General features: G+C 45.6%; 3 protein-coding genes across 3 annotated transcripts; all 3 read right to left on the bottom strand.

The window, feature by feature from the left end:
• Positions 1-44264: 44264 nt before the first annotated feature.
• Positions 44265-61272, bottom strand: ANKEF1 (ankyrin repeat and EF-hand domain containing 1). Its single transcript, XM_054195590.1, has 11 exons — positions 61136-61272; positions 58741-58804; positions 57307-57693; positions 56652-56851; positions 55038-55187; positions 54186-54309; positions 52457-53279; positions 48271-48497; positions 46812-46993; positions 45453-45596; positions 44265-44431 (listed from the first exon to the last, which is right to left on the bottom strand). The coding sequence occupies exons 2-11, from the start codon at positions 58796-58798 to the stop codon at positions 44306-44308; spliced, it is 2421 nt and encodes an 806-aa protein (XP_054051565.1). The 5' UTR covers positions 58799-58804; positions 61136-61272; the 3' UTR covers positions 44265-44305.
• A 6328-nt stretch (positions 61273-67600) lies between these two features.
• Positions 67601-83076, bottom strand: LOC128907728 (D-beta-hydroxybutyrate dehydrogenase, mitochondrial-like). Its single transcript, XM_054196921.1, has 4 exons — positions 82711-83076; positions 75099-75251; positions 72148-72278; positions 67601-68812 (listed from the first exon to the last, which is right to left on the bottom strand). Exons 1-4 carry the CDS (start codon positions 83048-83050, stop codon positions 68465-68467), a joined length of 972 nt encoding a protein of 323 aa, XP_054052896.1. The 5' UTR covers positions 83051-83076; the 3' UTR covers positions 67601-68464.
• A 17960-nt stretch (positions 83077-101036) lies between these two features.
• On the bottom strand, positions 101037-115132 carry LOC128906769 (uncharacterized). The gene is made up of 3 exons (XM_054194636.1): positions 114736-115132; positions 103960-104097; positions 101037-101164 (listed from the first exon to the last, which is right to left on the bottom strand). Exons 1-3 carry the CDS (start codon positions 115130-115132, stop codon positions 101037-101039), a joined length of 663 nt encoding a protein of 220 aa, XP_054050611.1.
• Positions 115133-127494: the final 12362 nt, after the last annotated feature.

Genomic DNA, 127494 nt, shown 5'->3' with positions numbered 1-127494 from the left:
TCAAAAGCCAAGGAGGAAAATGCAGTTAGGGCAAAGTAAAATGCAGCATAACTTAGAGAAAGAGATATAAGAGACAGTAAAAGGAAGACAGAGGAGGGAGGTGGTGGGAGGAGGATGAGAGGTAGCTATCCAGTGAGAAAACTGGGTTCAATTTAAGATTTATTTTCAAGCTCTGCTGCAGCAGAAGTCACGTATTTTAATAAAACAGCGTAGTGCAGAATCATTAAATAGATTACGAACATTACCCATTAAGCTTAGTAAGAACAACTGCCTTTTCTACAGTTATTCTGAAAATAAGTAAGGGAAGGGATATATTTTGTGTTGTTCAGGAAGGAGGATGCCTCTATCCCGGGAGATGCAGAGGGGGGCAGCCTTTTTCACAGCAGCACTAGGATTTCTGTCGCAATAAGTGCTACTACACAATTTTAGCTGATTCTCTAGCATTATTTGAGGATGCTTTGTGGGTTTTTTTTTAAAAAAAAAAGCACATGGGGAGTTTATTGACTCTATCTGATAGTATTTAAACACTCATTTCACACTGTGTACAGGAGAGCTGTGAGAAGTGAAGCCTAAAAATGAAGTAGGAGGAGAGAGAAAACCGGAATTTGGTCTAAGAATGATTCAGCTCCCTCTTAATTATTCAGGCAAATATTCAGCAAGCGGAACAACTAGTACCTGTGGGCACAGCCCATGAATATTGAGACAGGGAACAGGCTCTCCTGTATATGAGTGGCATGATGTGGGTTCCCACATTACCGGCCAGGAGCCAGGGAAGGGCAGAGCAGGCAGAGGAGGGAGGAAACGATAGCCCTTGTTTTGTCCCCAATTCCAGGTCTGATCACGGGCAGTGGAAGCTTTCTGGCTGCTCACAGAACCACCTTCAGCCTCCAACGCGCACGCCTGCATGCTGCAAAGATGGGCTGTGAGGCAGCTAAGTGAAGGAAACACCAAAATGCTTAGCAGTGCCGCCAGGTCCTAGACATTAATTCCTGGGCTCTCCTGGAGTCGGCTGTAACAGAGACTGCCTCAATTCCCTCCACCTTCCCCAGACATTTCTGTATTTTTTTTTTTTTCAGCAGAGAGGGAAATACCTTGTTTATCCCAGTGCTGCTCTTCTATGTCTCAAGTATGTGGATGGGAAATAAATTGAACTAGGGAAGAGACATCAAAAAAAAAAAAAGAAGGGAAAAATGTACCTGCTTTAGCAGTGAGCGTTTCACAGCCTCTCTGATTTCTACATTTTCCCAGGCTTAGATGGCAAGGCATACCCCAGTCTATTAAGGGATGTGTGATCAGAGCAATTTGAGGATTGAGCCCTTTATGCCAAACTCCTAATTATTTTGTGTCATTCACTGCTGTTTATGTAACTACTGAATTTTGACCATCAGTGGCACTTGCATCTCTGCGCCCCAGGCTGCTTCTGATTAAATTTGAGGGAATAGCTGGGCCCAAGTTTCTTTTTTTCCCCTGCATTTTCAGGATCTCTAGACATACAGTTAAACTGTAGGCTTTTTTAAGGACCTGTCTATGATAGGTTGCTCCAATTCAAGCCAAGCCAAGATTCCTCTGAGGCTTATGTTCAAAAATAGAGAGATTTAACATACGATTTTAACACAAACCCTCAGAGATGAGTCCCCATCAATTTCCTGATTATTCTCTTAGATGCGCAGAGACAGACCCCCATAGGTGTTTTGGTACCTGACTCACAGTTAGCTGCTTAAAGAGCAACTAGGACTTAAGTATTCAGTGAATCTGGGTCTCCACTGCTGACCCCACCACCCCTGCCTTGGCTGGGTTCCTTCCCACAGCTATGTAGTCTGCTTTGACCACATCATTCCCAACAATGCCAAACCTTAACATCTATTATCCAATGTGTAAAGGAGAGGTAGTCACAACATAATAAAATCTCTAGGGATTATAATCTGGCATGGAGGTGTGACTGGTCTGAGGTCTCCAGGAGCCTTGCCAATGGGAGTTTTAGGCCAAGCTCAACTGCCATGAGAAGTCTCTGCACAAGTCCCACAGAGAGAGTCACAAAGGTGTTGGACACAGAGCAAGAAGGAATAGGACCATTTGGTCTATATTTTATGGAGCAAGGGGTATACACACAGATATGTCTGTGTGCCTGTGACAAAAAAGCAGGTAAGGGTTAAACCCCATTTTTCATTGAAAAAAAAATCTCTGCTTTAATAAAATAAACCATCATCAGATTTGAATTCTCCTTCTGCGCACATGACCTTAATTTGGGAACCATTTCAAAAACTTGTCTAAAAGCTGAATTGAAGAGAGGACAGAAGTGCCATGAAACAGGATGCAGGCTGAACTGAGATGTGGGAACATCAAACTGTGGGTAAAACTCCTCCTGGCTGCTGTGCAAACCTGAAAGCACCTAAAGGCACCAGGCATTTCTCTTTGATCTCAGAATACCCAGTGCCCCTTCAAGCTGCATTTCTGGGCATTGCTGCCACTGGCTGGGTAAGGCCTGTTTGGATAAAGCTGTTGCCAAAGAGGAGTTACATTCAAGCCAGGGAAAAAGAGGAGACGCCAGGCCCTAGGAGCCCAGCTCCAGCTGCCTCAGGCCATGGGCTGCAGAGCAGATGCTCAAAATTCAGGTAGCTCCGCTGCGACCGAGCAGGCGGCTGGAGCAGGGACCACTGAACTCCTGCCAGCTGCAGCAAGTTGGTCTCTCCTGCATACACGGTGCTCTGGTAAGGAGCGTGGCAAGCATTTTCTGCCTGTAGAAACAGCAAAAACAAAGATGCGAGATAGTAGTTTGAAAAAATGCATCCTCAAATTCATCCTTTTAAGGCTTCTTCCACAATGGATAATGACCACATCACTGGGTTGTTTGGTGCTGTAGTCTCCACTTCAGTTTCTTTTGCCTAACTTTTCTGTGAGCATGAAAACACAGTACTGCCCACCAATGTATCAGCACACAATGTAATATATTTGCAGTTCCCCATATAATTTTGGCCATACACTCTATTTGACCACTAAGCTTCAAGTGAGTACAAATTAACGTGCTGATTTAATCCACGCTTAAAATGAGGTTATGCTTTTGGGGGATATAGCTTGTTTAAAGGAAGCACAGGCTATTTAAAACTGCATGCAGACTTTCAGAACTGGGAAGTGCAATTCTCTCTGTTTGCAGGCTTCAAAATCGATGGAGCTGTGATGAGTTCAACAAGCTGGCTTGTTATTTTAAATAATCCACTTGGAGATGAGGGTACGGATGGCCCATCCTTTATGGTTATAATTGCCACCCACATAATACATGCATTTATTACATTGATTATTTCATCATTTTTGAATGGTGTGAAGTGGTGCGGGGGTACTAACTTCATTTGAGTTATGCCTGGTTATACCGAGTGAGGTAAATATGATTTGAGGGAGGAAATAGAAACCTCATGAATCCAGAAGCAAAAGCCAAAAAAGTAAAGCAAACCAGAAGACCCCTTCTCCTCCCAGATATTGGTTTCTATCTAGAAATTAGACAGCTCTTGGGCTCCCCTACAGAGGTATCAGCTCAGGGCCATCAGTTGTCACAGTAAATGGTAAAAGCCACAGCAGATGAAGATCTCCTGAAGATGCCCTCCCAGGCCAGTACGAAGGCTAAAGCTGCCGTGTCAGATTATGCCATCAGGTCAAGTGATTTCCTCTGACATTAGCACATAAGATGCCACTTCTTGAGTCTTTTACAAGGAGAAAGATTGGCCATTTCACAGGTGAGGAAACTTCAGCTGGTGCAAACTGGCTGAGCTCTTTTGACTGTAATTTTTGGCACCTGGCCCTGATGTACTCCATCCCAACCAGGATGCCTTCTGCTGCTCCACCCCTCCCTTACACCAGTAAAAGGGCTGATGGGAGGAGTGCTCTCTTTTGCTGTGGAGCTTTCTCTGTACAAACTTTGTCCTGGAGGAATGTGTATGTAGCACAAAGAAGTGCTGTGAGCACTGAGTTTGTTCCTCTCCCTTGCTGCTTCCTTTCCTCAGAGTGTGTAGGAAGGTGTTGACTGCTAGTAGGTCTAGTTCCTGCTCCTCCTTTAAACTGGGTCATCACAATTTACCCTCCTACCTTTTGTAAGTTTTTTTTTCCCCTTTTCTCTCCCCTTTGATATTATCCTTCTGCACCTCTCCCTTTCCTCCCCTTCTTCCCCTTCCCCCTGTTTCCTCCTTACGCCAAACAGGAGGAAAGTGGGTCACTTCATAATTGCTCTTCTCTATTTCAGAGAAACCCAGAGGCATAAAACAGAACAAACAGGTAAGTGTCACCAATTCAGGGGAGCTTTAAAGATGTTTTCCTCTTGGCTGTCTCCTGGGCTTGCTTCACCTCCTCCTTTCCCTTTGCTTCCAAACCCCTGATGTAACAGCTAGTCCTGCTGACTGATTGTGTAGCTAAAGTTCAAGTTGAAGTTAAGTGACTCAGTGCAGTTCTTGGATGGTTTTTCTCTCGTATTTTTTTATGTTTTTTTGTTCAATGGAATGACAAAATACTATGAAGGGGACAGGTTGTACTTACATATGCAAAGGAGAGAGTGATACGGTGCTGATGCAATAGTTTGCAATAATTTCAGGCACCTGTAGAAATGATTCAGAAAAAGAAGGAATGAATTCCTCACTTATTAATAATCTTTATCTAGAAACTGTTGTTTGCCACACAACAGGACTTTAGATCGTCCTCAGGTAGATTAAATGGCATAAATGGCAAGAGAAATGTGCAGTCCAGCCAAGCACATATTTTTTTAATGTAGGCACAGTCCCAGAGACTCTTTTGATCCTGAGGCCTCAGTGTCAGGGCTATCTCAGCCATTACCTGCTGCTTTCAGTGAAAAACTTGATGCTGAGCTGAATCCCTCTCTGAAGAGACTGTTGGTGTCTGGCTCCAGGTGTAGCGGTAGGGGACTTCCAGGGCTAGGAGGCTCAAAAGCTGAGGGTGATAGCTTTGACAGATAGGCATAATCTGGTTTTTGAGATACAATGTTTACAGACTCAAAGACCATGCTGCTCACCATTAGCTGTTACTCCAGATTAGATTAATTAGCTCTGTTATATATGTCAGGCAGTCTGGGTTATTATCCCTTACGGAGCCCACAAGTGACCACTGCACATCAGAACACATCTGTTGTATGTAGTCAGTTGTGACTTTGGGTAACATCTCTTTCTCCAATTTTCACTGTCTTGTTCAAGAAATGGTCCTTTCTCCTTGGCAAATTCTCTTGCTACTTGTTGCGCAGAGTGGTGGAAGAGACCAAGTTCTAGGACAAGGGCAGGGACCTGGGTTTTCCTCCTAGCATTGCTCTTGAACAGCCATATGATTCTGCAAAGTCACTTCCACCCTGAAAATTAGTGCTCTGGACTGAGGTACAAAAGCGTCAGTCTCCCTGTGACCACTGGCTGCCACATTCCCTGATGGTGTTTTACAGAATACATTGCACTGACGCAGCCGCATGTTTCTCTCCCACTATTTAAACTGGGGCTGAATCTGTCTCAGCTTCTGTTCCTGTTGCTTTTCCCTCTCCTATTAAGGTTGTAAATATTTTCATCCTTACCTATTGTTTACTATATATCTGCCCAGTGCTCAGCCCAGTGGGACTTGGTGCTGCCTCTGTAATTTACCTCTCCAAGGAGGGCCTGGAAAGCCAACAGAGCAACTGCCTAGTGAGGAGGTTTCTGTTTGTTAGGTGAAGGGAAGTCATAAGCTTGCCGATTCTCTCGGAAACTTGTTTCTGTCACTAAGGGCTCTTGGGAAAGCCTGATATGTCTGTTTAATCTCTGCCCAAAAGTGGACTACATCAGACAGGGAACGTACTCAAGGGGAAATGGCAAGTGCTCCTCTGGGCCATGATGTCAACTTTCCATCACGTGGTTGTGCATCTGGAATAAATCAGGTGACTCAAAGAAGGACCGGCTTACTGTGTACAATAGAAGGACTGGGTTTAAGACAGACCAGGCAGATACTTAGCATAAGGTATTAACCCTTGTGTTCAGCTTCCATATGCGTAGAAGTACGTTTAAAATTACTCCTGGCAGTATTCCTCAGCCTGGTTTGAGGCAAAGGACTCTTACACATCATCAGTCTAACACAAACGCTATTTCTGTGGATTTATGGGTCAACATCTTAATATATCTCTTAAATGTGAGTGAAAACTGTACTGAAAATTGTGAGAGTTATTTCAATTTCCCTTCCTCCCTCCTAGTGTTCTGCAAATAATTGATTTTTTTTTTTTTTTTTTAGGATGGAGAAACTTGCTGAAAATTGCCAGTGAGGGAAGCTAATCTGTCAAGAACTCCTCAACTTCTGAATGTGGAATATTTTTTCCTCTCCTGAAAAACTAATAAACATTCAAAATATTTTGAGGGACTCGAGCTCAGCTGAGGAAAACTCTACTTCTCAACCTAATTCTTGCTCCTGGTGTTCTTAAAGTGTTTTAAGGAGTGTTCTGTGACCTGCCTGTTTCTAAAATATGCACAATGTGGACTTGTCTTGAGTAATAAGCCTTGCTCTCACATGAGCTATGTGAATGTATGAAGCGGGATCTGAGGATGTCAGCTTACTGCTTCATCTACATTTTTCATGCAAGTACCAAACACTGCAGCGTGATAGCACTTGATAACCTGCACTACTGTGAAGCCCAGTCTTGGCTTGGCAGGGGCTGTTAAAGGTCAGGCTTGGGTGTGTTGGCATGCTGAAGAGAAAGCTTTTGTGTTGCCTGATCAAGGTGTGTTCTTGCAGTGTAAGAAAACAAGATGAAAGGACTGGAGAAAGTGGAGGCCTGATCCAAAATCCAAAGGAGTTGTCCTGTGGATTTCAACGCAAGTCTGTGGACAGCTTTCGACTGAGGGTTGATATGGATTGCTGTTGGATCACTTATAAATAGTTCCTTAGAGATTGTTTCCTGGGCAGGGAAAAGCCTCATTACTTGAAGACTGTCTGAGGACCGCCCACAAGTCAGACTGCAGCCAAAACGAGACCCTTTATTAAGAGGAGTCTCTTCGAGCCTGTCCAGACCACAAATGAACACCCCCAAGTGAACACGATGCCTACTGTGTGACCCCTGTTAAGCCCATTACAGCCATTATTATCAGGGTCAGGTGCCTCCCCAGCTCCCACCAGTGCCTACAGCAGTACTGCCTCTCTTGCTGCTAGTCCTAGAGCAGGCTTGTGGCTTTCTGTCTCTGACCTGAGTCAAAAATGCTTGTGAAAGATGTCCAGAGACTTAGCCTTCGTCATTCATCTTCCAGCATCTTTCCAAAGCAAAGGAATGAAGTTAAAAGGTGAGTAGAGAAATAATAATGTATTTTAATTATGTATTTTCCTTGTTACTGTAGTGTTACTACTACAGCTGAAGAAATGGTGCCTAAACCATGGCTCATGAGTAAGGTGTTCCTTGTCACCAGGATGATCCAGATAACAGAGAGATCAAAGTAGGCTGTTGCCTCTGGCACTTTTCTTGCTGTTATGGGCTCAAGGGATGCTGCAGGCTGGGGACTGCTCTGCTAGGAGCTAGGCTGTTACTTTGACTCTGCAGCTGGGTAGAGGAGATGGGGACTCCTCATGTTGTCTCTCTGCAGGCAATGTGAGTCTTGGTGGCAGAAAAGGTGCAAGGAAAATGGGCTCGTATCCCCTCTGTAGTAGCTTGCTTAGCAGGTAGACCATGGCCCTTTGCTGCTGGTTACCTGGGAGGCGAGAGGGGTGATCTGGGCCTTGGAGCACCTGAAAATACCCTTGTTGCACTTGCCTTTCTCCCCTCCTATGCCAGGATGCTCCTCCTGCCTCTCCAGCCATGCCCCAGTGTGGTGCAGAACCCCTGGGGCCAGCAGGACTGTGGCTGTTGTGCTGCAGCAGGGAGCTGAGCTGCTCTTGTTCCCAGTGGGCAGGACCCTTGGAAGGCAGTTGAGTATGAAAGGTCTGCAGGGAAGGCCCAGGCGGAACAGTTAAGCTCTTTTATTTGGTTTCTCAGTGTCCCCTTGTTCCTGTGAGTCACCTGGCACGTGGCCCTGGTGCCTAGCTATGTGTACTACTTTCTGTCTCAGCACTAGAGTCTCTCTGCAGAACGTACCCTTCAGCTGATCCAAGATCTTCTGCACAAAAAAACTCAGCAGGCTTGCAGAATCGATCATGCTAAGGTAGAAATAGCTTTGTGCTGGAGCCAAGGTCCTTTCAAGGCAGGAATCATTCATTTGGGAGATTTTAGCAACACTGAGCTTGTTAGTCATCTCAGCTATTTGAATTCATTGGGAGTCCAGCCCCAAACACACAGTACTCAAAGAAATTAAAAATGATCCCTTTGGAGAACAATCTATTTGCTTTCTAGCTTTCAGCTATTTAAAAGCTGTGCTTCCAGCACTTACACCTCCAGCCACAGGGGGTAGAAAATGGACCAAAGATTGCAACAATACAGAGCTTGCCAGAGTAGGAGCTGCCTTACCAGTGTCGGGGGAGCTGGATCACACGCTAGGCTTTCTGCCTGATTGTCTTTGTGGGCTCCTCCCAGGATTTTTTCTTGGCTTCTCCACTTCTCTCCCTACTCCCCACATAACAGTGCTTCCAACAGGAGACAGGATGTGACCCGGCATGGACAGGGCAGCATTGCTGTGCCCTCTTGCGTTGGTACAGGGGCTATCCAAAAAATCCAGCTGTACTTTATTGCATAGATTGTCATTCCTCGCACAGCCTTATTCATATTAAAAGCTGGAGAAACTTCTGTGTAGGAGCAAAGGTACTGGAATTTGACTCTTTAAATTGATCTGCTTGGTGATATTGATTGGTTTTGTTGTGGAGGGTGGGCAGGTGGAAGGTCTGTACAATTTGCTGGTTTTACCTTCCCCCACAACAAACAGAAAACAACATAGCGTAGGCTGAAGGGAGAAGCAGCCTGTGTGTATTAATGTCTGGCATGACATTTCCTTGTAGAAAAGGAAATGCCTCTAGTTTACCTGTACGAAGAATTAGCGCTGGCACTGTTTTCTTCCTGCATAGAGGTTGGGACTGCTGCCATCCTATGCACCAGTCCCACTGCTTATTTGGCAATCAGCTAGAGAAGCCTTGCCTGATACTGGGTATGAATCCACAGCAGGGAGGAATTCTCCCACACACTGCCAGAGAACAGACTTATTGCCACATATCCACACAAGGTGCTGAATTCACCTAAGTATCTTCTAATGTTCTATTTTAATTGCTCATCTCAGCCAGCTAACAATAAATCACTGCTAAATTTGCAGTGGGGATTTGGGGGGTAGAGACTGAAAGCAGTTTTATTGATATTATTGCAAAAGGTCTTTTCTATCTTTTCTGAGTAAATGAATTCTATCCTTTTGGTTGTATTAAAGATCTTTCAAAACCAATCTGCTAGCAACCCTCTCTGCGCACTCTGAGCAATCACTGTGCAGACTGCTGCATCCCTAGCCAGCAAAACACTACGTGCTGCCTGGACCCCTCAGCTCCACCTGCCTGCGCTAAAAATCAGAACGCAGGGAAAAGAGAGAGGCTTCCAGCAGAGGCTTTTTGTTACAAACCATCTTATAGAGATAAACTGTAGTTTTGCCACAGTAAGTGCTTATGGGACAGCATCTGAAGAGTGACAGAAAAACAGTGTGTGAAGCTGTTGTCCTTCTCGTTCAATGCAGGAGCATTTGGCAGGCCATAACCTGAATTTTAGAGTTACAGTTCAGGTATTGAGTTTTATAAGTTGATTTTTAAACACTCTATAGAAATACTCTATTTTTCTCTCCTGGTATTTACCATTTTCCAAGAGGGATAGCACTGGGGATTTTGGGAGTGGTGGGTGTATCACAATTTGAGTCCAACACTGCCATTATAAATAATTAACATGACAGCAGTGCCTAAAGCAAGACTAAGCACAACTTCTCTTGTGCCATATGTAAATACAGTGACTGACATACTCCATGCTCCAGTGAGTTTGCAGCCTAAAATAGGTGAGACTGGCAAATGGCAGTAGGAAATAGCCATTTCTGGTCAGCGCTTTTCTACTTTCAGTAGACTTCCCCTTGTGCTGAGAACTCCAAGGCTGTACAAGGTAATGGTTATTATTTTTAACCCAAGAGATCTGGGAGGTATTTAAACTGATGTGCTTCAGATCATAATTCAAGCACTCTAAGGAAGAAATTGTTTCCTGGTGTTGATTTTTCTTTTTTTTCTAGAGATAGTCTCATAACTGCCTCACTGGGGAGATGGTGGGAAGATAAACCAGTTCACCATGTCTCCTCATTACAGTTCCTACTTGGCGTATAAGGCTAGACTGCCATCAGTAGGGTACAGCGTAGCTTTCCTGTGCATGTATGCTGTTGTGTACAGGCTGTACAGAGAGCGTTCCATGGTAGGAACACTTGGTAGAACAGCGTAGTCATTGCATTGCTAAATGGCCATGCAAAAGCAAACCAGAAACAGGGCAACCCGTTGTGTAAAGATGCTCGCTCAGTATTCCGTAGGCTCCTAGCATCTCACACATCTCAAGCTGTATGTTCTACGCCAAATGCAACTGTACATAAGAATAAGACTTTAAATAGCATAATTTATCTGATGGAAGAAGTCCCAGTGCCTTAAGTTTGCTATTCTTGGAGCACATGGTCCAAGACTGGTTTGTTGACTTGTGCTGAGAGAAGGAATTGAGTTTAGTGTAACCTGTGCTGCAGCAGCATGGCCTAACCAGCATCAAAACTCTGGTCAGAAGAAATAGGACTGTGTGTACAATGATGCCCTGCTGTCCTTGTCATTTTGTTCAGAAGGAAGTATTTTTCAGATGCTTGTAGAAAATAAATAATAAAAAGGGGTACTGAGATCAAGAAAAATAATCTGTCCTGACACTTTCATCTAGGGATACTTGAAATATCACAAGAATCTGAAATCCACTGGGGGAAATGAGTCTGAAATGACAGGGGTGTGCAGGAGTTGTTCTGAGAACTGGAGGAAGACACAGAGATAAAAATAAAATGAAAAAAAAACAAAGCAAGGGAAGATGCTGCAGTAACTTAGCCCACTCTCTGTATTGCTTTTGTATAGGTGTGGGGGAGATGGCAGGCAGCAGCTTGCTGCTTCAGAAAGCCTATTTTTATTAAGTCTTGCAAGTATTCAGGGGAAAAGACAACAATTTCAAAAAGCTAAACCAGTCAATATTAAGTGACAAACCTTTAAGATATTTTCTTCTGATGGAGGAACATTTTTTTTTTTCCTCTTTCTCTTCCCTTGCTTTGCACTTCCTGCCCCAAGAGGAAAGGACCCAAATGACTCTTCCTACAGCATCACTTTCTGGAATCCTGTTTGGTTGTCAGTGTACACAACATGTTGCTGACTCTCCCCTTCCCCTGGCAGAAGCCAATTAGAGATCTGACCCTGAATGAATGCTTAACTGCAGGTTTCAATCTAGTACGAAGGGGACTGCTGTTATTTATTTAGCCAGGAAGGGAAAAGCACCAGTACTGGCACCAGCTTGCAATGTCGGTTCTTTGCAATGGTGACAGCTAGCTTTCCCAGGAAGAGTGGGCGACAGCAAGGCGTTTAATGAGGGGCAGGTGGCTGCTTGCTGTGTGCAAACCCAACTGCATTGGTTGGGCTGGCTAGAGTAGACTACATGGGATGCTGTATATATATATTTGTCTTCTGTCCCTTTTTAAAGCCTCTGCAGCTCTTAGCTGTAATCCCACACCGGTTGTAGGAGGGTGATGCAAAGGGAAAAAAGCGTTTCATGCTCTCCTTGTACCCACAACAGGTTTGTGTAAAGATCTGCTGGAAACAGAGTTTAAATGAGCTTTCAGGAAAACCCACTGGCAGTTACCAACTGTTGTTGGGGCAGGATTACTGTTCAGCTTACTTTCTGGGAAAAATCCATCATGACAGCACCTATTTCTGTGACCCCTATTTTTGGCAGTTTTCTATTTGGTTATGTTCATCTCTGAAGTGCTCTCAGGCTAGGTAAGAGGTTTCTTTGTGTTTCCTGTGGTTCAGTGGAGCAGATTGCACAATTACTTCACTTGCAGAGCCTTCAAAAACAGCATGGTTTGAACAAACCCATCACATTTTTCCCTTTTATAGCAAGGGAAGTCTTTTAATCTTTCAGGTGTTCCAAAGCACGCATGGTATTGATGAGGGATGGTATATAGACAGGCTGGGGAAAAAGATGCCCAGGAAGGGAATAATCTATCTCTTGAGGGAGGGATGTGATGTTGGTTCCTTTGTCATCATTCTGTGCCAACATGTCTTATCCCTGTTCCTCCAATCCATAAAGTGAGGAAAGCTCAATTCTTGCATCCATTTAGTATTTGGCCTCTCCCATAGACAGCCAAGGAGGTGGCTGAGGCTGGTAATGAATGTTTCTGTGGTGTGTCTGTCTTCTCAACTATCTTCAGATAATTTCATCAATTACTGAATGGACATCGATGACCTTGGGCAGGCTGAAGCATTATCACAGGTGAAAGATCCCTGTCCCATATCAACTTTCTTCAATAGCTGTTTCCTTTACAGAGCATCCTGTATTACAACTGCATACAATACTAGTGTCCTACTGAACAAGAATGAAGATGCTAGGGTAGTTTCTCTGCTGGCTTAAAAGGAGCTGCACAGGTGACATTGGAGGTGAGCTATGTTGTGCTTTCTGGGGGAAGGGACTTGGTGGATTGGCTCCTTGACTGTGTCAGAAGCAATGTTGAAAGCTGTGTAGGGTACCAGGGCTGTGTATTTGCTCAAATACAGGTTAGCTGAACTGGCCCAGTCTCCTTTTTCTAAGCCAGATCTTAATTTATATGCCAGATCATCTGGCAGACCAAAACCAGTCTTGGCTACCAGCAGAGTGGTAGTATCAAGGTTTGACCCCTGTCCCTTTCAGAGGACAAGGTTGATAAAGCTGGAGCTAGCCTAGACCTGAGGCAACCTAAATCCCTGGGCATGGCAGGCCAGCGAGGCTGAGATTTCCAGCCAGCCTGAAGGATTAAACCTTCAAGTTGGCTGAATCTCTTCTTGTGTCTAGTTTGGTAGAGGATCTCAAAGTGTTGGTGAAGGTAATTGCTCTCTCCTCTTCTGAAGTTATCCAGATTATGTGAGCCTGTGACACTCCTGTAGAAAGCAGAGTACCAAAGGCTACTCTGAAATCAAATTCCCTAAATGGGCTACAGGATGCCTTACCAAAAGCAGCCTCATGCTGCTCCAAGTAAGGTGAGGTTTGAGGGTGAAGCTCAGCAGTGCCCCTTGTGCTGCTTGGCACAGCACAGGTAAATCATGAGTGGCAGGAGAAAGCCCCTGACTACAAGTGCACTTCTCTATCAGTCTTTCTCTTTTGCCTTTTTAATAGCTGTATGTGCCCTGTAAAGGGGGTAGGAGCGAATATAGTACTTTTTTTCTTCTTTTGCACCCTTACTCATCTCTTCCCATGTATTGGAGCAGCTGTCCTGTAGGGTGGTGAGAAAGTATGCAGGTAAATATTGATCATCTCTTTCTTTGTAGTTATTCAGCAAAAGGACATTTCTCTACTTTTCATCTGAATTGCAGCCCTTCTCTCAAATGAATTAGTTACTCAGGGGCATCCTTAGGAGAGAAATCCTTACATTTGTGAATGAAACAGGCCTTTAAAATAGATATAGAATTCCTGATTAGCGATCCCCAGAGTCCCATAACCATTTTGCCATCTTCATTAGGGCCCAAAAAACAGGAGATGTCATGTGGGGGAAGGAAAAGAGGTGGGAGGCAGCTGATGAGAGGAACGATGTACCCTGCTAACAAAATAACTTGTCTGAATCAATACATCCAGGACCTCTGTGTTTCCTTTCAACTGCCTCATTCTGAGCAACCATGTTAAGAGGGAAGAAAAATATTTAAAGCTGTACTAACCAGAGCCCCATGGAAAAACAAGGTATGTATCAGCAGAGCTGGTGCTGCCATGGATGGGAAACCCACACAGCGCTGGGATCAACCCATTGCTGCCATTGCTCAGCACACGTGCCAATGCTCCTTTGCCCTGTCTTTTCTTTGCTCCAGTGCAGTGTTCAGCGGCAGGTACCTGACTGATTCGGGTTTTTTTTTTCCCCCGAGTGCAGAGGAAAATAAGTGCAGCTGGAGGAAGACAGCCAGAGGGGGAGGAAGAGTTTCCCTTAGACATCAGATATGGGGAGAGGTGTGGCATTTCTGGGAGAGGCCCCAGAGGATTGCTACCTGTCCTTAAGGTTTTTCTTGTTCTGTCCAAAGTGCAGCACTTTCTCAGGAAAGAGCTAATCCTGGCAGACATCAGGGGCCACCGAGGCACTGACGTGTGTGAGTGTCTTGAGGCCAGCAGCACAGCACGGTTCACCAGAGCTCCAGCCCTCTTTCCCTCCCCTTCCACCCTGTCAAAGTCAAGGCTGTTTTCCCTGTGGCACTGCCCTGCTGGCAACTGTGAGTCTCTACTGCTTGATGTAACCTAAGTCTATCGTCTGAGGATGTAGTAGCCTTATAACAATCTAAGCTTCGGCAAAACAACTGTGGTAGTCCCTCAGGCCACCAATGCTGCTTATTCCTCCCCCAAGGTCCAAGGGCACACATGTGATGGCAATATAAAGGACTCTGAGGGCAGCAATGTAAAAGCAGGTCATGCAGTGGTTAACGGGCTTCAGTCTGGTTGGAAACTGCCTGGTCCTGCATCAAATGCTAGTGTAGGGGAGGGGAATTTTGCAAACCAGGAAAGGCCAAGAAAAACGCATCTGTCTTGTGGAGGAACTGGGCATAAGGAAAAGACCATGGGTCTCTTTCTGACTGAAAAATCAACCAAAATAGGGATACAGTTTGAACCTAGGCGTCTGTTGGCTATTTGTCATGGCAGTGGTTCTTCCTTTAGCAGGATTTCTCCATCAGTCAGTTCTCAACTGCAACCTTGTCTTCAGGAAGAAGTACATCCTCTTCCTGGTGCTTGTGACAGAAGTTGTACTCTTTGCTCTCTGGGATGGTTTCCCCTGGGGTGGAGTATTGGCTTCCCTCAGGATGGCCTTTGCCTGCTGCTTGTTTTCTTCCCTGAAGGCCTGTTTCCAAGCGGAAAAGCTGGGTTATGCTCCACTCCTGCCAGTTCCCAAACTGTCTGCTGATGTGGATTGCAGGCAGTGACTGCTGCTTACACTGTGTGGTTTGTGGGGCTTTCAGGAGCAGAAACACCGTTCTGTAAACTCTAGCAGAACATAGACTGTATGTTGAAGTAATTGGCATCCTTGATCTTCTCCACTGAGACCCAGCAGTTATCTTATTTGCAACAAATTGCGGCAAAAATACAAAGCTATGAAGAAAACAAATATGAAATATTCTTATTTAATGACCTCTGGAAATGAATAATTAATATATCATTTTAAGTGGTTCTTCAGTCTGCTACAAAGTGCTACCCTGAGATGAGAGCACGAATACTTCTGTAATATGAAGGAGGACAGTCATTTGGTTTCTGAATGAACAGATTACAGGATGAATGGAAGAACTAATTGTTTCTTGAAGCAAACTTTTCAGACCTTTGCATATCCAAGGAGAAAGCTCAGCAGTGTGCTGAACCTTAATTTTTAAACAGAGGGAGAAAGATGGGCTTGAATTACAGTTGCTTTGAGTTGGTGTGATGCCATTGACTTCAACAGAGTATTTACAGCGGCCACATATCAGCTCCATGGCAATTTGTTGGAACTGCAATGAGAAATGAAAGATGAAGCAAGGTTTTGCAGCAAGATTCCAATTTTCTGGAAGATCCCGTGGTGACAGAAAAGTAGAATGTATGACTGACTTAAAATTATTTGTTACATGTTTTGTGTTAAATGCACTAAGTGTCTTTCGCCATGTTGTCTGAGTCTAGGCTTTATTTAAAAACCAAGAAAGCTGTTTGGAACCTTCGCCTATTGGGAGACTGGCTCACATTCCAAATAAGTCATACAGCATTTCTTCCTAGCCCTGAAAGATTCTTACACGTTGGTCTTCAATTATTGCTTATCTCAAAGTTTTTAGGGTAGCTATTCATTTTGGGTTTGGTGTCCCTCGGAGTCCTCACTGGATAGACTCATGATAGTGAAAGCACTTGACTTCATGGATAGATGACTCAAGAAGTGTTTCCTTTTTGAAGTGTCTTTAAAATAACTTCCTTCAAATTATAGAACCTGGAGGATTCTATAAAAATGTGAACGTGTATAAATATGGTGACTGTGGAAAATGTGTGTATAAAAAGACCAATTTAAAAATTAAGTCCAGGAAAATTAAACTCAGAGTTCCTATAGAAAAGGTGCAAATTTTCAAGTTATCAACAAGGAGGAAATGTGCAAGCAGCCGGCAGTTCAGCTTTACCCAGGGGACTATTTATTGTCAAGGCATCTTTCTAATCTGTGACTTGCAGACTTGTCAGGGGACTGAAGTTAAGGTGACGCTGAGTGGTGGAGGTCTAGGAGCCTTGGTGAGGGTCAGAGTGCTGCCTGTGCTAGTCTGTATAGCCCTTTCAGTCCTACTCTTATGGTGCTCTGCCTCATCCCCATGACGTGATAGCTGTGAGGCTGGAGCTTTGACAGGCAGTTTCCTATAGGAAAAAATTCCTTACTGAGGCTGTCTTCCATTTCCACGCCATAAAGCAGGCATTGGTTAGATGGTGTGGAACTAGGCACCTCTACAGGGCTCCCTGCCAAGCTTCCTGGGAGCCAGATATTAGTGGCAAGTGAGTTTATCTAAAGTAAGCCTTTTACTGAAGTCCATGTGATGTGAAGAAACTTTAACTTTTGCTTACTTTGACAGTTGAGAGCCCATCACCAACCAGTAAACTCTTTGGTGTAACACGTGGCTGTTATTGTCATATGTGTGGTCAATAACCTTCCTTTCACATCAAGGCCTGCATTTGTTTCAAGCTCAAGCCAATCTGTTTTTTTTAAGTCACTCTGATTACTCTTAGTACTTTTCCCCCAGCCTAAAAATCAAGGGTTAAATTTGTGTATTGTAACATGTAAAGACAGAGGAATTTAATTTTTAAAACATGTCAGACATCTATTTGAAATTGGGAGCTCAGTCCCTAAATATCTTTCAAAATCTGGAGCTGTGCACCAGATGGAGAACCAGCATTTAAAGAGTAATTTCACAAAGGAAGCGGAGCGTCTTAGTGAAATTATTTCCTTTAGCAAATAGTTGCACAGCATGAAGGAAGAAAGCAGAGCCAGCACCTTGCACGGAGAAATGATGCTTACTCTCCCTTTCCTCATGCCTCTTCTAGTCCTTTTTTTGCTATAGATGCATCCAGTCCACATCATGGTGCTGTGCACTGAGTGTGCCAAACTAGGTATCTAGGTATTGTTGGTGCCGTACTGCAGATCAGAGTGAACAATTTGGTGCGTCCCATGAAAGGCTGAACCATTCTTACGTCCTTAAGTGATTTTAATGTAGACATAAATGTCATAAATACACGGAACAAGACTTACTGGCCTGAAGAATTATTTCAAGATAATGTCAGAGGGTCTTAAAAGCAGATTGTTAGTATGATATATCAGGCTCATGTAGTTGGATGTTGAAGCATGTTATCTGCAGTTGGGGTCAGTACCCCAGGAAATGGACAGGAAAATCCCACCAGCTACTGATGTTTGAGCATCAACGACTGGTAATGTTCCTGCTGGGGAAAATTCTGTCCACAGTCGTCTTTCGAGATGATAGTGATACTGCAGATTTCGGGTAATGTGTCAGGAATCAGTGACGGTCTAGAACAAATCTCCAGAGTTTCCTTATCCTGGACCTTGGGGACATGTGCAAGGCACAAACAAATTTGCAGTGTCTGGAGGGAAAGGAAACTTTCTAGACAGGTGGAGCTCATCAGTTTTCAAAAAACTGTAGCTTCTGCTTAGAGATCAAACAACTGCCATATGGTGCTGTTTTTCCTATAGCACCAACATATTTAGCTCTGCCAGGGGAAGTCTGGGGAACTGATTCTCAGTGGCCATGTAGGATATGGCTAAAATTGGAGTAAAAGACTAGCAATGCACAGAAAAGCTTTGAAGAAAGGAGGCTGAATAGCAAGTGCGGGAGGGAGTGATGCAGAGCGTTGCTTAGGGAAGGAGGTACTGCTGAATTTGACCTCTGAGTTTTATTTTATGAAAGCCTGATAGCTGTGAAAATACAGGTGGAAAAAAAAAATTATTTTTCGAGCCCTTTAATATAACTAGACTCTTCCACCAAGCTCTGAATCAATATTATTTTGGTTAAAAAAAAAAAAAATAATTGCATGCCACTACTCTGTTTCTCGGCTATAAGACCAAATCTCATTAGGAGCTGCAATAACAGCACATCTAACTGAGCAAAATTTGGCTCAGAGCCCTTTCACTTCTGCAACGCCCACCTTTCATTTGAGCGTTCAAAGTTTCTGTGAAACGTGTTTTTGAAAATTAGCTATTAACTATGCACTGTAGTAATTTTTCTAGTGGCAACTGTTGCATAGTACATCTGCACTGTAATAAACTTTCTGTGGTACCTTAAATCTGTCTTGTTATTGTCTATCAAGTCTTGTTAATGCTAATCTTGTTCCAGTGCTGACTCAGTTGATGAGCATAATTTTGTGATGTAGGCAGCCCTAATTCGTGATCTTCTGGGGTTTCACAGAGTATCCAGAACCTTCCTCAAAAGCCATTTGGTAAGTGACTAAGACAGTCATGAAAGATCTTTGGGCCTAAGGCTGGCTCTATAAATGCAAAGTAGCACTTATTTTTTGGGCATTACGAATGCAGTTTTAATTTTGGCTTTATCAATACTTCGTTAGTAAAGTGATCCATGCAGGAACCATTTGTTACTCTGCGCTCCTAAGCAGCTTACTACGTCACTTTGGGAAACAAAACACGCAAAGCTTATAGCGTTAAAGGCAGCCTGAAAAATATTTTTTTCTTTTGTCTCCCTTCCCCCTTCCAGGTTTTCTGCTTCAGTAGCTCGTATTGTAGCGGTACTATACTTCCAGTGACTTGAAAGCATTCGTAATGCTGCATCCCTGGCACTGTAAGCAAATAAACTATTTTTGTGCAGCAATCTGTAAGCTGCACTTCAAGAAACATTTCCTCATCTGCTGACAGGCGCTCAGGAAGGCTCAGTGAGGACTGAGCAAAGAGGCCACTGGCAGAATGAAGGAACTTGCCTCATTTTCCTTCATGCATTAAATTCAAAGCGACCAGAGGAGAAGTTTAATGGCAATGGGTTTTCCCTGCCTGGCCATCAGCACTTGGAAGCAATGGTTCTGCTGTTGAATTTGAGCCACTGTTGTCCACGGTTCATATTCAGTGTTTGAGACACAAAGAAGTGAGTGCAAGCAGGAGTAGGGAAAGGTGATGGCCTTGCAGGGTGGCTGGTGCCTGTGGCAAAGAAGTGCCAACACAACCTGCTGAAGTGCATGAAATGGAGTGTCAGGGATGGTACCTTGAAAAATAACTTGGTGATACAGACTACCTAAACTCTACTTGGTTTTCAGGGAGTCCTATTCCAATTGTGCTCATTTTACAAGTTAGGAGATAATTTTGCCTTCATGTAGTCAAGCTTTGACCTGAAGAATAAGTTGCTTCCTCTCTGCCTCTTGTATCATCTCTGGTAATGAACGTGGTGTGTGGAGACCTTCACTGATTGCTGGTGACAAAGCAGTCAGACGAGGGCTGGCAGCAACAGGCTCATCCCCCTGGAGTGACTTGGCACCGAGGTTAATGGCACGGAGGGTGTTAGACGCCTGCAAGATGTAACTGAAGACAGGGTGAGCTTTCACATTATGATGGTCTGGTTTGTCCATAGATCTGTCCCTCCTGGGAAAAATCCTCTCCTTCCTGGAAAATCATGAGTCCTTCCCCCCTGAAGTCACAGCCGGCACCCAGGAAAGTTGCTTTTTCCTTTGCTTTCATTTCTAAGCAGTTTCCTGTAACTCTTTTGGGATTTAAAGCTGGGTTTGTTGAAGTCTCCTGTTCTTTCCCTCCCCCTCCAGTATTTCACAGGAACCTTCTTCTCTTTTTCTGCCTTCTGCTAAAGAACAAATCTCTTTCCCCTGCACCATTGGAGCTGCAGTTTGCTGTGCTGTCTTTGTATGAGACTTTCAGCGACTGGAGGATTGGATCAGACCTTTTGAAGACTCTCCCCCATACGCCACTTTCAAGGCTTCAAGGCTCACTTGCTTTTTAGCGAGTCAGAGTTGACACCAGCTTACTTCAGTGCTGATGAACGCTTTCCCCCTACTACTCGGTCCTTGTGAATGAGCTGTTGGCAAGTGTTCCTGACGGCAGCTGCTGAAGCCTCAGTCTCTCTCTGTATGGAGGGTCAGGAGTTGCCTTTAGTGAGTCCCTAAAGTCCATTGCTGCCGTGTCAGAAGCTTGGTTCATTGCAGGAAGGGAGCAGCCTGCAGAGGAACTGATGTTAGAGCTGGCTTCGTGGGACCCACGGGGAATTGATGCCTCCAGCATCTTGCAGCATAATGTGTGAGCTGCAATCACAGGTCTGGCATCCCAGTTAATATATGAGAATGGCAGTACTATTATCTAGGATAAACCTACCCTGCATCCTAAAAAACCCAGCAACGCTCCCTCAGATGAGGAAAAGCCAGTTTAGGCTGAGATCTTCTTGATACTTGGGCTACACTACTGACTCCAAGTTCTTGGAACTGGTTTGAACTGCAGCCGAGGAAGGAACCTGGAGGTGAAGGAGAGCCACTCTCCCTCCCAGCACGGTCTGGCCTGGGGTGGAATTAACCTCTTTGTTCAGTGCAGAGGAAAAAAAATTCAAAGCAGGCCAGGCTTGACCTACATTTGATCCTTCCGACGTGCAAGTTCTGCTTCCTGCGCTTTTTCTTGTCGCGACCTTTTGTTCCTAGGAAGTAGGTAAGAACCACTTTGAGGCATCGCTGTATATTTTGTACTGCAAAACTTTCCTTCTAACAGGAAAGGATAATTTGAAGATTGTTATTTCAGTTACAGGAAATCCCAAAGTCAAATTAAAAAAAAGGAAACTTGTTCTTGTGAAGTCTTCAAATATCATACAATTAGATATCTCTTTAGGTTCTGACATTATGGATGGGATGATTGCCATTGATATCTCATGTGTGCTGTGTGCTTCGGAATAGGATGTTTTGCCAAAGCCTCTATTGCTGCCAATCAAATCTCAGTGAGTGGAGGAAGAAACATGGTCTGCTTCGAAAATGGCAGGGTGGGGGAAGGCCAGGGTGCTGGGGTTTGAAATGTCAGATGTTATGGCTGAGAAAAGTATGGATATTTTCCTCCAGTACTTTGATCGCCACACATGTGAGAGCACAGAGAGCAGAAATCGGTTATTCAGAGGGCAAGAGAGGAGATTCAGAGTAGCATATGGTAGTCCGAGGCAGAGATGTGCCAATGCATTTTTTTTCCCCTCCATTCCTTCTGTTTTCTGGATGAACGAAGGCATGGGTGAGGAAGGACTCGAGGAAAAGTGTTTGGGGTCGAACAGGGCATCTGACCTGAAATACAGTATCTGCATTTATCAAATGGGGAACTGAGACTTAAAAAAATTGGGAGAGCCATTCACAACTGCTACTTTCCCACAAGCTGCTTTAAGACTTTAGCTGATGGAAATAATGGTCTAAAAGGACCCCTATTTTTAAGGGGAGCCCAGGCAGCTGCCTGAGGCCATGGGCCTCTTCCAGCACCACTGCAGCTGATGGTGCTGTGTTTGATTTACTCCAACAGATGCCCAGGACCTGTTGCATAGCTCATATGAGAGGAGTCACTGGCATGACTTGTGGGCAATATTACAGCTTTTCAAGAATGTGATCCGCCAAGCAGTCACCAGGCCTCCTGGTGTTCGTCTTCTGTGAGTCAACATGAGAGAAGGACATGCTATGTTGCTCTGTAATTGCATGTCCAAGGATATGTTTTGGTTTACTTTCTCAATGAAGAAGGGGCTGGAGAAGGTGCAGGTGAAGATGGGCAGAAGTGTCTGTTCCTAGGAGCTTGCCCACTGCAGAATCAGCTACCTCCATGGTGGCACAGTATACCTGCACTAGCTGGTGTGTCATGGTGTTTGCAAACGTTATTCGTCACAGCTGATGCACTGTGGAGGGAAGCAAAAATATCATGCGCAAAACCCAGGATGTCTGCAGGCAGCAACATCTTCAGAAGGTTCCATCTGTAGCAGGACTTGGCCATAAAGCTGAGCTGACCTATTTTACCTCGCTGGCCCCTGACAGGCAAAATGCTATCCAGTCGCAAATTATTTTCGCAAGGGCACTCAATGTCTTTTGACTGGGTTTTGTCAGCCAGCCCGTCTTCCCTTCCGCTACGCAGTCTACCCAGGTGAACTCATCTGAGCAGCAGTAAATACCTCGGGGGCAGAGAGCAGCTTGACCTTATCAGTGGATCTGCCCTCTTTATTTGAAGGATGCTAAGGTTACCAAGTCAAAGGTAGGAGATGGCAAACGGTTCTTGCTGGAGCGAAACGTCAGCTCCTGCCATGTTGCTCCTCCTGCATAGTGAAGTGAAGCAGGGAGCCGTGACTAAGACAAGGGTGCGACTGTACAGCTCAAGGTTTTCTTATAACATTAAGAGGCATCAGTTAAGGTTACCTGTGCGGGCTTGCTTCTGGTGCATCCCAGCTTCTGAGAGCTTAACTACTAGGTTTCCATGTCTTCTCTGTATGCTTCTTTAAAAAAAAAAAAAGATGGGAGGGAACTAGAAATCAATAAGCCTCATTGTGTGGCATTGCATTTAACATTCACAGAGGGGCTGAGAACTTTTGAGTAGCTTTACTTGCTTTTATGGACTAGCAGAGCAGTAAACTGTTGAACACCCGGGCCAGGCGTGCGAGGGCAGAGTGTCTTTACCACTGGGTTTTGTGGCTACGGGGTGATTTTTGCCTGCCTCTGTTTCCACTCCAGGATCTAACATGATCCTGCAGGTTAAAGGGTCTTTCGTATCTGATCCCGCTGGGGCTGCCTGTGTCCCTGTCTGTTCCAGGACTGCTTCTTTTCCCTCTTCCTTTCCTTTCTGTTCTTGCTGCTTGTCCCATCCCAGGCTTTCAGTCCTGCTGGTCCCATGAACGTGGCCCTGAAAAGGTTCTCTTTACTTATGCTCTGGCCCTGTTTAGTTTTCTTTTCTCTCCATAATACCTCATGCTTCTCAGCATCTATGCTCGGATCTTGCACAGCGCAGTTCCTTGTGTCCAACTCCTGCTGGATCATGAGCAGTCAGCACAATTTTTTTGCGGTGGAAGGTAACTTGTCAGCACATTTTTCTTCTTTAACATGAAAAGTCTGAAACTAGCACAGGCAGTACTTCCACTAAACTTTGTGCTATAAACTCTCCCAAGTAGTGATTTGCACTTCCAAAGTATCTCCCTTTGTCCCTCTCTAGTGGCCAGAACATGAGCAGAGATTTATGAACTCCTATCACCAAAACAGTTTGCAGAGTAGATGGGCTCGCTATCAAATGTTGCGATTTTCCCATGGTGATAATCATCCGATGTGGAATATCAAGTTATGGCTGCGGAGGAATAGCGACTCACAGCCTCCATTGATATCAGTCCCTGCAATCCCACTGAAGGCAGCACAGCTACACCATTTCACACCACACATGGTGTGTGCCAGTCTTTATCTGGCATCTATAGCTCTAATAGGAACATATGCTTTGCTAAATTAAGAAGGAATATTCTTATGCTTTAGTACAAGCATACTAACAATTCCGGCTTATTTTAAGGCTGTGTCTTAAAAGCATTAAAAGGGACATAAAATAATAATATATGTAATTTACCACTGTGGAGACTGTCAAGTGTTATCATGCTACTGGCATTGTATTTAATACACGGGCTGCCAAGAGGCATCACTAATAGAATTTGCATTAACATACACAGCTTCTTTAAAAATTAATTAGCCAAACTAGAGCATCATGTGCTGAGACTCTCAAACAGGAGAGAAACGTTGAAGCAGTAGTGAAACAAGCGGTATCCAAGCTGCTTGGAAAGCCGAGGGCGGCTAGAAACATTGTCCCGGCCATTCTCTCTTGCCCATTGCATCATGATGGGGATGCAGACGTAAACTGACAGCGGGAAGCATTGCCGTGGAAAATTTTGAAGGAAATCATAGATTTGGACTGGACCCGGAGGCTGTTGTGCTGCTGCCGAAGGCTGTTGTGTTGCAGCTGTAAGCTGGAAAAGCTGTAAAGAAGTACAAGGAACCTGTTAAGTCGCTAAAAGAAAATGTGATCTTTTTATAAGAGGAGGTGCCAGCCCTCTGCAACTTATGCAACATGCGTAAGTGTGGGTCACGCGTTCGTGTGCGAGCAAGCACCCAAGGCAAGTATGTGGCAGAAGATTTGCATAGGTCGAAATGTCCAACGGCAGCAGTGAGTTGTTTGCAGAGCTTATCAAGGAAGGGTGTGATAACCCTCACCTCAAAGTCAGTCCCTTTATTCTTGTATTCTTTCATCTGCCTGCAAATGCGATGGCAGACTGCCTGCTTGGAATGCTGTTTACTTGGCTGATTTAATAAATTAGCAGCAGACATGCACCCTCAGCGTCCAGCACCTCAGTTTCTTTATGTACTGGAAGTGGCTGGAGATGCGTTTTGCTACTCTATATGGAGGAGGAAAAGGGAACTTTTACTGGTCGCGTGTATTGGATACCTTTTGTCAGAAACTGAACAAAGTTAATTATATTTGTGCCAACACTTTGGCAGGTTGTGGCCTACTCTTTTGTACCTCAGCCCTGTTGGGTTATAAGTCTGAGCTGTGGTGCAGCTATGAGGGATCCGACCTCATTGCCCACGGGCATCCTTTGTATTAGCTGAGTGAGGGCCACAGGCCCAGCGGTGCTGTGCCATACCTGGACTGGGCAGAGCACTGCTAACAATGAGTTTCTCTCCTTGCTGAGCTCTTCCCAGCTCTACCAGCGTTCCTACCAAGAACTTCCCCCACCTATAGGTATTTTCCTCCCTTACTACCTGTAAGTTAGTGCTCTCTCTCCTGCTATCTGTTCAAATTATGAATAATTCCCTGCCTTCTCATATACTGTCACCTTGAAGATATTTATAAGCTGTGATCTTGCTCCTTTCCAACCAAGGCAGTGCCATCATTTCTATTGCAGTCATATATGTCTCTGTGTCCAATTTCAGGGTTCATAACTCGTCAGCAGAAGTTCTGTCTGGGCTGGAATCTGGAAAGTGGAGTCTCAGATTGGGAGCAGTTAAAAAAAAAAATCAAATACGGTTATTAACTGTTATACTTACAGAAGAGAAAGGGTGATTAACTTTTTTCACTGCAGTCTGGCTACTTCTAGTAAGTTAGTTTTTGTAAGTCAGATGAGTTTCAAGCAGCGCAAGCTTTTTTTATTGCCACAGCTGCTTTTCCCCTCGGTGTCTCCATCTGCACCACGCACGTGTGCAGCCTGGAAAAGGGAGCTCGGCTTCAGACTCCGCAGCAATCCTGGTGGGCAGCCAGCTCTGGGCCAAAATACTGTAGGCTAAACTGTGATGAAGGCTGTAAAAGTTACCCCTTTTAGGACAAATCCTACAGTTTCTCTGAATCCAGCCCTGGTCAGTACTTTTGGGCTCTTCTGCTCTCCATGGATGGAGAGGAATGCCAGGCATAGACTCCAAGCGTGTTTTGGGTTTTTTTGTTTTAAAGGAGGTTGTTACTGTGAGATATGACATATTTAATGAGCACAGGTTTTTCTGATTTTTCGTTTCAGATCTGTGGTCTGGGTTACCTTCCAGTCCCCAGGAAATGATGTTATTAGTGATAAATGCTTAGACTGCTGGTAGCATCTGAGGATTCACTGCACCGAGCGAGCTCAGGGGACATGCGTGGCCCCTCAGGAGAGCTGAGGGGTAGTTGGCAATGAGAAAACACCTACACTCAGCTCTGCAGCAAAATGAGACACAGATCAACTGCTTTCTCACCAAGTAGCAAAACTCAAAGGGCTTCTTTGCTGACCAGGTGCATTGAGTACCAGAAGGGGAAGTCAGAGCAGGGGGGAGTATGTCAGGGGATCCTGATTTCCATCCAACGTGGGATGAAACAGTAGCTGGGACATGATTAGAAGCTATAAAACATGAAGGATATTGAAAGCTGGGGTCCAGCTCAACCCATCTCCAAAAGACAGGCTGAAAGTGCTGGAGTGGGTCTGAGGAGCGAAACGAGTCAAGCTCTAGATCTCGGAAGGTAGGAAAATAGATACTTTTCCTTCCTGTCTTTGCCTGTGCTGGCATGCCTGGTGGGAATGCTGCTCTGAGGAACGCCCAGAGGAGCTCCCATCACCACGCTCCTTCACCAACCCCCTGCAGCCCTGCTTCCCTGGCCAGTATCACCCAGGGCAAAACAAGATGGAGGAGGGCTGGCGCTCCAAGCTCCCTGCTGTGGAAGTGGGAACTGGGGCTACCGACAGGGTTTGGGGTTTGCTGCTGTTTCCAGTTTTTGGTGGGGGACTGCCCTGCATCACCGCTCAGACTACCCTGCGCACCTTCCAAAGCCAACATCCAGAAAGTGTGGATATGGCGCTGGCAACAGCGGGCAGCTTCTATCTAGAGGGTGATGGACCTGTCAAGATCTGAGGAGAGAGGATTTTGGAGGACAGTAGTGAAAGAGGCAACTGAAAACATGCAGGTACATTGTGGCATGGTGACAGAGAGGGCTGAGACTGAGATGTTGGGGAGGGCAGGATGCTTTCTCTGCAAGAGAGCGATGAGGCTCTTGGGACGGCGTTGCACATCCTCAGTTGCTCAGTGCAATTCACTGAGGATAAGGGTGCCATGTGTGAAGCAGCCGCTCTGTGCTAGCATTGAGAATGTTTACCTTGTTGGTGTCTCGCCATCTTCAATTTCCCTAGAAGCAAAGCAAATCCCATAAGGCATTTCTTTTTCTCACCTTCTTCCTGAAATGTAATTATTTGATCCAGAATCATGTAGTTTAGGAAGAACTTCCTAGGGAAAGCAGCTTGCAGAGCTGCGTATGCCAGCTTCTGCCTGCTACGTCCTGCACCCCAAGACCGAGTCAGGAGCACACTGGGAAATACTGGTCTGATGCTGCAGCGAGAGCCTGCAGCTCCACGGGGATTTGAGCCATCAGAGGGTCTGAAGCAGTGGCAAAAGGTTAGCAGAGGACTGAGGGTGTAGCTAGCGAGAACTAAGTCCTCATCTTGCCCTCTTTTTCCAGAAGCATCAGTTGTTCAGCCTCAGTTGTGCTGCCAGGTCCTACGTTCAGCCAAGCTGTGGGACAGACCTGGCCTCCCAGCAGCAAGGGAAGTGTGAATCCCAACCAGATCTCACCCTGTGTCTGGAGCAAGGCTGCTGATGTTCCCGGGGAAATCCCTGTGCCGGGGCAGCAAGACCCCACGCCTCAGGGCAGTTGCAATATTGAGGGATTTGGCAGCGTGATGAGCCGGAGAGAGATGGGTCAATGGAGCAGGCATGTGCCTCTGAATTTTAACCAAATCCTTAGTTATGATAAGGACAAAATGGAGGTTGAGTATTTTTATTTTTATCTTTAACTTTTATTCTTTTCCCCAGGTCTCAGGAATGCTCTGTTGCTTCTCACCCAGGCAACCTGGGGCTGCGTGACCCTGGCCGCACCAGCCCCTCCTGTCCTTAGGAGATGGCAGAAGGCTTTGCAGCTGGGACTTAAATCCATGTGCTAGCCGAAACCCCGATAACACTTCCCTTTGAGTCAGTGTCTCTGTGGGAACGTTCTCCAATATAACTTCGGTACAGTAAATACTAGAGATATTTACCTTCTGTTTCAGGGGAGTGAGGGCTTTGGTATTCCAGCATGATATTTATTTCCTTAGCTTGGCTTAGCCTTTATTGGCTCCGGCTTGTTGGACCGGGGCGGGGGGAGGAGGAGCGGGAGCAGAATTCTGCTTGTTTTCTCCAACGTGCATGAGGTATCACTGGCATAAGCAGATGGCTTCGGAGGAGATCCTCTCCAAGGAGCACTGCTGACATTGGATGTGGCAGAAGTCACAGTGCAGAAATATTAGTAGCAAAATCACATTGCAGGTGTGATCCTCAACTCACCATCAATTTCCTCCCTCCAGAAAGGCTTCTCTGATTAATGCTTGTAGCACAAGAAAGAGAGAACATAATGTGTGGATCTCATAAGCAGAGAATTCGTCAAATACAAACACTGCTGTTGAGGCACACATTGACCCAGAGGCTTTTGTGGCTGCTTGCAGAGTCATTGTCCACAGCTCGCGTGGGCCAGCATAGAGCTGGAGGTGGTTAAAGACAGCCAGGGGACGGTCCCAGCTGAGGGCAGGGCCAGAGGAAGGCCCTCTCTCTAGATTTCTCATGGCATTTTAATTTATTTTTTTTTTTTTACAAAACACGGTCATCAAATTTTTTTCATTTTCTATAGCAACACATTTTCAGAGCTTACCAAACAATATATGGATCTCTGAAAATTAAATTTTTTTTTTTTTTTTTAACAAACCCCAGATATCTTTATCATCTCCCCCACCGCCCTAGTTTCCCACTGGAAATACAGAATACTTGGAACAGAAACCAAAAATACCACTAGATTTTTAATTCTGGTTGAAAAGGCCATTTGTTTGTTTTGAAGGGTTAATTTCCATTATTATTCAGAAACAGTTGCCCAAAGCAAAGCATAAAGTTTAAGCTTGGCCTGCCCACATAACACATTACCACGCTGATCATCTGTTAGCCCTGACCATCCCTGGCCCCTTGCATGGCCACAGAAGGTGGGTGCAGACTCAGTGCAACGCTGTAGCATGTGATGGAAACATGCCTGGATGCCACCGACTTTCTCATCCTGACCATCACCCAGAAAATTTATAGAATCATAGAATGATTAGAGTCAGAAGGGACCTTAAAGATCATCTAGTTCCAACCCCCATGCCCTGGGCAGGGACACCTCCCACTAGACCAGGTTGCTCAAAGCCCCGTCCAGCCTGGCCTTGAACCCCTCCAGGGATGGGGCAGCCACAACTTCCCTGGGCAACCTTTGCCAATGTCTCACCACCCTATTTCTTCCTAATATCTAATCTAAATCTCCCTTCCTTCAGTTTAAAACCGTTACCCCTCATCCTATCACTCCACTAACTTATCAAGAGTCCCTCCCCATCTCTCCTGTAGCCCCTTAAGGGACTGGAAGCGGGGCTAGAAGGTCTCCCTGGAGCCTTCTCCAGGCTGAACAACCCCAACTCTCTCAGCCTGTCCTCACAGAGGGGTGCTCCACCCCCCAATCATCCTCGTGGCCTCCTCTGGACTTGCTCCAACAGGTCCACAATTTCTCCTGAAACACATGGCTGGGGCAAGAAGGGCTCCTGGGCGAGGCTGAGGTGTTGCGCAGACCCTGGGTGATGTACTCGCTCACACAGGGAGCCAGTGGCACTGCCAGAAAGCGAGGCAGGTCTTCTCTGCTCCTTAAATTTAGACTTGTCAGCCCTCATCTCTCTCTGCAGCTTTGTGAAGCGTAACAGGATCCAAGGTAGTTACAAAACAATGTCAAAGGTGTTAAAATGATTACCATAAAAATACATCTGTTTTCTGCAGTAATGCATTGAAATGCTGCAGAGCTCTCGGAAGCCAGAAGGGTGGCACCTGGCTGCTGGAGCGTGTCTTGTGTGGACTTGGAGAAGAGAAGTCTGCTGAAATGGTAGGATTTTCTTTCCTTTTATAATCATTATTGGAGGCAGTTAGGAAAAAGCAATTCTCTTTCCCATGTGATGCAGATCTCAATCTAGCTTCTAAATCCCTCTAACCTGATTAAGGCCTTAAGAATTTCAACTATTGAAAAATATGAGTTTTTTTCATAGAAATATCTTAGATTAATGTCCTCAGTCCAGCAAATAAAATTAGGTGCTTAAGTCTTATCTTGGGAAATTCAAATAGCTCAGCCTGTAGGGATCATTCAACCCTACCAAAGGCTTTAACATGTCTACGTATGTAAATATACTTTACATATATACAAAACTTACATACGTATATGTAAATGTAGTTCATTTATATGGCAGTTTACAGACAGTCTTGAGAAGGGATTTATTTTTACCTTTTTATGATGTGTAGTTGGGCAAACAGAGCCTGGACTAACCCAGGCAGTTTTGAGATGTCTGTTGTCTTCGTCGTCCTTTGGATTGCACCTCCACTAAAGGGAGGTGAGGCTCAGGGCATATGGGTGGTGATTGCAGAGATGCATCTTCCTCTATGATAACATTTGCTTTGTAAGGCATACTGGAAAGGGTGTTAGTATGGCAGAATACAGAGATCCAGGACTCCGATAAATGCACGTGGCGTGCATTTCCCGTTGGAGGAGCGTGTTGCAACTTCCAGCTAAAGTTACTGTGCTTTTATGGCTTGCCAAGTCTTTGCGTGCAGTCTGCCATGCTCTGCTTTCTCAGTGCCACACACGCTGCTTTCTCAGGGCCGCCCCAGCTCCTCACCTGTGCTGTGCCAGCCACGGGGGTCATTTGGGCTCCCAGAACTGCGTGTCCTCTCATGGTGGGGACAGAGCAGAGACAAATCTTGGCAATGCCACCCTGTGAGAGCAGAAGGGGCCAAATCTGTCTGGCTTTGAGCCCCATGGTGGAGCTAGCCTGGTCCGGGGGACCTTGGACCTTGTGGAGCCACCACCCCCACCAAGGAGGGAGTATTGAGCTTCCTTGGAAATAGGAGACCATGATCATCTCACTTCTTCTGTACTGATTTCTTCACTGCCCCAGGGGGTACAGCCTTGGATGGTGGTGCATCCAGCATGTCTGCAGAGCATGGTCAAACCCAGAGCGGGAGAGAGGAGCTGCCTGGGGCAAAACAGATGTAGGACCAGCACAAGCAATGGTGTTCTCCATGCTTTCGCTTCCCTGCCTCCCAACACTTTGTGGAGTTGTAAAGGTCAGAGCACTCGAACTCACCAAAGGAAATGCGGTATGTAGTATTTGACTTTTCAGAAATAGAGCATGGTGGTGATTGTTAAACCTGCTTCCTCTCATGTACCAACAGCCCCTGCAAAATAACGTTAACTGAATATATTTAGAAGCAGATGGTGAGGCAGAAAGCGAGCACTGGAGAGCGGCTGAGTGCTGCAATCGGAGCACCGTGGGCAGGTCTCTGCAAAGCTGGAGGCGAGCGGCCAGGGCTGTTCTGCAACCTTGGGGCAGGGTGTGTGGATGGGGTACGGGGGTGTCTGCACACAGGCAGGGGAAGGAGGGCGGGAAGGGGGTGACAGCTCTGGCAGGGATGTGTCTGCAGGGTCTCCTGTGCTACCTGTCCCCCCCCGCAAACCTGCCCTTGCCTCCCCGGCAGAGCGTTGGCCAACCCAGACAGCGCTCCCTGAAACCAGCCCTGGGGGATTCGGTTGCTTTGGGTTGGTTGGTGCTGACACAAACCTCCAGGTACATCCTGCTGGTCCCATCTGAAGATGCAAACCCAAGAGACTCCTGTTACAATGTATGAAGTGGGCAACACCAGTCAATCACACATCTGGATTATTTAGAGAGTTGGAGTTACTGGTACGTTTTCAGCTGGCCCAGAGTGGCATTTGCCGTTTGGCAGCACAAATGCAAATTGCAATCCTGCCAACAAGACAAATCTTCGTGTGTGCGCCTTGCTGCATTCAAAAGTACAGGTTTCCTCGAGACATTCCTGGTTGCAACTGCAAGATAATCAGTGATGGCTTTTTGAAAGTCACAAGATTCTGGGTAATTTGTCTTTTCCCATGGAAAAATACTAGGATATACGATCTCGGTATGCAGTGGTAGCATGTCGACAGAAATAGAGAATACTCCTGAGGATGCCTGCTAGCTGGCAGCTGAAAACTTGTCCGCTGATCTCCCTTTTGGGTAACCGAAGGAGACTGGCTGTTAGCAATGGGAATTTGAGAACTGCGACAAGCGCTCTTCCTCCAGTGTGGGAATACCAACTGGCTGCCTGCTCCAGTGAAAGGAGGGCCAAAAAAAAGCCGGCAGCCGTGGGGAGCAAGAGGCAGATGCAAGAGGGAGAAGCATACGGCACTGGAAGTGATGTAGCGGAAACACCACTGACAGTGGAGGAGAAAATGAGAACAGTGCAGGAGGTGCAGCCTGGAAGGGGCAGAGGTGGATGCAGCAGAGAGGTGAAACAAGGCAGGCCCGAAGGGTTTCAGCAGTTGCAACAAGGCAGGAGGGCACGAGGGATAAAGCAATGCCAAAGGAAAGGTAAAAGCAGGTAGCAGAAACCGAGAAAGTCTGTTCTCCAGAAAAAAAATTACTGCAGGAGTAGGCCACCGTCCTCTTGCCATCCAGCTACACTCAGAAATTCAGAAAGAGATCCTCACGGATGTGATTTAACAGCCTTTTGGTTGACCTGAAATCTCCAGATTATTCAGAAGCATCTTGTAATGCCAGGGCTGAGTGTGGGGGGATCGGTTTTGTTAAGACTTACTTCTTGTACTGTCTTCACATCTGTGATATTTATGGGCGAAAATAATGCAGTATAAATATAGTTGTGTCTGTCTTTAAGAAACCAAAGTTGTTGTGATGTCCAGGGCTGTGACGGAGAGAGCGCTAGAGAAGTGCAGGCAGAAAGCTGCTGCTGTAGAGAGGCAAAGAAATCTGGAGTTAAAGAAAGAAACCAGCTCCAGCATCACACTTCCACCCAGCCCCTCTCCGCTGGACTCACGCTAAATCAGCACGCCCTCCCGACAGCCCCTTCCAAGATATTAATTAGCACGGCACCCTAACAAGGAACACAGAGAATCGTGTTTCGGCGGCGATAAGCCGAGCCTTTCTGTCTGTTTCAAGGCGGGCTGCCACATACTGAGTTTTCAGCCGCTGTCGCAATAAGAGATGGAAGCGGACGGTGGAAAAGCGGCGAAGCCGTGATCTCTGGGAGGAGAGCCAGGAGGCTGTGATGCTGCTCTCCGCACGCCGGCAAAGCACAGCGAGCCCAAAACCTGGAGACATCCCCCAGCAGAGCAGCAGCAGCAGCGAGCTCTCCAGAGAATTCCTGCATCAGCCTACTGCTTTTAAAATCTGGTCAATAAACATTAGATGAAATGGATGTTTCTTTGTCAATGTGTTTATCTGAACTTCAGTTACACTGGCCAGTAGCCGGGAGCCATAAAGTGTTTTGTGTTGGTTTATTAAAGAGGAACTTTAATTACCTTATTAAGAATTGACCACTCTCTCCCAGTACATGAAAGTCAAAAGTCTGTCAGTGCAGTTCGATGATGGTTTCATGTGTCCTGAAGAGCGAAGTGCCCAGCACTGCTGCTGAGATGGTCCAGAGTACGCAAACTCCCACCACGGCGAGGGCATTCTCATGCCTCCTGCCACCACGTCTCCTGTCTGCAGGCACCGTCTGTCCAGTGTCGCTTTGTGAATGGGATCCGGAGTAAAACAAATGTGCTTGAATGAAAACCCAGCTTTTGGGTCTGCAAGTGGAGCGCTGAGCTCCTCTTTGGTATTTGATTTGGGTTTAAAGGCAACTGTAGGGTAGGATGATGTGCTTGGAGGCGGTTTGCCGCCTCTGCTGGGATTAGGAAACGGAGAATCCTGCAACATCGCCTCCCAGCCTAACCAGTTTCATTCGAATCTGGGGGACCAGGGAGGCAAAGCACAGGCAGTGCTGACCCTGAACGTGTGCTGTTTCATACCAGACTATGAACTGGCAGCTCGGCTACTTGAAGGGAGTAATGGCAAGTGGCCAATGGCAACTGCATAAACAAAGCAGAAATGCTGCTGAGCGGTTTGATGTTTTATCTGGGCTTCCTGAGACCTTTGTCTTCAGTGACTCAGGCTCTTGAACTTCACACGCTCAGAAACACGCGCACACAAAGGATGTTCAGGCAATCCGCTTGTGGCAAATTTGCTTTCTTTTTTTGTGTGTTATTTGTTATTAATCCCACTAAGCCAAATGGTATAGATTTTACTGAAGGGGGAAAATCGCTTGTTGCTATCCAAGTAATGCAACCTAATAAAGTCTCAGAGCCAGAAGGTGCATTTACCAGCTATCAAGCCACCTCCTCACCTAAAACCAAACACCATAACCTGAACAAGATGCCTCTTTTTGCCCTGCAGCCTAGATGATTAAAACAACTCCTTCTTAAGGATGAAAACTTGCATCAGCTTGGAGAAACCCTCCACTGCACAACCCCTAAGCCCTTCCCTGAGGACCACAGAGCAGAGCGGAGAAGCACAGGGCAGCAGAGCTCGGCAAGGGGTGTTGAACTGGCCACAAGTCATACAAGCAACAGGACTGATGAGGAATGGCCTGCTTTAGGGGCTACCATCACCCGTTACTTTTCATGGAGCTCATCAGAGAAGGATATTTCATCCTCTTAAGTAACACGTGAGTTAAACGTGGCGTTGGTGGTTGTGTTTTTCCCTTGTTGTTCCCTAGTCCAAGGGGATAGCACAAAAAGAAAGAAAGAAGCTTATATTCAAGATTTAATTTAAACTGTAAATCCTCTGGTGATCATGGCTGATGGTCCTCTCTCTGTGCAGCTCTGAGTGCTGGGGTCCTCCTTCAGAAACACCACGTCCAGAAGCTACTGAAGGGCCGGTGTTAGTTAACCGGTAATAGCGGCAGGAGCCACAGAGTCTGCAAAGCAAAATCAATGGAGCAGGATCTAAAAGCTGTACTAAATAACTCCTCAATAACCATAAATCTTGTTACCAACAGCTCTCAAGCTGCTTTACGGTGGGAACGATGCCCTTGCTCCGCAGAGGCAGCAATTCGAGCATCGAGGAATGAAGCCATCATTCCTAGAGATGCAGGAGAGAAAAAAGGGTCTGGATTTCTGGGTCGGTGTGTTCGCTACAAGGCTACATTGCCTCCCTCCCATGACCAAGCGAATCGGCATGGGAATAGCCTGCTGGCAATTTCCAGCTCTCTGGTGGGTGCTGTAGGGAAGCATTTCCCTCCGGGCCCTGTTGAGCAGCGCTGTGCCGGGGATGCTAGCCGTGACGATGCCGAACGGCAGCGGAGGAGCAGGTTCAACACAGGGCTCACAGTCTGCCTCCTCAGCCAGGAGCCAGCTTAAAGCGTTTTGTCTCCTCTGAACTGGTCGCTGCACAGACAGAAGCAGAGCGGTCTCTGGGTGGTTTAAAGATCTGTTTTGCAGCCGGTGATGGGCGGCGTTTGGGAAAAAACGGTGCCCGTTATACACGTGCAGCAGCCTGACTCCATCCCTGCTCACTTCTCACAGCTTTAATCTCCATAAAGAAGGCAGCTTTTGTCTTAATTTATTTAAAAAGCACATCAGGCAGGGATTAGAGAATATTCCCCTCTCCACTCTGTCCCCCGAGCCCCTGACCTAAACGTGGGGTTGTAAGCAGCAGCGGATGGGTCAGGGCTAAGTTTCCCAGAATTACTCCTGGTGCAGGGAAAAATTCAAGTGGAAAATCCTAAATGCAGGGACCCAGTTTCAGGCCAAAGCCTTTAACCCTCATTTTACCCGTGGGGGTTTTTTTCTTCTTTTTTTTTTTTTTTTTTTTTTTAATATCCAAGTCTGCAAGTTGATAAAACCTGATGTGAGGTAATGAGGGCAAATCAACTCCTCCTAAATCATTGTGGTGTGATTAAACAAGAAATCCTTCCCCCAGTGACATGCCTTATGGCTTCAGAGTTTGTTTTGGGGACAAAGAAGGGGAAAGCCCAGGCTGTGGCTGTGCTGGTGTTTGGATGAGGATGAGGGTGAGCTTTTGCAGCAAAAAACGGAGGCTTTGGCTCATCGCAAGAGCTCTCCTCTCTGCCTTGGCTTTGCATCAGCAGAGGGCAGCAGAGATTGGAAGAAAACATTGCTACGAGAACCCTGCAGCAGTGGCCAGAAAGGGGGAGAAAATTATTCCTCCTGTATATTCGCATGAGGGACCTGCCTGTGCTGGGTGGGGGCGGAGGTGGGTGCGTGTCCCCCTGGTCCCTTGCTGGCCAAGGAGCGCCTTTGAGGGCTCGCCAAAGGGTGGCCCCGGCACCGCTGAGGCATTTGGAAGGAATGCAAATGTATTCCTGTCCTTCTGGCCTGTGCTTTCCACCGGGTTCTCACTCCTGTCAGCCGGCTGACAGAAGGAAAATGTAGTGGTTAAATATTCGCAAGGAAGGCGAAAAGCCGTTCAGGCTGACATCTGAGCCCCAGGTCTTGCTCTGGGATGCAAAGAAAATAGAGCATAGACTCTTAGAATCGCCTAAGTTGGAGGGGACCTTTCAGATCATCTAGTCCAACCATCAACCTAATTCTGACAAAAACCATCGCTAAACCATGCGAAATGCTCGGTCCCCCTTGCCCAGCCGAGACAAAAGCCTCGTGGAGGGACCTTTTCCCTGACGGAGACTTTTATTCATGGCGTGTGGGTGAGCTGCCCCTTTCCCTCCTTCTGCCGCAGCCGCCGCCGTGCCCCCAGCCCCCAGGAGCAGACTTTCACTGCCCTTACACCAGCAGACTTGTCTTTCTGCCTCCGACATTACCAGCCGCTTTCTCTCCGCACCCCTCACTCTCTTCAAGCCTTCCCTTCCACGGTTAAAGCCAAAGCGCTTCACCATCATCCCATTTCCCAGGCTGCTGCAGAGTTGCTTTCTGGAGGCATCACCCAGCAAAATGGTCCGATTTTTACCAAAAAGCACAGGGAAGGCGCTGGGTAGGGATTGCCCCCAGCTCTGCTCTGCCAGCAGCCTGCTATCTCAAACACAAGGGGGTTCCTCATAAAGTAATTCAGTTTTACGGATGGGCAAAGCTACTTCCTGGACCGTGGCTCCCCAAAACAGGATTATTAGGGATCCAATTATTTGTGGTGTATTGCAATTATTACTATTAACTAATTATAACTTGTTATTTTCAGAAGCTCCAGTGGAAGGAAGGTACCGACATTTGCTTTTCTCTGGAGTGAACCCCTCATTGAAGCACAGCTGTCAGCTGAGGACTTGCAGGTATAAATTTGGCATATATTTGAAGGATTAAACAGTCTAAAATATCCACTGGGCTGCTGACTGCTTTGGCACCGTGTCTTGCCTCTTCAGATATGACTTTCAATTGTGCCTTTCACTCGTGCTTTATTTTTTTTTTTGGCTTAGTTTATTGCTTCCAGGCAAATTTCTGACTGTTGTCAGTACCCCAGGCAGAAAACCCAGTGAAAAAGCACTGATGTCTTAGCTGCTGCAGCGTAAGCCTTTTTAAATTATAAGGCTTTTTTTAACTACAGAAGGAAGGAGCGGGGTGTTTCTTGCCGCGCTGTGCTGGGATGGTGTATGCCAGGGTAGCACCCTTCCTCCTCCTTGCCCCACGCTCTCCAGGAGGTCTTTGCACCCACCGTGACGAGACAAGAAAATACTTTATGTGGGGAGGGAGCATGAAGAAAAGTTGGTGCTCGTGCATGCTGGCATGGTCCACATCCAAACCTGCACGATTATTAAACTCTTCTCTTTTTTTTTTTTTTTCCCCTAGTGCCTCTTTAATGCCAATTCACAAGCAGTCCCTAGATATGGACCTCCACTCCAGAAGTTGGCTCACCACCAGCTTTACCACAGTTCCTTGCTGCAACGGAGTTTCAGATTGCAAATGTTGGTGGCTGAAGATGGACTGAAGACAGGGGTGCTGGCGGGTTTCTCAGGCTTGTTCTGTATGTGGTACCAAGCTGGACCCCAAGGTGCAGAACACGAGATAAACGACCTGCCCTGCCAGACAGGGAGGCACGTGGGGCTGAATGGTGCTTACTGACATCTTAGAAAAAATATTTGAAGATTTGGGGCAAGGTTTTTAAACCACGGAGTCTAGCAAGGATGCTAGCACCAGGACCAAAACCAACAGAGCTCATCGGTGCGGCATTACACACAACCCCACTCTTCTGCCCAGGGCTCGCCTGTCGCTTGGAGTGATCCCACCTCTCCCCAGCAGCCCAGCCTGCCGCAAACGCTCCCTGCAAACAGCCAGCACTTACCATCCACCTTTGCAAGCCAGGCGTTCGGCGGTGACGGGTCAGTCACGTCACGAGCAATTGTTTGTCTTCCCCGACTGCATAAGCATGCCCACAGAGTCAAGTAAACTGCCCAAAGCCCACGGATTCTTGGTTATTTATTTTACTGAAAACTATTAATGGTAATTCTGAAACGTCTGTTGGAACAGAGACATTAATGATGGAGTTTCCTTTCTTTTCTTTTTTTCTATTTCATTTGCAACCTTGTCTGGAGTTGGAAGGAAAAGAGTCAGTTTTGAAGTTTTGACTACAAGCTTTATTAAAATTTTATTTAAGAGAAAAATATTTCAATATTTTTCAATACTCCCCAGCAGATCTTGCTGTGAATGCTCAAGGCTCATTTTAAAATTGGTTTCTGTAAGCAAAGCAACACGTGTCTCTGAAATTCATTTTCGCTGAATATTTTTCATATTCAGGAAAAGTTCCCTCCCACAGTTGTTCACCGAGCACACACTGCACGGGGTTAGGAGCCTGGCCTCAGCAAATTCATTTTTAAAAAGATGCAAATCGGTGTTTCAAATGCAGATGGTGCCTTTCAGCACAAAGAAGGAGGTTTCGCTGTCAGCAGGAGGATATTCCTTGATTACAGAGAAATTAAAATCTGCTCGCCCAGGTAGGCTTTGAGTCAGCCAGGGGCTACAGGAAACCACTGAAGTCTCGGGCTGATGAGGGGAAACCCCAGCTGCTGGCAAGTAACAGCCAATTCAAGTCAGCTGGGAGAGGGAGGGACCTGCACATTTCTAAATGTGGTCCCAGCAGCTGGGACAGGAGAAGATGGTGGGGGAAGTGAAGGGACAAGCAGCCCTAGCAAGCTGAGAGCGGGTTGCTACCTGGAGGAATAAGGTATTGTGAAGCGGGGCTAAAAGGCACAGGGGGATGAAAGTCATGATGAAATGATTCTGTGGCCGTTTCTTTTAAGTAATGATTGTATTTGGTTTCTTCTTTTTCTCTTTAGTAGATGCCAGGTCACTCTGGCCCATCAGATAATAACTGCTGACAGGCATTCAGAATTAATAGGCCATTTGAAGCTACTTTTGGCTTGCGTGGATGTTTCTGGTTGTCCCTCTGTAATGGTTGTACAGCTCAGCAGCAATTTCCCACGATGTGCTGGGCTCCTTTTGTCTTCCTTAGTCACCAGGTAGGAGCTGGATTGCACAAAATTAGCAACTTCCCATTTTTATAGCATGCTCTTTGTCTTTCTACAGCTCTCCCAACCTTTCCTTTTGGGGTACCTGGACTCCCTTTCTCCTCTAAGTGGAACGCCATAGGCTGTAGTAATTGGTCAGAGGTAGCAGCACCATAGTGTTTGATTTCCCTGCAAGCCCCGTGCTACGGGAGAAGAGCTGTTGGGTTGTACAAGCGCTGCTGGTAGTGGGAGAGGACTAACTCACCCCACCCTTTCAGTAAATCACACTTGGCAAGGCTCTGTTTTATTTTGCTTTTTTTTTTTTTTTTTCTTTTCCTTCTAGAGGTTCTCCAAGGTTTATAGTGACAACACACCATGGCAGCCTTGCCCCAGCCCAGTCCATTTGCAGGGCAGGGAGGAAATCTTCCTTCCTCCAGCCCTTTAAAGCCAATTGCTGGAACTCTTCCACGATTTCTTATTACAAACGAGATGTCTCTTGGAATTATGGCAAGGGATTTGTAGCAGTAGTAAGGCTAAATTAAATTTCCTGGGGTTCAATCTCAAACACTTGATAAGCCGGGCTATTCAGAACATTCAAAGGTCCTAAACTGTACCCATGTTTACTACCTCCACTGCACTTACAGCAGCTCAAGAATTCCACTTTGTAGCATCTCTTTGGTGTTGGCATAAGAGCATAGATTGCTGTGACTAGAACAATATTTGTGTTGCAGTTTGCCTTCCAAAAAAACCAATTGTGAATGGTAAATGCATTAAAAATAGAGAGAAAAAGCATGTTCTTATATTTCAGCCATAAATACTTTTTTCATGAAACATATGGTAAATTGGGAAAAAAATATACGTACTGGATGTAGGAAGCTTGCAAGATAAGGGGTAAATCTGTAAGATAAGCCTCTAAAGACAGAGGTGAGAGGACTTCTTGCCAAATGTATCTCATCTTGTGGCTTTTACTGAAGCTGTTGTCATATCGAAGTGATGATTTGCTGTACTGTTTGCTTAGCATAAGATAACTCTGGTCACGTCTTCCTCCTAGATGAAGGGCGACAGTAGAGGCAAGCTGGTGACACTGTAGAGTAGCTTAGAGAAGTCTCAGGGTCAGAGGAACCGCACAAAGGGACACATTGTGCGTGTTTGCATTTTGGGTAGAAATGGGTGGGTTGCTGGGGTGGGGGATATGGATGAAATGGGGAATTTGGGGGGGGGGGGGTGTAAGTCCAACTGTCCCCATATGTGAGAAGAAAGGACCCCAATGGCGATGTGGGGCTTTTGGTGGTGGTGGTGGTTGGTTTGGGTTTTTTAAATGAAACTGAAACAAGTTCCAGATAGGCCTGAGGCAGCTGATGATTCACTGAGGTCTTGTCCATCAGATACCTCCTGGTGCCCAGTGACTCTCATGCCCTGTAGTATCTGATGAATTTAGAGTCTGTTACTCAGCACTGGGGCTTCCTACATAATGAGCAGCCTTTTAAAAAGCACCCCGGAGTTACAAAGTTTTGAGCACATAAATGTGTGCCAGTGGTATCTGCAACGGCAATACCCAGCCCTAACTAATTTCATGTGTTTTGCAAGTCAACTAAAAATAGCCCATGTTGGAAGTGAGGGGATGAGAAATCTAATTGCCCCCATTTTGCAATGGAGCGGTGCGTGAAGCACTCTTGGGGGTCGAGAGCTGCTAGCCTGAGGTACTCGCCGTCATTTGAAACAATACTTGAAGACTTCACAAGTGTCTCGAACTTCAAAGGCAAATCACAAAGGGTGACTAAGGTTAGATTACAGCCTGATTGTGAACCAAAAGTAGCGTACAACTCATCTAGTCTTACGTCGTGTAGATGTGTGGAGTTCATCTTTCCTTTTCCTTTCAGTGTTGCTGCCCTCTGCCTGCTTAATTTTTCTGCGTTGCTTTCTCTTTGATTTATTTCTCATTTGTACTACCTACCTCGAGAGACTGAGTCACAGGCATAATCTGTTTGAACTCCCACCTGCAGGTTTCCTTGTTCTCGGTTCATTTTCTGACATACAACTGATTCAGCTTTCCAGAAGGCTCTCTCGCTTGAGAGAGCGGTGCTTTGCTCTCTATTGCGATAGCAGCAAAAAGCACTGACCGAGCCAGCCTGAGCAAACAACTGGGGGTGGGGACGGAGATCCCCGGGACAGGGAGCCCTGTGTAATGTCCCTCACGTACGTTTGGTAAATGTTTCTTCTCTTGCACAAAACGAGCTGTTTTCACCGCTGCATACGAGCGAGCGGGTCTCGCCTCTTCTGTCCTTTCGCACCATGCTCCTGTGGAAAGCCAGTCCCGGGCTGAGGGCTGGGTAAGAGATGGGATGGTAGCCAGTGAGACAAGTCTCCCAACTCTTTGGGCAGCCTGCTACGGAGAAGACCAGGGAGCTACAGAGAAGCCAGCAGGCCAAGAGCATAAATATTTCTTCCTACTCGGCCATCGTGTTGTGGGCTGATCATGAAGAGCTGAAGTGCAGCTTTCAGCCTTTCTTTTTGTGGGACAACGTCTAAAGACTGAGAGTCTGTAGTCCGTTCTGCCTGGGATGAAAAAGCACAAGGATGATGCCCATAAGGGTTTCCCATGGGAACAGAAAATGTCTCCCTCTTGGAGCCCCCTTCTCCAAACAACCTTTTCAGAGGCTACTCGCCAACAAGCCTAATTCTGCAACGTGACCTGAGCTGATGCAGGAGACGGCCCCTTCTGCTGGCCAGGTTCGCTTGTTCCCTTTGCATTCAAGTTCTTGCCAATCTGCTGACAGCGACCTTGACGAACACAGCCAGCAGAAAACGCTCCGTTCCTTAACGCGGCAATAGTTACCCAAGGGAGGAGTACTTCCGTGGGACTTCCAGAGAGGAGAGCTGAGCAACTGGCTCCCCCAGCGCAGAACTCTCCCAGCTAACCTCCACGGCATAACCCTGCCAGAAACTCAGTTTTACCTTGCGGGATGAGTTAGGAGTTTCTGGCGGCGTTGCTTGATTTTTATTTCGATGGCTACTGTTCAGCAAATCCACCCCATGCCTCTGCTCCTTTTAGAGACGTAGTTTTACTTACAACTGTTCACGGGCACCCCTGCTCCTTGCCTGCACTGCCTCCTAACTTTAACACTATTATTTTTGTTATTTACAATCATCTGCAGCCAGCAGAAGTTTTATGCTGACAGGCCAAGATGATATGCTGCTGTTAAGCGTTCCAAGACAGCTGATACTTGAAATGGTATCTCACTTGCCCGTAAAGTCTTTCTTTATACCGAACTATTAAAATGCTAAACATACCAGGGTATTTTCTCAATGTAAGCAACTTGTCATAAACTACTCGTGCACAACCGCATTCATACAAATGGTACGTTCGGTGATGGTATTTGAAAATAGGATCTCACTAGATACATCTACTTGCTTTGCATTTGTCTTGGTTATCTACTAAATATCACGTTTACATCAGGATGCGCAGCTAGAGTTAAAAAGGGATCACTGCACGCAGTGTCATGCAGGCAGTGCTGGTGTCTTTAAGAATGCGACTGTGCAGGATTTCCCCAATGATCGTCCACTCTGCTCTCTTCATACCTACGCAAATCCAGGCATGGAAATCCCACGTCACACACATCAACAAGGGCAAAACTTGGTTCTTATTACAAGAAATGATGAACCAGAAGGAAAGAACACAGTTTGAAGCTCAGATTCTGGAGTTCAAGGCTTGCAGTTAAAAAAAAAAAAGAAGAGTATGTTTGAAAACAAATTTTCAAAAGTAGCTGTACTTTTGAGCCAGACAGCTCTTGAAGTCTCTCAACGTTAAAATAAATTTGAAAAATAGGTACTATCAAACCAGAAGCTGATTTAATTTATGGTGTCTGTCTAGGCCAGTGTCGTCTTCTTTCCCAAGGGACACACACATCACCACACTGGACAATCGGGGAGTGAACGGCATTGCCAGGAAACTTTTTCTATCGTCTGCCAACAGTAATTAGCTGAGGTCCTGAAACACAAGGGATTTTTATCCCTTATGTATTATCTAACTACTCTTCTCACAACCTATGTAAATATTTTTTTTGTTCTTTTAAGTTTTCAATGATAATTGGGCCAGAGGGTTCCACAGGCTATTTACAAATTGTACAGTATTTAATATCCGTGTGCTGCTTTCTCTTTTTTTTCTGTAGTCTGAATGTTCTTGTATCCCGTGAAAGAATAGATAGAAGGTTTCAGTTCACTTCACACTTTTTGCATCTTTAGATATATTTTATGGCATTCCCTCCCACTTATTTCCTCTCTAAGCTAAACATTCCCAGTATTTCCAGCCTCTGCTTACTCAAGACTCATCACCTGTTACTGCCTTTTTTGAAGCTCCAAATCAGGCTCGCTTTTGTGCTGCAAACTATTTTGCAGACATATGCAACGGAACTCAAGAGGTGCTGAGTCTCTCAGCAGAACGCAGGCTGTTCTGGCCTGGTCCCATCACATGAATCTTGACACTATACACTTCCTATAATGAACTTTTGGTACCTTTTCTTCATACTGAATTACCGCAACCTGGTCACGTCACTTCTAGGACACCAAGTCCTTCCCAGCCAAGAACCCATTTTAATGGCAGGGACAGTATCTGTTGACTTCGCTGTTGCGGGGGCAAGCACTGATTTGGATTAGCTGTGGATGTAGCTTTTAACACAAGACTCTGCAGTCAGAAAATCTCTGAACGTTTTTTCAAGTTTGCCGAAAATATTTAAAGGTCTTGGTAACGGCTTTACAACAGTGCAGTTGGGGAACACATCCTCAATGGGCGAGGAGAAAGGTTTGTGCAGTCTTGCAAGCGTATGAGAGAGAGCATGAAAACAGTACGCCAGACAGTAGTAGTCCTGGTTGCAAATCCTGTACTTTCTGTTGCCTCTGCAGGCAACCAAGAACAACTGGTGTCTTAAATAATTTCTGAATGCTATCTTCATATTTTATAACCTTTTAGTAGAAAGGGTATCAATTATATCTTCTAGGACAAAATTTTATGTTGGGGTGAAAAATGGCCTCATAAAGCCGTACCTTTACAAAGAAAAAGGACACGTGTGTGTCACAACAGCGGCCATTCCATGAACCACGCTGAGCCAGCTTCAAGACTTAGAATAATCACATGAGGATAAACATTTTTCCAGACTAAGCCCGTAACAAAAGATTGTGTGTGAGCAGCATAATCTACAGAGGAAAAACTTGCCACAATTTTCTTAATCGTAACTGAGATACATTTACTGAGCACTACACGATTCCTTCCTTACAGAGAAGCAGCCTTTTAGATCTTTGTCCCCTCAAAATACGTGCTGAAGTAGCTTCTTCCAGCTGGTGTGTTTATTCCGTAACTTTTCTATTAAAGGGCGTCGTGAAGCTTTCTGAGTGGCCATTGAGAGCAAAGCGTTCACGGAGCAATTCTTGCTTTCTTACTAGCTCCTCCGTTGCAGCTTCAGGGGTCCAAATCTAGAAAATAAAGGTATTTGTAGTTAATTTGGATGTGACCTCTGCAACTGAAGTGTTGAGAAGATACTGTTATCCAAAGAGAGCCATGTTCTAGCACTCTTTTTTTCCATCCTGAGACACAGAAGAAAACCAGTGTGGCCTCCCAGCAGAAGACAGCACAATTTGTGTCACTTCCAATCTGTAACGTGCCATGGGCTCAGATTAGGGATAACGTAGGAAAGAAGATCCAAAGCTGATTGTTTAGAATGACTGATTCGGGCCCAAGATCCTCAGAGTGGAAAATAGTAATTAGCTGTAGAGTCACTGGCAATGTAGCCTTACTCCCCTGAGGCCACTGCAGAAACCAGCACAAAACAGGGTTAGGGAAACGGCGAAGTCCAAATAAAACCCCTCAGTCAACAATGGTATTCTTTTCCTTTGTAAGGAGAAAATAAAATTAAGAAACTACTTCTCTCTCTGATCCTCTTTTTCTGTTTTTTCAGTTATTTGCGAATGAGTATTAACAAGTCCCTGATACAAAAACTGTATTTCCAGTATTCTAACTCTAGGTAGTAAATATTTAGTGCGCTGTGATCCATTTAGTTTGGTAACTGTCACAGACACAGTTAATCACGTGATAACTAATTGAGAAGGCATATTAGAAGGTGGTGGCGGTCCCATGCACAAGGACTCCTATCCTTTAAGTGTAAGAATATAAAAATCCATACTATGAATGTAGTTGTATTTGTATTTTTACTGTGGGTTCACTTTAATCCTATTTTAAAACCTGATAAGAGCTTGATTTCCATGATAATTTGTTTTATATAAATATATGTGTGTGTGTATAATACATATATGCATATATATATGAGCTCGTTAGTTTACTGTTGTTTTGTGGCAGTCTCTCTAGCCTGTGTCACGTCATCTACAAGCTAATTGAATCGTGAATTCATTTCATCAGATTGTTCTGGGTTTTGATCTACAGCAAGGTCGACCTTTAAATTAACACGAAACTGTGCTCGTGTTTTGTTACTGTACTTACTTTTCTGGGTTTGAATGCGATGTCACCTTTCTTGGTAGCACCACTGGTTATCAGAGAGTTCAGATAATTAACGCTGTCCTTAAGGGAACGTGTTGTCTTTTCAAGAATGGGTTTTTCTAAAACTGGCAGAGATACCTGTGGGGGCTGAAAGAGAAGTTAGCAGTTATACCAATACATCGCGTTCAGGAGCAAGGCGCACATCCCGCATCATCTGACACTTCTTTTGCTCTCTATTTACCGTGCGTGTATTTTTCTTAATCTGTTCAGAATTTGTTTTTCTTCAAGCTGATCTTTTTTTTTTTTTTTATAACCAAAATTCATGATGGAAAGCTTTTAAAAGGTAGAGGATGACTCTCATTCTCAGACACTAAAACATGAACTGCTCTCTTTAAGACTCACAAGGCAATCACCTAGTACCACTGGTGATCCCATCCTGTGCTGGGTGATGAGTAAACGAGCACCCGAGGTTGTCATCCTCCTGCCTATGGGCATCCTATACGATCCCTGGCAAATTCAAAATATTTTTGAAAGGCGGAAACTGATCTTTGGCTACTGGGACATATTTGGCACACTGCTCAGGGCAGGATTGCTGAAGGACACTTCCAGCAATGCAGATAAAATTGCATTGTCTCTTTGAAGAGCATCCCAGATCTGACCAACAAGTACCACTGGTAAATCACGAAGCTCCGATCCACAGTAAGATGACCAGGATGTGGTCAGGGAGGCTGATGTCAGGTTGGGAACTAGGGCAATGGTAAGGTGCTCAAGGCTCCCAGGGGGTGCAGGAAAGGCACTCAGAAGTACAACAGCCAAACATCAGTGTGGGATTTGAGAAACAGGACTTGGGTCAACAGCAGAAGAGGAAGGATCCAGGACAAGATGGGAAAGGAGAAGTCAGCAAGCCTGATACTGAACTCCTTGAGCCAATTAGCAGAATAAAAACACCTTCCTCCTAAGTTGAAGGGCCTTGGTTTTATCCTCTGAAGAAACAGGTGCTCCCTTTAAGGAATTACGGTTACTAGTTGTTCAGTATTTACCACAACTGAGCTGGATGATTGTAAACTTCAGGAGAAGAGGGAAAAGAAGAGGAAATATTTTTCCGTGTCCTGTCAGTGATACAGGGCATAATTGTTAAGTGGGACTGGGGAAGATATCTTGTTCATACAACTAACAAGTCAAAATTCCAACCAATGAACAAGTATGAGTACTGTCAAGGAGGAGTACTGGCTTCTGAAAATACTCACTTTAACAAAACCGCCTGATTTAGAGCTTTGGAGAGAGATGGATGGCAAATACGTGAAAGAAAGAAGCACTCTACTAACTATTAGCAAATCAATCCTTTGTTACCATTTCTCATACCTCTTTTTTCACAGCTTGTACCTCTACAGGCGTCAGTGTAGAAGGTGACTTTGGCTTCACAACTTTTTCTTTCCCTGCTTCTTTTTTTTCTAGGACTTCTGGCAAATTTTCCAGTTTATTTTGGAGCAGATCTATTATTCTAGTATCTGCAAATACTTTAGCAATATCAAGAGCATTCTTTCCTGTATTTAAAGAAACAAATACCTGTATAAGCCATGAAAATGAACCTGGACACTTATTGTAACTGGATAATGACACTACAGTCAACTGAACTTAATTAGGCCTCTATTTTGTTAACCATTCAGTGCTTCAGCAGCATGCCTGACACTGCTGTGAGGTCTGGCAGTCATCAGCACCGCTTGCAGAAATAAGGGCCTGCAGAATTGAGCCTTGACACCAAATATTGCAGGAATTCTTGGCGTGGTTGCTTTGCTCTGGCTGTCCTGATATTTGCAGTTTAATACAACGGTCCTGCAGGTTGTAGATTTGATCTTTGAGAGCTGAGAGCGTTTAGCACTAGGAAACGGCCAGCATAGCACAAGGTTAGGAATATAGACCAAGTTATCTGCCTCTTCCAGTGCTTCCTCTGTGGCTGGCAAGCAGTCAAGGGAAAGCCCCGTGGTTTAAATAGTGCTGAACACCTTCGGTGCCTAAGATAGGAAAAACTCTCCTGGATCTTATGAGATGAGACACTGTGGCTGTAAAGTAGTTGGGAGACTAAAGTGCATGGGAATTGGAACTTCACGTGGTAACAGAAATGGGGAATACACGTACCTTCTATAAGCAGGGTTTCACCTACAAGGCATTTTGGGAAGCAAAGTCTCATTACACAGCAATATTGCTTCCTGTGTTAGAGCAAGGGTTTAAAATGTCGTAAATGTTAACTGTTTAAATTACCCTGAAAATAGAGGAAATAATGCTGAAGGAGGGATGTGCTGTGAGGAGGTAACACTTCAGAATCAGTTCAGATCTGTTTTTCTGTTAAGTATTTTTTTTCTCAGGGAATAATATTTACACACTAAGTGGCAAGAAATTTTTTTTAACCAGTGCTGCCTGTGCATAAACATAAGTGATTTAAATGGGTGGCAGAGTACACACTGGCTGCAACTAAAATCTGATTTTCCATCAAATAATATTAATAACTAGATAGAATTTTTTTCATTAAAGTCACTTATAACTCTGTATGTATTCTGTGAGGAGCAATAACCTCCTTAATAACATAATTAATCATGTTATTTTATTTTCTAGATGCATAAACCCCAGGAAAACAGAATACTTAGAATAGTGACTCCATACTGTAGAAAACTAATTGAACCTAACTCTTACCTTCATCCCAATCCTGACAGCAATTAAAATTCAGAACACCTCTCAAAGTGTTCCAAGAACTTAGGGGTTTTTTTTAAATAAAACATGTATACACATAAGGAAACAGGCCTTTGGGGGAGAGACTGATTTTTACCGTTGCTGTTTGTCATTTCAATGTCAGCACCCGCCTCAATTAAAAAATAGACTATGTCCAATCTGCAGATCTCAATGGCTCTCATTAGCGGGGTTGCGTTGCCTATGGCAGGTGCATCCACTGCTGCTCCAGCCTTCACTATCAGCTCAGCAATATCTAGGTGTCCGTTATAGCAAGCGTGATGGAGGGGAGTCCACAGGAAATTGTCTGTTGCGTTTACATCAGCCCTACAAAAGAGTAAGAGGCGTGGTGGCAGATGAAGCAAGCTACTACATACAGTGACAGCCCCAACTCCAAGCACAATCGATGTTCACTGCCCACTGCAATGACATATGCAATGTAAACAGATATCTTCATATTGCTATTGCTACTCCAAAACCATTTTAGTATCTGCTACATAGCTTGTCATGGAATATTAATTGTAAGAACTTGCCTGGGTGTTGCTTATATCCCCCTCTAAGCCAACACAGCGTCCTCTACATGGAGGTTTTCACAGGTACAGAGAAAAATGGGCATTCAAACAAACAGCTTAGTCCTCTAAAATGTGTTTGTGTTCCAGCTTCACTGAGAATAGCAAAAAGCAGATTAAGGAATTCAAAACCGAATGTTTGTGGGCCACGAACAGGTGCTCTAAAACATGTGGCAAAATGGTCTATCTCAGAAAATATGAGGATTTAAAACTTTTTCAGCCACTGTGTCACTAGACTCAATCTGTCTCTGCTCCCAGGCTAAAACTGGCATGGTTCTGGAGGATGCAAGGGCTAGTTTGAGGGAGAGATTTGCAATGTGCTGCCTTTGGGTGAAGCTGAGGGGAAAAGCATTATCAGCCCCTTAGCAACCGGCTGCCTCGGCAGCTTTTGGGCTGGGGGCACCCGAAGGCAAGGTCTGGGGAACAAGTGCCACTTGAGCCCCTTAATGGTGACAAAAGGGAAGAAATATGGTTCCCCCGTATCTTTGAAGAAAGCGCAGCCCATGATCCATGCCCAGATCTGCAATCTCGCACACGGACAATGTGCAGATTCAGGAGGAGTCAAAACCTCATGAGAGGATTCTCCAGTACTCGAGCAGAGCGAATTATTTTCCATTGTATTTAGGACAGCCTAGAGGGCCTGAACTGAACTAGGGTCGCTGCCCCACTTACGCTAGAACTGCTGTATTCCCAAAAGACAGGGAGGGAGGAGGAAGTAAAAATTAGGAAGGAAGATGCTTCCAGGAATAGCTTTTTGCTTTTCAGGTCAGGTGGTTAATATTTAACTTTGGATCAAAAGAACAGATTCATCTATTCATCTTTTCTTGTTTACATTTTTAATCTTTTTTCAGAATGCTACCTTTGGTGAGATCTTATCACAGTAAATTCCCTCAGCCTACCGGTTTTACCTTTGTTATCTTTCAGTTGCATAGCTGCTATGGTTAATTCGTATGCAGTTTTCATTTCCTTTATATTTCTCATTAAAATAAGCCGTTCCAGTTATTCCGCTTTCTCTCTCAACCCAACCTTCACGCCTGTACTGATACTCTGCCCCGGAATCCTTTTTGCTAGCTTCATTCTGTCAGAACGAAGCTGATCGAAGGGAACAGGGACAACACAGCACTGACTTAAACATTCTTCTGCATTTTCTCCCAATCGAGCATTGAATTTGCCTTTAGCCCAAATTCAATTTACTTCTAAGTCTTTCTGGAACGAGACAGAAAGTAGATCCAACCAATTTATGTTTAAACCTCAGCATTTTCTATAGCTCTGGATAAATGTTTTGTTTTCCATCTGATACGGATTTGTGACACCGTACTGCAAAGGTTGTACCGTAAAAAGCATTTGAACTCCCATGCCAAACTGGAAGTATCTGAAAGTCCACACTGTTGAAAGACGCAAGACTAAACACTGTACTGATAAATTTCCTCTGCATTTTCTGATTTCTGCCAATTTAAAAATCTCAAAATTGGTACTATTTTTTTTAAAACTAAGTTATTACATTTCTAGGTCTAACTGTTAAGTATGATGAGATGTGACTCCAGTGCTGTCTAGTGAGGCTTGACGAAAGCAGCGGAGATTAATTTGCTAGATTAATTTGCTAACTCTTGCATCCTTATCTTTGGAAAACGTGAATATACACATTTACACAACTTCCCGTACGCTCCAGGAATGTCAGCGTAATTACCAGGGTGTGTAAAGATCCACGTGCTGTTAAGTCTTTGCAGGAATTGGAGCAATGACTACAGCCACTTATTCCTGAGAAATAAACGTTCAAATGAAGTCTAGCTATAGGTGGAGAACAAAACTAATGGAAGTAGTTCGACATGGTCTCCCACAGCATCCTCATAGGGAAGCTTGGGACGAGTGGGCTTGATGACTGGACAGTAAGGTGGAGAGATAACTGGCTGAAAGACAGAGCTCAGAGGGTCGCGATTAGGGGCACAGAGTCTAGTTGGAGGTCAGTGACGAGTGGTGTTCCCCAGGGGTCAGTACTGGGTCCAGTCCTCTTCAATATATTCATCAATGGCCTGGACGAGGGGATAGAGTGCACCCTCAGCAAGTTTGCTGATGACACAAAGCTGGGGGGGTGGCTGACACACCAGAAGGCTGTGCCGCCATCCAGAGAGACCTGGACAGGCTGGAAAGCTGGGCAGAGAGGAACCTTATGAAATTCAATAAGGGTAAGTGTAGGGTGCTGCACCTGGGGAGGAATAACCCCATGCACCAGGACAGCTTGGGGGCTGACCTACTGGAGAGCAGCTCAGCTGAAAGAGACCTGGGAGTCCTGGTGGACAACAGGGTGACCATGAGCCAGCAATGTGCCCTTGTGGCCAAAAAGGCCAATGGCATCCTGGGGGTGCATCAAGAAGAGTGTGGCCAGCAGGTGGAGGGAGGTCATCCTCCCCCTTTACTCTGCCTTGGTGAGGCCACACCTGGAGTGCTGTGTCCAGTTCTGGGCTCCCCGGTTCAAGAGGGACAGGGAACTGCTGGAGAGGGTGCAGCAGAGAGCTACCAAGATGATTAGGGGACTGGAACACCTCTCTTATGAGGAAAGGCTGAGGGATTTGGGTCTCTTCAGTCTGGAAAAAAGACGGCTGAGGGGGGACCTTATCAACACTTATAAATACTGAAAGGGTGGGTGTCAGGAGGATGGGGCCAGGCTCTTTTCAGTGGTGCCTGGGGACAGGACAAGAGGTAATGGGCACAAACTTGAGCATAGGAAGTTCCACCTAAACATGAGGAGGAACTTCTTTCCTGTGAGGGTGGCAGAGCCCTGGCACAGGCTGCCCAGAGAGGTGGTGGAATCTCCAACTCTGGAGACATTCCAAACCCACCTGGACACATTCCTGTGCAACCTACTCTGGGTGACCCTGCTCTGGCAGGGGGGTTGGACTAGATGATCTCCAGAGGTTCCTGCCAACCCTATGATTCTATGTATCTTTGAAACATGCTAATTTAAGTGTTTATGTGAATGACTGTAGGACTACAGCAGTCCAACAATAAAAAAGAAGAGATTATGCTATTACACAAGTATGACTCAATCTTTCTTAAATTGCTTTCATTTCTAAGCGGTTGCTGAGATTTTTCACAAGTGTGTCTGTAGGCCACAAAATTACTGAAGCACTTCTAAAGCGAGGAACACACCAAATAGCAGCCCATGCTTCTGGTGTAAATCCTGCTGCTTCAGCTTGCTGAGGCTGCAGAGGGAAGCGATTATAAGGCTTATCCCCCTAAAACATTTGCATGCAAAGGCCCTGGCATGTGGAACAGGAAAGTGCAGGTTTGCCCTGATGATTCAGCTAAGAGTACCTTGATAATTTCAGGCGAGTCACTTCAGCTTCAGATTTCGAGTGCTCAGTTTTGAGGATGCACTGTTCGAGCCGTAGGTATGAACTAACTGCAGTTCCAATCGACTGGATTTGTAGGTACTCTGCATGTGACCAAAATGTCAACAGCCCAAACACCAAAAATTTCAGACCTGGGAACTTACTTCTTGGGTGTTTCTATTTCCCTGTTACTAACATGTGAAAAAAAAAAAAAATAGTAAACTAACCCTCTGTAGCTCAGGATCTTACGGAACTAACTTTAATATTAAATGTTATGTAAATAGAAAACAAACCACAGTCCGCTGTATCCAAATGTTTACTGGAATTTATGCTTTTGAAAGCTCTTCCAAAATAGAAATTTAGAAAAAAATCTCTGAAATGGTCTTACCCCTGTTCCAGAAGATACTGCACAACATCTATGTTCCCACTTGCACATGCAGTCATCAAAGGTGTTTTGTAATATTTATCTTGTATGTCTACTGGCACGCCCTCCTCAAATGCTTTCTGTAGAGACAGAATGTCTCCTCCTCTGACGAGGTAGTTAATATTCATGTACACCTTCCTTGGCTCGTCTATATACCAGGCACGGTCATCGTGCACGGGATGGGCAGACGGGTGGTCTCGGTTAAAATGGCAGCTATCAGCGATGTTCTGAACCGTCTCAATCATGTACACAGGCAAGCCATCTTCCCGAAGCAGACACGCGCTTTTCGGAATAACGCAAATCGGCACGGGGATGGCGATACCTCTTTTGCCTCTCCGTTTCTTCCCTTTCTTCGCCTTCTTCCCTTTGGGTCCAAAGGATGTTATAAGGCAGCTTTTCTGCAAGTATTTAGAGCCTTTAAAAAATTCTTCTGTGCTGATTCCCTCAGACTGAGATCCTTCATGTATTTCAGCAATAGTCTGTATTTGTTCAGCGTTCACGAAGGCACACTGCTTCTGAATGACTGCTATAAAATCGTCTTTAGCTACAGTCCCATCTCCTTGGTCAACAGCCTCAAATGCCTTGCGGAGGGCAGGCTGGTGCTCTAAGGACCAGTCGTACAGTCTCAGTGCCCAGCGGGGGTTGTCCTCCTTAGCATCAGGCTTGGACTGTTTCTTAAATGTATTTTCGATTTTACGCAATTCTGCTACTGCTGCTTTAAAACCGCCTTCCTTGGCAACGGCTCTTGGGGTCTTTGTTAACAAGTTTGTCCACGTAGGATCACAGCCTAAAAATATGGACACAATTTCACTGATTGGATTTCACTGATTCAGTGGAATTCCTAATTAGGTAATACAAGAGACTTGTAATATACATGCAACTCATTGCCACAGCCCTACGATTTTATACCGTCTTAACTGAATAGTCACGGTAGATGGAACCGCATCAGTGATCTCAGACTGGAAGGTTAACTGCGTGTCCGTATTTGTTTCCCGAAGGAAGATTCATTGGGCAAACCATGCTCTACTTGTCCCCTCATGACTATCTATAGAAAGGCAGAAGTTCAGTGAAATTTTTACATTTTTAATTGAAGTGGTAAACAACATTAAGGACAAACAAACTAAGATAAAAATGTCACTCACTGTCCTGTACCCCAACCTTGCAATTTGGCAATGGACCACTAGTTAAACATTTGAATCACAAGAGCAGAATATAGGATTTTGCATGGTGCTCTTGAATCAAATCTTGACGTGATGTAATTACCTGATTAAGTTAGAAAATGATCATAGCTTCTTTGGAGTATGTTTCAGTGCCCAGGGGCGCCGAGTTTTCTCCATGACTATACTGAGATAATTGTTTTAAGTGACCAGCAAACCAAAAATTAATTTTTTAGTGGAAGTTTCAATGTAATACTTCTAAATACAACTAAAACCAGACCCACTTAATACAGTTCAGTTCTAAATTGTACAAACCCATGATGTTTCTGCCGCTTTCTTTAAGGAATGTTTTTTCTCAGCCACATTAGTAGAAATAAGTCATAATAGCCTATGTTAGGCACTTATTAATGAGAATTACATATGCCACGTGATACCTCAGAGAGTCCAATCTTTCATAAATGTCAAAGTGAAATCTTTCCGTTATCACAGAAAAAGAATATATGTGATAGTTGTGGTGCAACTTATTTTTAATGTACCTCTTTGTCCTATAAACTTGCAGCAATTTGCAAATCCTCCCTCCGCAGCATAATGAAGCGGCGTGTTACCATTCATAGCAATCAGGCCCAGATCTCCGTTATATGCTGAAATAATCCTCAAAATCTAGAAAAACAAAGACAGTACTACAAAAAATCTTGTCTGTTTCTGAAGATGGGGAAGTGTGAGAATGACTTCCAAATAAATGCGATATCATATGTTCCCAGTTTAGATAGTGAACTTCTCTCTCATGCCCTGCTGATCAACGGGCACATAACGTTCAAGCTTTCTATAGTGCTGTGCTTACCTAACAGAGGAAACAGAACCTTGGTCCTTGATGTCTACAACTGAACGTCTTCACACCTGCCAGACTACCACAGGCCGCTGTCTTAAAGTGACGCTCATGTTGCATGCACAATCAAAACTGCGTAACTTTATATACTTGCCTACCCTGCAGCTTGTCTGCATCGGTCCTTCTTATAACGGTAATGTTTCATCCAAGTTACACAGCTGTGACACGTTACACGATGAGAGAGACGAGCTCTCCAGTGGAGCTGGTCACACCAGACAGGCACACTAGCACACGCACGCAGAGGTACCTTACCAAAAAAGGCTATGCAATTATGAGAGAGATTCTGTCCCTGCTAGATTCCCTTTGATGCATAAAAAGAAAGCTGCTTTTGATTGCTGATTATTATGCTTTGATCAGCTGAGATACTGGACTCAAAACAAAGCCAACCAAATAAACACACAGAACGCCAACCAAAAAAACCAGCCAACCCCAAAAAAATCAAACGGAAAACCACCCCAGGTTTGGTTTTGCAGCCATGCTTTAACACCACAAACGACACTACCTCAAAAAAGCCTCCTTTGGCCGCAAAATGTGCGGCACTGTGTCTTTCAAGGTCAAACAGGTTAACATCGACTCCTCTCTCAAGTAGACCACGCACCAGCTCAAGAACGCCTTCTCTTGCAGCTTCCATTAAGGCTGTGCGACCCGTAGCCTGCAAGGCAGAAAGAAAACAATTCAGAATTTGTTTCGTATGCTAATTCAGGTTGAAACAATACGATCTGATTGTTGCAAGGTGGCATAAAACTGAAGGTCTCCTTTTTAGGCATTACCAAAAAAAGGAGACAAGTCTAATAGTTTCAAAGACATTTGTAGGTCAACTTTCAGAATTTAGTCATAATGCTGCCAGAATATGTGTAGTCAAATCCCAGCAACTCAAATACATTAGTAACTTGAGTCCCTTGAATAGTCCCCATGAAAATCAATTCCTTAGTTAAGGAATTCTTTATTCTGTGTGCATGTTCTCATGCACGTTTACAAAATTTAACACAAAATACCACCTCTATCATGAAAGAGCATAAGGAGCTATGGCTGGAAGAGTGCTATAGGGAAGACAGAGCAACTCGGGAACTCCACTACTGTTCTATCTGAGAGGAAAAGATCACATTCTAATACATTAGTGCTATGTATTTTTTTAGATAATAGTGTATGTTTGTGATTAGCAGTACCTATTTTCTTTATAATGGCTGACTTTGGTAGATCTGGTGACCTTCCCAAGAACAGAGCATAGGGATCGCCTGCTATTAACATGTCGGCCCACAGCAGCACTTAGAATACCTGACTTGCCACTCCACAGAGGGGCAAAGAGAGCAGTGAGCTGTGGATATGTTCCACTGAACCATACGTTCTTCCCCGATATCTGTCTTTCTCTGGGCCTGGCAAACCATTCCCATTATGCGACCAGGTATGCGCGCACCATATTACCAAAAAAATACAGGTTTCTCATATTGGAGGTACACTGAGTGCATGAAGGATGAGGATGTCCAAACATAGGTTTTGCTATAGCTACAAGCTAGGGAGGATACTGCAAAACCAGGACCAAAGCAAAAGCCACGGGCAGCTTTTAGGGGAAGCTTGAGCTCCTTGACTTGATCATCGGCACAGAGCTTTAGTCCTTCAGGTCTTTGTTAAATTACAGAAGTAATCAAATAAATGACTGAGACATACAAAAGTGAGAAAGGAGTTTCTTATGCCTTGTCCCTGCCTTGATTCCCCGTCACATTTTTCATGCTGGACTCACCTTTTAGTGAATATTATTTCAACTCTAAAAACCTTAGGGCACATTAAGGCAAAGTACAAATCAGTATTGCTCCGCTGAAGTACAGAGAACCACACCTCCTAAGAGCTGGCCCAGTTAACATCTTGTTTTTGTAAAATATTTGCTTGCACTCTAACCTACAAAAATCTAAATCAGGATATGTGGTTCAAGCAGAAGACTTAAATCCCTGCTCTTGCAGAAAAGGGAGATACAGAAGAAGGGAATAGGCACGGCCACAGCGTTAAGCATTTGTAACTGCTCTATTATTTTAATGTGAGGATTTAAGGTCATATACTCTAGTCATCTGGTAACTACGCTGTACTCCTGTATATATGTTCTTAGTTACAGAAATACTCATACTGGGTTTCTTGCATTGGGATTTGTTCCTCTTTCCAAGAAATTCAGACATATTTCTTTAATATCATGAGCTCGCTCACAGGCTTGTAGAAATACAGGCTTCCCATCAGCAGTACAGTTGTTAACATCCGCACCATAATCCAAGGCAATTTGTGTGCAGTGGTAGTGACGCCTTGTAGGCAAAAGACAGTAAAACAAAACACCTGCAAAGAAAAAACAGCAGGGATTCAGGTGCAATACTGTATGGTAAGAAAAGTTACTTGGGCTGTAAGTTTCACAGCTGAACGGACAAACTCCTTCAATAGGGACCCATCAACTTCTTTTATGCAAAAAAGACTTCTGGTTTAGGGCCTTTGAACTTGGCGAGTAAACCAGAATTTAATGTGACAGGTCATGGGAGGAACACAATTCTCAGTTGCAAGTTATCTTTCAGCTATGCGCTGGAGGGGCCTATGATATAAAGGCCTAGACTGTCCAGGGAGAATTATTTTCATTTTCATCAAAGCTCTGATGGCCGATAGCTTCTGCTGAGCTGTAAGGATTACCCTCAACCACGGTTCCCCTCTACGGATTGGACACAACGCATCTAGCAAGTGTGTAACACAGCGAGGAATCATTTTATGGTATTTCTGGTCTGGTAAGGTCCCCTTTTACTTACCTTTCCCCTCATTATCCACAGCGGTCATGTCTGTTTTAGCTTGCGCTAATAAATCCAAGACCACCTCATGGCCTAGCTCAGCTGCCCTCATTGCTGGAGTACGTCCCATTTTGTCCTGGACATCTGGATGAGCTCCCTGTTCCAGCAAGAAGCTGCACATGTCAGTGTCATTTTTAACGCAGGCCAAATGAAGGGCACTATATCCTTCCCCAGGCTCTGGGAAATTAATGAGATTGGGGAATCCATTCTGGACCAGCTTTTCGATTTGCTTCTTGTCTTTCTGGTGAACGCATTGAAGAAGCTTGTAGATCTGTAAGTTTCTAAGTCTGTTATCTACTGGTAACATCCTAGAATAAGAAAAAATTTCTTCTTTCAAGGAAGTATCGCCTGCATGGAGAGAGAGGAAAACGTGTAAACACAGAGATGTGATTATAATTATACGCCAGTAAGAACAGGAATCAAATTATGTTCAAGGTATGAAAATACCCACTTTCACTTGACCGAGCACTAAGCTTTGAATGAATTTATCTCATTTAGTACATATAGCATATAGAGAGACTATATAAACACATGTAGCACTTTGCAAAATTGTTCTTTTTAGTCTTAAAACTGTTCTAAAGAAGTCTCATTCAAGGTGAAAATTAAGTTAAGAAACTGTAAGGTAACTGCTTTCCATTCAAGGAACTGTTATAATCTACGATTACGTGGAAGCCTAAGAGGAGGCTGATCATCTGTCATTTTTGTACTTCAAAGGGAAAAAAATAAATCACAAGTCACAGTGTTCTCTGCACTTGCTGAAATATAAAATTGATGCCAGCATCACTTCATCAATACCTGAGCACCGTCTTTTTTTTCATAGCTGATGCACGAACTTCCTGCTGGGCTACATACATAAAAGAGCAAATTGCATTTCTCTGCAGCAAAATCCTTGGGGGAAAAAGAATGCAGACAGTGGGGGTACTGGCATAGAAAAAGGTTCCCTCAGGCTGATGCAACACACGCTTCCTGGTTCTGACTTTTTTTTTTTTAAGGCTTTTTAGCCTCTGTTAGCTAGTCTCAGCACTTGTGGCTGGAGGGCCGGTCTATGGAGCATTGCAAAAATATTGTAAAACATTCACATTTTGCTAGAAAAACTGTTTGTCGTAAAAGATTTGATCAGCTCTACACTGTGTTTTATTTGAATCATTATTAGAAGCTGCTCATTTGCAGAAGCGTCGAAGTGAGCACCAAAATGCAAAGACTTTCTCTCTGCAATGTAATCTGGTCAGAATGGGTCATCTGCTTCTATGGTTTGGGCTCTTTCTTGCATTTAAAAATGATGTTGCTTAAATGCTACATTCTTTTCTGTGTAGGTCTTACACAACCCTCATTCTGATCACATAGAAAGTTCAGTCTTACATCGCACAATTAAATCATTAAGTAGTGATAACTTACATCCGTCGCCTGTGGCTTGTTTATTCTCATCCTTACCACGTGGTGCTTCTTGGGGCATATTGTCCTGTGAAAGGGAATAAATGCAGAGATTATTTTTTTTCTACTGACAGGGGTTACAATTATAGCAGCACTCTACTCCTAAAGTGTAGAGTCGAGAAATAAGGCTACGTCTGGGTAATGCCCTGGTAGAAGCGAAAATTCGAATCCCCTGTGGAGTCTAGCTTTTAGAGCCTGAAACTTTAGGAAGTAATTTCTGAGCAAATCCTCAGTACAGGAATTTTTTCCTGGCTTCTGAGCACAGGGAAAGAAGCGGTGTAAGTTCTGCAGGGGCTGTGGCGAGGAGCAGCAAGAAGGTACCGCAGGAAAGGCTCTTACAGTACTAAAACCACTGAAATTCAGCAAGAAAAATGTTTTTAGAGATACTTAGATGCAGCTGACAAGCTTAAATGTTCTCTCAAACTCTTGTTCCGTTTCCCACCACCCTGCAGCACTAAGGAACTTCGGCTCACTTCCAAAAATGGGATCCTTTCTTCCCGCTCTAATTCATTATTTGCACATGGATTTTGCACAGCATTTTTTCAGGAACTCATTTAGGATCAAAACTTGCTTTTTCTTCCCTTCTTTCTCCCCCCTGAAGCTGCAAACACTGAAGAAACAATGTTCTCCATGGAAATAGGTTAGTTAATGCTACAGAACGCGAGCAGCACTGCAATTGGTAAAAATCCGTCAGTAACTCTTGATGAAGGCACAAATGGATATCGGATTCAAAGCGTATGGATTTGGATTTATTTTATGGATTATCCTTGAGATTCAAAACAGTGCTAGTGCTACCTCTTGCACAAACACTACACTCAGGCCCTGAAGTATAAGCATCCAGAATAAGCATGTCCCAGAATGCCATGTTTTCCAGCAGATGAGACGACGCGCTTGCAAAACAAGTCTGAAACTAAAGTGAAATAAGTACGTGATTAGGTATTTTTACTTGCCCCCTACAACCCTTGCCCCATTCAGGAGATGAGATTGACAGCACACCTTATACTTAACCACACATTCTCCTTTTTGCTCACAGGGTAATGTATTACACTCCATTCCAATTTTAGCCCCAATTCAGCCTGATCAGTTTTTCCTGGTGCTTTTGAGATGCTTATCATAGTATTCTTTTAATACTTCATACACCGTAACAAAATTGTTTCCGTAAACATAAGTGAATTTATTTTCATCACAACATTGAAGTATGTTATCGCAATTCAACCACCAGGGAGATCCTACCCAGTTTAAAGTCTTTGCTTCAAAGCACTAAGAACCAACAATTCACATGAAAACAACCGTAACAATTTAACTGTGGTGGTTAATATTTCCTTACATCATTTCTCGAAAGTGACTGGATCAAGTTCTATTAGAAGTTTCTACGGTAACAGAATCAAAGTAAGGCAGGTGGGATAGAAAACTCTACCCAGAGTCAGGTAAAGTTACAAGCAAGTGAAACAGGCGCCTATAATGAAAATATAACTCCAGCATCTTGCAAATTTTCATTACGCAAATGAAATTTACCAACCGGGCTACCAACCATATGTACTTCATGCAGTTTTTATCACTTAACCTGTAACAGATGTTTTAATGGAAAATGAGGGATTGTTAACGTGGCTGTGAGACAGCCACACTCTGGGGAGGGCTTCATGAAGCTATAATCATAAATCCCACGCTTGTAACATCTGCTCAGCAACAATTTTATCTGTTGACAAACATCCACAGAATCGCTACCTTCAGTCTGCCAGCTTGTATCATTGTTTTGGTTGAGAGCATGAACTCATTTCAAATTCAGATTAATCCTTTTCCCGGTACACCTAGCATTAAGAAAATCATTTTAATCAGATTGCTCTTTTCTCACAAAGCTTTCCAAGCTGCGACCGAGGTACAGTGACAGAGAGGGACGGTCTGGTGGCCAGCACTCTCGCTCGCCGACTCTCTGCTGGAGCCTGGTGCTCGACTGCTGCTGGAAGCACCCGTGACTCCTTTTTGAAAGTTTTCAACATTTTTCAGTTTCAACATTTCAAGTTGGAAACATCCCTTTAATTAACGCTATTCACAAACCAGTAAACAAAATTTTCATGTGTTTTATCTTTAGTGAGAGAAAATAGCTTGGCACTTTCTAAATTTAATCCATTTGCATGCTGGCCACAGAGATAAGTATGAGCCCTGTCTGCTGGTATAAAAGATACCAATATGGTAACAGTGCCACACTGTATTTACAGCTCTATACAAATAATTGCATGGGATTTTGGCTGTGACTAATGTTTAATAGGAGCGATGCGGCAAAATCCTCCTAAAACTGAATTCCAGTATAATGAACAGCCTATAACGCCGGGTTTTCTCTTTGAGCTTTTCTTGGTGTTACCTCTCAAGAAATGCTTTGCCGTGCGCTGAGGCACTGCCTAGCGCTGAGCGATGGTCCCTTCCTCTCTGAACTGAGCAGGTTTCAGCCCCGTGCTGACATCTCGGCCTCAACGCTGGGAAACCGGGCCCGGTCCTGAGTTGCTGTAAAGACAGTCCTGCGGTCGCTGGCTGGGTTAGATCAAAACAAACATGCGCGTTCTTTTGTCTTCAGTTTGCCTTGCGACTCCCAGTTGCTTCAGCATTCACCCAAACTGGAATGTGACAGAGCCCCAGTGGGGCCAGGCAGCACCTGGCAATCAGGGGAATGACCATGGCCAGCTGGGGAGAGGGGCCAAGAGGAGATGGCTCCTGGGGAGAAGGAGAGCTCGGGCCCCAGGACTGCTGGTGCTGAGGTGCTGCTGGGCCCAGGAGCAAGGAACCGGGTATGCACCCGCTCCCGCAGCCCCTGGGGTGAGGGACAAAGCTGCCATTAGCTGATTTTCCTCGCGAGTGGCAACTCAGAGGGACAGGTGGCCTGCGGAGGAGGCTGGCTTTAACAGGAGAGAAGCGGCTGGAAAGGGAGCATGTTGCAGAGCCGGCGCTGCCCCACGCTGTACTGAAGGGGCGAGGAGTCGCCAGGCGATGCGGAGAGACAAACTGAGGTAAATTCCAGCCCACCCTCCTCCGAGAGAGGTGCCGGGCGTTAAGGAGGGGTGCCGATGTCTAGCGTGGGGGATTTTTTGGATAAATCCCAAGCACAGCAGCTCCGTGGTGCCACTCCGGGTGGCATAGAATCATAGAATGGTTTGGGTTGAAGGGACTTTAAAGATCACCCAGTGCCACCCCCTGCCCTGGGCAGGGACACCTCCCACCAGCCCAGGTTGCTCCAAGCCCCGTCCAGCCTGGCCTGGAACCCCTCCAGGGACGGGGCAGCCACAGCTTCTCTCGGCAACCTGGGCCAGGGGCTCACCGCCCTCACAGCAAAGAATTTCTTCCTGACATCCAATCTAAATCTCCCCTCTTTCAGTTTAAAACCGTTACCCCTCATCCTATGGCTCCACTCCCTGATCCAGAGTCCCTCCCTATCCTTCCTGTAGGCTGCCTTTAGGGACTGGAAGGCTGCTACAAGGTCTCCCCGGAGCCTTCTCTTCTCCAGGCTGAACAACCCCAACTCTCCCAGCACTGCTCGCCCGGGCGAGCCGAGGGCCCGCGTTCACCCTCCCCAACCTCTCAGCAGCCGCTGGGGCGGCGGCCCCCCGGCCTCACCTCGCCTCACCCGGCCTCCCTCACACCGCCAGGCCCAGGCCGCGGCCCCTCGCCGGCCACTCACCTGAAGAACCACCGGCTCCCTCAGAGCCTGGCGGCGGCCGGGCCCTCAGCGCCGACCCGCCACAGCCGCCCGCCGCCTCCTTGGCAACGGGGCGGCTGCGCTGGCAACGGGCCGGCGAGGCCTGAGGCGGCCGCTTCCCCGCCGCGCCGGCCCGGCCTCCCTCCTTCCCTCCCCTCCCGCCGAAAGCGGGGCCGGGCACGCTGGTTCACCTCCAAATTTTACTGGAATCACGGGCCACAAAAACGGAGCGGTGAGATTCCCGTATAACCCAAAGTTCCTAGCCGCCCCTTGGAGGGTTTGTGTAGCGCTGTAAAGGTAAATTAAGGCTCGTTAGGCTTGAATTGAAACACAGCTGCTGTTAGGCCTGACTGGACGGAAAAACTGATTTATTGGGGGGAGGGGGGTGGAAATAAATGTCAGTGCCAACAAATGGGAGAAAACACCCAAAACTGTGTAAGCGAGTGGGAGCAGAAGTCGTTCAGGAAAGCGAACACCAGTAACACTAGGACGTCCCGAGCTTTTCCTCCTGCTTTTCCGTCACTTTCCTTCTGCCGCAAACTGTCCCGCTGCTCCCCGTGGGCTCCATGACGGTGCAGGGGGTGATGGCAGAGGGGAAGCTGCTCGTCTCCTGCCCGGCCAAGGCTGGCTCTTGAATTGTTTGCACAATGCCTCCAGCACGAGGGAGTTCAACAAGCAAGTTGTTTTTTGGTTTGGTTTGGTTTTGATATGGAATCTCTCCTGCCAGGGAAGCGGTGACCCGCGGCTGGATGCAGGTCTGACGGCGTGGAAAGGCGGGCGACAAGCGGCATTGGGACTGAGTGGTGAGTCACGGCGATATAGAACATCATTTTAGCATAAAGAATTTCATTATTCCCCCTGCAAGGAGTGCCATCCGTACAAGTGGCTATTTCACACTAGCACTTTGTAGCACAAGTTGGCTGGGTTATTAGTCTTACGCTGGTCTGCCTTGGTGGACCACTTTCCTCTTTGGAAAATATATCCCCCAGGCCCTTCTCCTCTCTCTCCTCGGTCACACTAAATAGGCGCTGCAGACATGACACAGCAGAAGATGTTTCCCTACCTGTTCTGTGTGAGATTTTTTGCTTTTGCTGTTGCCGCAAACAGAGACACACATGTGTCTTGGCCTAAAGTGAATTCTCCTTTTTTCACTGCTACTTTAGATATTCATGATGGCAGAGTAGCACACATTAAATGCAATGTCTGCTCCTGGGACAATCCCAGAGGTGCTCCACTGGCTTCATGGTTACCTGGATGAATGCAATCTGTGGAGCCCATAGCGGATAGGTTTTGCCCACCGTGTCAGCATCTGATAATGAGATAATCAGTAATAAATTATTTCCTACCCGGAATTATTCCGAAGAACATTTATTACTGAGGAGCATATATGTTTTCCCCTTGTTTTACACACTCTTAAACATTAACCTCAATTGCTCCTACAATGTACATGCTTCATCATGATAGGTAAAGCCCCCCTTATTGATATACTCACTTTACAGCTCCAAAATGGTCTAATTACGCATGAAAAGATTTCAGTGCTGAATAGGTGCTTCAAAGTGTTTGAAATATAAAGGCTGTGAAGTTTTGTTTGGTGCTGGCAGAAGGTGCCAGACTGACAGCACTGCACAGTCCCTGTACGGAACAAGTGGAATAATATAGCTGTCATCCGCAGTATTGCGTGCTGTATTTGTATTGTGCTGGTTTTTATATGTTGATGTAAAAGTGCAAGGATGCCGCAAACATCCCAGAGGCCTCTGGAAGGAGGCTGTGCACCATAAGGTCTCTCGTGCTGGTTGGCGCGAGAGTCCTGCTGGTATCAGTGGGAGCTGGGCTAGGTGACAGGCCTGACTTCAGCTGGAAGGTGTGCTTGGGGATTGCAGGGTTTTTACTTAAGCCTTTTACTGCGCAAGTAATTATTACTGTTACTCATCTCTCCGGATTCTGATGCTACTGCAAAAAATCTGCTGCGTGGTGCATTACACCCAAAATCTCCTTGTTCAGATTTGCCAGCTTGGGAGAATGACACAAACATACGCATTTGGCTAATTCTGAAGGTTGGCTGGACTGTTTCAGCTAGCTGTGAGTTGCGCTGAGGGAGCGCGAGATCAAATCAGGCTGTTGGGGTTGCTGAGTGTCAGTAAAACTGCGGTGGGAGTGCAGTGCTGCTGCCACTGCTCAGAGGGGGATGTGAGTGTGTACCTGGTGGTGATGCCCACAGCAACACTGACCGTGAGTGCAGGGCTGCAGCTCTTTACCCACCGGAACAGCCTGGGCTGGGGAGTTGCCGTGGGGGTGTTTCTGCACCCTCTCAAGTTAGGGGAATAGTCCCCTTCTAGAAGGAACAGTGAACTTCTGGAGATGGTCTTTGTTTCATGCAGCAGCACAACCACCTCAAAACTGTGCTGGTCGGTAACACCCTGCTACTCCTTGAGTTATATGTGTGTTTCCTGGGCTCTGCCCTGTGTCTTTTTTGATAACACTGTATGAAGCTGTTAATATCACTCGGATCAATGCACAACTTACTGTTAGCTTCTTAACTTTTTTGCCCTTCCTTACATTCTTTCTGTAATTGCTTGCTGTCAAAAACAATGCTTACTCTTTCTGCCAATTAACATGCACTCTTAGGAATAAGCCCTTACATCAGCTATTTCATGGATTTTCTCTTCTGTGCAAGTGCTTAGTAAGAAAGCCCCACAATGGCTGGAATTTACCTCCTGAGCAAACCTCTGTAAAATCCATGTGTGTGATGTGCATGTCCATACGGCTGGTAGAGTGCACCATAACCCACTGTGGTATCATGTCTGCTTACGTACTTTGTTAGGTCCCTGATACTGTGTCCCTCGAGAAGAGACTTGGGGGGAAAGCTGCATCTCTTTTTGTGGTGGCTGTTTTCAAAGGGAAAATTAAATTTTTTTCCCAAACTGTCAGCAGGGCTTATAAAAAATGAGTAGTGATAAAAGCTAATGTGTTCTGCCAAGAAGTTCTCAGTTGAATGCAATCTGAGATGAATGCTATATAGAAAAACAATCCCAGGAAAGCATCTGCAGCAGGGTATTGGCTGGGTATTGGAGAGGAGCATTTCAGATTTAAGAATAGTGTCACTGAAGTATTTTTTTTTCTCTTTTATTTTTGTCACCGAAGTTTTTCCTGAAACACTGTAACTGTGGCTTATGTTAGGTGTTGTAAACACAGGCTTCTTGTACGCATCTGCACTTTAACTTGAGGTAAAGGTGATTTCAGGGTTACTGGGCAAGAGGGAGGCACTCCTCACCCGAGGATCTGGCAGAGTAACACAAGGGATGGTGGGGTGGGCCAGGAATTGTGCGCTTCCCGGCATGTGCTCCCCCAGGATGAGGGCTGGGATCCCTCGAGTCGGGAGAGCTCTCCAGTGACACACAGGTGGGCAGGAGTTCAGCTGAAGAGCCGACAGCTCCGGGGGTCCTCGGAGCTGGTCACTGACTTGGTTAGTAATGTTTATTCACCAAAAGCTTCTGTTAATAATCCTGTAACTGTACCCGACGAGACCTCAGGAAGAGGAGGGAGCGCTGCACCCCTTTCATCACCATTTCTTATGAGGGTCTCTTCCCTATTAAGCCCAGGGACTCTGGAATCATTCCCGCTACTTTTTTTGAGATGTACTTGTCTAACGGTGTGCCTTGGAACACATATAACTGTGGGAGGGTTCCAGATGACTTTCAGTGGGAGTGCATCGGGCCTGTTAATAACTGGAGCTCTGACTCTCTCTTGATTAGTTCTTTATATGCAGATCATACTATTAAAAAACTGAGGGGGAAGAGGAAAGATAATGATTTTGTAGCTGTTTTTCAGTCAGCTTCCACGCTGTCAGGTTAGACAGCAATGAAAATACAAACTGCCTTCATTTGTCCCACCTGTTCTCATCCGGCCTGTCACTGTATCCCACGTGAGATACTACGCACTGCAAGTGCTTAGTTCTCAAGACAAAGGAATAAATGTTCTGGAGTGCTGCTCACCTGATGTTACACGCGGCCACTGAAATATTGATCACATGCTTCACCACAGAGACAGCGAATCAAGGAGGAATTTTCAGTTGGAAGTTATTTCATGTCGTCAGTGTCTGGGAGGCAGATCTTCTGATGGTGCTGGCTCTCGGCTACAACTTATTGCAGTAGCTCTTAGAAATGCAGATAGAAGGGAAACCCTGTAATGGAAAGCAACGTTGTCTTTGAGGCGGGGAGAAGCATCAGGCCAATCCTGGGCCTGATGGAGAAACATCTGGGTTTCAAAGCTGTTTGTTGAGTTCAGTGCTGCTTACTGTAAGGAAGGGTAATCTGCACAAAGAACGGCTAAGAGCAGGAAAGCAACTCTTCCAAAGCAACGTAAGGCTGCTGAAATCCCCGAGGTCAAGCAGGGGGAATTCCCGTACACGAAATCAATTGGTTCAGTCGGAATAAGCCTTGTTCCTATTCCCTTGCTTGGCCTTGCTCAGTTGTGGTTAAGTGAGGAGAGTGGATGATAATCATCTGATAATCTTGCTGTCGACCGGCTGTGGAACAGGTGGGTGCCCCGGCTTGTCCTCTTGCCAGTGCCAGCTCCAGGGATGGGTCCAGCATTTGGAGGGAAGTCACAATCTAGAAGAGGTGCAGTAGGATGTCTGTTCCACTGCTGAGTGTGTCAGGAGAGAACCTGGAATAGGCAGTGTGTTTGCTCATCTTGCCTATGTTCCTGACTCAGACTGCCCAATTACCCGCCACGACAGAGAGTAACTTTTCTCAGTAATTAGCTAAATAAATTAGGAAAGACTTCCCAGTTATAGGATGCGATTTTTGGTTCAGACCAAAAAGTTAACTAGGTCAACTTACAGCAGAGTCTTTGGTTTGATACGGGAGACCCGACGTGGGAGAGGCTAACGTTCCAAGCTGTTGCTCTGTATCTACCAGTGTCACCACAGCTTATCCCAGCTATTCTGGGTTCTTTTGCTCCCAGAATTCTTGGATTTTGTGTTGTGCCACAACCAAGCCAAATTTAAAACTGTGTGTGTGGAAACCAGCCATCTCTTCCACAACAGTTAGCAGGAGACTGCTAATGAAGCCACTGTGCTTAATTACTGTCGTAGATGCACGTTACTAAAGTTTTCCTGTTCATGTTAATATATATTTTTTTTCATCAGACCTTACTCCCTATAACAATAGCAAAACCAGAGCTCCAGGCTGAATATGTTACTTCTAAGCTACAGGTTGCTACTGCATACTGGTATCTGTCACCTCGGTGTTTCGCGCTCTGACTACACTTTAGGTTAACGCATTGATTAATCCAGACGTTAGGTAAAAGACAGATTTTATTTTGGATTGAATATTCATTTTTAAACAGAATATGCTACTTATTTTCCAAAGTCCATGACACATTGGCTTTCTTAGAGATTTATCCAGAACACCTGAAAAAGTACTGAACTGTAGTCAGCCAAGACACTCTTTCCGTATTACAACTTTATTATTTGTCACTTCCTAACTTTCTACAGCCACTTAACTCCACTCAAAGTATTTCAAGGTCTATTGCTCATTCCTAACTTTTCCATTAACCTCTTCCCATCGCCCCTAATAAATTACTACTCGGGTTCCTACAAATAAGGTATTTTCATGTCTTCTCTAATGATTTCAGGTGTGCAGTTGCCCTGTAGGATGTGCTCCATTTTGTCTCCATCATGTCTGTAACACAGTAACCTGGTCTTGCATTAGAAAAAGCTGCGTTAAATTTTCTAGGTAATACCTAAAGTAGCCAGAGTGGCCATATTTTTTTTTCCACATGGGAGAAATAAAGTTATCTGGACACATGTATTAATTTCACATGAGGTCCTGTGTGTTTTTCCCTATGAAGAAGTAACAGTTCTGACTAGGGAGACCCTCCAAAGTTTGTATCAGTTAATTGGTGTCATTACACCCATCTCTGGGGGTATTAGATTCAGCCCCCCCTTTCACATTTTAAAAAAACTACCCCACCTGAGTCACTGACCAGTACCAACGTAGGCTATGCCAGTTTTACTTTACTCAGAGCGTAAGACAAAACGCAATCCATCACAGCGGTCGGGAATAAAGCACACACAAACACCAGCGCTTTTTCCTTCAGCTTCGCCACCATGTAACGTGCCTTGGGTGCAGGGGACGTTAAAGCATCTACCATAGCATCGACAACTTCACTGCCGTTGGCGCTTCCTTCGCGGAGAATGCGGTTGAAAAAGTTTGCCCGCTCTTGAACGTACTCCTTATTGTAAACTGCCTTTTCCTCTTCACTGAGTTCATTCCAAATCTCTTCGGCACTGACTGGCGGCTGGATTTTTGTAGAGCGTGCGTAATTTCCTGGCTGAATAATACAGACCTAAAAGCGAGGTGTAAAACTTTATCAAGATGCAATCAGTCATTCTCAGTTTGATTAAATACTATAGTCAGTTAAACGGATCAAAAGCTTTCTGTAGACAGATTTCTTACAGAAAATGCTGCTTTGTTGAAATTTTAACCTTGAAAACTTGACTGAAATCAAATATATTCCCGTGAAACGTTTAAGATTGCAGAGGTGCTTTATTCTGACTTCCTCATTTCGCTCTGATGTTAATGTTCTTGTTTTGACTACTCAGCATACCTTCACAGGATGCAATAGCGCATCTTTGATTTTTATAGAATGCTTAATGGTATAAATGTTTTGACAATACTGAGACAAAGCATTTCAGTATGACTTTGATGTCTCCAAAGTGGAATACTTTGGCTTTTTCACTTAGTGGCGAATGTTGCAATTGGTAATTTTTTTGCCCCAGTTTGGGACAAAAGGAGATGTCAAAGAAAATGAGAAGGTCCTGGGGAAAGAACGGCTGTTTTCCCCAAGTAAGTGTAATTAAAAGGAAAATAGGTGTTGTCAGCCATGTATAGAGGGTACCAAAGGTCCTGGTCTAGCTCTCACTGGTCATTAGCAAATTTCCACAGATTTCTGTGCATGTAGATTTAAACTGAAAGCACACAAATCCTTTGCTGTTCCGCCTGTTTTCTTTGCATGTGGTGTTGCTACTGCTCTGCTAACTCCTGAGGCTTCTGGGGAATTTCAGAGCAGGCTTGAGCACTCACAGTGTGCACGCTTTTCCTCAGTTAGCAGTGGGCATGTTCCAACTATTTGTAGATATGCAACATTAAAAACTCCATGGCATTTAACTGACTTGATTTCCAAAGACTACAACACAAGGTGAGGAAAAACAGTGCTGAGCTGTGTAAAAGACTTGGGGATCTGACAGGTGTTCTCTGGAAAGTCTGTGGGAATATAGAAGCACTGAATGGTTAGAGTTGGAAGGGACCTTAAAGATCACTCAGTTCCAACCCCCCTGCCCTGGGCAGGGACACCTCCCATAGACCAGGTTGCTCCAAGCCCCGTCCAGCCTGGCCTTGAACCCCTCCAGGGATGGGGCAGCCACAGCTTCTCCAGGCAACCTGGGCCAGGGGCTCACCACCCTCACAGCAAAGAATTTCTTCCTAATATCTAATCTAAATCTCCCCTCTTTCAGTTTAAAACTGTAAGCCCTCATCCTATCACTGCACTCCCTGATAAAGAATCCCTCCTCATCCTTCCTGTAGCCCTTTAAGTACTGGAAGGGGCTCTAAGGTCCCCCTGGAGCCTTCTCTTCTCCAGGCTGAACAACCTCAACTCTTTCAGCCTGTCTTCATAGCAGAGGTGCTCCAGCCCTCTAAGCATCTTCATGGCCTCTTCTGGACTTGCTCCAACAGGTCCATGTCCTTCTTGTGCTGGGGGCTCCAAAGCTGGACGCAGTGGGGTACCCAGGTGGGGTCTCACAAGGACGGAGTAGTGGGGCAGAATCGCCTTAATGTCTCCAATCTGCCAACCAGCCCACCCACCAGAGGCCACCACCTGTGTGTCAGTGCCGGCATGGCACAGCAATCGTCACACCGCACACCGGAGGGGCTGAGGAGCGGGCGCTGTATGTGGGGAGCGGGAAGGGATGCGGGTAAGCTCCTGCAGAGAGACAGCACCCATAGCTGGGGGCATCTCATGCTGCTTCAGGCACGTTTGTCACAGGGCATCCTTGGGAGCCCTCCTTTTGGGTGCTATTTTCAGAATTGTTTAGTGTTAGCCAAACTAATGCCACTAGTCAACTTCCCTCATCTATTTTAAACTAAAGGGTTTTGAAAACTTCATGTTTTGGAGTTTTTTGGAGTTGTCTAGGAGAGAAGGAGATTATACTTTTTTTTCCCCCTTTTCTTGATTTTCTGTAGCCTTTCTCATGGCAGACACATACCCCGTCTCCTGTAGGCAGCCAGCTTGCCTGGCCAGAGTTCAGTGCGACAGAGCCGTAGCTCCATCTGTTCCTTGCCACCTCTGGGCGACTTTCTCCTGAAGGAGCAAAGGGAACGGCAGAGGAGGGGAGGGGAGCACAGGGAAGAGGGACCGTGTATTCTGCAGGCTCTCTGCAGGATAGGTTCTGAGGCAAATGCCAGACAGTGCCTTGCACACAGTGAGAAACAGAAAAATAACTCTCATAGATACTCTGGGAATGTTTGTCAGCCTGGCTCACTGTATTGTGTGCTGGGGCTATTCCGGGGGTGGGGGAACAGTAAAAATCCTAAAACGACCAGAGTAGCTAACCTGTTAAACTAAGCTCTTCCATGCATTTGTGATTATCCTCAGCTAATCGGTTCAAATCCTCATCATGCTGTGTGGTATTAGGGTGTGGAAAATCACTTGCATTTTATAGCATTTTATATTTATCCGAGAGGAGCAGTTAATAGATGCATAGCTGTAATTTCTTCCAACACAAAGCTTAGGAGCAATGCTGTAAATCTGTGTACGTAAAGAGTACACTGATGTAAATCCTTTAGGGAAGACTTTTAGTGCTTGAGAAGAGTGTTTCAGCAGTGGAGTGACTCCAAGGAAAAGGCCTAGTGAAGCTACTTAGTGATCTAAGCTTCAGGTTTGAATATCAGTGTTGCTTAGACAGGGCACTAAGAGCACTCTTAGAGCCTCTTAGGTTAAGAGAATAAAAATATAATTACTCTGCACAATACTGCCTCTTGCACTCAAGCTGTTCCCGCAAAAAGGAAGGAGCTTTTAAGCACTGATGTTGTGTGACACGAGAGAGAGAAAGAACCCCTCGGGTAGGTGACAAGCCTCCCTTCTCGCTGCAGAGTGCTCACATCTGGGCTCTTTGCTTCCAGAGAAAAGTTTCCATTACCTGACTCGCGAAGTTTCTCCAGCGTAGAGGATGTGGAGAAAGGGTGGGAGTTGCAGCGTTGGCACAAAGAGAAGATGGGCTATCCCACAGCTTCTCAGAACTGCAAACATCACCCAGGTCTGCTCTTCTCCGTGATTTCCAGCTGACTGATTAGCCATAGACAAACCACCCCTTTCCAAGGGGAAGCTGCACCCATGGATTCAGCTCTGATCTTCATCTTTGTCATTCAGATGCATGGAGCTTACTTTGTACGAGATTATATATTGTTTTCCATACGCTTGTTCTTGTTCCCTTGGCCAACATTTCCACTCTCACGCCATTGTCTGTCACATTGTGCAAGTCGCTTGCTTTTTTTCCCCCAAAAAAAGATGCATTTCAGCTCTGTAGGAAGTTTCAGGAGTGAAACTTCTCTCTTTCTCATATGAAAATCAACATTAGAAATAGCAGGGAGTTTCACACAACAGCTACTTGTTACGTCACTTACCCGGACACCAAACTTCTTCATTTCCAGTCTTAGAGCATCACAAAATCTTTCAACAGCTGCCTTGGTCATAGAATAAATGCCATTTCCCAGAGAAAAATAGGCAATAATGCTGGACATGAAAACAATACGTCCTGGAAAGAAAACAGTGCAAATAACATAACCTCACTCCCAGTCTTTAACATAGAATTGATTTACTCGAGTCTTCTGAACCGCTAATAATGTGGCATTTGGCATGATGCTGTTTTACTACAGAGTACGCCAAAGCTGGGCTGTGTAAGTGTGCAGTCCCAGCACGCTCAGCTCTGTTAAGCAGAGAACTTCACGCAAAAATCTTCCTTCCATCTAGTGGAAGGACAGACGCTGGACTAGACAAAGCATAACACATTCCCAACGTGCTGCCTGTTCCTCCTGAGTCTGAGACAGGATGAAAGAGATGGAAACAATGCGGTCCCCTAAAAATTTCAGACTGAAAAATAGTAATAAAAGACTACGTTAGTAATAGGAGAAGGACTGCAGAGGAGAGGAGCAGATTGTTTCCCTGCAGTGGATATATGACTACTAATACCATTTTTTCTGCGCTAATGATGTCTCTGCACTGAGACCTGGCTTACAGCTGTGCATATAAAGTCAAAATTGGACTGTACGGTGATAAGCTTCACCAGAGAAAGGTGACTTGACAAAATGTGTGCAGCCTTACACTGCCTTGCTGTGATTTCCCTGATCTGTGCTGCTTTTTTTCCCCTTCATAACTCTTGCCAAGTGCAGGCATGCATTAAATAGCAGATATTTCTGATTTGAGGCGCTGCGCTGTGGTTCATTTCCACTGTTTACTTGTAAACTTCTATCACATAGTCATACCATAGAGTAAGAAATGTGTGAATGTGGATATATAAATACCAGAGGTGAGAGAGAAGATGGCCTCGTTGCTAACAATACAGAGAACATAGTTGCATTCCTGTTGCTGTCACAGATGCAGAGAACGTCTGGGCCCCCATCTGACCAAATGCTATAGGCTTGTGGGATATCAAAATGGTATCATGGGAATGCAGTGAAATCTGTCATTCTGAATTAGGTTCCCTGCCTTCCTACACAGCGTCTGGAATCAATCTTACATACGACAACAAAACAACTACCAGCTTGCTGATCAAGACGCTACATCAGCTGGCCCGGCCGTCTGGAAAAGATATGGGGAAACGTTGCTCCTCTCAGAGTAGGATGCTGAATTCTAGGCTGGAGGATGATAACTCCCTTTGCAAGTATTAATAATCTTGAAGTTTTTCTTGGAAAAGGTGCTCATCCTCAAATGGCTGTCAGCCCGTTGCTTCAGAGCACAGCTACTGGGTGGTAGGATGACCTCCGCCTCCTTTATCCAGTAGCGAAGTGATGTGGGGCACAAACCCAGGATGTGGGACACGTCATTTAACTCGTCTCTTTGCCTAAGGTAACTGAAACCCAGCCTTCCCAGGAGGATGCTCCGACATCCATAATTCAAGCTTTTCATTTGGAGAGGTTGCTTGCTGCCCGCAAAACCATGAGCTATAAGATGTCCTGGCTGTTCCTGCAAGGAAGGAGACAGGAAGCCTAAGATTCTTCCTAAAAGTGCCCTGGCCTCCTCTCCTACATAGATGGGACTTGAAAATAGAGTGCGGGCAGTTAATAAAGGCAGCATTGACAGCCTTGAGTGTGATGCAGAGCGGTCTTTTGAGATAAGGTACTATGTACGTGCAACCAGCCAGATCCAAATCTTCTGAAAGTTTGCGCATGTGCTTAATATCACACACACGATTAGTCTCTTTCGCTTCAAAGTAACCCCTTGCAATTCACGAAGTCAGACAAATGCCTCTGGTGGAGCAGCATCACAGAGTTTTAGCAATAAGTAGGACATCACAGAAAAAAAGTGATGTCTCCCTGTGTAATGGCCACATAACACGCTCACTGGGTATATGCAATAGCACATTCTTTTACACAAACACATCCAGCTTGCCGTATTTTAAAGTTTCTTTTCTTCTTGCATCAGAATATCATCAACCAAAGGCAACCAAGCAGAAAGCAGCGGAGTAGCCAGAAAGGGGATGCTTTTATCTTACCAACATTTTGTGGAACGGTGGCATCTGGGGCTTCTGGATGAAACCTAGCCCTTACTGTGCTTGATGCTGTATACACACAGAACAAATCTTCACCGTAAAGAGCTTACAACTTAAATAGACAAGCTAAGCAAAAGGGGCAGAAAGGAAAAGGGTGTCTTTCTTTCCCAAATAGAGATGGGGACAGGTAGGGAACAAACTGCAAAGCAGTTGAGACACGCTGCCATGCTGTAGAGGGCTGTTTGAACCATTCCTTCTCAGAAGAAAGGATAAAGCCCACGCGTACGGAGGTCCATGCAAATGCGTTTATCCCCCTGGATACCCATGCATCTCTGTACGGCACTCGTTCACATACTTGAAATTTACTGCCCAAGGTCACAAGAGGATCTTGCTAGGCCTGGAACTGGAAGGCGGGAGTCTCTAGTTCACCTCTGCAGGGTCATCCTTCCTCCTAATCCTTCCATCCTAATTGCCAAACAGTAAAATAGTAAAGCCTAAATAATAAAGTTAAGCAGGACTTTATTGGATCTTTGTGTTTTCTGATTGTCAGTGCTTACAAAGTCTTGCCTGGGCTTAATGATCTACCATTAGCATTTTTCCTCTCTGTTTTGAGTGAAACACTGAGAGAGTTCATTATTTGTAAATACTTTCTTCTATGTATTGTAATAACAGAATCTTTAAAGGTATTTTTCCCCCTACGACTTTACCCTCTTTTCAGGATCAAGTTGCTCTTTCAGGCCACACAGAAGGAGGCTGTCATTTCAGTTCAATGAGAGACAATTAAGGCTTCTTTTATAGATGCTACATTACCCTGATTATAGTAAGCTAATTATTCTACAACTCTAAATAACAGTGGATTAGCATTACCCTTGTATTTCCTTAGAAGAGGAAGAAATGCCAGGGTTGTCCTGATGCTCCCAAGAAGATTCACATCTGCAAATTTTTCGTATTTCTCCATAGACAGCCACCCTGTCTCGCCAAATGTTGATATTCCTGCATTGTTGACGAGCCCCCAGAAACCTACAGGAGAGAAATGTCTCAACAAGCATCTTACACTGCAAAACAACCACCATTAGGCAACAAAACAACACTAGTGATTTGAACCCTTGGAAACAACTTCTTAGTTCTGTTATCTTTTTGTCTTTTCTACTTACAAGTGCAGGCATGCTTTGTCTAATGAAGGAATGTAATTGTGGTCATTGTCTGGACTATATAAGTCTCAGTGCTATTTAATAATAACTCACTTTATAGTTGTCTTAAGTTATTTATGAATAACGTGATCTGGGAGACTATATCTTACTGCCAATGTGGTGTACCGTGATATTTTAATTACTTTAATCCCACCGTGTGCTATGAGGAGCTTTGTGAAAATTATATTAAGCAGTCTAAAGGCTAAGGGGTAATATTTTCAAAGTGTCTGACTAATTTAGGAGCCTAAGGCTTGGCTCCTTTTCCAGGATTTGAGCTTTGATGCCTTCTGAAATCAGCCAGAATCAGGTACATGGGTGCAGCATACTTGGGTAAAGTAACCAAGTAAGGTCAGTGGCTACGGTATTTTTTTTTCATTTTGTACTCTTGGACAACTCTATTCCCCACATAACAATGGGTTCTGGTGCTAAGGAGCCCAGCCCCTCGAAATGCAGTGGGATTCCAGTGTTTACAAGCGGAAATTTATCGGCAGCAAAGCTTGTTCTGACACAGTTCTCTGCTGGAAAGCACAAGCCCTTTAGCCCAAAGCCAGAGAAGGCTTCATGCGAGCACTCTGCGGTGCTAATAACCGCGACTGGTGGAAGTGCTTTTTCATTGATGTGTGCAGTGCCCGCAGCTTGGAGTTGACGTGCTGACTTGTTCTTACCTTCATAGCACCTCTCTGTAGCTGTACGGTAAAGCACTGAGTGACACAGTGCTCTTGAAAACGTTTCTGTTTCTGTCCTCAAATCCTGACTGAGATATTACTAGGGTGACCAGCAGGGTAACTAAGAAGTGCACAGGGTAGCCTGACTTGCACTGAAATACCTAAGTTTGCAGCCTGTCTCTGCCCGCCTTGACAATTTTACTTATGCTTTTCCCCCCCCCCCAAGAATTCTTGTATGTGTCTGAGGCAAATGATGGTTTTCTGCAGCATCTCCAAGCCTAGGTTTCCGGTGAGGCAGAGTGGGTCACCGTGCCTTTCTCCCTTCCTCTGGCCACAGGGTCTGGGGCATGGCTGTGATGCCAACCCAGCTGCAGCCTCCGGTACCCACGGTGGGAAAGATCTTCTCAGGGGACCTTTGGTCACCCTGGTGAAGGTGCTGCAGAAAGCCTTGGGCTGAACACTTTTCTTTCTGATTTCTCTGACAAAGCTATTGCGATGATTTCATGGCACCTTCGTCCTTCCAGAGCCCAAGAGCTGCGAATACAGCATTTCATTCACAACAGTAGTTAAAGCTGAAACAGACCATTTTTTAAATTAGTTTGTAAAGCAAACCTCTGTAAGCTTTCCTAACACGTATACACTACTCGTGTTCTGATACTACGGAATGAAATTGGTGTTTAAACAGAGAAATAGACAAAGTTCTTTCAGTGAATTTGCAGAGCAAAACACTCCAAATCAGGAACTTACCACACAGAACTTAGATAACTCTGCCCTCCAAAGAGAATAAATCATCATTCAGGTCTGCCACCACAGCAATCCTTGACGCTGGACCTCTTTTATAACTTTAGATACGGGCCAACTGCTGTCCTCGTAACGCAGCAGTTTCCTGGGTACTCACCTCTTTTCTACTGCCCCAAATTCTAGTGGAGGGAGGAGAGGAAATGGACCAAAAAATGGACCACTGGAATTGGGCACCCTCGACTTCCTTCTCTTCCTCCTGCCATTGCCCTGTTGTTCCAGGCCTTTCCATCGTTCTGTGGCTTTATTTATCCTTCTTAAAATGGAACTAGCCCCGTGGGACTGACCTCCTTGTAAAATGCTTCAAGAGCAATGGATTAGAGAGTCCTCTGCAAAAGCTAATTATCAATATTTTTGTACTTGCACATGATCTGATCTACAGATGGACTGAGTAGCTGCACACCCCATCTGTTTCTACTTAAGGCTGGAGGTCTCTGTACTCGGGTTTATTTTTACATCAGCTAACTCTAACACAACACAAACTGAAGCCTGGCATCGCTGTAAAAGCTGTTCCCTGATCTTCTCAGCTTTACCTTTTCTAATTAAAAAAAAAAAATACGTCATTTTGCTTCTGCCACTGCATCCTGCACAGCAAGAACTCTTGCTCCACACACCCCCGAGTTCATTAGGGCTTCAGAAATACGGCCATTAGACTTAAGACAGTTTATTTCCTTCCTTTTTCTCTAAACTGTGAAACGCAGAATTTAGCTTGCAGGGCTTAAGTTTTATCTCCAGCTCTTTGCCAGCTTTCCCTCATGCACTTCAAAGGCTCCAGGTGGTTAGTGGTGAGGCCAGTGTCTGTACGTATAAACAGGCTGAGTTCACAGAGTATCAGCTCCTTCTTCCTGTGCAGTGGCCAAATCAAAAGTCAAGAGGAGAAAAACTGGCTTCAGTTAAACTGGAACAGCCTTTTCCAAAGAGAAGAGTAAGTAAAACATAAAAAGAGATTTTGCACAGGGTCAGCTCAAAACATTTTGCTTGCTCTCAAGCAAAACATATTGTTTCTTAGAACGTTTTGGCATTGGCGAATGGGAAATGTTCTGGTATTTTCCACAAATTTTCCTGCCACTTTGGTCAGTTGAATCAATTAGCAACATTCTACCCAAGTAACGAACAGTTCATTATCCCCTTATGCCACTTTTTCAGAAAATTTCCTACCTCCTGAGAAACAACCTGCCCAGCTACGCGCTCAGGGTCCTTGAATCTGCTTTGGTCTTCCTTTCCTGAAATGTTTGTGGTAAAAATTCATGCTGTAAATGTGCCTACCAAATATACTGTATATTTGCTTAGAAAAATGCAGCTTAGGTAACCTGAGAAATATAGTCTTTAGATGGAAATATAGCAGGAAGAGGCACAAGGAAGACTTGAACAGCAGAAGGAGAAAGACATCGCATTTCCTCAGAGTGCCCATGCACAGACACGTTAGGAGAAAGCAGATGATGTTTGGTCTGGAAGGGAAAAATTACTCAGGCTGTCAAAACAAAACTCAGTCCGAGCACTCTTTGGGAAGAGGGGTCTCAGAAAATGCTACAGCAGGCAGGGAATAAATGAACTGGAAAGCAGAACTGGACGTCAAAGAGATTTTCACTGATATGTCTGCGTTGGGAAAATGGATCCTGACGACAAAGATTAAGAGCTATAGCAGGGGATCTAAAGAATCACTTTAGGAAACCAAACTTAAGATTAGCGAGGCTTTCAGAAGAACACTAGCTCTCACATAACCTCCCAGCTAATTTCTACTTCAAGACAGGCTGACCAAAAGGCACGTACCTAAAGTCCGTATTTAGGCCTAAAAGATGCCTCATGTTTTTCCAGAAGCTTGGAGAAGTCCTCTTCCTATTCAAGTCAATCAAGCTGTTGCAAAATCAATTGCAAAACCTTTTGAAAATCAGGCCGTTTCTATGTAGGTGCCTACACACAGATAATATCTGAATTCCGCCAGATTTTCTAAACTTGAACGTGTACTCTTGGCATCACTGATCTTCAGGGTTTATCATCTAAACCCGAGCCCAGGCAAAAATGACAGGCTCTCTCCTGAAACATTCCAATCCAATGGTAAAGGAAACCGGCCAAAGGAAGGAGAGTGTGATTTGCTATATTCCTATTGAAAAAATGAAGAGAGGGATCAAGCCAATCTGTGGCGATGCAAGATGTTCATGGTAACAGGCCAGCTGAGACTCCTGAGCTTCAGATACGTACCATCCTTTGCTCGGAATGTTATGCTGTGGTTGTCTTCATTGCGAGGATGAGTCTATTTCAATAGGAATCTGGGCTAAAATAGGGGTGTATGGAGCACTGTGATTTGTTCCTGAGATTTTATACATTTTTTGTACATTTTATACTGAATAGTCTACTTAAAGCAGAAAGACTTTTAGATTTTTATAAGTCTACTTATCCTGGGCCCAGGAAATGCCAGAGTACAGCGTTCCTCCGTGACTTTCCTTGCCACCAGCAACTGCTGAGCGAAGCTTCTTGGACTCATTCTCCCCAGAACCAGGAAATTCTCGTGCTTTTCCACGCGGTGAACTGAGTCAGTGGGAGAGAGTGACCCTCACATCCAGTGGAATCCACAATTAGGTGGTTAGGTTTTTCATGGGGAGTCTAGGCAAAAAAATACAGGCTTTACAGTGTAGAACTGCAGCCTGTTCAACTTGGGCGTAGGTTTGAAGCAACTGAGATCTGCCAAAGAAAAAGATCCAGAAGCCCTCGAGCCCTCTGAGCCTCTGTTCATTGACAGCTTCTTGTCTGGAGAGCCCTGCGTTCTAGATTGTAACTCTCTTGCTTTGTCCATATATCAGGTTTGGAACAAGAGTACGTGACGCTGGCCGGGATCGATGGGGTTTATGGAAAAACAAGCAGAAATGAGAGCATTCTGCAAGTTTCAAAGCAGGAAAATAGCGTATAGAGGCGTAACAAACGTGAGAAAACATGTATTTTCATCAACTACACAAAAAGATTTAAGATAAAGGACAAAATTTTGGCTTATCAGTCAGATTAAGATGACTTGGAAGAGAGCATATCTGCCAACGTCTGACATTCAAAAAGTCATACCTGTCTGAGATGCACAGTCCATGGAAAGGATGATACTGTAATCGTAAAGAATAAATATTTAATCTTTACCAGGATTTACTCCGAGCTATTCAAACACAGCATGCAGAAAGCGAGCATTGTTTACCTGCTTCCTCTCTGTTTTGGTACACCTTCTGAGGTTTTAGTTTGGAATCCATAGCCCTTGCGCACTTACCATTAAACCTGGAGACGGCTGAAGCGGTTTCCTTGTGACTATTTGTGGAGCGAGAGGAGTGTTTCAGTGATCTGAATTTAGAAGTGCAGCATGCCGATGTGATGTACGTTACACCTTTGGTACCGGAGTCAAACTGATTATAGTAAAAATGGCATAAAGCGCAGGGAGGGAACAATCCCTAAGCAAATGCCTTGCGATTGCCAGAGACGGATGCCTCGTCTCAGGTTCTCCAGAGAGCTGCTGAACAGAATGATCCTGTTCCGAGGGAGTGCGAGGGAGAGACAGGCAGAGGCAGAACTGTCCATCACACTTACAAGCTAAAATCGACATCCAGAGCACTGCCTGCTTTAAAAGTGGATGTTTTCACAGCTTTTAAGTAAGATAATCTATGATCTAGTATAACCCTTCAGCACAATCCACTGGATTCCTGCATCGCTTTGAATTGTTTCTGCAAAAACCAACAACAGATTATTATTTTTTTGTCTGTCCAATGCTTTTTTAAAACAGTCTACTGGATTCACCACCTGCTCTTTGTTCTCCTTATTACAAATATCCAACATGTACTTGATTTTCTGCGTGGTTAGTCCTCTGCTGTAGGCCCTGGATGCTGCTGTCTGTGATCCACCAGGGAAAACGTCCTAAGATTTCACTACGGAGCGTTCCTTAACTGGTGGGACGCTGAGGCCCACGCTTCGCTGCCCACCCTTTGGGTAGCAGATAAAATGTTCTGTGCAGTCACATACTCTTCTGATCCTCTAGGTGCTTTCAGAACATAAATGCAATTACAGATGGTTCAGAATCCTCTTTCCTAACGAAAAAGAATTTCATTGAAGCCAATCGTCGATCCAAATGTAAGAAAATTACAATTCCTGTCTTTGACAAATAAATTGCTTAATACGAGAGATAACCTTCAGTTGAACTCCTAATTGAAACTGTTTTTATAAAGGTAAAATACCAAAGAAAATAACACGTCTGTTTTCAGAGGTGCCAAGAAGGAACACTCCTGCTGAAGTCTTTTGCTTAAAGACTCCACATAAGTAGAGTATCCTCCCAGTTTTGTTACATTTGAGATAAAAATATTTTTGCCCCTATATTTTATAAATTATGAAGAAGGCTCGTGGCATTCACTCCGTTCGTATCAGGCATTAAAATAGCTCCTTTGCTCCTTTTTATTTAATAAACTTAGGAGGAAGATTACTTGATAATTGGGAGTTTTCCCAAATGGCGTTATGTGCTATCTGGACCTATAAAATTACATTTTCTTTTCTGCCTTTGCAGCGTACCCTCAAAATGCTGCAGCAGAAGAGCCGGCCGACAGAGGAAAAAGGTTTCCTCAAAGGTGTGCTGTGCCTGTGCGTGCCCAGCCCTGCGTTAGGGGTGGAAGAGCCTCCCTGACAACCCAGGACACCCCCTGTCCGTGCGCACGTGTGTTCACGCTGCGTTTCAACACCAGCTGGGCCCAAAGTGTCATTCCTGGCCCCTCCAGGAATCCCCGAAATCTCTAAGCGTGACTTGCCTTGATCTGAAGGTCCCTAAGCCTGAAGGTCCCAAGTTAGTGCTAAACTGCAGCCTCGAAAGTCTACATGACAGCATGAACATGACCATTGCTTAAGCTGCCAGAATTACAGGATAAATTATCCGTAACCCAGAGTTTCAGATGACCCAGTCCCAACGAGCCTGTAAGGGCTTTTGCGAGTCATCTGCGTTGTCTCTGCAGCTTGGGAAAGAGCCTGAGAGGGGGAGGCGCTGCCTCTTGGTGAGATAAGGTCAAGATCAACCATAAATACACGTACTTAATGAGCAGCATCTAGGCTTTTTCTTTCTTCACTTCTCGTGCTGATGAGCCAGGCAGGCAGAGGCCTTGCATTTCATCATCGTCCCGCGTGCTTTATTCTCCGTTCATATTCCCTGTGTGAGCAGGAACCGTTTGTCTGTAATTCTGAGGGAACCTTACTTCTGAGCCTGAGCAAGCTCTGATCCAGGGGTGTCCCCCAGTATAACTGACAGATTTCCTTTTAAGTGATCCTTCCAGGGACTAGCGTGACAGACCCTGAGTAGTCCCGAGGAGCAGGTGGTTCGGTGTGGCGTGGCAGCCGCTCTCTCTGCATTTTCTGTATTTATTCCCACTTCCACAAGCCATGCCCAGAAGTGCATCACCTTCCCACCGCCTCCAGTGCGCGCACACTCATTCTTCTCTGCTTTCCCCGCAGTTTCCTCCTGTCCGACACCTGGGGAGGGATCCCGGGACCCCCCCGCACTCGGGGGTTTCCCCTTCTGGTGGCAGAGAGGTGACAGTCACCCGTGGGCGCCCTGGAGAGCGCACCCGCTTTCCACCCTCGGCGTCTTTGCCTAGGCCCCGCTTTGTGTGCTGCCGGGCCAAATAAAATTATCATTGTTATCCCTGATGGCAGTAATTGCCATTCGCACCATCGGTGGCGCCGTGACAGTCCAGCTGTCCCTTGCCGGCAGCCCCTCCCAGCCACTTTTTGGGGGCGCCGGTCCTGCCGCTGCCCGCCGGGCTCGCCCCGCCGCCCCTGTCCGTCCCCCCGCTTCCCCCGGGGTGGTCGCAGGGGTGGCCTCACCTCTCTCGGGCAGGTGGCTGAGCACCAGCTCCTTGGCGGCCATCACGTCGCCGGCGCGGGTGACATCCAGCCGCAGGACGCGCAGGCGGCCGGCGCCGGCCGCCGCCTCCCGCTGCAGCCGCCGCGCCCCGTCGCCGCCGGGGCAGAGGCAGCCGGCGAAGACGGTGAAGCCCAGGCGGTGGAGGCGGAGCGCCAGCAGGTGCCCGAAGCCGCTGTCGCAGCCGGTGATGAGCACGGCCCGCCCGGCCGGCTCCAGCCCCGCCGCCCCGCGCCGCCGCAGCCGGGGCAGCAGGAGGAGGAGGAGGAGGAGGAGGAGGAGGAGAGGGGCCGCAGCCCACATGCTGCCCGCACCGCCGCCGCGCCGTCTGGGAGAGAGAAAGGGAGGGATGAAGGCCGCGGGGAGCTCCCTGCCCGCCCGCCATCCCCTCCCCCGGGCAGGCGCCGCCCTCGCCCCGCCGCTCCCCGGGTCCTCCCAGCGGCGGGGGACCGGCAGCCTGGTGGTGCCCGGGGTTCGTGGGGGTCTCTCCCCACCGGGGATGGCGCGGGGGGGCTGTCAGCTGGGTCTGTGCGGCCAAAAAGGGGGGGTTGGGTTGTGCCGAAATGCGGTCGCCGAAGCGGCTGTTCAACCTCTCCGCCGAACTGGGTTCCGCACAGGCCAATGGCTACAGGCCGGCCGCAGGGCGTGAAATGAAAGCAGCACCAGTATTCGTAGATCCCTGAGATGGGGGTTTCTAATACAGCTGCATGACTATGTTATAGTTGTTATATGTTATATTACAGTATGAAATTGATGCGGGTTTTTGATGGCCCAGGTCTGTGTCTGCTGTGTCATGTCACGGGTGCCTCTAGACGCTCCATGGTAGAGGAGAACGTCTGTTTCTTATAGGCTAAAATGACAGTTACACATTGCTGAACAAAGATCCCTGAGAGCTAAGATTACAGGAGAAATTTGATTAGGCAGTGTTTTCTCTGCCCTTTCTTTCATCTGAGAAACTCTCCAAGCAGCGATTGGAAGGGATAGTATGTCATATCTGCCTCCTCTGAGTGAAATGAAATGGTTGAAAGAACCAGATGCCTTTATTAATTGTGATTTAAAGTTGGCTTGTGAAAAACACAAAGGGGCCAGAGTCATTCATTGACATACACAGAGCAGCAGAGGAAGCAGCAGGACTCACCAGGCGAAGGGATGGTCCTAAATATTTGCCTGATTTGCATCACTGTAGCTCCACAGTCAGCCTTGTTCACTTTTAGGAGTTGGTCTTAAATACTGGCTGTACCTGGTTGTGGCAGAGGGGTTTCAGAACCGGTGGTGCCCTGCTGTCCCATGAGTCCCCAGAAATGGCACTGGCCCCTGCAATCAGCTGCGTTTCATGTTTGCATGGGGAGCCCTTTGCTCTGAAATAGAGTGCTTTGAATGCCATTCTAAGGAGAAAGGGAACAATTAATTGTTTAAATCTCTCTTCCATGGGCTGAGGCCAAGTAAAGAGTGTCTTTACTCTTGTCGGCTGCCCGTCTGTCTAGATTTACTTTAGCTTTAAGTTGTTCACTGCTTGCTCTCTTCTGCAATGCTCAGGTCTCCGGCAGGCATTGCGCAATAGCACTTGCAGCTTCAAGTGGCTTGGAAGAGGAGGTTATGCTTTGCTGCTGGAAGACAAAGTAGGAAGCAGAATGGTTAAACCCAGAAGAAGATATCCAGATACCTGTCCTCGGTTGGATTTATTTGATCATGCTCCATCACACTGGGAGATGCTGCCCTTTTTTAGCCTTCTAAAGATCACTCAGTCTTCTGCGACTATATGAGTCACAAAGCTTTGTCTTTACATTTAAAAAATATTATGCAACCCTCAAAATCATGAGAGTTGATGACAGCCTGTCCTCCAGCCAGCTTCCCTGTCTGGTTCCCTCCGGCATAAAAAGATGGGGAGGGATTCCAGATTCACCTCCTCCGTGCCTCCTACCCACCCCTCCCCCGCATCTGCCAGTCTCCACTCTCTCAGCTTTCGCGTCCCGTTAATAACAGGAAGATCACAGACAGTGACAAAACCATTCTCCCGAAGAATAAAAGGTGACCCAACTAACCTCTGAATCTTCTGCTGTCTCGATTCCAAATAAACTTCAAAAGATATTAAAAATGTGGCACACAAACGTGGCACGCTCCCGTCTGGGAACAGGAGCAGCATGTTGTCAGAGCAACAGAATAATTTAGCCTGAAAGTTATGGATTAGAACTGTATCCTTCACAGTTAGAAACAACTTTGTGATTACCTAGTCCAGAAAATGAGGCCACTTAGGTCCATTGTGCAGACTATGTGCAGTAGCATTTCTCTATTTGTTGGAATGATTTTCCTCTGTGATAATACTGTTCTGTTCCTAACTCAAATACATGCATGTATTTGTAGACACACATACACATTCATACATGTTAATATTGGTATTGAATTTCTGACTCTGTTTTGTCTAGTTTCTGAAATCCCTTTTTCATCTTTAGAACTCATTTTAAATAAAAACTCTTTAAGTTTTTATCTCTGTCTCAGTCTGCTTTACCTCATATGGAATTCAAGTCAGATGTTGTTTTCCTGTAGCAAGTTTAAGCAAAGGTCTGGATTTTGCAGAAGGAGGTGAGGAGGCTGATACAGATGAAGGTCTGAACAAGTCTACACCTAGGACATGCCCAGGGATCTGCCACTCTTCCTGAGAGCCTTTCTGGGAACGGCAACGCTTAAAGTTTTCCTCTAAGTCACCCAATAAGTTTCACAGTGTGAAATAACAAGTTGCTGCAGTTAAAAACTGAAGAACAAGCTTCCCAGAGGCATCACAATCTCTTCTTAGGTCATTAGATAAGCAGATAGTCAAAAGTGCTGCATCCTTGAGGACCACAGTGGCTGCGGTTCTTCCACACCTTGGAAAATCAGGCCATTTCCAGAAGTGCCAAAACTAAGGATTTAAGGTATTTAAGATTAGGCTCCTCTTGGAAAACAGTACTGCTCAGATCTTACTAACTCTTCAGTTACTGCTCCAAAGGAAATTAGGTGGAACAAAATGACGCTATAACCTTTTTGTTGAGCAGGGGAGTGTTGCCACGTTGTCCCTACCCTCGAACCAGGGTGCACTTCCGAAGGACTGTCAGTTTGTTCTCAGGCACTGGCCGGAAAGGACCATGATAAAGGAGAGCGGGGATGGACTGTGCTCCTCCAGTGCCCCCCAGGACTTGCAGCTTGACTTCAGAGGAGAAAGATCTTCTTCTTACCTAGTTCCTGAGATGAGGGTCAGTGGCTGTGGGGAGTAGAGCTTCCTACAGGACATTTAAATAATCTCGCAGATCTTTGTCGAGCGTAGCTCCAGTAGAAATCAAGATACAAGGGAAGGGAGGGGCAACGTAGCTTTTCTCTTCCCGTATTCTCCTTCTGATCTTTTTGCCTCTTCTCACCTCTGTTTATTTTACCCATTCTCTTGTTGCTGTTCCCTCAGCCCCTCATACCTCTACCCCTCCTGGCGGTCTTAGCGCCAATTGGAGCTGTCTCAAAATGTGCCATCTGTCAGGCTCAGTGGTACCCACTCTCAGTAGCGGGTAGGAGGAGTAATGATTTTTGATGTCTTTCTTGCAGCCTCAACTCCCCAGCACCGTGTGGAAGTCGTTATTATTTTTATTTTCTGAAGCAAAGATGAAAATCTGTTGCCTTTTCAAGTAACTGCAGAGCCACACTTGGTTTCACAGGAGTCACTTTTGGTGGAAAGTGTCTTTGTCAAAGCTTCAGAAAAATGCTCAGACTGTGACGGCCTTCTAAAAGCTCCAAATAATCAGGCAAACCTAGGAAACGATAGACACAGACCCTTCTTTTGCTTAACATTCTTATGGTTTTGAAGCCAGGTTGATGATTTCCAGGGCATGGGACCAGGACTGCTGACCCGTAGGAGCTGGCTGTGCTGCACATGCTTCTTGCCGTCCATTGTGTCTTCTCAGCTCAGAGTCCAGACCGTTTAGCTTGCCTCTTGCTAGCGTACAGTGAATAGCAGAGCATGCTGCTGACCTTAGCGGGGACTTTTTGATACCAGTAGAGTGAAAATGAGCCTTACCCAACAGAAAAAAACATGAAACTCATCCATCTTGACCAGCCCATCTGGACAGAAGCTTAGCAAAATACATTCCTGCCTTCTAATGCTGACACGCAAACAACACTGCTTGCTGCAACCACCCAAAAAGCTGAAATCGCATCTGCTTCTGCAGGCGAGCATTTCAGGGCTGGTAAAAGTAGCTTTCCAGGAAGAAAATTAAAATAGTGTATTTTTGGTGCAGTTAGACAGCCAAAGACATTCTGAACAGAAACGCTTGCAGTTTTTAGAGCTGGCAAGCTGTGCGTCCCAGTTCAGGGCTCAGCCAGTGAACGCGCTGCGGTGGTGTCAAAGGAAGGGAGCCAGTTGAAGGCTGTCATTGCATGTAATTAGGAGCAGTTGCATGTGGGCTGTGCATGGGGAATATCAAGTCTTTGAAGACTAAGCAGGATGTCTGGTTCTGTATAATGTGATGAGCTGTGTTAAGATCTTACTGCATATTTTTAAAAACCCTGGCCTCAGTTGACAAAACAGATTTAGGATGCCACGTGTACTGCTCAGCGTGTCATAAAAGGGAGATGGCTTCCTTTTAAAGGGCAAGGCAGGAATATCTCTACCCGTGAAATATTTTCAAATACCTGTCACTGCGTGCAATGCCCAGTCTATTCCAGAGACGAAGTCTTCCATTTGTCAGAAGTTATTTTGTTAAGTCCCTAGGATTAAGTCCTGTCTGGCAGTATTGGAGTAGTAGCAAACAAAGAAAGGGAGACGGGAGGGAAATTCTCTTACAAGCAGAAAAATCTGCTGCCTTCTCTAACCTGAAGTGACTGATCCTCTTTAAACTGGAACACCCCTGGCTCAGGGACAGATATGCCATGGTTCAGCTGGTGTACCCTTGTGCATGGACAGTGTGGAAAGTGAAAAGACACACTGTACCTTCCAATTATTACATTCCAGGAACAGACAAAAAAATAAACACTGCTTTGTCTCATTTCTAGCTTGCAAGACAAATGTTGGATCATTCTGACTTGAAAGTGCTACCACAAAATGACCCAAAAGGGAGTAAAAATGCTTAGACTGCTTCTCCACGCTGACTCATGCCCATTCCTAGCATGGAAGGATTACCACAGTGTAGCGAATGGAGAGCCTCAAGTGGAGGTGGAGGATGAGGATGAGGGGAGAGCAAGTTTCCTTCTCTTCCTGGTGACCAGAGCTAGAAAGTGCTGAAATCAAAGTGGTTTCCTCCAGTACATATTTTCACCTTAGCCACACAGTGCGGACATAGTTAGATTCAACAGGTAAACTGGTTTGAACCTGAGGGTTACTGAAAAAGAGGTACAGCATTGCGAGATTAGGATTTATCTCTGGTTAAAAGTTAACTCGGTTTGAGAAAGAGCGTGTGTTTGAACACGGCGGCTCTTCCTGAGCATCTCCGTATGATGAGAAGCCCTTACACGGTCGGACTGTTGGGAAATGCCAGTGGTGTCAGAGTAGATACAAAATCAGTTCAGCGCTGATAAACTGATCCAGCATAAGCGTTAGCAAACATTAAAAGAATTTTACCCAAGCCCTAAATATCCCACTCCAAATCTGCCCAGAATTAACTTTCAGTAATTTTGATTAATATTGTATAAGTGCCTGGAAAAGCACAGAGGACACATTTACCTTGATTTGACTGCAGATTCTCCCAATGCAAGAGGTAGAAACGTGAAATCCGACTCGAGTTGCTATATCCTAAAAAATCAGTAAGAAAATACCAGGGTCTTCCCTCCTTTCCAAGGGCATAGCTTACCCCTGGGAGGACAGGGTGCTCATGAAAGCACCCGGGTCCGTTAGCAATTTTTAAGCTAGCTCTGGTTGTCCCACATCTGAACCGGAGCCAAAGCTTTCTGCAGTCAATACAAAGATTTCCGTTCCTTTGGGATGCCTGATTGCACTGTATCGATGCAGTAGCCTGGAGCTCATACGGTGACATTGGCAGCGGGGTTTTAGCTTTTGTGTAACAAGTACGCTGAGCTTGCTCTTTCCGACCTTAGTATTCCACACCGGCCCGTTAAAGCTGTTATTTTTATGGAAAATCTATCCTACCAGCCGTGGTACCAGCTCAACAACTCCATCATCTCTGCTCCTCCATAATCTGCCAAAGCCGGGGACCTGAAGCTGTGCGGTTTCTTAGATCAGCAGAGCAGAATATTGGCAGTGCCGTGTTATTAGCACTTGGGAGTCGTTATTTATTTCCAGGAAGATCCGGACGATGCCCACGAGATGGCAGCCTGCGCAGTGGAAAAATGGGCCCTGTTTATACCTGCAGAAAAAGAGGATTATCCCCGTACATGTCCCACCTTCCCTCTGCAGGCGAAAAAAGCGGCCTGTGCTCTTCAGCCCTTCTGCGCAAGGTTTAAGCGTTCGGACGATGCTGTGCAGACGTGCCGGCTCTCACCTGCGCCCCAGGATGGGATGGGTGGGAAGCCGGTGAGATGTGCTGACAAGCATGGAAATGCCACAGAGCCACCAGACAAGCTGGGATGTTTTAAAGGCATAGCAGGAAAACTACATCCCTGAAAACACAGAGTCTGGAGGGGGGGGTGCAATGAAAGAGACCTAGGAGGCAGACTGCCAAAAAATACTTTGTGCTGATAAGCAGCAAAAGAGCTCTGAGTTGGCACTGCAATAAATATACATGAGCACAGGAGGGTGCTGCTCCTTCTCTGACTTTGCATAAAACAGCATCTCTGTTCTCTGCTCCTTGGTGCCATCAACTTACAGGCTTCAGAAGGATGTACGTTTGTTCACTCTCAACCAAGTCCTAGGCGAGGCTAGCAACTGAATAGCCTCAGATGGCTCCGTCTTTCTAGGGTAGAGTAACGCTCACACAAAGGGCAGAGTGGGCTTTTAGGCGATGACCAGCCACAGCTGTCAGTCTGCTGCATAAGCACCCAGGTCTGTCAGCCTGCAAAATGGTGTCCTAAGGACTTAATTCTGGTACAGGTTAGTTAAGGACATACGTCAGAGGGCTCGTGGGTTTAAAGGCCCATGTCCCTCGTGCTTGATCGTCCAAGGACAACACAGAAGGTAGCACATGATTTGGTCTGAACTGGAGGAGTCTGACACTGATTCCTACTAGAAATAGCTCTACGGAAATTAGTGTGCAATTTTGTATTGAGTATCATTTGGCTCTCCTTAGTAGCGTGCCAACTGGTAGTGAGGGCACAAGGACGGGTAAGGTGGCCTAAGGGCACAGAGCAGATCAGAGACCGAGTGTGACCAGAGGAGCCTGGTTTCCTTACTGACGAGTTGTCCCCATGTGCAGGACAAGCTTAATACCTCACCCCACCAAAAGAAAAAAACAAACAACACCAAAAAAAAGCAGAAATGCCCAGAGGGTAGAAACAGAGAAGCTTTGCACTTTTTAAAATAGAAGTCAAAAGTCAATTCCGTGGTAGAGTTGGAGGGGTGCAAGAGAAGGACAGGTATTGTAGGCAGCGGAGGGGCTGTTAATAGAAGAAACAGAGATACTGACATTTCTGCTAAGCCCACCGATGCAATTTGAGTCCCGCAGAGAATGATTCAAGGGACAGCAGCTACAACTCACCCACCTGCAGCTGGTCCCAAACCTCACTTAGGTTATGCAGAAGGAATTAATCAATAGGTCTGGTTTCCTCCTGGAATGTAAAAGCCCCCAGGAAAGAAGGCTTGGCTTCTCTGATACAGTCCGATCTCCAGCTGCCAGAAGCGCTGCCGAGCATGCCATCTCTGAGCAGCTGCGTGGGGTTACCTTCTTGGCCCTTCAGTAAGTGAGCTGGCACGTAGGGCCCGTTTCTGGGCTTGAGAAAGAGCTCGAAACGTCGTTGGCAGAACCAGGTCTTGGCAGATAACAGGATGTAAATGTTATTCTTCAGGGCAGTTTCTAACCCCTTTTCCCTCCCTCCTCATGTAGTCCTGCTTTTATGAGAAAAACACAGCACCCGCTTTTCAGAAGCTGTGCGTTTACCCATACCCCTCCGCGGAGCAGTTTCCCTGACTCAGGATCTTTGCCTCCTCTAACGGTTGCATCACCGGTAAGAAAATGTAACTGCACTATTACAGAAATATGGGGGCTTATTTTTCCAGCCCAGGCAGTGCGTAGGAGATCATTTGGACTGGCACCTTCCCAAGCGTAATCTACTGAAATGTCATTCTCCTCCTGGGTGAAGCTTGGATTCTTCCCAACTTGTCTTTGGCTGGCAGCATCTGTGCGGCTTGCCCTCATCTCTTGGCATGCAGGTGCCCAAAGGTGTAGAAGAAAGTGCTCCTGTTAATGCTGGGAAAGTGAAAATAGATGTATTTTAAATCCTAAAGGCTGGGTTTTGCTTAGGTCCTTTTGCTTTGTTGGTGCTATCGTGCAAATGTCCTCTTTTTGAACGGGCCCCCAGATGAAAGGGAGATGCTTTGGAGCAGCGCAGGGAATGTTCCAGGCCGACTGACAGGACTCCGGCTGCTCAGAGTCACTCTAAACTGCGTCATTTTTAATGCTTCTCACAGGGGGCTTGGTGCATAACTTCAAGCGCTTGGATTTGGAAGTTCGGATTTAAGGTTTTAATGATAAACTTTGCATGTGGATTTTGGCCATTCCCTTCCTCTGGCATTTGTTGGTTGTTTTTTTTTTTATTATTTTTTGGCAGATTTCCAAGGGTGCCAGGCAAACAGGGAACAGGAAGTGGACTCGAATTCAAACGCCGTGCCACAGAGCAGCTCAGTTCCGTGGTGATGTTCCTATTCTGAAACCAGCTTTCTTCCTAGCAGAGCCCACCGGCATTGCTCTGCCAGGGCACGGGGGTGTCGACACAGCCGTGTTTCAGATCAGTGAGAGTCGAAGCCGTTGCACAGTTAGCAGTGGGAACGTTTCAAACCTGAGCTCTTATCTGGGTTGCTAAAGGATATCATGTTTCTGAAAGCTATATGTCACATGGAGGCTGTTAAATAATGAATGCCAGGATGCATAGCTAAGTGTTGACATACGAAAGAAGCTGTCGTCTGAGCACCAGCTTCTCTGCCTGGCAGCAGCAGCGGGACACGGTTTACCTAAATTTGCTCAGCTACTTTTTTTTCTTTAAGTCAATGATAGCTTTTTCTTTTCTTTCATTAAATAGCTTCTGATAAGAATTTATTTTCCTAAGGGAAATAGGAAGGGCTTGGACATTTCTGAAGAAAATGAGAAAAAAAGCCCTACCGCGAACTGTAATTGTGTGTTCTACTTTCCAAAGCATTTCCTTTCACCTCCTGAACTGTCATCTGACATCTAAAGGACAGGGGCTGGCAAAACCTGATTTAACCAGGCCCCAGGTTGGGCAGTACAGCCTCAGAACCAACATTCATCCCGAGTCCTGCAGGGTTTTAATCCTAGACATGGAAGAAATCAAAATAAGTTCTTTACTGTGTTGTGCCGGTACCACAGGGGAAGGGCAGAGACTCGGCAGAGGTCAACAGAGACCCAAACGCAGCTTCTCGAGCTGGCTTTGTGCAGCCCTCTCCTGATTAAAAACACTCCGGGAGCGGCTTTAACTTGCATCACAGAGTTTTGTCAGCGCAGATGTGGGCAAAGCGGTACCGCTCGGCGCCCAACCTGCTCTCCCTGTTCTCTCCTAGCAAGCCCTTATCTTCCTTGCTGTATGTTGGGATTGGACCAGAAGTTGTTCTTCTGGAGACTGCCCATCCCTTGCCAGGCAGATTCACTAGGCAGAATCAAAGAATTATTCGATAGTGTCCTTAAGTGGGCTGGGTGTTACAGCAAACACGGAGGAATTAAGCACCAGCCTAGACGTCAGCATCTGCTTAAATACTCAGTATTCACAATGCAGGTGAATTTGAAGGTGCTAACTTTGTGAAGTCAAAGGGCGTTCTTAACTTCCATGAAGTTAATCATGCATCAAGCACTTTGTTGCGCAGGGAGCTGAGGAAGGAAAAACCAGCTTAATATTGCACAACAGGGTTTTTAGATTTGCTGGTCTCAGTTCCAGTTTTATTTTGTTGTTCCATAAAATCATGTGTTAGCAATAAGATTTATACTAGGCCAGTTCCTTGGAGTCTCTTATTGCCAATTTCATTTCTCCTTTTTTTTTTGTAAGAAGTGGATTTATATACAAATGTAGCCATTTGTAAGCAACCAATATATTCAGTAACATTTCCCTCTGTGGCACATTTATGCTAGAAATCCAGAAATGAGAAACTCTGAAATGCCAAGGTCCTTAGAAAGCTGTCTCAATTTGATTTCCTTCTAGCCTGAATTTTCATAACAGTTAGTTTGGGTTTCAGTTATATAGTACCCTGGCTGATGAATATTAAACAAGGTCTGCATACATTTCTTGGGTTTGCTTTTACAGACTCCGCTTGTACAGAGATTTTTTTTTTTTTTGGCAGTGCCCTTATTGATGCCCTCTATTCCATTCTTTTATTGTTCCCAGGTTGTTGTGAGAGACAAGTGACAGTGCGAGACAGGAGGAGAATGATTAAATTTTGCAGGGAAATTATACAGAGTAGAAAATCAATAGTTAGATGCTCCTTGGGACCGCCTAAAACTTCTTTGAAGAATAATTAGCTTGCAAGAGAGCTCTGTTAGCTGGAATTCCTCCCCAATTCTGTGTGCATAAGATAAAATTAGTCTGGGATAAGCAGTGTGCTTTGAGGTCTCTTTGCTGGTCTGGGGAAATGGTCTGTGTGGGGAGAATGAAGGAATTAGCTAGGAGAGGTATGGAAGAAAGCCTGGCTGGCCACCTCCCTCCTGGGCTCAGGAGGAAGCAACAAGTGGTGACAGAAACAGGGGAACCTGAGCGGAGCGAAGTATAGAGGGGAGTTACGTGCTGGGGCTCAGCACCTGATTGTCCGGGTGACTCTGTTCAAATGGGCAATTAGCCACTGGATGGGCAGAGTTCAAATGGGCAATTAGCCGTGGAGCAGAGTTGAGTGACTGTTGGTGTGGAGTCCACAGGTGTAAACAGTCCATTTGATAAAGCCGCATGAGTCAGCCCCAGGGCCCTGTTTAAGCTAAATGCTTGACTTGGAGGTCGGCAAAGGCTTCCTGAAGTTGGAGGAGAGGAGGGAGAGCAGCAGAGGACTCCTGTTGAGCCCCACCGTTGTGTGTTGACCCCATCGTGTCTTTGACCGTTTCCAATGTGCCGTTGACTCCTGAGATATTGCTACAGGTAATCCTAAAGTTGGGAGATGAAGGGTGGGGTTTAATAGCTGTGTTGGTTTGAACTGATCTGGGCAGAGTTGACCTAGGAGTGAGGTTAGTCTAGCTCTCCAGAGCTGCTAGTGTCTTTCAGAAGCATAAAAATATACTTGAAATGCTCAGAAAGCTGCTACAAGAGGTGTCGATAGCGGTTCATGACAGACTAAGTGATATCTAATTAATTAATTAACTGTCTAGAAGAATAACAAGGCTGAAAAACTTGCTGGAGGCATAATGTAACAGGTATTAAGGGAGATTTGAGAAAGATCTAGCAAAACTAGATAATAAAGCAGCACAATAGCTAAAAGAAGACGTCATTGCGGAGGTGATCACAAGGTAACAGAATGATTCCTGCTTTTCGCTCGTCCGTGGAGATTGATGTTTAGTACCGGTTGGGATTTGCATTCTTAAAGTCATAAGCATTGTATAAATATAAATGCACATCTTTGTTTTGCTTCGTTTTGGTGTGTTGTTCGTTTTGTTGGTTTTGGTATTTTTTGGTTTGTTTGTTGTTTTTTTTTTTTCTTAATGTATCCATTCTTAGGAACTAGGAAAACATCCAAGCACATGCGTAACATTAAGCATGTGACTCATCCCCTCCACAGCCACAGATGTCTCTCACTCTTGCAATTGAATATGTGCTAAAGTGGTGTGTTGGAGCAGAGCCCAGGAGTGCTGTGTGCAGGTTTGAGCTCATCGGTACCAAAGTGGGGCTAAAAAGCAGGTCTACAATTACACACCTGTAGGCTTAGCTTCAGTTCCTGGAAAAACACTGGAACAAGTAACCAAACAAACTATTTTGTGAGCACCTCAAAGAAAATGAGGGGATGAGTAACAGGCAGCTTAGATGTTATTTTTTTTTTAGATGCAAGAGATTCAAACCAATCTAATTTTCCAGTAAAATAGGGCAACACCCTGAGATTGGTTTGAATTTTGAAGCTGTTTCACATGCGCTCTTGTAAGGATGGCATGGTTGAAAATACCTGGGTGTAAAATTGCTTGAAAAACTGATTGAAGGATGTTGTTGAGGGAGGTTCTGAGGGGGTGGTTTTGTGTACATGTCTTTTCTTTCAATATGTGATTCGGCTGATGGAAGAGAGAGTATGCAGTTTAAATTCCGGGCTGACACCACGTTGGAAGATGATGTGAGGACACTGGGCAGGATTAGAATTCAGTATGATCTTTGAAAGCTAGAGATGTGTTTAAAAAAAAAAAACAAACCCAGAAAAAACAGCTTGCCATTCAGCTAGGACACTGCATTGTCCCTCTGCTGAATATAGATTTATGTATTGCAATAAACTCTTAACATAGGTTATTACATAGTTATAACAGGTTGGGGAACAACAACTACATGTTATAGTTGATTCATCAATAAGGATGAAATATTTTGATGGCTCACAAGGTGATGGTGAACAAGTCATGCTATGCTGGTGCAGAAAAGGCACATCAAGCGAATGAGCAGGGCTGTTGCCACCGTGGCAAGTGCCATAATCCTTGCGGCCAGCCCCGTGCCAGCAAGCGGGAGCACTGCGCTCGCTTCTGTCCAGAAAACTTCAAGGCTGAGCTGGACAATGGTTGAGTATGAAAAAGAAAGCGGTGAGACTGATCAAAGGTCTAGAAGACTTCATCTGCCAGGAAAGATTGTGGGGGTTTCATCCTCAGGAGAGGGAGACTGAGGAGGAGACTAAATCTCTTCCAAAACATTGTCAGCAGCTGCAAAGGAAAAGGGAAATGATTTGGTCTTCCTCAGCCTGGCAGTTAAGACAAGAAGCTGTGGGCTAAACTACTTCAAGGTGTAATTAGGGCAATTTATTTTTAGTAATTAATCTGATACTAAGGGAGTGTGAAGGAGCAGATTCCCTGGGAGAGGTGAGTCTCTGACGCTTTGAAAAATAAGCTTAGACCTCTGTCTGTCAGGAGTGACCTATGCAAGTCCTCCCTTATGCAGGTGGATGGACTGAATGACCTCTGGTTCTGCTAGGGTTAATTTACACTAATCTAACCGCATAAATGCAGGTTAATTTAACTAAGTCAGTGCCAATAACCTGGTATTGATGGAAAGAGAATCTTGTCTTCTCAGCAATACAGCTGTAGAGAACCAGAGGTTTTCCACTTTGGCACTGAGAAGGATTAAATGCGTAAGCACGGAGAAGGGCAGGGTAGGCGAGTGCACAAAGCAATGAAGAGATCACAATATCTAACTTGAAACTCGCTTGTTAACTAGCTAAAAGTTGGTGATTTCATCCTGCTTTGCCTCAGCCCCTAGATATTGGTGGTTTCAGAGGCCCAGAGAGGGAAGTAATGCAGAGCAGGCTTCTTGCAGCTCTCCAAACAGCAGAAGGTGACAGCCTTACAGACGTCAGGCAAGTTAGCTATGCACATTTTCAGCATTTAATGGTCCCCCGAATGCTATTAGTGTTGCTAGCATTTGGGCTCTTCTTCCTTTCATCTGCGCTTCTTCATAGAGTCTGCTTAATGTTTTGCATCTTCTTTTTTTTTTTCCCCCCGTAGTTAATTTCTGCATCCTCGAGCTCCCTTTTTATTTTTACTTAAAGGTAATTTTTTCCTTACAGCTGTCTGCAAATAACAGCTCCATTAAACATGCAAGTAGGAAACCGGTATGTGTTGTTTCACTTCACGTGTGATACTGTAATTGATGTGATTGCGTTCTCTTTGAAAGCTTCATTCCTGTTACCTGCAGGAATCGGGAATTCTCTTCATCTAGTCACTTGTTTATGCTTAAGAAAAGAGATATTAAAATCTACCAGGATGTTTTAAGTAAGCTGCTTCTTGCTTTATTCCTTTATTTATCTATCATAGAGCACGTATTAACCTTTTGACTCCGAAAATGCATTCTTGCATTCAGAAAGAGGAGTACTACAAATACGGAAGAACAAAGCTAACTGACCCTTTGCGCAGCTTCTGAACACGCTTTACGGAGAAATTCCCAAGAAAGCGGTTCCATTGAATTCTTCTCATTAGAACTGACAAATTGGTGGAATTACCCACCTCTGAGGGGCTTCACCTCAGTTTCTTAAGTCCAGACTTCGTTCCGGTTTGCATCTAAGCCTTGATGGAGATGGTCAAGTTCAAATACTGTGAGATGATGGGTCAGCAGAGTTTACCCAAAGCTTGTCTGGCACGGAAGTGACTCCCAGAACACTGGGTTAGGACTCCAGACCCCTCAGCTTTCTCTTTTCCCCGTGTCACACTCTGTAATGCTTCTAACAGTTTAACTTTCCTGTTCAATAGTGGGACAGGTTCTTGTGTCACATGGAAAGAAACCAAAGGAGTTGGAGACTTCACCCCAAACACAAGGATTCAGCGGTAGCGGTGGATATTTAAGGTTCTGCTCAGTGTTTGAGGTTGGTGCTGTGGTGTGGCCCTAGGGAGGATGGGATTGTTCTTACCAAGTTCTAGTGAGAAGCATATAACTTTTTCTGTATTGCTGAGTGGCCAGTGTTTGTGTCTGTCTGAATATGTGCGGTGACAACCTCGAAGCCCCGGTGGGAAACGGTATTTCGGGCTTTGCCCTGAGCATGAGTTGACCTGTGATACCATGCAGTGCAAAGGGCATCCAAGTGGCACAATGGGAAGTTGTGCGTTGTTTCTTAAATAATAAAAAAAAATATTAAAAAAAAAAATTATAAAAAAACCAACAAAAAACCACCCACCCACCCAAAAGACTTGTTTCTTGCAGTTGTACTTTTTCATGCTTTTCAGAGATGATACAACAGCATTGCCCGTAGTTGTGTTTTTGCTATTTCTTGTAGTCCCTAGGAAATGCCAAAATAAATTAGACCCATTATAGCAAACTAATCTGGTGAGTAGGCGTTTCAGCATCGTCGTGTTCTGGAGCATGGTATCTGGGCTCCTTGGACAGATGCTGCCTGTGGCACTCGCTGTTGCAGGGACGCGTGTCTGCTCGCAGACTGGCATCTATAAATGGCACGACTTCCCCCGTCGCGAGGCCGTGGGGACAGGCTTTTGGATGGGGGAAAGTGCCCCCCACCCTCCCATCGAGCCCCGCAATGGGGAGGACCATTCCATAGGGAAATCTGCCTTTAGTAGATATTTATTTTTTCCCCCTCTCCCCTTGCAGCTGTCAATTTGGAGATTCTCTCGGCTTATTTCAAAGCCACTTTTAAGCCTTTTAAAATAGCTTTATACTGATACACCCATAGGATGTTTTCACATGCTTTTAGCACTACCTATTCAGAGAGATGAAAGCACCACTTAAGGCAATCTTTTCCTGCCTAAAATCAAGCTAAAGAAAACGGATTGTGAGAAAGGCCTGTGGCCCCTTAGAACATATGCTGTGTCCTGTGGTATGATACCAATAATATATCATAAACGACATGGTATGAAATAGCAAATGCAACTGCTCTAGGGCAAAACCCAGCAAAGCCACTGTGGCACCGCCAGCGCCGTGACCTCTGTGGGACTGGTGCTGTCCCACCCTGCTGCCAGCTGCGCCTTGTCCCTCCGTGTATGCGTGCTTTTATATCTTTTACATCTCTTTGGTATCTAATGGATGGACTCGCAAAGCAGAGGGTCTAATAAGTCATCCCTTCAAGGAAGGACTGCGTGAGGAGTGCAGGATCCAACTGCGTGTGATCTGCAAAGCTTTAGGAGTGTTGGGCTGTCTCCAGTGCAGGTGAGAAGCACTTGTGGCTCCATTTGTGAGTCTGACGCAACCGCTGCCTTGGAGCACGGCACCTTTGCAATTAACTTGCTCGTACAGAGCAAGTCCCACCTCCCCTAAGACCCATCATCTGCGTGTCTGGGGTATCCAGCACAACCAGGACACGTGGCACATGGCTGGGGAGGTCACTTGTGCACGGCTGAGTTTTTAGCTGTGGGAAATCCCAGTTGTAGCTTTTTTTTTGTTGTTGCAGAAGTGAGTGGGTAGTAGAGATGCAGATGATGCTAACCACGGCTTATGGGTGTTTAACTAAATATAAAGCAACTGGATCGTGGCAATCACTTAAGAGGGTTCAGTAAATGTTTATATTGATTAAACTATTAACAAGAATAGCAAATCCCATTATGCTAATCATTATTATATTGCTTTCCTGCCCTCTCCTCCCTCTTTCTCCACCCCTGAATGTTTTTCCTAGAATACGATAAACACATATAGGGAAATCTCTTGCCTCAGGGGCCTTGGCTGCCGGAAATGCTTCCCAGTGTTCAGCGTGGAGGTGAACAGTACCTGCACGCTGGGCTCTGGCGTCAGTGAAGTTGTCTGTGTGGCTAATCTCTGCTCAGGAGAGGGAGGTCTGGAGAAAAATTCCCCAAAAATCAAGGGAGACTCCTAATAAGAGAATGACAGCGAGGAAGAGTATTTAGGCCAGGGGGATGCTGTCTTAGTATCTTTTACCAGGCGTACAGACATCCAGGAAGGAATGGTATTGGCTCGGAGACTTGTTGTTAACATATTTTCAAATGGTGAAAGGATGCGTTCGTGTAACCTGCTTCCCTCTGTTTTGCCGTCGTCACCAGCATTTTGATTCTGTCAGGCGATAATTTCACAGTGTTGCCCAGGCAAACCTGCTATGTTTGAAGTCCAATTTTGTGCTTTCTTAAAACGGCTAAAAAAAAAAAAAAGGAAGTATTGCAGTTGGGGTCGGGGAGAAAAGAGCAGGTCTTACGTGATCAGTTGTTTCTGTTGTGAGTTGTAGGACAGAGGGCTTGCTGCTAAAGTTTATTTACTTTGAGTAGACTTACAGCCCAATTAAATTTTGGATCAAAGTGACCTACTGAAAAACATTTGTTTGAATTGGGTTTTTTTTTCTGAAAATTTTCATCAAAACTTGGAATATTTTCAGGGATTCCTGAAAATCACTCATTTTTGTCCCAAATGTGTCCCAAAAGATGTTGGCAAAATCTTTTTGGCAAGGTTTGTAGGCTTCAGGAGCAAGTTACTTTAATTTTATTTTTTTTTCTGCTATGAAACATTCAAGACTATTTAAGGAATTCAAATCCCTCGTTCCCACTCAAATTAAAAGCCACTGCGCATTCAGATCCCTTAGTCAGCTTCAGCTGACTTATAACTTTGGTGTTAGTCTGATATAGCTCATTTGTGTTAAACAACTTTAAGTGCAGTCATAATTTATCTTACGGTGATATTGCCTCACAGTCATAATTTTATGCTCGTACGCAGCAGTTTTCTGTATCCCACTGGACTGGAGAGCTTTATAAACAAATGTAGGCCATCCCCAAGTCCTCGGGCAAGCAGAACTTCCACTGAAGTCTTCAGGAGCTTTGCTCATATAAAGTCTCTAATTTCAGACCATGAACACGACTGTGGACGCAAGCAGGCGTCATCCTTTGAGTGAAGGTCACTTTGGGGGGAAAAGAATAGCCATGTAGCAGCTCACGCGTGTCGCCTCCAGTGGTTTGGAGGAGAAAATGATGGTTATCAGCTGAAATTGCACGGGGGTTACTTGCACAGAATGGGATTACACACTGAGAGAGCTGACATCTCTGGCTCAAAATGGGGTTCTGGCTAAAGGAAACCTTTCCTGGGACATCCTGCAGAATATATGGGTTTGGCATTAGTCATATAACCGGACACTTGCCAAATATGTCAAGACTAAAACCCCAAGCTTTTCATTCAGGAATTTTTTGCTTTAGCATGTTCGCTCCCAGTGCTTTGATGTTCTGGAATTGAAATGTTTGTTTTCAGTCTGGCTTGATATTAAGCTGGTTTAATGTCTTATAGAAGCTGTTTTGAAAGCTTTCCTTTTCCTCTCTGGATCCAACACCCTGGGTGGGTGACATCTCTTATCATCAGTCAGACAGTTCTGAGTTGTGGCTTTAGATAATGAAAACCAAGCCTTAGCGTTTTTTTTTCCCCTTTATTTCCTTTCATCTCAGATGTTTGGATTTTTTTTTCCTCTGTGCATATCCCAGTGCGTACAATGTACTGTACAACCCAAAATTTCAGTGTCTCGGTGTTCTCTCCCTTACAGATCAGACTCGCAAGGGAGTTGGAGACCTGCCTCATGGTTCAGGCGGTGCTTGCTGTCTTCATCCGCAGTTTTTTTTTTCTTGTCTTGCGATTGAAGTCACCACTCATAATCCTCCCCTGCCAGGAGTTTGTCACTTCTGATCCCAGCTATGCTCCTTCCCGTAGCATTTTTCCATTGTGGTGTGACAGCATTAACGTGTAGCGCTCCGTGGGTTGCCTTCCCGGCTGAAAGACATCGGGAGAGTTTTAGCTCTTCAGCGCTGTTCAGTCATTTCAACTGACTTCATTCCCACTGCCGTTTTGCTGCACTCCCTCCCTCATCGCACCTGCACTCTGTCACTGCTGGTCAATACATTGCAGTGGGGGGACAGGCTTTATGTTCACCTATATGTTCAACGCAGCATCTACAGCATGCTTGGTGCCCTGACCCCAAACTCAGAAAGGTCAAAGCAAAGAGGCTACTGAGAACTAGACGTATTAAGGTAGTGTTAGATAGAAAGCCAGGGACCCTCTCGCCTTTAGCAAGAAAAGATGAGACCGACCAGTGGGGATACCCGGAGGTCCATATCGTTTTCTGGTTTACTATCTTTTTTTTTTTTTTTCCTTAACCCTCCCCCCCGCCACACACCCCATCCTAAAGCCTGGATCAATGAATCACAGCAGGCTCTGGATGCTTTGTCTCAAGCGGGGATGCTGGGGAAGACACCAGCTCAGGGCTTCTCTTAGCCATGTGCTGGAGTAAATGTAATTCAAGAGCCATTACAGCCTGCAACGGCGGGAATACAGGAACGGGGGAGAGATGAATGAAAAAGCCACGGGATATTTTTGGGTTTGCCCTTTAAAAGCAACTACCATGTCTCTCAAATGCCAGTGAGATGCAGGAGAGCAGCTAACGCTCTGCCTCAGTGTTGGAGACCAAGCTGGCTGGTCTTGTGTCTGCTACCAGTCTCAGTCTCCCACGGCTCTGGGCGCAGAGCTCCGAGGAAGATCTGCTCGTGTAGCAGCAGGCTCTAAAGCACTGCCCGGCCTTCCTTGCTGGGAGAGCCCGTCCTTTTCTTCTCCCGATGATTTTGGTGGCAGTGCATGCAGGGCTCTGGGTAAACACCCACCACTGAAACCAATAACAGACCCTGCAAAAGGTTTTGTGTCAGTATTTTTAGTTATTTAATTGCGTTTGGGTCACATCACTTGATACAACGTGGGATTTGTATATGAGTGAACGCGCAGCAGCGTTGACAGCTGTGGTTTTACAGCTGTTTAGGATAGTACAGGGCAGCGTTTACTAGTTAAGGGGACACAAGTCAAATTTGGTTTGTCTTTGCCCCTCAGGCGGCTGGCTGCATGTGGCTGTGCCCCGGGCTGGACTCCTTGGGGCCAGGCTGGTGCAGAAAGGCAGTGTCCTTAGGTGTCGGTGTGCTGGGGGGGCAGGAGGCTGCTTTCCCAGCCCTTTTCCTACTGGCTGGGTCACCCTTCCTTGTCCCAGCAGAGGCAGGAGATGCTGGTTAGCTCTGGCAGGGGTATGTCACTAAGCGGTGAGGGTGCTGTCTCACCTCTCAGTTTTTGGAGTTCATGAGAGGCAGGAGGAGCTGCAGGCTTCTCTTCTTCAGGAAAGTCAGGGCACAGTTCAGTGGGCAGAAGAGGACTGCTACACAGAAGGCTGCAAACAGAAAAGCGCCGCTGTTTCAACCACTAACCCGACAGCAAAAGAGGAATGTTAATGCACCCAGAAAAAAAAAAAAACCCTACGTTTTCAGCACAGCCTTTATGGGCTTTGGATTCCCAGAGGCACTGCTCCTCCATCCCACTCCCACCAGTGCCCGTTGCAGGGGCCTGTGGGGCCAGGAGCAGGGCTTGGGTGGGGAAGGGGCTCACCCGCTGAGCTCCCCCCGTGCCGCACAAGCGATTCACTGTACCCTACAAACGTGAACTATGTCCTGGTAGCCAGCGGATGGCGGGGTGGCCACTGATGCTGGATCCCCCCAGTGCCGGCTGGCTGGGATCCGGAGCAGGGGCTCGTGGAGAGCGATGGTAGAGCTGGTGATTCAGGGAGTTAGGTGGCGGATATCTTGGTTATTTACCTATCTACTTTTTGTGATATACTCCACATATAATACGTATCACCTGGGAAAGGAGGATTAGATGCCTACTTTTTCTGCTGTTTCATGAAGGAGAGCTTGGCTGCCTGCTCTTACAGCTTTTTTATTTTTTTTTTTTTTTGTGGGTCACTCTTCCCTCTGCTAAGGAAAGTGCAGGGGGACTCTGCAGCCAGAGTCATCACCTCCCCGAGGCCAGCGTCTGCCTGCAGGGGCCAGGCACTTACAAGCCTGAAGAACGCCTTCAAATACCGACAAGTCTCACAGAGGAGACTTAGCATGCAACTAAAACGAAATAGTATTGTTTGTAATGCAAACAGATTTATAATGCAAATAAGTAACTATAAATGAATGTGAGATGTAAATAAATAAAGTCATGCTTTAATTATCAGGTTATTTCCAATCAGAAAGTCTTCCTTCCTATAAAAAGCTGGCCCTGACAGCGAACCTCTTCCAGTGAACGCGGAGGCAGCAGCATCTCCTGTGTGAAGAGCTAACCAGGAGGAGAATTTCTGCCCTCTGGTAAAGGCCCAGTGCTGCCAGCTACTGAATTGTATTTTGTGGATGGGACCTGTGGGGTTTTATTTTTTTCCATGCAAGGAGGAGGGGTCTCAGATGGTCCCTGCGACAGTTTGCAGGGCTGATTCTGCCCACGTTGGTTCTGTACTACCCGAGTAGTCTTACCTACAAGAGCAAGAGCTTCCAAAGCTGGTGCCTTTGAACGTGTGTCTTAAGCTGTCGGTGACCAACCCTGGTAAGGAGTGGCCACCAACAAGAACTTTGTTTTTGAAGTTTTGAAAACCATGTTAAGGGAAAAAAACCTTATTGGCTAAAAAATTGTAAAGACATTTTCCCCTCCCTCATCTCGACATTGTCAGAGAAATATGATATATTCAATTGTACTTGACCGCAGTAAATGGTTCCTACCTGGAGCCTTGAAAACCTGCTTCCATTTAGAGGAGTGTTTTCTCTCAAGTGTTTTTCTCTCAGGTTTCTCTCTGCACGTGTCTGGTTCCTCTTCTTCCCATATCAGGATTGATGGCTTCTTCATCATCCCATACATGCCTGCCAAATTAACAGGGGATGAGCTAAATTAACTCCTCCAGCTCATTCTTGAATTACATTGTGACGTTTCTCTGAAGACATAAGAGGTACAGGTGACATATTGCCACTAATTCTAATTAAAAACCTGAAGGTAATGAGCTCTATAGCAGCCATCCACACTGGGGAGGTGGGAGGCCATAGTTTGCCAGACTTACAGCACTAGAAGTAGAGCTGGTTGAAAAACCCTTATTCCTCACTGCGCCCATTGAAACTTGTTACGTATTCCATTGGAATTTCAAATCTTTATGTTTTTATCAGTTGCTTGAAGTTATTTTTATGAAAGCTTTGGAAACGTTTCCATCAGTTATACAAAGAGGCCATACAGAATAAATAGGAGAAAGCCCTGCTGTATGAACAACCTAATGCACTTCAAACAGCTCAGCAACACGCCGTGATGACAGATTATTTGTAGAAGGTCAAATCAATTTTATGATCAGGCAAACATTAGCAAATTACTTTTCTTAGAAGCAAAGCAAGCAAAGTATTTTCCAAGAAATGCTCTTGAGGAAAAATCAAATGGCATTTATTAGAAACCATCACTCGCTGGGACTCAGTCTCTTTAAGGCACTTATTCCCTTTGTAATGGTAAGCCATTGTGTCTGGATATCATACAGGGACAAATGCAGGCTTAAAAGTTTTCTACTCTGTTGGGCAAACGAAATCAGAACCGTGGCCTGTTTGTCTGTGCTGCAATGAATAATCTCTGAGAGGGGATTTTTATCTGTTTGCTTTCCTAGCTTCGAAACAGGGTGCCGAAGGGCTCTAACTCATAAAAATGCAGTGGCTACCGAAGGGACCTTTAGACCTGGTGGGGGCTCCAAGGTGTCTCCTGACAGCGCACGGGAGGGAGAGGGGAAAGGGGGGCTGCTGTCTGAGGAGACGGTGGCCTCCTGCTCGAGCAAAGAAGTGGCCTGCCTTGCTTTAGGGAAGGAGAGCCGGAACAAGGTATTGAGGAAAGTATCTCCTTAGTGTCCTAGGGACAGCCCAAGGAAAGCTCTGGGTGAATTTTTCTGGCCAAGAATTGTCCTTCTCTCTGCCACATTTGCTGGAAGCTGTAAAGGTACCCGAAAGCTGTAACAAAAGGCACTGTGGATGGTGCTGGGCTCCTGTTATCTGTCTGTTCACGCCTGCAGTGATGTCCCTGGGAAAAGTGACTTGGGCTGAACCTCTGATTCACGTCTATCCTGGACCCAACTGTCCCACGGTTTAACTCCTTGTTATTCTTGTTTATCAAGAGATTTATTGTATCTCTCATTTATTGTATCTGATTAATCAAGTGCTGTACCAGATGTATGGTGGTGGCTTGGGCTAACTGTGGTCCGTGGCACGTGCCTCTGGGAGTGAGCAAAAAAGGCTTGTCTTGTCCCCAGTCCTCTCTGCTTCTCAGAAAACTATGGTAAGACTTAAAGTTTCCTTTTACCTGCCCCCATGTTTCAGTTGCAGAGTCAATGCATCACCCTGTTTTCCATCAGACAGCGTGAATCCACACGATTGACGCAGACAGCCGTGACTTGTGCCCCGGAGCTGGTGGCATGAATAAAAAGCCTGCTAGGGAGGTATAAAGAGAGATGCCGAGAGCAAAGGGATGGCAGTAGCATTCCTCTTGTCACCTCTCTTTCCGGCATCCAAGCGTTTGGGGACTTTGCTTCTGTTGACTTGCAGACTTTTTTTATTTTTAAAGGCTGTAATTTATTCTTGTATTTCTGCCTGTATTTTTATTTTCTGGGCCTTGTATAAATAAACCTGAAGTCTGCTGTTCTTGGATGGATGGATGGATAAGGAGGGCGCAATCCCTCCCTTCATGGTTTGCTACCTGGTAAATTAGTTGACACTGTACATATGGTCATTGGAATTGCTTGGGAATTTTCCATCAGTGTGTTTACTCATTGCTCTCCGTAAATTGAAAGCCGGATTGAAATTCAAGTCTCTGATGAGAACTAAAAGCTTTCGCGATTCTGTGTGACTCTTGGGTAGCAAGAAAAAGAAAGAAAATGTGTTTTTAATATATGTAAATAGGAAACCACAAAGGTGGCCAGAGGGAAGGAGTGGAAGGCAAGTAACCTGAAAGCAGTTTTAGCTTTATAGTGATGACATATCAATTAATTTAATGATGACCACTTAAAACGGGAGTGGGGAAAACAAGGCTGTAACGGAGAGCAGGCACTTGGGCTTTTGCAGAAAAAGGGCAGTTCAAATACAAAACGCGTTTGCAGGGGCTAGAAAAATCAAAACTTTCTGGGCTATTATGTTTTGGCACAGCTCTAAGGCTTAAATGGACTTGTATGGTGTGTGTGTGTTGTGTTTCTGCCTTTAGGACAAGGCAAAATGGAACTTAACACTGAGACCTATAGGGAAGAGCGTATGGGGAGAGCAGCTGGGTGTCGCACCAGTTAGACATGGAGGCGTAAATGTCCGTCTTAACCACTGGGAATGGCTCTCTGGTGACAAACTTCTTTACAGGAGGAAATACAATTACTATTCATTATTGCAAATAACTATTTGTTATTCATCAGTCTGTTGTTTTAAAAAGTTACCTCCGTCAAGCCCGGGGTTAGAAATGAAAGCTACTTGGCACAGCTATTCGGCAGGATAATCTCGTATCAGGCAGCTCGTAGGTTTCAAACTATTTGACCAAACCATAGCAGTGAATACTTGATGATGATGATAATAATAAATGTAGTCCCAGAAACTAGGGAAAACCACCCAAGAACAGAAGGAAGGCTCTGGTTTTTTGGACAGTTTCTTCATAACAAATCATTTGACTATCTATAACAAAGTGTCAAGCCTTAAGAGGCTTTCACCATATGCATTTATAATTAAATAGACCTGAAAAACAGGTTGATTTCTTTTTTCTTTTTTTTTGTTTTAAAAACCTCTGGTGGGAGGTTGTTGTCTGGTCTAAACTGGCGCGATTTTTTTTTTAAGTCAATATTACCAAGTCAACCTACCCTGGGATGAAATTTGGCTCTGTGCTGTGATTTTTTTTTTTTATTTTATTTTTTTTTTAAGAGCTTGAGTACCACGGGCTGTCTCTGCCAGACATTTCCTCCCAGGGTCTCTCCAGGGGACCAGAAGAACAATTTAGTGCCGAAGCGAAGGTCCTGGGGCTGTGCTGACCAGAAGCCCGGCCAAGTCCTCTGTCCTGCAGCAAGGACAACTCTGTAGGATAGTTTGTCCCTGCCCACCCTTTCCCACTGAAAACGCTGCAGCAATTCTGTGTTGTCTGGGAGGTCACAGCACAGTAAGTGTTGGGAAAACAGTTTGTCAGTTGGGTAGGGAATTTAAAGAGAGTAGATTTGAAATAAATAACTAATCTACTCAAGTTCTGTAATAAAACAGATAATTTATTTGTACGTATCGAGGAAGTATTTACTTATCATATACAGAAATATTCCATTTTTATGTATCCTACTACATAATTTAATTTAAATCTCTAAGCATATGTCTTAGAACTGTTCAGAAAGTGTCCATCTGGAAATACTGTAACATGGGAAGGCTGAGGTGCAGAAACGTTTTCTTTCACTTGGTTCCCTTCCCCGTCAAAACTGTCCTCTGGAAAATATTCCTGAAGGATTGAGATGAGGGTGGGGGGGGGGTGGGGGGAAAAAGGCATTCCAAATGCTCTTTCTGCCAAACATCCTTATTTCTAAGGCAGAAATAAATATGTAGAACTCTTCAGGCTCTAAGCCTGGACTTTTTCCAAAATATTTCTCTGGTCAGAAGTTGTCCAACTCTGGCCAGTGAAAGTCAACGTTTCTAAATTGGTGCAAAGTTAAGCTCTTTTTTGGGACACTTTAAAAATTAGTGTAAAGGTTATGTCGTGTCTGTGAAATATTTCCAGTGATTTACAGGCTCGGGGCTTAGTTTAGCATCACGCATAACTGATAAATAAACAGCTTCCCAGATAACTGGGTTTTTATTTTACCTTGCATCTCTAATCCTACTGCTGCAATTGCATGAAAATGCGTCAATAGTTTGTTTCAAGAATGACATGACATAAATACAGATATCTTTCTGCTGATCTCTGAAAATACTCTTCAGTCTTGTGTGGTTTAATGATTGATGAAGCTTGGAAATGTAACTCTTGCCTGGAGTTTGTTGTAAGATAAAATTTAGACCGTGGGAGTAAAACTCGTAGGAGCTGCTGAGCGGTGGCGGTGTGAGGAGGGTATTGCTTTAAGACGCTAAGGAATGCTTCTGGCAAAATTTAGGAGCCAGTATAACAAAAGTATCCAACTACCTGGGCTTTGATTTTTGGGGTGGCTTTCTTTTTTTTTTTTTTTTTTTCTTAAGAAATGGGCCGTTTTTGTTCCTGTCATCTGCAAATGTAAGACTGGGACGAAAGCTAAAAAAGGGGACGGCAGCATATGGCTCTTTCACCTCCTTGTCCTTCCATACTATTATACGCATGGCTGCTATTAGTGGTGAGCGTGCCAACACGTTCTGAATGCACGTAAATAAAATAACCCACTTTTACATACAGCAGACCAATAGGCCTGTTTAATTATTGCTCCGAGATCTTGGGTTAGCAAACAGAAACCCTCCAGCCAGCAACCAACAGCTGGAGGACGTGCGGATGCGCCCAGCGGGACCCGCAGGTTCCAGCTCGGCTCCCGCCTTCCCTGCCCACGTATTTCCACGCTGCCTGCTTCGCTATTTTGAAATCTTGTGAAGTTCTCTGGCCTATAAAATCCAGGTCAGGCTAGCTGACCGGACTGATCCCTGCCGTGATTAAAAACCACGATCCGGCGGAGTCCTGAGGACTCTGTGCAGGACCTGAAGCGCCATCCCCTGCCAGCCACCAGCCTCTCCCCACGATCCGGCAGCAGCAACGTGGGGTGGGGGATGGAGGTTTCGAACCCGAAGGGGCTCTGCCCGCTGGCGAAGAGTGAGGGATGGGGACGGAGGCGGAGAAGTGTTGCTGCAGCTTTTCTGGATTGTGTAACTCTTTAATCATGTGGGGTTTTTTTTTTTATGTGTACGTCCAGGGTGGTTGGCTCTTGGCAGAGAAGTTGTCTGTCGAAACAAGAGAATTACAAAAGCACTTCAGGGGAAGTGAACACTGACCTCCCATAAAATGGTGGTGATGCATGTCTTCTTTTGGAAGAAGAAAACCAAAACAACACAATGCACCGGCTATAGATGATGCCTAGATTCTTATTTTCAAAAAAGAACTTTAAATGGGAAGCCCTCTTCATCCTAAAATAAATAGCTCCTCCCAACCTGTGGTTTCAGAAGGAGATGTGTTTTCTCTGAGCTGTTCCGTAGCCCTGATGGATGCTGTGGCAAAGTGCTTCTCTAGTTTTGACAAATCCCCAAGAGACCGGGAAGCAATGGAGTTGCAAGCCTGTTTTTCAAAGACTTCTGGATAACCCATAGTAAAGGCACAAAAGCATAGCTACAAAAATTAGTCATTTGACTTGTAACTCCAAGCATAGTCATTTGCAGCCTAGAAAATGGCCCGATTTATCCAAGGGGGCCTGCAGTTGTAGCTGCGTGAAGTTAAATAATGCAGTACTCTTTAAAATTGCATGAGTATATGATTTCGTTTGCTTTGTTCATTCATAATTCCTACTCCCTTGTAGTTTATTGCAGGCAATGATTATCGCGCCTGTGCAATCCATCTCTGAAGTGAGTGGGAATGGCAGGTTGTTGCGACTCTTCCTTGCTCCTGCCGTGCACTAGGCTATACCGGTGCACAGGAAAGCTGAACTTTCCCTCTGCTGTGAGTTTGGGAATGACTGTGTGGCCTAGCCTTTTATCTTGGGGTGACCGTAGCACAGAAAAGTGAGTGAGGAAGGGGTACCGTCTAATAAAATAATTTGATTGACCACACTGGCATCCTTAGGAAGCAAAAGAATTTCTGTAGTGCTTCCAAGCGCACAAGGGAGCAGTTCACATGTCTCTCTGTCCCCTATTCAGACCCACTGTAAGGTCTCGCTTTCTGGGTCTCAGTCACAAGAGTGCCTCCATGGACTAAACTGCGTGACTAACCAAGGTAGGTGGATGTTGAGGGAGAGGTGCAAGGCGAATGAAAGCAGCGGGAGAGCATCTGTCACTGCTACCTACTGCAGAACAGAACTGGAAAGACAGCTTGCCCTTCTGAAGAGGCGGAGATTGTCCAAGAGGCCATGGGGCTGCTAAAAGCCTTGATGCTTCAGGGTGCTCTATAGTTCTGCCAGCATCTCGGTACACAGCCTTGAGTCAGCGGCCGCAGCTGTGTGTACCCATCCTTGCCCAGGATTAGCTATACTTGTCACTGCTGTGTCACTGCCCTCACAGCTCTGCTCAAAGAGGAGATTGCACCAGTGTCCCCTGATGTATAGAAGGCAGTAATCAGATGGATTAACTAAGCCCAACTATTTAAATTAATGAAATGATCTAGGTTGCCTGGACTGACTTAGAAAGAGGTCGTAAGAGTCGCTCTGCCAGCAGCATCATGGGGATGAGAACAGATGGCCAAGGATGACAGTCCATTATCCCCCACTGGTCTACCTGTCTGCATGGGGAGCTTTCTCCAGAACTTCTGGAGTCCTCAGAACAAAGTTCTGAGAACAGGCACTTCCCACCGGTCTGAAACACCATGGTGAAGTGGGGGGTGAGAAGGAGTCTTTCAGATATGGGACTTAAGAGTCTGTAGAAATTCACATCATCAGTTATTCTTCTACGTGTGAAAAAGTATTGTCCTTCCTGTTTAACAGACAGGGACAGGGAAGCTGATAAAGTACCAAAGAATTTACTAGTGGTCGTGTCTTAGCTGAGATTCACGTACAAGAAATTAAATCCTGGCCCTATGAAAATCAGCAGGACTCCTGCAAGCGACTTCAGCATGGCAGAGATCTGAATGAAGAGAGGGAGGCTGCGCTGTGCGCCCAGAGGTATTGCTCCCATCAGGTATCATCTGCCCTGCAGAAACCTGAGGCACTACAGAAGAACAGAAGAAAAACAAGGAAAGGGAAAGTAGGTGGAAACAACTGGGATGAAGCGGTGGTTGGTAGCACAGTATGAAATCCTGCGAGGAGGGGGAGAGAAAGTGTGGAGAAAAGTCTTGTCAGGGTAGACAAAAAAAAAGTTGGGGGAACCAACTTTGAGTAGTCCCTGGAGTAGGAAGAAAGGGCGGCAGGTCCCTCATGTCTTCTGCCATCGTGGCTGCTCTATGCACTTCAGTGGTGATCTACAGACTCACAGATGTTATGAAGTTTGGGGGGGCTCAGCCTGGTGTGCAGAAAGACCTGAGGAACATTGAAGACAGGATATGTCAAGACACTGGAAGTGTTTTGGGCGCAGCTGAAGAAAAAACACAGTTCAAATAATCTCTAAACCATGAGTAGCCTGAGACTCGATGTGAAGCAGTGGTTTCTCTGTTCTGCCTTGTCCTGGCAGTATGACCCAGGGAGCTGAACTCCGTGCAGGCTGGCAGGGCAGCGTCACTTGACAGCTTTTTGGGACTTGCTGCTCTTGGCAAAACCCAAGGCAGCTAGTCTTTGGGAATGGCGCAGTAAATCCTGCTTCCGCTCGGCCCTGTGTCTGTGCTTGTGTGCGCGATTAGGTGAACCGCAAGGTGCTGCGGCAACGCAGGCTACAGCAGTTAATTAGACTGGCGCTGCATTTGTCTGAACTCCTCTTGGGTCGGGTCAGGTTGTTGTCTGTTGGGTCTTGCCCATCTCCACGTTTTTTTTTATTATTTTTTTTTTTCCTCCTTGCGCTGCCCCACCCTCCCTGCAGTCAATCCTGAAAATCATGAAGCAATTGCAAGCATTTCCAGGCAACGTGCCCAAAGAGCAACACGGCATAGCAATTTCTCAAGCGGCTCCATCCCAGAGCACTTGGACACGATGCCAAGAGCTCTTGCAGTGTTTGATAGTACAAGCTCAGCTACTGGAGGAGAGCAATTAAGACTCCTTCTCTCCCCTTTTTCTCCCCTATCTCTTTGACCTCCTGGTCACAGAGAAAATTTAAACCTCTGATCTAAAGGCACCAAAAGCTAAAAGCCAGAAGAACCCAAGACTTTTCATGAGCCAAGTTAAGCTATCACAAAACAAGTTATGAATTTGGAAGGGGGCTGACTTGCCTTTCTCTGTCTCTTTGTGTTACGGTCTCTTTAGACCTGATAGCACCTTATTCATTTGTACTGCCACCACAAAATAAAGGTGTTAGCCTACCTGAAAATTTGGGTCTCAGCCTATACTGGAATAAAAAAATAGGTGATTTTAGTTGTCATAAGTCTTTCAGTTCTAGAAGGAACTGTGATTAGGGGGTTCTGTCTTCTTTGTGTTACTTTTGAAAGGCATTTAGGATGCGTTTCTAAGGCTGTGTTTATAGCAAACAAGCATCTTTTTACTTACATTAGCAAAGATATAACGGTAAAAATCTCCTATGGCACAAGTTACTAAAAAAAATTTATAAAAACTACCGCAGGAGTTCCTTTCTTTGGAAACCAAGAATTGCATACGTATAAAAGTGCATAAGAGAAATTTTTAAATGGAGAAATTTGTATAGTGGTTCTGCCATGTCTCATCCCTATAGCACAAACTCTCTTTTCTTCTCCTTGTCCACATCCTGCTGACCAAATTGCACGTGGGCACCTACCAATGTAGTCTTTGGATTTGGTTTAAATGGTTTTATTAGCAGTCAGCTGGTGGCGGGTGTTCCCATTCACCCAACCCATGCCAAAATATTACAGCAAATCTTGTGAAATACATACCAGCACTCACTCGACACTCTTAACAAAGAAATCCAAGAAAACTGTGAGGTTTGGGGTTTTCTTTTCTTCCCGCCCCCCCTTCCTGACGCAGTGCTTTGATCTGCCATGCAATTGGGTCAGCGCTAGGGAAATGCATTTGAACATCCCCATCGGTGATGAGAATACTATGCAGGAGATCCTAAATGTAAAACCTCACAGACCTTACAATAGAGTGCCCTGACAAAAAAAAAAAAAAGCAACCTGCAAAAGCCTTTAACTAGCACAGTGATCAAAATACTCAAAAGCAAAAAAGACAGATATCACTGGGCCAGATCCTCATTTAATTACAAAAGCCACGGAAATCACCAGCTCCCACGGAGCATTACTGGTTAAGAAAGTCTCCCTTGTTTGTTTCCACAGCAGGAATATGCTGATACTCAGCTTTGGGAGCTTTTAGGCCTTGTCCACACAGGTAAGTTTTACCAGAATAATTTTACTAGTGTGAATTAGCTTAAATGCTGATGCAGGCAGCTGAGCGTTTGGTCTGAAACCCACTGTTGGCGTGCAGGGCGCCTGTTCCTGGAGCATGCGGGCTGCTAGTGAGTGGGGGGATGTATCCTGGGCCATGCAGAGTCCCACAGGATCTGACCACAGGCACTTCTGGTCTGCTGGATGCTTCTGAGGAGAAAAGCAATGTGAGATAACCTGTGCCATTGGGTCCTGAATAGCTGCAGCCAGCAGCGGGTATTGGCTGGGGTTCCCTACCGCCTCTTTGAAGGGTGTCTGCAGTAGGGGAGGCTTCGTGGTGGTGCATGCTCTGACTTCCCAAATGTCCTCCTTCTGCAGAGCCTGGGAGCACAAAGAAAGCTTTCAGTGCTGGGCAGCAATGCAAAGGGTCTCATTATTTGTCATGGTAAGAGCTGGATGCTCTTAGAGATCTTGTCTCTCCTGGGCAGACCTCAAAGGGAGCCTCAGGGAAGCCACAGAGAGAAGAGCAAGGAGGAGAGGGATGGAGAAGCTGGAGAAGTAAGGAGGCAGTATGGGGAAAGCACAGAGAGAGCTTTGCTGCTCAGATGTGCCTTAGGTAGGCTCACGGTAGAGGAGAGGGTTGGCCTCTTCTCTTGTAACTCCGTAGCCCTGCGGACAGTGAGGTTACAGCCCTGAATTTTCTGTCATTCCCAAGAGGTGTAAAATTACTGCTGTGAGGACAGAGGCTCCTGGATAGCAGAGCTAATTCAGCTGGGGCGTAAGCCAGCCTGCCCACTGGCACCCTCCATCTCAACCTAGAAAGAGCCGGGGAGATTGCCCAGCAGAAGTGCTTGCAGCCACCCCCTCGGGAGGACACTTGCCTCGTGCTGTCCCCCGTGAGCTCTGCAGGTGGCTTTCAGTCCTGTATCCCCACAGAAATGACGGCAGTGTGGTCCAGAGAGACAGTCCCAACCTGCCAGCCAAAGCTCTGACTTGACTGTTCCTTACCACAGCAGGCAAGAAGCCAAGAGTGACCTCAGGATTTTCTTAATCCAGAAGAGGTTAAAAATCAGACATATTCCATCATCTCAGGTCACTGTTTAAGTCTCTGCTCCCCCTTGTTCACCCCTGTGTTTTCTCCCCAGGCTGAGTCCAGCCCTCTGTGCCTTGGTGGGACCTTCTCCCCCTTGTTCCTTGGCCTACCTTGCCTTCCTCCAGGGCCTGGCGTCTACTGGGGCCTTTCAGAGCCACCAGAGCAGGCTCTTTCCCCTGGAAAAAGCACAATTTTTTTGTTTTGCACAAGAAAATGCAATGCAGTTAGCATGTTATAACCCATTTCTTAAAGCATTCTTGCCTCCCTCATTTGCTGATAAACTCCAACGATCTCGCAGTCTTGTGCATGTTGATTTCTAGTGTAGCACAATCCACAATTTTGCCCTAAAAATTACCTTTCAGGGATAAGTGGCTTTCTATGAAGGTTTTCATTGTCTTCTGATACTCGTCTTCAGTCATGTGGAGCTGGGCTACCTCCACGTTTGAAGAGCCCTCTTCTTCCGCAGCTGTCCCCTCCTCTCGAGGAGGCCAGTGTGCAGCAGACACCCTAAAACCTGCTTTATCCAGGTTCCTTGCAAACATCCTCCCAATGGAGTTGTTGGACACAAGAATTACAATCGCTCTCCCTTTCACATCAATGTTCCTCTCCACAATGCCGAAGGAGAAGATGATAACGAAGCAGGTCAAAAATGCGATGGAAATGCATACAAAGGCATAAAAGAGGCAGGAAAGGGTCGTCGCGAGTAGTAAGTCTATGGCCAGCAAGAAGAAATGCTGCAAGAGGAAAATCATCGTTAGAAGGATTAGCTGCTGCCTCTTCGCTTGCTGCCGAGCCGAGAAATCTGCTAGGAGTCGCCGCGTGCGACCACGCGGTTATAAAGCCAGGCAGCGTTGCGAAACGTGCAGAGGCAAGTCAAAACCCCGAGGGGAGGATGAATCATTTTCTGGGAGAGAGCAACAAGGGAGAGCTTTCAAACCACGTACGTTTTCAGGAGAGAGCAGCACCGTGTTTGTCTTGGCTTTGCTGTGCACTTGGATGCTGTGCACTTGGATGATCTGATGGGCTGAAATGTAAGGATTTGTTTTGTAAGGGCATTTCGTCAGGTGTCTGTCGTCTCTGGGGCCGGTGCTGGAATAGGTTATTTTGAAGCAGCCATTTTTTTTAAGGGATTTCTTGAAGTAGTGTGTGCCTGGCGTTGGGAACTATGGAGTAGGAATAATCTCTGTATCTGCTTGCCATGCTACAACTCTCTTAAATTTACCTCTCTCCCTACTCCTGTAAAGCAGCCAGTTTTGGTAAGTCTGGGAAAGGACCCAGCAGACACAGAACTGGAAACCCTACCTCATGCAACCAGCTCTTGTTCTGCTGTAAAACATAGAACTATAGAATGATTTGGGTTGGAAGAGACCTTAAAGATCATTCAACCCCCCTGCCGTAGGCAGGGACATCTGCCCCTAGACCAGGTTGCTCAAAGCCCCATCCAGCCTGGCGGTAGCCCCTGCAGAATTGGGAAGAGCCTGACAGACCTGGGAATGAGACTGGCAAAGGTAAATGCCGCAGTGTCAAGGCTCAGCTACCCTCCAGCAGTGGGTCAGGAGGGAAGCTCCCACATAAGATTGCAACGCTCTTACTGCTTTATCTGAAGCAGCCACTGAGGTTGGAAGCGAGACCTTTCCCTGCTTGGTCAGGGTGGAGGTGCTGTGGCCCACCACTAGAACCTCAGTGTCAGAGCCTGCTCTTTAAATAGTATCTTCCTTTTTTTCTTTTTTTTTTTTTAAATTATTTTTAATGTGGATGGATGTAAAGGATCCCCCCGAAAAGGTGTGTTCTGCTGGGTGTGTGGTGTTGCAGGTGGGTGTTGTGTTTATTTCCTCCTCTAACTGGAAGGGTACTGGGAGCGTGGGGCAGGCTGTCAGCATGACCCACACGCGTTTCACTGGTCCTTCTTGTTCGTCCTCCGTGCGAACGTGCAGGTCCCATCTCATGGATCGGTAGCACTGTGGTATCACAGCAATCCGGCTCCAGGCACTTTTGGGATGGAGCTGCTGCCAGCTGCACCCCAAAACCACCCTGCGCACCCCACCCAGTGTGTGCATGAACACGTGGAGCTCCGTTTGAACTGGACAAAGGGACGCAAGCATCCAAGTTTGCCTTTAAATGGTTCCTAAGCAGTAAGAGGCAACGGGGCTGTGTGTACTGGGGGTCTCCTCTTACTCACAAAGTGCTTTTCAAAGTCTTCAAGCCCTTTGTGCCAGAAGACCGGGCCAGGACAAGCTCCTGTCTGCAACTTGGTGGGGCGATACCTGCCGGGCTTCGAGCTGGCAGCCTGAGCCTCCTCTATCCTTGCGGTCTTGGCCAGAAAAAGTTTCTGGTCCTTTCTGCTGCCAAAAAAAAAAAAAAAAAAAAAAAAAAAAGAGGAAAAACCCAAATCATTGCTTCTGCAAGAGGTGAGTTGACACCCCGTCCTTGCTAGGTGTATTGACCGAGCAGGAAAAGCCCCCCACCCGCCTCTAAATATTGGAGCCCTTAAGGTCAGAGGTGGGGGCTGACCCACGCCGGGCAGCGGGCCTTTCGTTTAAAAAAGGAAATGCTTTTACGAGGATGCGTTTTTCTCGTAAATACTGGGTTTTGAGCGCTCTCGGGAGGAGGGAAGGGGCGGAGCGCGCTCCGCGGCGCAAGGGCGCCACCTGTGGGCGGCTCGGCGTGGTACCCTCCCGGACCCCCCTCCCTGGGGGCACCCGCAGCGCTGCCCGCCCCCGCCGGAGCCCGCAGTGCCACCGGCAGCTCTTGGGCGGGGGGAAAGAGGGGGTGATGGTGTTTCCATCCTCCTCCTGGGTTAACCCTTCCCACCCTTCCCAAAAACTCGTCTCTCTGCGTTTAAAAGAAGCAAACCAGCAGCTACCCAGAACCACCGCACAAATTTTACACATTTTTTTTTTTTTTTCAAGGAATAATTTGTCTATTCGGTGGTTCTTCTTAACCAATGAATAAACATTAAAATGAGAGGCTGTAGTGTGGGTCGAGAAAACACTTCAAAAGTAGTGATTATTTTCTTAAATTTTTTCCCCACGACTGTAATATCTGGGAACAGTCGAGACCTCAGGCCTGCCCTGGGTTTTATCTTACCGTATTCATAAGCAGAAAGATATTTTGCCAGGAGGTGACCCATGGGGCAGCAGTGCTGTGTCCGCTGCACTGCTGGCTCTCACCCAGCTTGGGTTTTGCACTATAATTACTAAGCAAACTCCTCCAAGGGTTTCCACTGCCTCCTTTCCTAAATGGTATTAACCCTTTGGGATGCTACATCATTTCACTCAGCAGATCGTTGTTTTCAGGCCTGTTCAAGAAATTACTGATTAATGCTCTGCTTCTGCACGAGGTTTTTGCTGTTTCTTGTGTTAAGCAAGAGGATTAAATGATGTTGGTCTGCAATGTGAGCTAAGCTATGGAGTCGTTCCCTCAGGTCTGCCGCGCCTCTCAGAGAAGGCATCTGGTTGTTTTCAGCAGCGTGATTTGGGATTTTCCACTGGGACAGAGGAGGTCATATGCAGGAGATCTCATGATAGGCTTGAGTCCACCTGATTACAGCTTCCTCCACAAACTGGCACGTTAGAAGAGGCAGAAAGAAAGTGAACCGGCCTGTTTTCAGGTCAGGTGAATTCAGTGGCAGCTTTCCTTAGAGGGGAAAGGAGACCTAGGCAGAGGAGCAGCGATTTGGATTGAGTGAGGTGATGCTACCTACCCCTTCTACTCTGCTCTCATGAGACCCTACTTGGAGTACTGTGTCCAGCTTTGGAGCCCTCAGCACAGAAAGGACATGGACCTGTTAGAACAGGTCCAGAGGAGGGACACAAAGATGCTCAGAGGGCCGGAGCACCTCTCCTATGAGAACAGGCTGAGAGAGTTGGGGTTCTTCATCCTGGAGAAGGCTTCAGGGAGACCTTCTAGCCCCTTCCAGTCCCTAAAGGCCGGGGGGGGAACTCCTTATGAGGGAGTGTAGCGATGGGACAAGGGGTAATGGTTTTAAACTGAAAGAGGGGAGATTTAGATGAGATATCAGGAAGAAATTCTTTCCTGTGAGGGTGGTGAGCCCCTGGCCCAGGTTGCCCAGAGAAGCTGTGGCTGCCCCATCCCTGGAGGTGTCCAAGGCCAGGCTGGACGGGGCTTGGAGCAACCTGGTCTGTGGGAGGTGTCCCTGCCCAGGGCTGGGGGGTTGGTACTGGGTGATCTTTAAGGTCCCTTCCAACCTGAACCATTCTATGATTCTACAGTTGGAAATTGTTGTCATGGGAGAACAGGCATCTGCTTTTGCCACTGGGCTTGATGCTTCTTTAAGAACATAAATGGTGATCTTTCAGAAGGGTTAGATTAGCCTTTATGCGGGGCTTGACAAAATTGCTGGCCACTAAAAAGGGGACAACACCTTTGTGGAGGGTCAGTGTCTGTCAACTGTGGTTTGACTTGTCCATGTGCTTTAAAAAGCCCGTTATAGGGAGCTGTATGCTTTTAAAAAATCTTGAGAGCAGAGTTAAACGCTGTATAATTAGCGAGATTTATCCTAAACCTCCTCTTTTAAGCAGATCCTAAAGCTCTGCTTCTTTTCTGATCAATACCACCATTGCGTTCCTGATGCTACTAACCGAGCAATAAAGTTTCCTAAAAAAACATACGCTGAAGTCAGATCTCCAGGAGGCTAGGAAGCTTTACAGGGGCACCATGGGGCTTTGAGGTACTTGCTGGCGACCAAGGTTTCAGGCCGGTGCGGCTTCTTTTGGTCTTCCTCTTGCTGCCCGCGTTGCTGCGGACAGAACCATGGGCATCCCGAGGCAAGGGAAAACGGAGCTGGAAGGCACGAGTTGAGGGGCTGATCGCCCTCAGGACTCGGCAGCGTTGCTACTGGGGCAGGTTTATTCTGCTGCCGGCCGTGGGTGCTGGCCGAGCCACGCTCCGCGCTGGCCTTGGCCTGGTTTATCTCTCTTTGAAAAGGGAATAGCCAAGTAGAAAGCGTAGGTTTTTATTTTATAAAATAAATAGTCCCAACAGCGTTAAATCTTCTGTTAGCCTTACCATGGCTTCCCTACACTTTTGGTTTATTCTGCTGAGGAAGTGGAGGTACAAATTTAGGTTTTTGTGATTTGGGCTGCACTCGGGAGAGTTTCAGAGATGTGAGAGCTAAAAGACAAGGGCAGTGAGAGCTGTTAGAGTCCCTTCGGTGGTCAGCAGCTTTTTGCAGGCACGCCAGCAGCCTTTGGGAGCTGTCAGGAAACAACTCTTATTCGAAGCGATTTTCTTTTTTTTTTTTTTTTTTTTTTTTTCTTTCTTTTTCCCCCTCCTATTCGATTGAAATCCTTGAAAGCATTATACCTGCGTGACAGATAACCAGGAAATTCGGTTTTCACCAGATTAAAATTGAATTCAGTAACTCATTGAAAATTGTTTTTTAAAGCCCCAAAGCATTGTGTTGCTCCCGAGTGCAGGAACAGAGTTTAATTTTTGCTTTATTTCCTTCGTGTTTGCTTTCCCTTCTTTCTCTCTTTTTCCAGTAGCAACATGAAAAGAGGAAAAATCTGGCTTCAAAAGAAAATAAAGATGGGAAGTATGAGAAGTGGGGGGGAGAATAAAATTTACTATTTATTTCCGTTCCTTTCTTGAAAAATGTTTATTGCTAGAAAAGTTGAGATGCTGTTTTGATCCTAGGACAGTTAGTCTGGAGAACATTAAGGAACCCATATGCGAATATCCGTATATCTTGCAGTGCGCTGCTGTGACTTTTACCCCATCCTTCAGACTTCCTAAAGTCAAGTGAAAACAATGACTATATAACGCATTTTCTTTTTCAGTTTGGTACCAGCAGCAATAGTTGATGGCAATAAAATAACGCCTTCACTTCTTATCTGGCAGCTCAGGCTTACCTGACTCCTAAGAAGGGTCCCAGTTGGCTATTAATGGAGGCATCCAAATGCTCTGTGGTGGTTGACACCGCTTTGCTATTCTGGTCGTGAATCTGAAGACGAAAAATATCAGCTTGGGCAGATTCTAATGTCCTAGATGTTCCATTGGGATTCAATAAAATATTGACCTCTTTATTTATATATCTCATTAGATGCTGTGGTACTCTTCCCATTTTTCTTTTCTAAAGGGCAAATTTCCTGTCTTTTACTTGAGGCTTCTTGCTCACTGTTAAATATTGTTCAGTCGTAGCCTGCTAATTGAGTTGAGCGGGAGCAGAGAGGAGAATACACAAAAAAAAAAAAAAAAGGGCAACTAATAATGAGTGGTGCAATAGCAAGCTATAATGTATGGCCAGTAGGTTTGTGTCACACACAGCTGCACCAAGAGAAGTTTAAGGACACGTAGCCCTCGATGTCTGAAAACCAGTGTGTGAGCACATAATTGTAGAGCACGTGTATCACAGGCTCAAACTTAGATCCCACAAACAACATTAAATTATGAATTTGTTAACTTGTAAGCATTGACCTTTTCAGTTAAAACGTTCTTTTTATGTGTTAAATGCGTGTCATTTCTTAAGTTTAAAAAAAAAGCATGACCTATAGACATTTTTGAAACCTTCACAAATGTTATCAGCCAGTTTGGGATCCTTAAGTTAAAACAAAATACCGTGTTAATTAACTTGACTAATAGAATGCCAGCAACAGAAAACTGTTGTCGTCTTTCAGATTTTGGCAGTGGGTTTCCTAGCCACTGAGGACTTCTAGTAATGTTTTAATGGTAGATCTTACTCCTTGGTGCCTTTCCTTAAACGCTTCTCTGAATTGGATCCCAAACCCTTGAAAAAGGTCAGCTACTTCTGAAACACTATTGCGTGCAGAAACAGTCTCTCTGGATTCCCGGCATTCTCACAACCTGGCTCTAGCTCTGGCCTTTCTTATTGTCTCAGCCCTGAGCTGTACCCTGACGTGAACGCCCAGCTGAGGTTTATGCTGGCCTCCAAGGCCCTCTCTAGATGGACGACTGCTCAGGTCAGAGCTGTAGGCTGATCTATATACTCCAGGGGACTCCCTCCATCCAAAGACTCAATATGCCTCCGATGTTCTGGCATCCACCCCGAGCTTCCTCTGGAGTTTCCCCTGCAGCCCCCTAATCACTTGTAGATCTGCATTTTTCCCTTTCTCTGAACTCCAGCTCTAGGTTGATCCATGGGCCAAGGAGACAGTGTTTCAAGTGTTTCCTTATAGCTGTGAAAGCTCTTCTAAAACAGAAGGCATCTTGCCAGAATTATGGTCCCAGCTGTCATGGTCTTGTAAAATAATTTGGGTTGGAAGGAACCTTTGGTGGGCAACTAGTCCAGCCTCCTGCTTAGACCTGGTCCAACTATTAGGAGTTTTGCAATGAACTTACTACAGTGGCGTAGAATCAGAGAGTCACAGAATCATTTTGGTGCTGTGGGTCTCAGAAGCCTTCCATCCGTAGAGACTTTCAAAACCCAACTGGACACAGATCTGGGTGACCTGCTCTGGCTGACCATGCTTGAGCAGGCAGGTTGGACTCGATAATCTCAAGAGGTCCTTTGCAACCTCAACCATTCTGTGATTCTTTAAGGATCACGCTCCTGGCTATCAAGTGTTCTCTGCATGTGAGTGAAAGAGCTTCTTCTTGATTACCGGAAATAATCCAATGGGGGATTATTTGGGAAAAATAAATAGTGCTGGAAAATATGCTTTCCAGTGCTCTCTGTAAAGCACTTGACCTGGATGGTTGGTCAGGACCTCCTTTTGGGTACTCAGCACAGGTTTTATCTACAAGCCCTCCTGTGCTTCATGGAGGCTATCAGGGCTCCTTCCTGTTGGAGAACCTCGAGTCAGTCTCGGGGTATTGAGTTGGCATTAAAAACTGAAAACTCTGAAGAACAGAGACCCCCAGTGGAGATTTATCAAGTTTCACTTGACATGAAAACTTTAATGATTCTCTCTAGAAAACCAGAAGACTCAGCACAGGTCTTGAGGGGAGCAGGAATGCTTTGGGCAGAAGTTCTTCCACGTTTTTAAGGTGACCTTAAGTACCTGGCACATCTGTCTTGTTTGGGAAACCTGAGCAGTAGAATAAGTCCCTGCCATAAGCATTTTCAAAGTTTTACGTAACCCTGTCAGCAATTGCCAGTTTACAGAGTGGAACAAAATGGGTATATTTACAAGAAAAAAAAGTACAGAATTCATCATACGAATTGTTCATTTAACAGCGTCACATATTATTCAGTGGACTTTAAGTTGGATGAATGGAAAATTAAAATTAAAAATACAGATAGGGTATAAATAAGAGTTCAGACTAATTCATCAGAACAACTGTCCACCATTGAGCATGGTGAATTTAGAGTCCCTCCCTTGGTCAGCCCCAGCTGATGAAATAGCAAGCTCCAAATGCAAGAGATCCCGTGTTTCTCGGCTGCTGCGCACACTGGGCCTTTAACTACAACTAGCATCTCCAAGTCATGTTTTATACGATAAAATAAATCCTTTTTCCCATCGCAAATCCTATATGAGTCAGTAATATCCCACTTCTGCAGCTGAGAAAATTAGGTCAGACAGGAGGAATGGCTTGATGGAGGCCACCAGGGAACTCCGAGTGGGAGCGACAATGGGCGGGGGGTCCCGACATTTGCTGCATCCTTTTCACACTGGAAAAAAGCCAGTATAATCACATCTTTTTGTCATTTGAAACTGCTGGCTGATGACCATAAGGGGTTATCTCTTGGGTTAAGCACACCTTTAAATACATTTCTTAAAACTGCCAAATAGTCCAACTCCCACATTCCTTTCTGTTTGACATTAATATTAATGCAGACTTTCTGACTTAAACACGTGGGCTTTTCTTGAGCGTACAGATACCAAACTGACTTAAGCTGGAGAAGAAACCGTATTTGGGAAACCCTGAAAATCTTCTTTAATCAGAAGCTTATTGAGTGCAAAGCAAAAAATTGCAAACAGCTAATTTTCAAAATGGACACGCTCTGGGTTTTTGGCTTCCCGTTTGTTTTTTCTTTCCCCGGCACGATGACAGATGTGCTTTCTGCGCTCACCGGAGTTGAGCTTTTCTCGAAGGTCAGGGACGGAGGATTTAAAAATGAAACCTGACTGAAAGTAAATTGCTTCTGCCTGTCAACACGTTCTCTAGTTATAGGTACCAGCATATATCAGCGATATTTAGTGGTCTCTGTTCCAGAGGCTCGTCTGTGCAGGAAAACAAAGGAAGCCCCCCGCAGTGAACTGAGCAGGTAAAATAAACGCTCTGCTTTGGATAAGCTGTTACAGAGGATTCTTCCATACAAAATCCCTTCTCAATAGTACCAGCCAGGCGTGTGTGTGGGTATGTTAGCTGTCCTTTTCACCTGCGACGATCCAGTGTTTTACCCGAATTAATTTCACGTCTCGTCTCTCCTCCCAAAGTGTTTTGGGCATGTTATTGAACAGCACCAAAGGTGTCACTTTTGGTGACCGGTCTGGCAGCACCAGTCAGGGTTTGGTGAAGATGGGGTTTGTGGGGGCTTGGTTGCAATTTAAATCCTCTTCCTTAGAATCCTAAGGATGGAGATTCCGTCGTCTCTGTGGGTTCCTGCCCCAGCGCAGCAGGTCAATGCCACCAACCATCCTGGTGGCCCTCGGCTGGCATCGCTCCAGCCTGTCAACGTCCTCCTCCTCCAGAAGGCATCAGATCACTGCGTGTTTTCCTTATATACTTGCCTGGACTCAATTATTTCACTTGGAAAATCCTAATTGCTCTTGTATGGATGAATTGCGATCTTCCAGCAGTGTTTTCCCGAGTGTTGAGTTTTCTGGCCCAGCTCCCAGTCAGGGTTTGGTGCCTCCAGAGGGACTCGGCCAAGCTGCCTTCCTGAATCTGCAAGATACAGCTCGTAGCCCTCAGATAAGTTACAAACGCTTCTGTATTTTCATTTTGGTTTTATGCTTTCTGTCTAAAAACATATTGCTCCATTGCCGCCTTCTTCCAGGGAGCACAAATCCCACTCCTGCCTGGCACGCATCTCCTGAGCTGCCGCAAAGCCAGGCTTTCAGGAGCCGATGTCAGAATTAAGGCCTCTTTATCTGCCTTCCTCTGTTGCCAGTATCCGTTTGAGAGAAGGGATGAAATGTAAAGCAGAACACGCCGAGAAGCCTTTAATCGCGCTGACGCCACCATCCTTCGCTCCTCTGTGGGTCTGCTCTCAGGCGAAGCGCTGCTGAAGCCATCCCTAGCTGTCCTGCTTGTTTTCATAAGGATGCAGCTCTTACTAGCCTGTGATCTGCTCCGTTCCTCTTCTCAACGTGTTTTCAGCGTTCACATTACTGCCTGGGAAGGTGCAAGGTGCAGCGCGCTCCCAGGGGTGAATCCGCTCCCCATAGTGTACGGCTGTGGGGCTTTGCTCCATCTCACGCCGTAGCTGGCTCCAGGCTGGGGCCGTCGGGGGCTGCCCTTCCTCCAGCTCCGCACCACCCCAAGCAAACCCATCCGGCTGTCCTGCCTGGTTATCACCCGTGCCGCTTCACTTTATTAACCTCTCTAGCGCACAGCGTGTGAAGGCTGATAGCGTTTTCAAGAAATAAAAGTCTCGGTAGCAGTAGGGATGGAAAATATTCTCTTCCAGGGAGAGACGACTGCTTCCATCCGGGCTGCGAGGCACCTTGAGTTGCGGTGCGTCAGGTTTGGACTTTTGCACCTTATGCCCAAGGGTAATGACCTGGGTAATCCCCAGAGTGTCTTTCATCACGCTCCAGCCAAAACCGAGTAGCTCGACTTCTCTCTCGTAACTAACTTTCCTTCAAAGCAAACCTTCCCTGCCCGTTCAGACGGTGCGTGATGTTATGCCACAATATTACGCTATTAGCGGTAAATCACAGCAGCTGTCTCTGTGCTTCGTGATCGAGACCTCGACTGCTGCAAACAGCTGTGGTACAATGTATGTGGGCATTTTCAGTGGCCCCAGAACTTATTATAAGCTTTACTTTTCATGTGAAAGTGTGCCATTCACTGGAGAACTAAAAGATGTCCCCGTCTTCCTCTTCTTCCCAGATTACCAGAGCTAACCTAGCACTGCTTTTAGAGAATGGAGCTTGGGCACTGGTGTCTTAGCTGCCTTGCAGCATAAATTGGAGGGCATCTTGTGGGAACATCACATAAGATAGTAGACGGGATTACGGCATGCGCATCCCTCTGTTTCTGGAGCCTTTTAGCACTGCGTGTTTAAGCTAGGTCAGTTATAATACAGCTTGCAGCAGAGAGATGAAAGAGCTGCAATTAACACAATCAAGCCCATATTTTCCGATGAACAGCAAATGCAAATATTAATGTAGACAAGCAGACAAAGACCTCTCCCAACCTCTGTATGTGCTAAAAATTTAGCTAGCGCATCAATAAACTGTTCGTGGAGATGCTCTTGAATATTCTCGTATTTTAGCCTTGTCATCAGCAACTTTTCAAGATAATTATGTTGTGTGAAATGATTACTATAGAATGAAAGAGCAAGCTCCAGGGTAGTTCGTCTCTATGGCAGTTCATTTTTCTGTGATATGAAGGATGGTTTTAATCAACAGGTCTATGCGGTGGAATAAATTCCACTGTCTCATCATTGCTTTGGGGTGCAGGCTGTTTTCACCGATAACTTTTTTTTTTTTTTTTTTTAATAATCAGAAATAGCTCCTGCTACATCCCAGCAAAGAAAAGGACATGTATGCTGTACATGAGTATGTTATACTTTATGGCTGATATTTGCAAAGCAACCCGAATGATCTGGATGCCCAAATCCCATCAGTGTTAATGAGCACGGCGTACTCACGCCCTCAGTTGTCCTAATTGAGATGTGTCAGGGCAGGGACGGGCATTGGGGCACTGAGGGAGCCAGAGCTGTTGGTGTCAGAGAACCAGGAAGAGCCGAGTCCTTCTCCCACGCTCCTGTTTACCCCACCTGGCAGCAAGGACCTGCTTTGGCAAGGTGGTGTGGCCTGGATCAGGCTGTGTCTGTGCTTTGTAACACTACGGAGGTGACAGCAAGGTAAGCTTCTCCATCTGCCAACGTATCTCAGTCCTTCTTGGCCATAGTGGTAGCGTGGAAAGGCAAACTGAATTCAGACTCTATCTCCAGTTAATTCTTCGATGCTGTCATGGAGATGCACCTCAAAACGCTGCTTTTAATAAGTACTGAGCTGCTAGCTTGTGCCTTCCCTATTTACCTCAGCTAGTAGTGAGCTGAGCATCAGTGAGAGTAGATGATGACAGTTGCTCATAGAGGAGCCATTAAATAAGCGGACACTTGTGGATGCCGGTCTTAGTAACATGTACAAAGTGTGAGCAGAGCCAAGGAAGCCACCAGGCTCTCTTGGCTCTTCTAGCATTTGTCATGTTCCCTAGAGGCTTTTCTTTTTTTTTTTTTTAGGTGTGATCCAAAATTTCTTGATAATATTTATGCCTGAAAACCAGGCAAAAACACGACACTGTGTTTTCCAGCCCTTTGCCTACGTCGTAACCAGTGGATACGCTCCACTATGTAATTCAACAAATTTCACAATTTGTTCATTTTTGAACACCAGCAGCCTCAGTAAGCTTCGCAAAGTGACCTAGATGCAAAAGGCTCTGTTTCATCGATGGATTTGTAGGCAAGTGGACTTCACAGGGGGGTTACTCAGTTGTGGGTGAAATTAAACCAAGACTCGTTGGCTGAATTTGCCATTCATCTAATGAAAAAGCTGTTTTTCATTTGCTGACCTTTCAAATGTGTTCATCTGTAATTAAATGTAGCCTCTCCGCTAAGTATTGCAACATACCACATACGTGTAAGCAATTAGAGCTGAGTATATATTTATTCATGTTGACTTTTTATTGTCTGAAGCTTTAACTATAAGATGTGCTTGGGTTGGGTGGTTTGTTTTCATTTTGTTTTCCTGGCAACTTGAGTCAAATAGCTCTTGGGTAGAAACAAGAATGCAATTAAACATGCTAAGAAGCGGACTTCAGTTGAATGAAATAATATTAAGCGTGCCAGATACATAAGCAAAAACCCAGGCTTATCAGAGCACGTTTTGCATTCAGTGCTGGTTTATTGAGCAAAGGAAATGTTACCTGAAGCCAGCAAATTGATTTCTTTTATGGTCTCCATGTTCTTCCGATTTCTTTAACCAGCAGCTCTCTGCCTTGTCTCTCATTTTAT

This window comes from Rissa tridactyla, chromosome 3, assembly GCF_028500815.1.
Source record: "Rissa tridactyla isolate bRisTri1 chromosome 3, bRisTri1.patW.cur.20221130, whole genome shotgun sequence".
NCBI classification, from domain to species: Eukaryota; Metazoa; Chordata; class Aves; order Charadriiformes; family Laridae; genus Rissa; species Rissa tridactyla.
The sequence above is the reverse complement of the archived record's forward strand: the minus strand, read 5'-3'. Positions and strand labels throughout refer to the sequence as shown.

Excerpts from the sequence above, each read along its gene's own strand:
- ANKEF1 (XM_054195590.1), bottom strand. The coding sequence starts at position 58,798 with ATGCCCCAAGAAGCACCACGTGGTAAGGATGAGAATAAACAAGCCACA. Across the intron at positions 54,310-55,037 it reads CCAAAGGAGGCTTTTTTGAG|ATTTTGAGGATTATTTCAGC; the intron begins GTAGTGTCGTTT and ends TTGTTTTTCTAG. Across the intron at positions 46,994-48,270 it reads TGAAATGACAAACAGCAACG|GAAAGAATGCTCTTGATATT; the intron begins GTAAAAATCAGT and ends CTTTAAATACAG.
- LOC128907728 (XM_054196921.1), bottom strand. The coding sequence starts at position 83,050 with ATGTGGGCTGCGGCCCCTCTCCTCCTCCTCCTCCTCCTCCTCCTCCTC. Across the intron at positions 75,252-82,710 it reads CAGCCACCTGCCCGAGAGAG|GTTTCTGGGGGCTCGTCAAC; the intron begins GTGAGGCCACCC and ends TCTCTCCTGTAG. Across the intron at positions 68,813-72,147 it reads TGAAGAAGTTTGGTGTCCGG|GTCTGTATTATTCAGCCAGG; the intron begins GTAAGTGACGTA and ends CCTCGCTTTTAG.
- LOC128906769 (XM_054194636.1), bottom strand. The coding sequence starts at position 115,132 with ATGATTTTCCTCTTGCAGCATTTCTTCTTGCTGGCCATAGACTTACTA. Across the intron at positions 104,098-114,735 it reads AAGCCACTTATCCCTGAAAG|GCATGTATGGGATGATGAAG; the intron begins GTAATTTTTAGG and ends TTAATTTGGCAG. Across the intron at positions 101,165-103,959 it reads GCAGGTTTTCAAGGCTCCAG|CCGGGAAGGCAACCCACGGA; the intron begins GTAGGAACCATT and ends GATGTCTTTCAG.